The sequence below is a fragment of the Chenopodium quinoa genome, unplaced genomic scaffold (genome assembly GCF_001683475.1).
Source record: "Chenopodium quinoa cultivar QQ74 unplaced genomic scaffold, ASM168347v1, whole genome shotgun sequence".
Classification (NCBI taxonomy): Eukaryota; Viridiplantae; Streptophyta; class Magnoliopsida; order Caryophyllales; family Amaranthaceae; genus Chenopodium; species Chenopodium quinoa.
In genome coordinates, this window is record NW_018742484.1 from 4,857,139 (window position 1) to 5,001,317 (window position 144,179).

At 36.9% G+C, this 144,179-nt stretch overlaps 8 protein-coding genes and 2 long non-coding RNA genes across 10 annotated transcripts; 4 read left to right on the top strand and 6 right to left on the bottom strand.

The window, feature by feature from the left end:
* Positions 1-13,784: 13,784 nt before the first annotated feature.
* Positions 13,785-17,107, top strand: LOC110719500 (F-box protein PP2-A12-like). The gene is made up of 3 exons (XM_021898454.1): positions 13,785-14,738; positions 14,835-14,953; positions 16,301-17,107. The coding sequence occupies exons 1-3, from the start codon at positions 14,409-14,411 to the stop codon at positions 16,719-16,721; spliced, it is 870 nt and encodes a 289-aa protein (XP_021754146.1). The 5' UTR covers positions 13,785-14,408; the 3' UTR covers positions 16,722-17,107.
* A 13,713-nt stretch (positions 17,108-30,820) lies between these two features.
* On the bottom strand, positions 30,821-34,912 carry LOC110719186 (probable transcriptional regulator SLK2). Its single transcript, XM_021898087.1, has 8 exons — positions 34,091-34,912; positions 33,749-33,917; positions 33,394-33,608; positions 33,248-33,289; positions 32,376-32,476; positions 31,972-32,065; positions 31,803-31,881; positions 30,821-31,413 (listed from the first exon to the last, which is right to left on the bottom strand). The coding sequence occupies exons 1-8, from the start codon at positions 34,910-34,912 to the stop codon at positions 30,821-30,823; spliced, it is 2,115 nt and encodes a 704-aa protein (XP_021753779.1).
* Positions 34,913-35,656: 744 nt separating this feature from the next.
* On the top strand, positions 35,657-40,655 carry LOC110719502. The gene is made up of 2 exons (XR_002511108.1): positions 35,657-36,400; positions 40,378-40,655. It is a non-coding gene; the product is annotated as an uncharacterized LOC110719502 (long non-coding RNA).
* Positions 40,656-40,727: 72 nt separating this feature from the next.
* Positions 40,728-41,723, bottom strand: LOC110719501. The gene is made up of 2 exons (XM_021898455.1): positions 41,346-41,723; positions 40,728-41,226 (listed from the first exon to the last, which is right to left on the bottom strand). Exons 1-2 carry the CDS (start codon positions 41,511-41,513, stop codon positions 40,924-40,926), a joined length of 471 nt encoding a protein of 156 aa, XP_021754147.1. The 5' UTR covers positions 41,514-41,723; the 3' UTR covers positions 40,728-40,923.
* Positions 41,724-55,945: 14,222 nt separating this feature from the next.
* LOC110719503 (ribosomal RNA processing protein 36 homolog) lies at positions 55,946-60,232 on the bottom strand. The gene is made up of 10 exons (XM_021898456.1): positions 60,091-60,232; positions 59,775-59,867; positions 59,542-59,675; positions 59,374-59,440; positions 58,306-58,358; positions 57,821-57,875; positions 57,646-57,720; positions 57,386-57,503; positions 56,583-56,629; positions 55,946-56,496 (listed from the first exon to the last, which is right to left on the bottom strand). The coding sequence occupies exons 2-10, from the start codon at positions 59,856-59,858 to the stop codon at positions 56,395-56,397; spliced, it is 735 nt and encodes a 244-aa protein (XP_021754148.1). The 5' UTR covers positions 59,859-59,867; positions 60,091-60,232; the 3' UTR covers positions 55,946-56,394.
* Positions 60,233-61,783: 1,551 nt separating this feature from the next.
* Positions 61,784-63,225, top strand: LOC110719504. Its single transcript, XR_002511110.1, has 2 exons — positions 61,784-62,491; positions 62,655-63,225. It is a non-coding gene; the product is annotated as an uncharacterized LOC110719504 (long non-coding RNA).
* A 15,358-nt stretch (positions 63,226-78,583) lies between these two features.
* LOC110719187 lies at positions 78,584-79,120 on the bottom strand. The gene has a single exon (XM_021898089.1). The coding sequence runs from the start codon at positions 79,118-79,120 to the stop codon at positions 78,584-78,586; it is 537 nt and encodes a 178-aa protein (XP_021753781.1).
* Positions 79,121-82,149: 3,029 nt separating this feature from the next.
* On the top strand, positions 82,150-83,514 carry LOC110719188. The gene has a single exon (XM_021898090.1). The coding sequence runs from the start codon at positions 82,150-82,152 to the stop codon at positions 83,512-83,514; it is 1,365 nt and encodes a 454-aa protein (XP_021753782.1).
* A 3,562-nt stretch (positions 83,515-87,076) lies between these two features.
* LOC110719189 lies at positions 87,077-88,806 on the bottom strand. The gene is made up of 5 exons (XM_021898091.1): positions 88,692-88,806; positions 88,435-88,608; positions 87,760-87,998; positions 87,526-87,663; positions 87,077-87,328 (listed from the first exon to the last, which is right to left on the bottom strand). Exons 1-5 carry the CDS (start codon positions 88,804-88,806, stop codon positions 87,077-87,079), a joined length of 918 nt encoding a protein of 305 aa, XP_021753783.1.
* An 8,596-nt stretch (positions 88,807-97,402) lies between these two features.
* On the bottom strand, positions 97,403-109,389 carry LOC110719190. The gene is made up of 6 exons (XM_021898092.1): positions 109,273-109,389; positions 101,819-101,836; positions 101,193-101,291; positions 100,895-101,098; positions 100,355-100,510; positions 97,403-97,768 (listed from the first exon to the last, which is right to left on the bottom strand). Exons 1-6 carry the CDS (start codon positions 109,387-109,389, stop codon positions 97,403-97,405), a joined length of 960 nt encoding a protein of 319 aa, XP_021753784.1.
* Positions 109,390-144,179: the final 34,790 nt, after the last annotated feature.

The window sequence follows — 144,179 nt, forward strand, 5'->3', positions numbered from 1 at the left end:
TTCCTACACAGCAAACACGCGTAAACTGGCCTCGGGGGTTGTGCCGAGGAAGACCCCTCTGATGCCGAAATCAATGCAATGTTAGAGAGAGAAAGTTATGCAATAGTATTAATTGCTTGAGGCTTAATGTGAATGAATGTAAAAAGAGAATATTGAAGGCTTTTATACCTGTGCTCAATGGATAATGGACCTTAAATAAAGTGGGCTTGCCACCTTGACTGACTTTGACAATAGTTTGGAGAGTTGAACCTTGTTTTGGGCTTTGTAATTAAAAAATTTGTGGACCAGCCCAATTGAGGTAAATTGGATCTTGCCCCCAGACCCGATTCGGAAGCATGACGGGTCGGATTTTGACTTGCAAAATGGAGGGAAGTAAATGGTTAATTAGCATTTAAATTTGGAGGTTATTGAGGCAATAACGGTTATTTTTTGAAGTAATGGGGAAGTTGGATGGTTTTGTGGGCAGTTAATTAGAGGAGAATATGAACAGTTGAACATTGAAGTGAAATTAGTAGGGATTTTGTGGCACGGACTCCCAAAATTCAGGTTACTGGAAGGTATTTAAGCCACTCGTCCCACATTTCCTTTCCTTTCGCTAATTCACATTTGCTTCTCGCTAATCTTTGCTACTAACCTGATTTCCTTTTTCCGCTTATACTTAGCAATCCGAAGCTTTAAATTAGAAATTGTTGCTCCAAACTCACAGATCGGCAAATTTCGCGTCTGACAAAGGTAATTTTCTTCAAGATTTCTTCGGTTTTCTTTGCCTTTTCAAGTACCCCCCCTTTTTGTTTCTCGCACTTCCGCTGTTCGAAAATGGCCGGTGACCAGGGAAAGAGGCCTATAGAGGCTGAACCGGATATTGAGGAAGAGGAGGAGGAGACGCCGCAATTGATTCTACGGCGGAATCGTCCTTTGGAAATGATGCCGCCTCTCAGCGGCCGGAACCCTAACACTAGAGTTGGAGTTGCTGCTACCCCGAGTGGGGCCGCAATCAAGGCTGTGCCGATCTCAAGCATGCCCCTAGGGTCTCAGAGGGCGCTAGCACCTCTGAGGCGCGGCCACGACATCTTGGCCATTGACTCCCGAGGAAAGGGAGTGGACTGATGTGGATGAAAATAAGGGCTTCATGACGGTTGTACCTTATTCATGGTGGGTCGAGAATAACGACACCTGGCCTATCGCTTAGCCGAACAAATTGAAGTCTTCTACGGCATAATGGAGGAGGATGGGTACTGGTGCCAAATGCCTACTGCCGTGGACAGAATCCGTCGTCCCCCACCTGGATATTTTAGGGTCTATACTAGGCAGCTGCAGTACGGGCTTCGATTTCCCATCCATTCCTTTATAATCAAAGTGATGAATGGGTACAACATTTCGTTGTCTCAGCTGACCCCCCTCAGTATCCAAAGAATAATGACCTATCTTTGGGTCTGCCTGTTTTACAGGCTTGAGCCAAGTGTGAACTGCTTCCACTGCATGCACAAGCTGATGCCGAACAAGCAGTTAAACATATGGCACGACCCTGGTTGGTGGCAAATCGAAGATGAAAGGGGGTTCCTTTCTACTTATCCGAATGATACTTCGGATAAGGACTGGAGAGGCCAATGGATCTGGGTTCGGGCGCCTTTAGACGAGGATCATCCCAATTTCTTTGGTGGCCCCCGATACTTGAGGAAGCCCGATCCTAAGATGTTCAGCATCGGGCCTAATGAGTTCTCCGACGCCGATCTGAAACAGATGGAGCTTTTCGGCATGAGCCACATGCCTAGAGCCACAGGGCGGATGGAAAATGTGCCTACCATCTGGCTACCTTGCTGCCACTATATCTTCCAAGAGAAGATACTTGTTGTTGTCAACCTCAGCCGAAAGTACCAAGGCGGTAAGGGACTCGGCTGGGGCCGAAAACTTTATTATATTTTGTTATATTCTGCTTTGTGACTCTTATTTCTCTTGGCCTAGCTAACCGTTGTCCTTTGGTTTTCCAGAGCTGTTCGAAGAGAACTCGGGTGTTGATTACCAAGTGCTCGGGATCAATCAAGAGAGGAACCCAATCACCAACACCCCCAAAATCACTAATTCTAAGGATCGGGCCCTTTCCTTGCAATGAAAGAGGCTTCGGGTGGTCAGCGCCGTTGAATATCAGGCGTAGAGACCTTGGTTTGAGAAGGTCGACCCTTACTTTCTTCATTCAGCTGAAGAGCAAGCAACTGCAACTATCGTCGCTGAGGCCTTCAGAAGCGGAGCTGGGCCTTCTACTTCTTCCGCTGAGCCGAGAGTAGAAGAAGCCGAAGAAGAAGAAGATTCCGAATACACTCGTCTACTGAAGACTTCGGTGAGCCCTTGGACTTGAATTTGCTTCTTCTTTCCATCTTCATTTGTTTTGCTGTGTGTTGTTGTTTTTTTTTTTTTTTTTGAACTTATGTGACTTTTTGCCCCCTTGTTCTTTCTTCTGCAGTCTGACAAAGAAGAAGAGAACAAAGGAGAGCTGGTCGAGGCTGCTCAAGTAGAGTCAACTTCGAACAAATCATCTTTAGACGAAGAAATGACGGGTCTGAGGAAGAGAAGGGTTGTTGTTCTGCCTAGGCAGTTTCAAGCTGCCCTACTTCCTGCAAAGAAGCCTCATACCGAGGAGCCGAGCAAAGAGAAAACTCTTCCTCCTCCCGAGATGTACTCGGGACGAGGAAGTGCAGCAAAAGACCCCCCTCCCGGCAATTCACTAGCTGAAACCCATGAGGTTCAGCTCCCAAACTTAACTCCTCCACCATCTCCTCGGCACGTGGCCGAACCTTTTGCTGATGAGGTTCGGAAGGAAGCTAATGCGCTGATTATCCATCCCGAGGATGAGGATGCGCAGACTTCGGGTGAGGAGCCCCGGGATTTTAATGCTGAGGAACTGAAGGAGACTGAGGAAAAAGTTGAGGATGCAAAGAACTTTGACATGCCTTCGACTTCGGTAGGAAACTCCTTCAAGACTTTCCAATCTGCTGAGATGGGGTTTGAGTCCACCCCCTTGATGCCTGTCCTTGACCATGCCCGATACATCTTTGAATCCAGGCGCAACTCGGCCGTGGAATACTTCGGCAACCTCTCTAGCATGTCTGAGCTGAAGAGGGCCAAGGTCTGGACTGTTGGGGCTGCTAATGGGGCATCCGAGCCACTTGCTAGGGTGACGGCCCCTTTATTGAAAATTAAAGGTTGTTGATACAAGTAAACCTTTCGGTACTTAATTTTTCATTTAAGTTTAAGCTTCTTCTTTCTTTCTTTTTTATTTACTTCGGCTGATTATTGCTCCTCCACTCTGCAGGTCGTTCATAACCACTTCTTGGCTGTGGAGATGAACGATGAGCTGAAAGCCAAGGTAGAGAAGGCCGAGGAAGCTGAGTGCCAAGCAAAGATTTTGAGCTGAGGAGGTAAGATGCCGAAGAAGCTGTCATTGCCCTCAGAGCTAATCTGGAGTCTATGACCGCTAGTTTCCGTACCTTCTGCCAGGACCTAGAGTAGACCGTCTTCCCTTGGTTAGACGAGGGTCATGCGTTGATTTGAGAGTACGGGGTTGCAGACATTCCCAACCTCAAGGCCCGTATTGAACAAAGGGTGCAGCGAGAGGTTGAGACTCAGGACTTGATAGTTGAGGACTTCAGAAGGCAGGTTGCCCAGGCAGAAGCCGAAGCTGAGAAGAAGCAGTCTAAGCTTAAGGCTGAGATTCAGTGGCTGAAGGATGAGTTTGAAGGCAAAGATGCAGAGCTGAATGATGCCCGAAGCCAGCTGGAGGCTAAGTAGGTGGAATCCTCCAAGGCTTAGGACGAGCTTAAGCATGCTCATGATCAGCTGAAAACTCAAAGGGAGGGGGCTGCCAAGACTCAGGCTGAACTTGAAGTTGCTCAGAAGCTGTTGGAAGTCTGGGTTTACACCCAAGAGCAGTACGAAGAGGGCTTCGAGAATGGCTTCAAGGTTGCTCGACGATTGGCTTTCCATGTTGATCCTGAGATTAACTGGGATTTGGCTGAGGCTTGGTCCATGGACCCTTAGGACGTTCATATGAACGAGGCTAGTCCAGCTGAGACTGCTTTCCTGGCTCGCCAAGCAAAAGCTGAAGCTCAAGAAGAGGAGGAAGCTGCAAGGAAAGAGAGAGAAGCAGCTCATAAGAGAGATTTTGAGAAAGCTCCTACTCAGCCTGCCTCATCTTCTGCTGGTGCTGAGGCCTCTAAGAGTTCAAGTGCAGCTGCTTGGCTTAATCTTGATAATGCTGAAGCATAGGAACTCGGGCAATCGACTACAGAATCTTGTGGATCAACTTGCTCTTAATTTTAAAATTTGCCGCATCTGTTTTTGCCTTTAAATCTTTTGCTTCAGCTTTCCTTGATGTAAACACTCGCTCTAACTTGTTTTTGTTTTTGAGTAGTTGTACTCAGTTCGGCAGCTGTAATTTTTCCGCTTGTGGGCAGCTGCTGAGGCTCCTGGATTGAAAAGTGGTTAAATCCGGGGGACACTTCCTCGGCCCCGGGCGTGTGAGGCAGCGCTTGGAGCGGTACTTTAGATTGTTTCTGTATCTGATTTGAAACTTTTAACTTTAATGTGGCTTGGAGATCCGAGCACATTTGAATTATTAATGCTTTGCTTTTCTTTCCCATTGCCTTGCTCTCTTTGCTTAGCTTTTTCTTGAATTTTGCAAAAAAAAAAATAAACTTAAGTGTTGAGCTTCGGCTTGGAATTATTATTTAGCTGAGGACTTCTTGCCCCCCCCCAGAAATCTGAAGTTGTAATCTTCAGGTTTCTGAGGTGTTTGCTTCAACTTTTTCGGTGCAGACGAAACTTTGCCTTAGCAAAATTTTGAAGTTTTCGCTCTTTTCCATTCTCTCTTCTTTTTTTTGAAGAATCTATGAGTTCATTACTCAGAAGTCTTAAACTCCGAGAGCAATACTCTCTCGATTCTTAAAATTCGTCCGAGGGAATGACTATCCAAAACACAAGGCCATCATTCTGGAAATGCCTCGGATATAACTCCTCTAAAGCATGATGCCAATGTGTTGGCTATACTTCAGATTTGTCCACGACCTCTTTGCCCCAAGGAACTGATTTATCCGAAGTACAATGCCCTGAAATGGTTATACTTTGGTGTTGAAACCATTGTTCCTTATTTGACAGGTTTGACGGTAATCCGAAGTACAATGCCTCTGTTGGGCTATACTTCGGACAATGCCGAAGGGAAACCTCTTTTTTCAAAAAACGTAGAAGACAAAAAAATAGAAACTTGCTAAATTTATAGAAATGGTGGCTCAAAGGCCTTTCATTAAATCAAATAAATGCACTTACATAAATTGTTCTACCCCGAAGGATCTATACATGATATTTTTTCAGTACATCAGCATTCCAGTGATTCTTTAGCTCAGTTCCATCCAACTGCCAAGGTTGGTATGTTCCAGGCTGAAGTTCATCAAAAATTTCATAGGATCCCTCCCAAGTGGCTGATAGTTTCCCATGAATGCGACCTTTTTGCACAGCTGCAACATTCCGAAGAACCAGATCCCCAATTTTAAGAGGTCTTGCATTGACTCATCGGTTGTAAAATTTGTTGATTCTTTGCTTGTACGCATCCATTATGTCTTGAGCCGAATCTCTAACCTCGTCCAGAAAATCGAGGAATTTTGTCATGAGTTGCTCGTTTTCTTTGGCCGAGAAGAGATTTACCCACAGACTTTCTGTGCCGATTTCCACTGGAAGAACGGCTTCGAATCCATACACCAGCTCCATGTCCCGTAGCCTCTTTTTCAATCGTCTAAAGTGACCAGAGGGTTCATGGAAGTTCCTCTATCCACTTAGACTTTTGATCTTCAACTCTCTTCTTGATAGCGTTGAGAATCTGCTTGTTTGCAGCTTCGACTTGACCATTACTCTGCGGATGACATACTTCAGAATATGCCAACTTGATGCCAAACTGATCAGTGTACCGCCTTAGCGGAAAATTATTAAACCGCCTCCCATGATCGAAGACAAAGACCTTCGGAATTCTGAAGCGAGTGATAATATTCTGCCAGATGAATTTCCTGACAGGTTGCTCTGTGATGTTCGAGGTTGCTTCAGCCTCGATCCATTTTTTGAAATAGTCAATGCCGATTATCAGCCATCTTTTCTAGTACGGAGCATCGGGAAATGGCCCCTAGATATGCAGCCCCCATTGAGCAAATGCAAGCGGGTTCAGGATTGGCTGGAGATCTCGAGTTGGCTGATGGATGACTGGTGCAAATTTTTAACATTTTCGCATTTTCTGACCAACTCCTTTGCGTCTAGGATCATGGTGGGCTAATAATACACAACCCTCATTGCCTTGTGGGCTAAAGCTCTTCCCTCGATGTAGTTTTCACAGATGCCGAGGTGGATCTCCCAAAGGATGTAGTCAGCATCTGTTGGTCCCACGCATTTTAGTAGTGAGGCTGAGAAGGATTTTTTCAGTAGCTCTCCTCTGAGGATGATGAACCTTGAGCTGATTTGATTCAGTTTGAAAGCCAAGCTCCTATCTTCGGGAATTTCTCCCCGAAGCTTGTAAGCTAGGATGGGGTCCATCCAGCTCGGCTCATGTGTGATGCATCAAACCTCAGGTGCTTCGTCCACATTTCTTTCTTGGCGCACCTCCACATTTACAGATCAGTTCAGCTCAGTTAAAGTTGAACTTGCAAGTTTGGAGAGTGCATCAGCTTGTGCGTTCTGACCCCTTGGGATCAGCTCAACTTTAAGAGTTTTCAGCTTCACGATAATTGTTTTGATCTTTGCGAGATAAGCTATCATTGAGGGCTCTTTGGCCTCATATTCGCCTCGGATTTGATTCACGACAAGCTGAGAGTTTGTCTTTAGACAGACATGCTCGGCTTCCAATGATATGCAAAGCTCTAAGCCCGCGATTGCTGCTTCATATTCAACTTCGTTGTTTGAAGCTTTGAATGAGAATTTTAGTGCATACTCAAAGGACTTGCCTTCGAGCGAGGTTATGACTACCCCTACCCCCAAACCATTCATGGTGGAGGATCCACCCGTGAAAACAGTCCAAACTTTCTTTTCCTCGTCCAATGTCTTCTGGTAGAAACACTCGGCCAGGAAGTCGGCTAGTGCCTGAGCCTTAATCGCTGCTCTCGGCTGGTAGCTAATGCTGAACTCAATGAGCTCGAAGGCCCACTTTTCTAGCCTACCAGATTTTTCAACTTTGCCGAGGACTTTTTCCAACGGCTAATCAGTCAAGACCACTATTTGATGGTAGTCAAAATAGGGCCTCAGCTTCCGAGCGGCTACCACTACTGCATATGCAACTTTCTCGAGTAGGGGGTAGCGAGTCTCGGCATCCGTCAGAGTGTGACTGACGAAGTAGATCGGCTACTGAACAGTTTCTTCTTCTCTCAACAAAACTGCGCTTATAGTGGCCGGGCTAACTGCCACATATAAGTACAAAGTTTCTCCTCCGGCTGGGCGTGCCAGCGTCGGGAGTTGAGCCAATTGTTCACGGAGCTGCTTGAAGGCTTCCCTTTGCCCATCTTCCCAGATGAGCTCCTTAGTTTTTGGGAGTTTTAACGCTTTGAAGAAGAGTAACCCTTGTCCGAGGCTTTAGAGATGAACCTGGACAGGGCAGCCATTCTCCCGGTGAGGCGTTGAACGTCCCTCTTTGTTCTCGACTCGGGAAGGTCGAGCGCCGCCTGCACTTTGGCGGGATTGCCCAAGGAACTTTTGTTGACTTCACGCCGAAGACACACTTCTTCGGATTCAGCTTCATTTGGTGTCTCCTTAGGGCGGTGAAGGTTTCGACCAGGTCCGCGACATTGTCTTTGTCCTCTTTGCTTTTGATGATTGAATCGTCAACATAGACTTCCATGTTGTGGCCTTTTTGCTCGGCCTTTGATATGTTGACCCCGCATTTTTCAATCCGAAGGGCACCATTTTGTAATTATACACCCCGACACTCGTAATGAAGGTCGTTTTTGCTCGATCGTTGGGGTGCATGAAGATCTGATGATACCCCGAGAATGCGTCCATGAAACTAAACAGGGCATGCCCACTTGTCGAGTCAACTAGCTTGTCAATCCTCGACGAGGGATAAAAGTCCTTCGGACAGGCCCTATTTAGGTCCGTGAAGTTAACGCACATCCTGCAGGTGTCATTTGCCTTCTGAACCATCACCACATTGGCCAACCATTCCGGATACTAACAGGGTTCAATGAAACCTGCATCCAGGAGTTTTTTTTTACTTCGGCTGCGATGTCTCAGGTCTTATTTGCGTAGTAATTCCGCTTCTTTTGCTTAACTGGTCGACAGGTGGGGCCGACAATAAGCTTGTGAGAGACGAGGTTCGGATCAATCCCTGGCATGTTTGCTGCTGAGAAAGCGAACACATCTTTGTTGTCCCGAATGAGTTGATAAGCTCAACACGAACGTTCGGATGGAGTCCGAGCCCGATATTGACACACTTTTCAGGGTCTCCCTCGGTCAATTCTATTGACTTATTCTGCTGGTCCAACTCCATTGCTTTGGAGTTGGACTCTTCACAATCAGGCCTTCTGTCAATATCGGCAGGCTTCCCAAACTTCGACTGGTGTTCTGAGTCTCTTGGCTCAGATGAGGAACCAACTTTTTCTTTCCCCAAAGATTTATCTCGTGTTGGGGCGCCTTGGGCCGAAGCACTTAAGTCTTTAGGCTTCTTTGTGCATCAGTCTTTTTCTCTTTCTTCTTCCTCATCATCCTTGTCACCGCGGCGACTTTTGGATGGCTTGAGGTAGTTGCATCTTCGGGCCTCTTTTTGGCTGCCCTGAATCCTTTCGGAGTGTCCCTCGTCTGAAATATATATTATCATTTGATGGTACGTTGAGACTACTCCTTGGATCTCGTGAATTATGGGTCTCCCTATAATCACATTGTATACAGACGGAACGTCCACGACAAAAAATTCGGGGACGACCAAAACTTCGGCCATGATATTCCGGGCTGCTCGGTCTCTGTTGATGGTGACAATAAGAGTGATTTTCCCATCCGGATAAGTTATAAACCCATTGGATCCAGATACCGGGTAGGGTATCGAAGCTAAGTGTTTGGTCCTCAACTTAAGCTGGTCATAAGCCTTCCGGAAGAGGATATTCGCACCACTTCAAGCGTCGACGAGAGTTCGCTAGAAGTTGTGGTTTGCGATCCCTGTAATGATCACCAGCGGGTCATCATGGGGGTATGCCACCCCCCGGCAGTCTTCGGCTGTGAACGTGAAGTTCGGCACCGGAGACTGGGGTGCTCGGATGTCAGCATCATTCACTTGATGGGTCAAGCCCCTCAAGTACGTTTTCATGCTTTTCGAGAGCTTGTTCCTTCAGAAATGACAAGGATGTCGGGATTGTCTCTGTCCTGCGGCTTGTCTTTTTTCTAGGGGAAGTCCAGTTCTTGCCGAGAATCTTCCTCGGCGGTCCGCGAGATATTTTTTCAAGTAACCTTTTCGGACCATATCCTCAATCTGATCCCTCAGCTGAATACAATCCTCGGTGTGATGTCCATGAGATTCATGGAATTCACACCATCGGTCCTTGTTTTTCTGCTGATGCCACGATGGTAGTGGCCTCGGCTTCTTGTAATTCTGCTCGTCCTTTGTTATGCTGTAATCTTAGCACGTGGAAGGACGAGAGAAGTGTATGATTCGTATTTCCCCATGAATTGGGTTTTTTCTTTCTTTGGCTCAGGAGCTGAGGATGGTTCTGAGGCTTTCGCCTTCCCTTTCCTCTGGCTCTAGCTTTCGGACTGCTGTCCTTTTGCCTTGCCAGCCTCGGATTGAGACTAGAATTTGGTTTTGTTCTATTCGTCGGCTCGGATGTATTTATCCGAGGCATCCAAAGCTTCCTCCAAGGTCTACAGGGATGCATGACCATGAAGTCAAGGTACTTTCTAGCCTGCAGGCCGTTTCGCAGTGCAAAAACGGCTAGCCCTTGGTCCAGAATTGTAATTCTGGACGACTCGATGCTGAAGCGAGTGAGATAGTCTCGGAGGCTCTCGTCCTCCCCTTGCTGCAGACTCATCAATTCTGCAGTTGTCTTCTCCCGGCGGTTTTCCGTAGAAAACTTGCTCTTGAACTTGTTGGAAAGGTCTTTCCAACCGGTTATCGAGCCTTCCTTTACTCCCTTGGTGATCCACGCTTGTGCAACACCTTTAAGGGTGGTCAGGAAATATTTGCACCAGGTCGCTTCGGACCTGGGGTTCAGGTACATGTGCCCTTCGTAAGAGGCAATGTGGTCCTTCGGGTCCAAAGTACCATCATATATATGTGCCGGGATTTTCACAGTTGGCACATGTTCTTCCCAAAATCCAGCTTTGAAAGGGTGAGCTGGTGGGAACCATCACGGCCTTTCCCCTGTGTCTAGCCGACGGGACCTCACTCCTCCCTCTCAAAGAGGTTGAAGTGGTTTTTTTCCTCTACTAAGACGATTCGGGACATGGCTCAGTTCCCTCTGGGTAGGTGAAGCGACTATGCACGCTCACCTCCCTTAAGCCGAGACGTTCGTGAACGTTCCGGCGAGCAGGCTCTTACCACGTGGAGGTGGTGTTGCTGCTTTTGTAGCTCCGGGAGTTCTGGGTTTCTAAATTTTTAAAGAATTGGGGGCTCTTTTTCCTCTCCCATTCAGTCCTCCAAGTGTCCTCCTCCCATTTATACCCGAGCTCCTTGAAGGATGGAGCTCGTCTACTTTCCTCTTGGCCGGTCCTCCTTCTCAAGTTTCTCGGCAGAAGAGGCGAGTGGTCACGGGGTGGTGGAAAGTTGCTTCCTTGGGCTTTCATAAGGTCCATGAAGACCGCGACGGCTCGTGCCACTTCCTCCGTAGAGGGCCTCGTTTGAGGAGTTGTTCTCGGTTGAGACCGAGAATGGAAACTTTGAGGGGGACTCTTTGCATTGGACTGACTCGGCCGATATGAGCTGGTCAGCTGGCGAGTATGATGGGATGGTGACTTCTCCGGCGCTGCCCTTTCCGGGGAAGAGGGAGCTTTTGAAGAAGAAGAAGGTTCCGGTGATGGTGGAGTAAGTGGATTCCTTCTCACCGGAATTGGACCTTTCCTCGAAGAGGAATGGTCGTTCTTCTTAGTACTCTTACCACTCTTAGTCATTTTTTCTAAGATTGGTTGATTTGTGGCTTGCTTCTGACTGTACTCCCTACAGACGACGCTAAATTATTTCGGGTGAAAATAATAGGACCTTCGGCTAGGCCCTTTATTGTGGCTGAAGAATGACCTCAATCCAAGTGATGACTCGGCCGAGGATTTCCTGCACAGCAAACATGCGTAAACTGGCCTCAGGGGTTGTGCCGAGGAAGGCCCTTCCCATGCCGAAGTCAGTGCAGTGTTAGAGAGAGAAAGCTATGCAGGAGTATTAATTGCTTGAGGCTTAATGTGAATGAATGTAGAAAGAGAATATTGAAGGCTTTTATACCTTTGCTCAATGGATAATGTACCTTAAATAAAGTGGGCTTGCCACTTTGACTGACTTTGACAATAGTTTGGAGAGTTGAACCTTGATTTGGCCTTTGTAATTAAAACATTTGTGGATCGGCCCAATTGAGGTAAATTGGACCCAAACACTTGGTAAGCTTAATTATCTATTATGTAGTGCGAAGTACATTGTATGGATCAGAGTTGATTAGTGATAATTTAAAGGAAACTAAAGCACGACGTGAAAGGAGAGAAAAAAATTGGTAAAGTATTTGTTTCTTGGTTGAATTATAACATCTTTGATCAAAGTTTCTCATAGATATACGAAGTATACCAAGAAAAAAAAATACCGTCATTCCATTAGATTCATCTTAATGATTTGCTTGGTTTAAATAAAAATCAACTTAATTATCAAATTTTTTGTCTATATTAATTAAAGATACTGATGATCATCAAATTTGCATATTAAAAATCGTGCAAAATGAAACAAACAATATATATATATATATATATATATATATATATATATATATATATATATATATATATATATATATATATATATATATATATATATATATATAAGACGAAGAATGTATAGCTACCTTATGGCTTATAACCCTTATCAAACATACTGTTAAAATATATGAGATGTCACAGAATGTTAAAACCTAATAAGGGTATTTTCTTAAAAACTTAATCAAGTGTATCTTCTTTGACATTAATTTTGCAGAGGAAACCGTTTTAAACTTTATGTACATTTAATCTACAGGAAATCTGAATTGATTTCTTTCATGATATAGTACACCCAAAAGTTATTGTAAATTACTCTCTCAGTCTCTACGTTCTTTTATGTTTTTTTTCCCATTTAGAATATTTACCCTAGCAACTAGTTTTTGGCCCGCGCAAAACCCTAGATCATCATAAATTTATAAGTTTGATCATATTTAATTTAGAAGGGTTAATGTTGAAATTTATCAATAAGTGAACAAATGAAAATATAATAAGAGGTTTACATATGAAGAGTTTTTCAAGCAAATTCAATACTATTATAGAGAATTAAAGTTAGGAAGTAAATAGTTTCTTAAAGAGACCAAACTTTAGTACAATTCAATGCGATGAAAGAAGGCCGATGACACATGTCACGTAGTGCACATGTGGCACCAAATCATATTGAAAGAAGGGTGAGACATGGCGTTAGCATGTTGTCCCTATAAGTTTTAATAATAATATAGATAGATTATATTTTATCTGTTTTTTAATACTTGTAACACTTCTCTTTTCATGCTTGCCGATATATTATTTCAATCATTAATATCTTTAATTGTGAATATGTAAAAATTATAAACATTAAATATTAAAATAGTAGAAATCAAGACGAATTTAACAAGATCTCACATTACTATATTTTTGTTTAACCATAAATCGTTAAAGCTAGTCAAAGTAGAGTACATGAACAGTGTAAAAGTCAAACTATTGCAATTATTAAAAAAAACGGAGGAAGTAGATCAGATAGAATAGAAGTTGTGGCTTTGTGAGCGTGTAGCTTTCTACCTAAAATAATGATTTTCCTATTGTAATAGTGAATTTAATCTTCTAAATTCTATCGAATACATATTAATTATATAAGTAATGGTTCGATCGGTGTTATAAATGTTTAATATTATCACGTACTAGACTACAAAGTTCTATACTCCCTTTGTCCTAGAACAATTGACACGTACCGTCGAACTTTGCACATATGTCGATGCACTAGTTTGACCTTATTTTTATGTAATTAAATGTCGATGAAAATTAAATAAATAATTTATAGTATGAAATCATATTAATATTTATCTAACAATTTTTTTTATTATTATATTAGTAAAAAACTATAGTCAAAGTTAATATATGAATTGTGACAAAAAGACTAACGTGTCAATTATTCTGGAGAGATCTTTTATCTTACTTACATGTAGTCCATATTTGATCATAAAAAACACAATAAGACATGTTTTTAGTTTTAGATTTTTTTGAAGCATATTTTTAATTTTGGATTAAACCAAATAACAACAAACTTTTTAATATTGGCTTATGAAGAATTGGAAAATTTCCAAATTAAGAGAATAATTCAAGATATTTCAATTAAACCAATTTATAAATTACGTCATTTATGGATCATGGATAAAAGGCAATAAATAAAATTTGAAATAATTTTTACATGGAAAAGACTAGGAATATCTTTATCCATCCTAGTAAAAAGGAAACAAGAATCAAATTAAATCAAATAAAATGGATATTAGGAAAAATACGGGTAGATATGAAAGAAAAAAAAAATCTAGTCTAGTCATGTCCACATTGGAAGAGACACAAATAGGAAAAAATCCAAAAAAAATAAAAAGCTTTACAGTTGTCAATTAAAACATTATATATAACATGTTTTGTTACATTTTAATGTCCTTTACCTTAATCCATTTTCAATAATAAACTTATAAACCCATCGTTTTCTAAAAGAATAATCAAAATCAATTTCTCTATATATATTTATATTAACCTCTCATATTATTTTCTTTATTTAAACACCAAAGAAATTAATTTTTCTGTAACTCTTTTACGCGTCTATTTACAGCAGCCTCAACGGTGCTACTCTTCTGCCTCCCTTGTTTTCTTCCTCTTTCTCTCTCTAAAAATCCCCTCTTTCTCTCTCTAAAAATCCCTTCTTTCTCCCTCTAAAGCTACCCACTATTCGAAGATTTGCCAAAATCGAAATTTGATTCATACCCAGATTTGATTTCACTGAATGAAATCAACCCAGAAAGTTAGTTCGAAACCCTAGAAAATAATTCATCGGGAATATTAAAATCGGCCTAAAACTAATTTCACTGAAACTTTTTGATTTTTGACTTAAAAGTTAAAATTAATTTAGGATCGAGAAATTTCATCACCCCAGAAGCAAATTTGGCGGGTAAAATCGACCCAGTTATCGGTTTTTCTGAATGGGTTCTGCTCTTAGGAAGGAATCTGCAAACGGGTCAACCCAGCAGAAGAAAACAGGTTTAGGGGATTTACCAGAAAGCTGTGTTGCAACTGTGTTGATGAATTTAGACCCGAATGATATTTGCAGTTTGGCGAAATTGAACAAGGCTTTTCGTGGGGCCTCATCTGCTGATTTTGTTTGGGAATCGAAATTACCCACAAATTATCACCAGATTGTTGAGAAAATCTTTAATGAAGATGATGATACTGATAACCTTCCTGTTTATTCTTGTAAAAAGGAGATTTATGCCAGTTTATCTCGAGTTAATTTCATGGATGATGGCAAAAAGGTTGGTTTATTTTCTTTTTAGTGGGAATTTTTGGGATTTTATTTGGAAATTTTTGGGGTTCTAATTTGTATTTTTTTTTGTTGTTGATTTGTGCAGATGGTGTGGCTTGATAAGAGTACAGGAGGAATTTGTATGGCGATATCTGTTAAGGGTTTATCAATAAACGGTATTGATGATCGAAGATATTGGAGCCACATTGCTACCCAGGAATCTAGGTGAGAAATTTTTGCAATTTGTGTTTTTCATATATGTGATTTAAATTGATGTTTTTATGGTTTTGTCAATGATTTGGATTGGTATTTTGTGCTATACACAACTTTGATATGATTTGATATTATCAAAATTATGATTGTGAATTGTCCCAAGATATTTGCTTGCTCTTTTTTCTGGTATTGGATGATTCTTTCGAAACCAATTCAAAAAATTTAGTTGGATTTTGTGCATTGGTATTGGGATCTGGATGTTGTATTGATATGGAGCGATGCTTGTTGGTTTTCCTTGTCATGATGTCGAAATAACGGTTTAGTGAAAGTATTGGATGAAATTGGAAGCCTTTTGTGTTGTCTTTGGTTAGGCCTTTGATATGGCATTGGATTTTTGTGAAGCAATGGAGTGGGTGGTTTTCTATGGATCATGTTGATTTTTTGGGTGGATTAGTATTGTGAATGTGCTTATCTAGGCTTGTGCTTCCTGATAATCGAGTCTTGCTGAATCCCACAAGGAAAACGCTTTTAGTCTTATGAAGGCGGAATCTTTCACAATTTCAATACAAGTTTATTATTTCGCTTTAGGCCTCAAATGGTTGGATAATTGAGTTTAGAAATCTAGAAATCATTTTGATGTGTAGGTTTTATTCTTTGCTGTTTATTCATTTTTCATGGTATATATACCTCAGGATATGTGTTTGATTGTTTACTGTCTTATTATGAAGATATATTGAAGCATATAATATGTATCTTATACATCTTGCATGCTCTTTGAATATTCATTGCCCTATGAAGATAATTGGAACCGTATAATATAATCATATATGGCTTATTTATCTTTCATGCTCTTTGATTGTTCACTGCCCTATGAAGATATTTGGAACCATATATATATGTGGCGTATTTATCTTTTATTCTTTTGAGCTCCTTATTATGTATTTATAGTGCTTGTTGGGTTGTCTAGATGTTGCAACATGCACATAACACATGGATGCAGCTCTCCATGGCCTCTTGCTGTCTAGAGGTTGGTTCCCTTGGTATCCTGTGTAGGATTAATAATCGAGTGAATGTAGAATTCGAAATTGACTGTTACCTAAAAAATCGAGCTTAATTTTTTTTTTAACGTGCAACTAGTAACTCTAGGATCACATATCAAGCTTTTGTCACACCCTACCACTGGTTAAATTTTTTGGCAAATCTTGGGGTTTTTGATGACAAATTTAGGCTTTATTGGCACCTTCCTTTCACCTGGCTAAAGGATAGTTAGATTAATTTATTGTGGTTTCTTATTTGTTTATTTGACTTTTAGTCTTGCACCTATTTATTGATTTGAGTTTTCCTTTTGTATGATATCAGGTTCTCTTCAGTGGCTTATCTTCAACAGATCTGGTGGTTTGAGATAAATGGGGAGGTGGAGTTCCCGTTCCCTGAAGGAACTTACAGTGTATTCTTCAAGTTGCAATTGGGCCGACCCTACAAGAAGTTTGGGCGTCAACTGTGTAATACTGAGCAGATCCATGGGTGGGATGTCAAGCCTGTCCGATTCCAGCTCTTGACTTCTGAAGGGCAGCGGAGTGTCTCCCAGTGTTTCCTGGATGGTCCAGGGCAGTGGCTTCACTACCATGCTGGGGACTTTGTGGTCAAGAAATCAGAAGGTTTTACCCAAGTGAAGTTTTCAATGATGCAGATAGATTGCACCCACACCAAAGGCGGTATTTGTGTAGACTCTGTAATGATATACCCTAGTACATTCAAGGAGAGGCTGAAGCGTTTTTGAAGGGCTTAGTCGTCGTCCTAGTTTTAGGAATCTCTATATTAGATGAGATGTAGATAATTATATAGAGGAATAGAGTGTATGTGAGAGAGAGTAGCAGAGTGGCATGAGTTATTTTTGGTCTTCAGGCTCTGTGAAGTGTTATGATCGTCGGCTGTAGACTGTAGTAAGCATAGTTTATGGTGGAAATAGACAAATAATAGTCATTTCCACCTCTTTTATTCTGTGTTTTTTTTAAGACTTCTTAGACGGTATATGAGGACAATTGATGCTTCGCTTGAAGCCTCGAATTAAGCTAGCAACTATTTGTTATTGTTTGTTTTTCCTACAGCTGAGTTTCTTTGTTTTTCTTGGAAGCTTTATTGAATGGGAGTTGTTTTACAATGACATATCCTGACCAATTAAATGGTAGTATTATCATGGACATTGACATATTCTAATCAACTAGCGGTACAATAGATAATACTTCGTAGATGTTGATGTGTACTGTTGACTATCTAAACGCAGCTGATTAGCATTACACTGACATATCTCGGCCATTTAAGTGGAGAACTGGAGACATTACTTTGACCAATTGAATGGAGTTGATTAGTGTTACTATAGACATTGTGAAAAAATTTATATACACCCGGGGTGGTACACCTAGGTGTATATAAAAGGTTAAGTAGACGTTGACATATAGCAATCGGTCACCTAAATGAAGTAGAGTTGACATACCAATCGGTCACCTAAATGAAGTAGATTAGCGCTTTTATAGAAATTGACATATTTAGGTAAATATGTGATCCATGGAGTTAATTAGCATTAATATGAACATCGTCATACTCTATTATTTAGGGAGTTAATTAACATTGTCCTAATTGACATATTTTGACCAATTAAACAAAGATGCTTAGCTTTACTATAGACATTGACATATCTAGACCATTGTGTGATATAGAGTTGATTAGCATTACTATGAACACTGACATACCCGGTCATCTATTGAGTTGACCTATCTTTTTAACTGCAGCTAACGAATGACAATGAATCTATGATACAATAAGATTGATGTTTTCATTTATTGGTCTATATTAACGAATAAAATGAATCACATGTTGCTTGTTGGTGTGGTATGAAGAAGCAACATTGTGGTAGCACCAAAAACAAAAATAAAAGATCATTGAGGAGTATTTGGACAGTAGATGCTTTGCCACAAATAAAAAGTAGCCACCACTTGTGGTCCTCTATCTTCCAAGTACAAATTCTATGTGTTGGAGCTTAGCCATAGTTTTCTCTTAGGAATATTTTAAATCACTTTGCTAATTATTGCTTAATCTTAATTATTAAACCAGTGGCAGTAATCAATTTTCAAATTAATGCTTTTTCTCTTGCCTAATTGAGTTCGATAATTTTATCAATGGAAATTAGTGTCATTATCCAAAAGTGGTTATATTTGGTGACATTATTAGGTCATCTCGTGGATAATATGAGAATGACATTGTTTTACTAATTAGTAATTGGTTGATAATAAAGAAATGGTTTTTCCTATTGGTTGGATTACCACATTGATTGAGGTGACTTGATTAGCTTAGTTCCCATGATTAATTTTCAAGCAAAAAAAATTAGCAGATAATATAAATTTGGATTAATCTAAGCCAAGTCGCCTATCTATATTAAGCTGGAAATTCACAATTATAATGGCCTTATGACTAATCATAAACTTTTATATTCTTTATGATTGATTACTGTTTATTGTTTCTACATTGTTCCTTCCATCTCATTTTGCTTTTCTAAACTGTGAATTTTTTATGGAAATTAAGAAAAATCATATAATTTTTGGATAACACTAGGACAAATTTGTTATTAAAAAGCTTTATCATGATATTTTAGGAAGTAGAGATGAGTTTAAAAAGAGCTCACATACGACATAAATTAGAATATCAATTTACCAAAAAAAAAAAAAAAAAAAAAAAAAAAAAAAAAAAAAAAAAAAAAAAAAAAAAAGAGGCAAGGCAAACAAAATGGGACGCAGAAAATAGCTAAGACGTAGTAATAGCTGCTTTTAAAAAGCGTATATCATTTTCATTAAATTAAATTAAATTAAAGATTTTGCTGATCAGTGTTATGACATAATCAAGCTACCAACATATAGCCAGGTTAAAATTGTGGTTAGGTCAGTGAACATGATAACATGAGTCGACATTTCTAACGAAAAACATTGCATTAATTCGTAATGTTGAAATGTTGATAATTTACTTTTATGGGGTAGTGGCATAGTGGGGCTCCATACTTGGGCTTTATGTAGACAATCTATGTTCGTTATTGAAAACAAAAACTATGTTAAAAAGGGGTAATGCTTAGCCCAGCAACGTGCTGTGCCTACTAATCTATACACAAAAAACAAAACAAAAAAAAATAAAAAATAATAGAGAGCGGTATTAGAACTCTAAACTCTTATCAGTAGGATAAATTGAACACTCAAAAAACATTGTCATTTCAAAAGTTTTATTGTCATTACTTATATTATATGGTCTGTGTTACTTGAATTAGCTATTTTGTACCTATCATTGGTTATAATTTTATTGTCACTCAGTAATATCAAAATATTGTCATTCCGCGACAAGTTATTGTCAAAAGATAAAATTAAGAATTACGTAAATAGTAAGACTTATATATATATTGTCATTAAGACATTAAATATTGTCCATTATTGTTTTTAATTGTATGGAATCGTCGATTTGGTATCAGAGCCATACAGTTATTAGTAAGTTATTAACTAAGTAAAACTGGAGAACTTTCAACCATCTATTGAGTGTAAGAAACCAGAGCTCAAACACTACTATCACATTCCTGAAAATACTAGTAATTTTGGTCTAGTACTTAATTATATTAGAGCAAATTGGTGAACTAAAAGTAGAAGTTGATAGTATACATTGTCGTTGCATGAATATAGAAAATAAGTTGTTAGCAACAACATCTGATATTAATAAAAATTTAAGTGAGTTAAGAGAACAAGTTAAACAAGTACAACTTGCCTTAACAAAGGAATTTAAACATCAGTTTAACAAAGAAGTATCACCTAATAAGCAAAAGAATGTTCCTTATAAATATAAATATCCTTTTCAAAACTTAGATAAAAATAAGAAGTTTTCTATATCACTCCCTAAAAGAACCACTAGTGAAAAGAAAAGGAACAAAGAGACTAAAAATGAGCCATCATGTTCAGGAGAAACCGATTGAAGAGTTACAAACCTTATTTGATAAAGAAGAAGACCTTGATAAACTAAATGAGATCATGAAATTAATCTCTAAAAAAGGGATTTCTCTTGATAATGAATTAGAATAAAACAATTATGTTAATTTAGAAGAAGACTTATATCAACAAATGGGATTAATGAAACTAGAAGACTTAGACTTTTTACCTATCTAAGTTGTTCAACAAAAGATTGATAATAAATTAGGAAAAAGGATCATGGATAATAATGATGTTGGAGAAGAAATAATAAATAACGTTATCGAAGTTGTTCAACAAAAGATTGATAATAAATTAGGAAAAAGGATCATGGATAATAATGATGTTGGAGAAGAAATAATAAATAACGTAAACAATGTTATCCAAAAATCTAGGTATCAAGGAGAAGGAAGTTGTACACGACCAAGATACATACCTAGGAAGACTACCCGGTTTAGTGTCAAGGTTATGCCTACTCAAATACCTAAAGTCAAAACGTAAAGCAAGAAGAAGTAACTCTTGAACCTATTATCCAAACTGGTTATAAAGTCAAATTAGATGGAGTAGGAGATAGACAAGATTTTTTAGATCAGTGGAAAAAGAGCACAAGTAGTGTACTTAACCTAAACACTGAATGGACTTCTAAAAATTTCTTGAATTACATTGAACATAACTTCTATGGTTGTGTAAAAGACTGGTATGATGGTATTGATGAAGAAGTTAAAACTGAATTAAGAACTAGTGAATATCCTACTATAATGTTTAGACAATTATGTCAATACATTGAGTTAGAATTCATTGGTTCTAGAGCCGACCCTAATGAAAAACGAATGGATTATCAAAGAAAATTAAGTAATCTATTTATCTGTAATATGAAATACGCTGAGAACTACATTATAGAGTTTAAAACATACTGTTATAAAATTGGTGAAAATGAAACAAACCTTGGAATGTTTTATGATAAATTACTAAATCCTCTTAATGAATAAATTAGTGAAAAATATCAAAAATGGAGAGAAAAATATATAGCTAGGGATTCCCTAGGTAACAAAATATCTTTCCAGTGAAAGTGGATTGAAAAGAAATGTAGAGAGGTTGCAGAAACTTAACAAATGAAGAGACAATTTCTCACTTGTTGGGATTTCCCTAATAACTATGGATGTGAAAGAAAAAAGTATAACAAAATATAGGAAAAATAAATTTGATAGATCAAGAGGAGAAACCTATAAAAAGAAGTACTATAAACATAAATATATAAAACCTAGTAGGTTTTTCAGAAAAGCAACATATTGTCCTGAGGAACAAAAAAAAAACATGCTAATGTTGGTCTTGTAGAGAATTAGGAAATTATGCTAATGAATGTAAAAAAGCTAATCATAAACTAATGGAAGCCTTAGGTAGTTGGGATTACATAGATATAGCGGAAGATGAGGCTTTAGACTTAGCTTTGAGTAATAATAAAGGAATAGTAGAAATAATTGAGGAAGAAAATGAGTATAATGAAGAACTTGAAGACAGTGAATTCGAAGATGAAAATTATGAAGAAATAAATAATATGATGGAAGGAGAAGTATTAGAAAATTCTGAGTCAGATGATGAAGATGACAAGAGTAAAATGACTATAGGTCAACTAAAAAGAGCTGAATATTCAATTGAAGATAAAGACCTAAATCAATGAACAAGGAAAGCTGGAATTTCCCCCAGATTACTAAAGATAATATTTAAAAATTCTTTCTTTAAAACTAGAACTAAATATGTATGTGAAGAAATGGAAGGAAGTATAGTAATCGAGGTTTGTGAAAAGAAAGCAGCAGAAATTAATATCATAAACTGGAAAAGCATTAAGAACCATAAAGAAAAAGGAAATTATAGTTATATTTGTATTGGTGCAGTACAAGTATACATAACTCCTATACAAGATTTTGGTAATAATGTTAAATGTTTAAGCTTTGTTTGTGATGTTAGACATAAAGAGTTCTATGAACAGATTATTAGTGGTTTCACATGTAGCTTAAGTCAAGGAACTGTAAGTTATATATGTGAACCAAGATATTATGTGAGCTTCGAAGATTCATATGCTCCAAAGTTTCTAGCAATCAAGTTATTAACTGATGGAGTAAACATGCATAAAGAAACTCGACCTATACAATTAAGATGGAAGGTAGTCTATAAGTTGGTCAACACTATAGATTCATCTTTTAAGAAACAAATAGTAGATACTTAGAAATATGAGCAAGTAGGAGGTCCTAAGAAGAAGAGTCCCAATAAAGATAAATCCTAATGAAATAGAAATTGAAAAACTTGGGAAGAATTCTTAATGAATCCTGCAGTAAAAAAAATAGGTAAAGTAAGTTGTTAATTAATGAATCAGGATTAATTCATATTGGGATAACTACAAAACCTAAAATACAGATAAGTATGAGTCTTAGATCACCAAGTCTAAGTAGACAGAATTCAACTATAATAAAGATGAAAAAACAAGTCGATGAAAAGCCAGAAGAGAATGAAGAAGAAATATAAGCTTTAATAAAGAAGCTAAATGAAAAATATGAAATTAAGAAAGCCTTAAAACAACTAGCGATACATATTGGTTCATGTATTAATTTAGAGATAAATGAGGATCTAAATAATCCTATTTTTGAAAAAAGAAAGGTAATTGGATATAAGACAAAAACTTTGAGTGAACCAGTATATGAAGATGAAGTTAATATGCAAATGGAAGTCTATAATGAAATATCTAGTACTAATCCTAATAGCATTTATATTCCAATTGATATATGCATTGAAGATTATAACAAATATAAATTATGTGCATATGTTGATAGTGGTTGTTCTACATGTTTTGGAAAAAGGTCACTATTTCATGAATTCTTGTGGAAAAAAGCTAAAAATCCTATGCAAGTAAAAATTGCTAATAACAGTGTTATGACGCATACTGAAATAATAGAGGAATTGCTAATAGAAATTGGAGGTGTTCAATGTGTTATTCCTATTTTATGGGCAACTGATCAGCCTAGTCATGATATGATAATAGGAAATAACTTTCAAAGATTATACTCTCCATGCACTCAAACCATTGATCAAATTATCTTTACTATTAATGGTCATTCTGTTCCTATACAGAAACTAACTAAAGCATACACTCATCAGACTATGGAATTTACGCGCAGCCAGGGTGGTGATAAGGTTACACCTACACAACGAGAGGTTGCACTTAGAATTTTTTAGTGTGAATCATCATTAATAAATCAGATAATTAAGCAGCAAGAAAAATTATGTGAAAAGTTATATTCAATAAATCCATTAAGAACATTGGGAAAAGGATAAAGTGGTTGCTAGGATAACTCTAACAAATCCTAAAAAGATTATCAGAGTAACACAAATGGTTTATACCTACCAAGATATATTAGAATTTGATGAGCAAATAAAAGAATTGTTGAATAAGAAGTTAATTAGGAGTAGAAAGAGTCCTCATAATGGTTCAACATTCATGGTAAGAAATCATGTAGAAGAAAAAAGAGGTAAAGCTAGGATGATCATTAATTATAAACAGCTAAATGATAATACTGTGTTTGATGGTTATTACATTCCTAATAAAACAATATTATTCAATAGAATACAAGGAGCCACATGGTTTTCTAAAATGGATTGTAAAAGTGGTTATTGGCAAATTAAAATGGAAGAAGAAATCATTCCATTAACTGCATTTAGTGCCCCTCAAGGACACTATGAGTGGCTAGTAATGCCTTTTGGATTAAAAAAATGCTCCACATATTTCAGAGAAGAATGAATAATATTTTTAGAGACTCAACCATTGTTTTTTGGTCTATATAAATGATATTCTAATCTTCTCAAAAGATTTAGAGCAACATAAGATTAATGATCTTAAAGCTGTAACTCAAAAATGTGATGAGCATGGTATAATCCTTGGAAAAGATAAATGTGTTTATGCTAAACAAGAAATTTTGTTTCCAAGATTAGAAATTAAAGTAGGACAAATAATCTTACAAAAACATATCCTATAAAAGATTGAAAAATTCCCAAATGAAATTGAAGATAGAAAACAACTAGAAAGGTTTCTAGGATGTTTAGCCTATGCTTCTGATTTCATAGAAAATCTTACCCTGTTAAGAAAACCATTACAACAAAAACTCAAGAAAGAAATAACTTGGAATTGGAAGAAAAGTGATTCCAAAATTGTTCAAGATTTAAAAACTATGTGTAAAGATCCTCCTGTGCTAACACTTCCTAGTAGTGAAGATGATTTAATCCTTGAAACAGATGCTAGTAATGAACATTGGAGTGCTGTGCTAAAAATCAAAGAAGGAGAAAAACTTTGTAGATACAGCAACGGAAGTTTTGATAAAGTTGAGTTAAACTATCCTACAATGTAATAGGAAATCCTTACAGTCATTAGAGGGATCGAGAAGTTTTTAATCTTCTTAGCCCCAAAGCAATTTCTAAATAGAAATGATTGCAAAGGCATACTTGGTTTTGTCAAAAAGAATTTGTCTAATATGCAAGCGCAAAGGAGACTCCTGCGTTGGTAATTATGGCTTAATCAATTTTCGTTTACTGTTGAACATATTCAGGGATTAAAGAATTCTTTGGCAGACAGCTTGACCAGAGAATTAGAATGTCAAAGAAGCTCAAGGCAACACAAAAACCTCCTGCACACCAACTTCAAAAGATGGATGCAGAGAGAAAAACTCTCATTAATGAAACAATCAAAGCAATGGAGCGGGTTTCACCCTCCAGTTGGGCCTAATGTAGGGCTTGATCATTTCAGCAAAATAACAATCCCGAGATGGTTTAATCAAGGGTTTCCATTGAGCAATCCAAAGGCTATTAATGTTTGAAGTAACGATTATGTTATTTCAACTCATTCCTGATTTACAAAATATAATTGTAATACCCCGTATTTTTTAAACGTATTTTCTAATTAATTAATATTTTCTAAAAAGGATATTTTAGTAATTTATTTTACTATTTGAATTTTGGAGCCAAAATGATATTTGAATTTTGGCGCCATAAACATTTTAAAACTCAATTATTATTTTGGATTTTGGATAAGATTTATTATCCATTTATTTTATTTTAAAAACGGGATTATTTATATATATTTTGGATATTTAAAATAAGCAAAATTATATTTTATTATTTAATTAAGAGGGCCGAAAATTCCTAATTAATTAGCTATGATTTTTGGATTTTCTAAGTGTAGAAAATCTGATTTTTTTAGTTAAATTATTTAGTGAATAATTGCTATTTTTCTAATTTATTATTTTCTACAAAATATATTATTTACACAATAATTTTTGTTCCTTAAAAACTAGCAAAATAATTGCCTAAATATTTAAAGGGAGGTCCAAAAATATGAGTTTAGGAAAGCTCAAATTTTCGGCCACCATATTGTATTTTGAGCAAAATTATTTTGGTAATTTTTGTATTTTAATTATCTTCCTCAATTCTTTTATTTTCCTTTATTCTTATTTTCCATCTCCTAAATATTTGATCATCTTATTTCCCTACCTTAAATCATTCTTGATTATTCCCCAAGCAAAGCCATTTACTATTTAATATTTCATTACAACATACTTACCTTATTTCTTCATTACCTAATCACCATAACCTAGACTTTCCATAATTCTCTACCTCTCTTCTCCAAGTAATTTCCTTAAACCAATTTCCCATAATTCTTCCTACATTCTCCTACCATATTCTTGCATGAGCCTATAAATACCCCCTCATACCTCTCATATTCTTCACACCAAAACTCAATTCTCTTCTTCTCTCTTATACTTCTTTTCCCTAAACCTTTTCATACTTTTCTTTCTACTCTTTTCATACATAATCAGCCCGTATATATTAGAAGCCAATTTTCGGGCACTTCTGATCAGTTTTGGGGTTTTTCTATTTCACGGAAAATTGTTCCTCTCAAAACATCCTTGAGGTTAGGATCAAGAATCACCCAATTTAGAGTTACATCAAATGAGTTATGGCCTCTTCAAGTTCTGCCTATTCTTTCCAACGCAAATTCAATTCTCTCTAATCCTATTCCTTTATTTTCTTCATGGTTAGTTTTATAAAATATAAATATTTATTTCAAAGCTATAATTTAATATTAAAGTGTTATTTTAAAAGAGTTTTATAGATCATGCACATTAGATTTGGGTTTATGTCTAAAGATGTTGTGATAACCTTATGGTTATGTTAATTGCAAGGTGTATTCGTGATTGAACTTTAAAAGTGCGAAGTGTTGATTGATATTCGAAATCAAGATACCTTTAGGTGGCTAGATACCTTCGAAAGTGATTGGTTTGAATAGCATGTTTTATATGATTATATTGGTGATTGAATTAAATTGATTTGAATCATGATTTATGAAACAAAGTATGTTTGTAGGTATTGATTTTAATATTTGTTTTAATAAATGTATTTTTAAAGGAATGATTTTAATATCATGTTTTGAATGGTTTGAAATTATTTATTATGTTTAAAGGAATTTGGTTTTAAAAAAAAGTATGTTGAATTGTTTTAAAGAGTTTTTAAAAAGGTTTTGCAAAGGAAAAGTTATTGATTTTAAAAAGTTATTTATATGAGATTTAGTTCTCAAGTATTTATTAAAAGGTTGATTTTGAAAGCACGTTGAATTAAATAAAAAGGAGTTTTGAGTTAACCTATTATAAAGGTTGAATTTATTCAAAGAGGACTTTTATTGAATTATTCATTAAAGCTTTACAAGCATGTTGTTAGTAATCCCACTATGCGGATTTGGTAGATAAGACTTTGGACTTTGTATGACCGAGTCTTTTCTCAAGAATAGCCTTGAAATAGTATGAGACTAGCTTGGGGGGTCTGCACACATGGGTGAGGAATTGGTTTTCAAAATAGGAATTGGTTTTCAAAAGAATAATTGGTTTTATAAATCGTTTTTCAAATTATTGAGTTATTGGAATTGGTTTGAATCATGAGTTTTGGAATTATATTATTATTGGAATTGGTTTTGAATCATAAGTTTTGGAATTATATTATTGGAATTGGTTTTGAAACTATGAGTTTTGGAATTATTGGATTAACATTGGAATTGGTATTTAAAAGCATGTTTGCTAATAAATTGAATTTACTTATCTTGCACTTATCGTACTTAGCATATTTTGCTAATCTGTATTTCCTATCTAGTTTGGTTCGCCCTGTTTACCTTAATGGTAAGCAATGTTGACTTATTTCAGGTGGTGTCAAAAATTATGCATATGGGAGTCCTGGGAATGTTTTTCACCTAGATTAGGAATGTTGGTCTTTGTTCAATTATGAGTACTCATGACTATGGTTACTATTTATATTATTATTAATAAAGAAAGTATTGAAGTTTTCGCTGCAAAGTATTGGTTTTGGTTAGTAAGTTGAGTAGCCTTGCGTAATCACGCGGCGGTAATACGCCTAAGTCTATCTCTACGGTATAATTATACGTATTATACTAGTATTTCCGTAGAGGGAGATTTGGGGGTGTTACAATAATACTCAATAAAATAAGGGATAATGATTTTAGAACATGGTACGAGCTGGTAGTAACAAGATCCAGTCGATTCTTTGATGTTTGAGACCTATGGGAAGAACGAGTAGAGTTTCCTACAAACTCTAAAGTGGCATAATTACGCATTAATCCGTATCCACTTCATCGGATGCTCCATTCATTTGGATACATTATAAAGCTTGGGATTATGGAATGGTATACGTCTTTCATGATTTCTTTACTTCTAATGATTCATTCTATCCAAAGCTTATAAAGTTCCAACAATATGCATTCAATAAGGTCCAAAGATTTTGTGATGACAAAAAAGAAAATCTTCAGCTAGAAGCAAGGGTGCAATGTGCGAATATTGAAGTTATAGAAGGACAAGTCCGTCCGCCTCATTATTTGATAATGTTTAGGAAAGTGGCATTTAGTACTCAAGATCTCATACTAGTTCGTTAAAAGACTGTAAAAAATCCTACTGAAGCAAGAGCACTGGGATTCTTAATATCTCACAATATCTCAATGTTTTTATCAAGAGAATCAAAAATCCTCCTATTATATTCCATGTGGGTACTACAACAATTGTAGCACCAAGCGAAATGAGAGAATATTTAGTAGATGGCATTAACAATACTGAGTCGATCTACAAATATTTAGAAGATGTTGAGAGTGGAAAATTTCTATCATTCGAAGGACATGTGTATCCGTTTGAAGCTTTCATAACGTAGGATGAATCATATGCTGCAAAATGTGTTAAAGACCTCGGCATAGAAGATGATAATCCTATGTATGTCCATTATGAAGATAGTAAAGACAGTGAGGGTGGTTTACAAGACATGATGATGGACGAGATAATGGAATACTGAGCCCATAATAACAGTCATGCAATCTACTATAGCCATGTTTTTTATCTTCTATATTTCTTTTGAAAAATATCTTTGTAAAAAGTAGTGGTTCTTATGAACTTGCTGAGTCATGAGTGTTGGTAGAAGATAAGAATCCTTTGCTATATAAAGGATGGTAGATTAAGAAGAAGGGTAGGGTTGAAGGAGTGAGTTAGGGCATTTCTCTGAAAACCCTTAGAGAGACTTCTAGAGAAAAGTACTCACCTTAAGAGACAGATTGGTTCTCCATCTCTCTTAAAGTAGAGAAACTCTAGTTCAGTTCATGTATATTTAAGCTTTCAGCTTGTAAGATATATGAGTGTTGTAATCTTTCCTTATTAAATAAAAAGTTTTCTTTCAAGAGGGAACGTTATCCTCTTGAACCTTATATCACAAATGAATTACTTTGTTGTTTAAAAGTTCATCAGAAACACAATATAACTTGTTTAAGTAGAGATTACGGTCTAAGGTATGAAACGAATTAGATCTGTGCCGAACTTGATCTAAGGAAGGCAGGGTTGGGGTTAGCTACCTTGGTATAGCCGGAAGCTGAAGAACGCCGGAGGTTCTATTGCCAACTAAGTTCAGGTATTGGTCAAAAATTTCTTATTAAACAGTTATTATTGTGAAGCATGGTGGGCATTAAACTAGAAAAGAAGATTCATTATGGTATGTAAGTAGTAGAGTAATGATAGCTAGTACCATAAAAGTGAATTCGTATTGATTAAACGCTAAAAATCATATTGTCAGTACTAGTTTAAATATTGTCTTGATAATATTTATCCTATCATTGTTAGTTTTACTATTGTCATTTGCTTACAATATAATATCATAAAAGGACAAAGATTGCCAACAAAAGGACAAAAGTTGTGCTGGTCCGTGCACCGTATTGAATTGAGTCTGACTCTGTTAAAAAGGGACATCCTTTTGAATTGTGGGATGCCGGTTAAGCCGGTGCCTTTTCCATAGTTTTTCACCACCTATTTCTCATAAAGGGTGGATATAAAGTCATTAACCTTTTTGTTTTATTGAAATTAATGATTTTTTGTGGTTATAATTAAGGGGAAGGTTCACTCTAGTAACTAGACGACCGGTCACTAAAAAAAAAGAATGGAGACGCTTATGTTATCAAGTTGGTAGCTTGAATGTGTTGAGAAAAACAAATATTTTCATGAAAAACACCTTATATAATAGTAGGTATAAATTACGAATTGTTACTAATCAACTAACAAGAACTATAATCTAGAAACCTAAGAGTGTTAATCTATAATATCTCCCTATTATTGAGTATACATGGCTCTAAGTATGGGTTTCTGACACTTAATTAGTTTTACGTAATCTAAACTCTATTATCCTCCCCTCAAGTCTAACACAGTCCAATAAACATGATCTGTTCATCGTTGTTGGGTAATGATGCCTCTATTGAAGCAACACGAGTTGACTTCTTGCAAGGTGGTCTTAAACCTTTTGAGAGTCCTATGCCATTAAAAAATATATAAAGTCATGTCCTATATAAAAAATATATCTCACCCCGTCATTGTGCATGCAAAAGCTGAAGATTCATAAATCACTATATAGAGTAGAGTCCGACAATTCCTACCCTTTCTACAAGTCTTATGTATTCTAAAATGTATCCTACGTCTAGAATAGCAGTGATATTAAGAAATTAAATCGTAAATATCTTCCTAAACTAAATTCAATTAAATGGGATACATTATATATATAACTACTAGAGTTCTAAATCAACTAAACAAAGGAAACTAAGTAACAAGAAAACTTTCATTCACAAAAAAAAAAAAAAAAAAAAAAAAAAAGGTAACAAGAAAGCTAGCCATGGATAGTTCAGACTTTGATGGGGATAAAAAAGTTGTTCATGTAACTGTATCAGCGGGTAGGCTGTGGACAAGTCTGCCTCGTTGATCTCCTCTAGATTCCCTACATCGCCCCTTCACTACCCGAACATAAAACCCAAAACGTGCCTTCCAGTCCTACTAACCGTGTTGGACTTTCGGGTTTGCAAATCGTAACAGAATGTCTGCTAATTGTAGATGATCTAGACAGTCAATACGTAGAATACAATGGAGATTTGAGTTGCATTTTCTTTCAATTTGGTAATTGTTAGTCCACTAAATGTAGATGATCTCTTAGGCAACAGATTGTTTTTCTTTTGTTGCTTGTCTCATCTTCCTCTAGAATTCAATTTGTTCTAGCTTAGTGATTAGTAAAGGCAGATTTGATCTATACAAAAACATAGTAACTAATTAGTTCATAAATTTTTCTTGTCTATTATATGAAATAAAAAGAAGGATACGCATAACACATCCCTAAGGAGCTAACAGCCAAGTCTAATGAGATGTGCTATGAAGTTCCTAGAGAATAAAGGCAATTAGGCAACATAACTTTATCACGGAGTTTAACATGACTCAAATTGCACAGTAATTAAATCTACACAAAAACAGCAGATTACAGGTTAAATCATCAATGACGATCATTTTTTCTCAACCCGATGGTGACCAACATTCGAGGTGGTGTCATCGTCAGACAATGGTTCTCTCTTTACCAGGCAGTTATCAGCGAAGATCCTAGCAGATGAGTTGCTGCCAGATGAGTAGTTGAACCCTTTACCCTTGTCCGCCATACCACCCAATATAACAGATGTGTTCACCTTTGTCAGCATTGCATCAGCCTTTGTTAGCTCAGCAGATTCTGCAGCCTGAGTACCAATTTTTGGGGCATACACAGCCCTGCTTTGTGATCCTCCTTTTGCTAGGGTTCCATTAGTATGCGTACGAGCTAGAAGGTCGTTTATTTGGTGCATAACGGTTGGGCCTTGCTGATGAGAGTTAGGACTACCTGGCAAAGAGTATAAGGGCTTGTATGGCACAGAGTAAGATAATGGTCTGATGTTGGGGCTTTGATAGCTTCGGGGATTCAGCATGGCCTGTTTGCTAGTATTTGGTGATTGAGTTGTAATATTTGACACCAGAATGTTACCGTTAGCACTTGGTGTCTGCGGCATCTGTGCTATGCTTTCGATATGATTCTTCAGTACTGATTCTCGATGAAGACTTTTCAGAGCCTCTGCATAATCAGAAAACCAATTCTTACAGTCACAAATGCAACGATTACCATTCCAAGTAGCAGTGGAGGTACAAAAAAAAAGAAAAAAAAAAAGAAAAAAGAAAAAAAAAAAAAAAACTAGATCATTCAGAGCAGTATTTTTGATTTTTGACAGAGTTGAGACGCATCATAACTTTATCAAGCAGTGCAATTAAATTAATCACCACAAATCTAATAGTTCTTGACATTTCCTCAAGTCCATTATTTGCATATATTAATAATACATTCAAAAATTCCTTGTACTTCGTATTAAACAATGCTACAAGTCTATGATAGTAAATCTTTGCAGGCAGGAGTCGCAGGGCATAAACTAAACAAAACTACAATGGCATCTGAAAGCAAGTGTTTACCTGTCGGACTGAAATTGTTGGATTGGCTATCAGCACACATACCAATCAGATCTTTCATAGAATTAAGAACGTCAGACATCTGAAAGCCATAATCAGTGAGTGCTATATTAATATACCAATAGTAAAATTTGGAAAACTGGAATGTTGCAATTTATGAAAGCTAAAATACCTGCATGTATCGAACATATACTTTGGAAAAGCCTGCTTCATTAACATGAGGTAGTTCCAAGTTTGCTGCTAGGTTTTGCCCCGCAGCCATTAGCCTACCAAGAACAAAGACCATCAGTGAAGAAATTAATTACTCGTCTAACGGGAAAACACCTCCTAGCTCGATATTCTTAGGCTGTATAACTTCGCTTCTAACTCTTAGATATTAATAAATCCCTGTTCCCTCATTGAACAAGATATGCAAGCCAGAAAATGGAGTAAACAATCATTTTCATTCTTAACTACATGATGGAATAGTTAAAACTAGTATGAACGAGATTAGATAAGTAATAATAGCAGCCATCCAGTTCCAGGGGACCGGGGGGGGGGGGGGGTGGTCTTGGAGCCAGGGGTCATATGTTTTACCTATTACTACTTGTTACTTGATCCTGTGCTTGAACTCCATTCCTTTCATTAAACCCTCCATTACTTTTGCATTGTTTAGCAATCTCAACCAATTCATTAACCTGCAATGGTAAGATATTTTATAAATATATGTTGCATCACATATATATATATGTAAATGAAGAGCAACTCAAGTCAGTCTCATATTAAATATAGTGCCTTCATGGATTAGTCTTTGATTTTCGATAAATAAACATGTAGGTAGTTATGGTATAAAAGTTCAATAATTGAACATTCTAAGAGGAGTATGCTTTCAGTTTTTCAAACTTGTTTTTGAAGAAAATGCCCCAAAGAAGAAGCTTGTAAACATATTGTTATTTGATCTACTTATGGCATGAGCATATATATAAATAGCACATATATCCCACATTAACATAAAAAGGGCAGAGTAAACTTGTAAGCTTTATTTTTCAATTAAGTCCATGAAAGCTAAATAATTACTGACATGATTCTGAGTTATATAATAACTTTTGACAGGATTATATGCCACTCATATCATAATTATAATTCAATGAGAACCTCCACGACCAAGAAGATTAAAGCAAAAGCACTTAGTGTAACGGCCTAATGGGGCAGAAATGAAATAGATAAATCTTGATATTCTAAATTTGTATGACATTGAAAACAACATAGGAAAACACTAGGAAGTACTTCTAAATTTGTATGACATTGAAATATTGATGCATTATTAGCAAATGTTAGAGCCTTAGAGGAACTTGAGGCTAATGTGCTACATGATATTATAGGACAGATTACTACTTAAGTTGAACCAGGATTCCAGGAAACATAAAAGTGAGTGTTAGTACCTGGGCTGCAAGGAAATTTCACGAAACAAGCTCCTCATGTGATCGTACACAGAACTCCCAAGATATTATCTATCACGATGGCAGAAAGAGTGAGCATAGTGCACTAGACAGAAAAGCCCTTATAGCTCATGCAAAGATGAAATTGTAAGCACAAAAGCGCAAAAGTCACTGACCTTCAACTCTGGAGTAAATACAATGCGAAGTTGTCCTTGGTGAGCAACATGAATATTCTTGTAAATGCTTTGTTGTACCGCTTTATTAAACGTCAACATCATTGATCCTGATGGAAGTATTGTTTCAACAGGTGAGTCCAAGTATAAAAGTTCATCTTCAACGCAGCTTTTGAAGTAAACCTGGCTCATTCTTGGAAGAAGTTCATAAGATGTCTCTGCAAATTTTATAATATTACAAGTAAAAGATATGCATGAAATCAGCAGGTAGATAAGGTGATAGTGGATAATACATAGTAAATATTTATTATACTGAGTAACTAAAGTTTGTCAAGAATATAAACAGCAGAATGCTTACCAAATCCTTTCCCTGCATTGGCTGCATTTGATCCACATAAATCACACATCCACAATTTCTGATGACGGTCTCTATTAAACATGGAGGTCATGGACACGCAGAGTCTTTTCTTAGCCATAGGAGAGTAATACTGCTTCACAAATTCCCTCCAAAAGCCAATGTTATTTTCCTGCAAGGTACAAATGGAAAAAGAAATCAGTACCTCAAATCAAGGAATTCAAAGTTCCATATTAATTGAAATACTCATGTAGAGCTTGTGATTAAGTTAGATTTTAGACAAAAATGCAAGTTTTTAGTTTAGAAATACAGAACAAAACTTTTTATCAAGGCTAAACAACTCACAGGTGGCCTATTCTGTCGATGATGAATGAAAAACACCAGCTGGCGTAAACATATGCTTCCACTCACTGCAGCAGTAGTAGTCAATTGTTTCAGGACATCTCCGGTCAACTGATGTGGAGGCTGACTCTGCATCGGATGCCTTTGTGTGGAGAGAACCGATAAAGGGGACTGATTCTGCTGTTGTTTTGGTACCATATTTTGCTGATGCAACCTACTGCCTGTCACAGGATCGTAACTTCTAAACTGCATAGGGACTTGACTAGGTGATAGCTGCGGAACAGAAAAAGAATGCATGTAAATCTCCGGTGTCATCTCTATCCGGGGCTTCTTATACTTCATGAAAGGAGTAATCGATGCTTGATTTGCTGGCATCATCATCTGCGGAGAATAAGTTGGACTAGGAAGCTGGTCGCCTTGTCTTCCATTCCTTTTTGGGTAAATTTGGCCTGGTTGGAAGTTCTGCTGTTGAGCTGGGGAATTCTCTCTAACAGTACACGAAACTATTCCACAGTTTGTAAATATATTGATGTTGTTACCGCCATTGCCTGGCAAATATGAAACCCCGGAAAATGGAGAATTAGCATCAGCAATCAACGAGGTATCTTTAATTTTGGTACCTGATGAGCTTTCTCCATGCACAAATTGCGAACCTTGATGATGAGCAACCGAATGGGAAATGTTGATTGAAGTACCCCACATATTAGGGGAGCTTCCATTCGGTGATGAGAGGTAACCATCGTCATATGAGATACAAGAACTTAGCATTTGCGCAAACTCTTCTTCATCAGACATCTGGTTCTGAAGCTGGTAGTTAAAATTCATTATCCTAGCAGGGCTCTAAAATTATCTAAGATGAGACTGCAGATTCAAAACTACACTGTTAAAACGATAATAATGCAAGAAACTTGGCTATAGTCTATGGGTGCACAATATGATCAGAGCAAAATCAAATGAGATGTATAATCAGTTAAAGAGAAAGCAAGCCATAACATGCTTTCGAGTACTTACTTCAATAACAAATACGGAGTAACAAGCTTTACTAGTAGTAAACTAGTAACATTGACATGACATGCAGTTTTAATACCAGATTGTTTAAAAGTGCTATCTAAAATAGCCATGCATGATACAAGGGCAACATGGCTATATATAAAGGAAGGAAAAACATAAGAGATGCACAAAATAGAGTAATATTGGGATACCTTAAAAAATTGGGGGTAACTAACAAGCCAACTTATGATTGAATACACATAAATTATACTTGTATATGCAGCAACAGTATATTTCTCTTCCAGAAATACAAGGGTAATATATGATGAAGGGAATAAAGAAACACATATATTCAATACCTAAAAATACTAACTTTTTCATGGTTAATAATGTATTTTATTATCACCAAAATGAAAACTTATGGGACACATTTGGTTTAATTTTTTAAACCTCATGTATTTCAAATATTTATTTTTTAATATCTTAATCTAACATTACACATTTTAAGTCCCTTACAAAGATCAAATAAGACTTCAAACGAAGATCATTTTAATTTAATAAATATAAATAGATAGCACCATCTCAACTCCTTGCACTACATTCACTAGAGTGCAAGGAAGAAAAAGAACAAAAACAGGAGGGTGAACTTTAGGGTGTTACAAGCACTCTTCCAAGAATTTAGAGATTTGAAATGCATGGATGAATTTTTTACTCCTATTGAATAAACATACAAATTCACTCATAATACTACTCCCTACGCCTTATTTTATGTGCCCCAATTGACTTAAAAAAAACTCACCCATTAAATAATTAATTAATTATTACTTGTCATTACTCCGTATAATCATAATAATGAACATACATTAACATAGACTCCATGCTATTATAAGTTCAATAAACTAACTCACAATAACGCCCATTATCTAATAATCCTAACTATTGGGTATGTTTGCCAAGAGTAGTCCCAATTGACTGCGAACCGGTTAAACAAGTTAATTTTTTTTTTCTTTTTTTTAATTAATGATGATGTAGCATTGTTGACGTGGACAAAAACTTAGGTTGACTTGTCTTATTTCCTTTCTCTCCCAAAATTTTTGCCACGTCACCCTCTTTCTCACCCATTCAACTACTCTCTGCAAAATAATTAAGCCCGCCATAATTGCTTCCTCTCTTCCATTATATCATCTCAACCATAATTTACTTTCCAAAATTGGTAAAATTTCTCAACAATTGGGTTTCCATTTGTGGGAAAAAAGGAGCGACGGTGACCCAACTAGTTGAAGATGCATTGAAGCACAGACGAAGCAAAATTGTGGTGACCAGGTAAACCCTAAATCCCTTAAAGTTGGCATTTTTATCGTTATTTCGTGTTAATTAATCCTATAAATGTTATTTGAAACCTAGAACTATGCATGAATTGTGTTAATTGGGTCTGTGCTTAGCGATTTAATTTGAAAAAATTGAATTTTTTTTTGTCAAATTTTCTGGGTTTAGTTTCGTTTAATTGCATATTGATTCTGGGTTTTACTGTTCGTGGCATGCTTGTAGATATGTAATTGTTGTTTTGTTTGCATTTAGACTTTAGGTTGCAATGGATGATAAGATAAATTTGAAATTTTGGCAAAGTGGGTTGTTCAAAGACATTAATAATTGTGGTTTGTGTATGAGGGAGGTGTTGGCAAAACTAAAGCAATTGATCCGGATTTAGTTAGTTTCTTTGACCTTTTTGAGTTAGCCAAGGAGTTTAGTAGGGATAAAGAAGTGAAAGGTGTTTTGTTCTTGGTTCCTGGGCTTAGTATGGTAGATGGATTGAGGAGACTACAAGGTGATGAAGATGCTTTGGAGGTAGCAGCTTTGGGTGTTAAGTATAGATGTGTGGAGCTATATATATTCCATGGTATGAAATTACCATAACTTGAACCGAAAGAGCCCACACCTGTTGAAACACACTTCCAACCACTAACACAAGCTTCACAGTCTACCCCACACACATCCAAGCATAACAAAAAGAAAAGTAAACTAAAAAAGGGGCCCACCAACTGTATTGACTCAAGCGAGGTCAAGTCCTAGGACAAAAAAAGCCACTGCCCCAACATTAATTCTAAAAGAACCACCCAATCTTGACCATCAGCTGCCCAAAAAAGAATCTGCCACATCAACCAAATAAAAAGCTTCCCCAAGTCACCCCTTATTACCCATACTACTTCATCTTCAGTTTTGAAAAACACCCAACTCCACAAAAAACCCCTAAAGCACAAACTACTACTGTAACAAAAATTAATAGTGTGCCAGATGACTATGAGTGGCTTGATAACAGGCCTGATAGTCCTCTGAGACTTGATGAGCTTCTATATGGTTATAATAGTGATGAAAGTGAAGGAGATGACCCCCCTTATAACCTTGCAGTAAATAAAGGGAAAGGTGTGCTAGTGGACAGTAGTAAGAAGGGGAAGGCTGTTGATGAAGGCAACTTCTTTCAGGGAGTTTATACTGATGATGAGTCAACTGATGGAGATGATGATGACTTGGAAGAAGAGGGTTTTTTAAGGGGATTGGAAGGTTTAGATTCAGAGTTAGATGATGAGTATAATGAGACCATTGTTGATGATGGGGAACTGTATGACTCTGAGGTTAGTGATGAGGAATACTCTTAGGCAAGAGAGAGAGTGAAGGCTTGTACCACACAACTAGTACAAGCAGCTGCTTAGTTGGCTAAAGAAGCAGTGGAAAGGAAGATGAGTACTGAGAATCTAGAAGAGGAAGCAAAGGAAACTGAGAGTTTATCAGAATATGAAGAGAGTGATGAGAAAGAGAATACTCCAGCAACAACTGAAGATGAAGGTGTTGAGGCTAACAGAAGAAAAAGATCGGGGTTGTTAGTTAGCCCAAACACTGATTTTTCTCAGTTCAATTGGAGAGTAGGATTGAGGTTTGCCAAAAGGGATGACTTCAAAGAAGCAGTTTCAAAGTGTGCAGTGTTCCAAGGGAAGAATCTTGTGATCAATGAAAGCAGCAAGAGAAGGGGTCAGAGAATTGGAGAAAGGTGCATAAGGAGTTGTCCTTTTAGGTTGTATGCTTCTTGGCATACTAGAAAGGCTACACTGCTGGTGAAGACCAGGCAATTGAAAGCCAGGTGGGTTGCTCAGCAGTTTATTGATGTGTTCAAAACAAGACCTCATTGGCCTACCAAGGAGATTGTTGGGTGCATTAAGTGGGCTTATAAGATTATAGTGACTAGGGTTTTTGCATACAAAGTAAAGTATGAAGCACACATACTGCTTCATAGGAGTATGCATGAGCATGACCAGAAGGTGGGAGGGTACTTGGCTTGTTTGCAATAGACCAGCCCTGGAAGTCATACTGAGTTAGTGACAATCATGGGAAAGGTTCCTCCACTAGTGTTCCAGAGATTGTTTATCTATTTTGAGGGCCTAGCTAAAGGGTGGAAGGAAGGTTGTGGAAGGTCTTGGCTGTGGATGCTTGTTTTCTAAAGAATTTCTTGGGTGGCCAGCTGCTTTGTGCTGTGGGGAGGGATGAAAATGATCAAATGTATCCTATGGCTTGGGCTGCTGTAGAGGGAGAAAACACCTTGAGCTGGTAATGGTTCTTCAAGCATCTTCAAGCATGCCTAGACTTGGGTGAAGGAGATGGAGCTGCTCATTTCTAATGAGCACCAAGTATGTCAAAAACTTGAGTTTTACTAATATTTTGCCTTGTGTTTTGTGATTTTTCTGCTTGATCTTATTTGTTGGTGTTTACTTTCAATGTGACAGACTATCTTAAATGATGTGTCAACTGTTCTGCCAAAAGAAAAACATAGGCATTGTGCCAAGCATGTGTTTGCGCACTGGCACAAGACCTCTAGAGGAGATGAGTTCAAATTGGAATTCTGGAAAATTGCAAAGTGTTACAACAAGCAGACTATGATGATGCTTTGAAAGAGTTGAGTGAAATCAACTGTGATGTAGCAGAGACTTTAAATCTTTACAATACACCCTCTTTTTGTAGAGATTTCATGAAGAAATCAATTAAAACAGATGCCATCACCTCCAACATTGCTGAAACCTTCAATGGTTACATTATTCAAGCCAGAACCAAGCATCTTTTGTACATGCTTGAGGAGATAAGATCTAGTCTCATGCCAAGGCTTGTTAAGAAGAGGCAAGAAATGAGCAAGTCTAGTTTTGTTCTTTGCCCAAGAATTCAGACAAAGCTTAATAAGGAGAAAGATAAAGTAGCATACTGTGAGGTCTTCCCTTCTTCAGAGACTCTCTTCAATGTGTCCTACTGCCTTGATCAGGTAGTAGTTAATTTGGATGCAAAAACTTGCACCTGTAGGAAATGGGATATGTTAGGCATTCCCTGCTGTTATGCATGTGCCCGCATCTTCTTTCTAAACAAAGAAGCAGAAGAGTTTGTGGACCCTTGTTACACTAGAGAGAATTATCTGAAAGCATATGCAGTTAACTTTTCTTTCCCTTTCTATATTTGTTGTACATGTAGTTGACATTTTACATAAGTCATGCAATTAATTCCCTTCATTGATGTCACTTGGTTATTGTGTGTGTGGTATGTGTTTAATTGAATGTATACACATGTGATAGGATCAATTCCACCCTTATAGGGTGAAAGATATTGGCTTAAAATTGTCTGCCCCCTAGACCCACCTTCCATTAAATCAGGTTCAGAACGACCAAGAAAGAACAGGATTAGGGACCCCTTTGAGAACCCTAAGAAACCAGGATCTTTAACTAAGACTGGTATTGAAATGTCTTGTTTTGTCTGAAAATCCAAAGAACATAACAAGAGGAGATGCCCAAATAAGGATAATGCAGACACCACCAGTGAACTACCCCAGAAAAAGCCTAGGAGAAGGCCTAGGAAAGAGGGCAACCCAGTCCAAACCCCTCTGTCAGCAACTGAGAGTGCACCTTCTGCACACCAAGATATCTCTGCACAACCCACAATGCTTGGGAGAGGAGGAAGATAAATTAGAGGTGGAAAAGGTGCAAGAGGAGGGCAACAATCTGCAGCCACTTCAAGTGCAGGACAGTCTGCAGGTGCTTCAGCTTCAGCACAACCTGCAATTGCAGTAGCAGGCCAAGGAAAGGGCAGAGGTGGTAGGGGCAGAGGAAGAGCCAACTTTCTAGTGCCAAGGGGAGTTGGAGTTGTCATTGGTGATGATGGGCCTGTACATAATAATGTAAGAAAGATAACCCAACTCCATGATTATTAATTCACCACTGTCATCATTCACTAATCATGTTTATTCACTAATCATATCTACATATTTTGAACAGGTAAGGGGTAAATCTAGAAGAGAGCTAGTAGGGGCAGCAACCACAATGAGGAGCATCAGCAAAGCATTGAACTAACAAAACTTGAATTACATCATTGGTGGTCAATCAAGTCAGCAATCAACCCTCCACAACCCAACTCAGTAGTACTTCAACACTTTGTGCATGCATAAAATAATTATGTCCTTAAGTTGTCTATGAATTGTCTATGAATCTAGTATGCAACTGTACTTCATCATGAAAACTTCTATAGTGTAGCACCAGCTTGTTAATTTGCTCGATATTTTGGATTTGGCTACAAGGGTTGCAATATATTTTAGGTATTTTGTTCAAACAATTATGATAAGATATCATTGTTGCAATGTACTAAATTTAAATCAATTTACACATGTATTTTAGAAAGAAGAATTTTATTTTCCATTGCATAAAACGTCACAAGTTACATACCAAAACAACAAGTACTAATTCCAAAACACTAGTATTGCTACTTAATCCTAAGATACTTGGATTACAACTTCACACCACTTAATTCATTTCTAAGTTACAACCCTACTTCATCATGAAAACCACAATGCCAAAAAAAAACCTTGAGAAAAACAGGGTCATTGTTAAATTGGATTTATTCCTTGAAGATCTCATAAGCTCAATCCTTAATTGGCTAATTTCTGCTTTCATCTCTTGTACTTCATCCACAAAGTGTCCCTTCTTTGCTTGCAATCTCTTCACTTTGTCTTCTAACATATTCTTTTGCATCTCCAATTCCGTAATTGTTGTTTCCCTTTCAAAAATCTGAAATCTCAAGTCGTCACCATTGTTGCAATCAAACCACTTCAAAAAATTGCATTCAGTATCCTGTACAATTGAAGTAAACCCTAATTTCAATTCAATTTAAGGATTAACCAATTAACTAAGGCAAGTAAGGTATAATTACCCACAAAATTATATAAGCAAACAATAATCAATTTACTTACAGGCCATTTTGGACAACTGAAGAATTTTGAACCAACATTAGGGCCCTTCTTCACTGTGCGCACAACCGCATCCAATCCACAATTGCATTTCGTGGTTGAATACATCCATCCCCTGGAGCTTGAAGATGAAGAAGAAGACCCACCTCCTTGAATCCTACCACATGCCATCGCAAAATTAAAGGAATTAAAAACAGGGATTTTTTTTTGCCACAAATCGAGAGCGTAAGTAACGGGAAAAAAAAATTGGAGGGGGAGTTCTTTTTAAATTACATCAAAGAAGGATTTAAGTCAAAAAAAAAATTAAAAAAACAAAAGTCACGTAGGAATATGACCGGCATCAATAGGTTAGTGACCTGCTGGGACTATTCTTAGCAAACATACCCAATAGTTAGGATTATTAGATAATAAACCTTAGTTGGGCTTATTAAAAGTAAATCAGCCATAGTTGGGATTAATAAGTGTATTTTTTTTAAAACCATTAAAATTGACCAGTTAAGGTTTTGGGGGTCATTTTGACCCTCTTAGGATCTAATTTAAGCTCATATTTGGCAAAAATTTAACGTAAATGCCTCATTTTGCAGTTTTTACGGTAAAAAAAATTACGATCTTAACACGCAAAATAGGGCGTTTACATTATCTTTTTGCAAATTTTGAGCTTATTTTGGATCTATAGAGGGCCCAAATGACTGCCAAAACCTTACCTGGACAATTTACATAGTTAAAAAAACCAACACGCAAATTGAGATATTTCTCGAAACACAAAACAGGGCATTTACATTATTTTTTTTCCTAATTTTGAGCTTAATTTAATCCCATAAAGGATCAAAATGACCTCCAAAACCTTACCCGATCAATTTTCATGGTTAAAAAATGACTCGCTAATCGAGATATTTTTTGACACACAAAACGGGGCATTTACGTTATTTTTTTTGCCAATTTAGAGCTTAATTTTAACCCATAAAGGGTCAAATAACCCCCAAAACTTTACCCGAACAATTTTCATCATGGAAATTTTAATTTTTATTAATTAAAATAAATGATTAAAATGAACCAATCATATCATGACATGTGTCATTATTAAATCCTAATGACTAATGGAGTTAACGGTCGTTAGTCATTAATGGCACCCGGTGAATTTTTAAAAAACTCGGTGACATTTGGTGAATTTTGAAAACCTTGATGGCATTTGGTGAATTATTAAAGTGCTTAGTGGCATTTGGTGAAATACCTCATCTAAAATTTACATTTTTGTATAAGGGTAGTATAAAACCTCATAGTCCACAAATCTCTTTCATTTTATTTGATTTGTTAAGTCTTTTGCATCAATAATCTTGATATCTTTGGCATGAGTATAAATTGAAATTCTAGCTATTTTATTTCCTTTAAAAATATAGTTCGTGATATTTTTTTTGGTACATAATTGTTGCTATATAATTCACTAAAAAATTAGTAAAACCGTGCATAACACGGGATTTAAACTATATATATAATATACATATATATATACATACATATATATATACATACATATATATATATATATGTATATACATATATATATCTGTATATACATATATATGTATATACATATATATATATGTATATAAGTTCAATAAACTAAGCCCTTGTTAGAAATCATCAGGAATCATCAGGAATGTCCAATACTGGAGTTATTGCTGCTGCTGCAGTATCTAGAGTGACCGTTGGTGCCATAGGAGTAGGCCTTGCTATGTTCTTCTGTGCACTTAGAGTCTTAGTAAAGAAAAAAACAAGAAGATACTGAAAGAAACAAATGGGCTAAGAGTATCAAAGGGATCATTTGAATCACAAGACATAAAAGGTATCAATTGTATTTGCTCATTTTTCAAATGAGCAAATAAGTATTTTAGTATTTGCAACTACCAAAGCATCGAGGGTTTGATTCCCTTAGAAAAGGACAATTATAATACTCAGATGAGATGAAAAAGACATGTAAGTTGACAAATGAGCAAATAATTGTTTGCTCATTTGACACATGAGCAAGAATTATTTGCTCATTTGACAAATAAGCAAAGAATTATTTGTTCATTTGACAAATTAGCAAAGAATTGTTTGTTCATTTCGAAAGATTTGAAACATTTGAAGCACCAACAGCAAGCATGAAATGTGAAAGACTTACATAGACTTGTATATTGAAAACAAACATCTCAAATGTATTTACAGATGCAACATTATAAAAAGCCAAATCTTCATGCATTTCCAAATAAAAAAAAAGGAAAAAAAAGGCATCCATCAATTAGGGAGAAAAGAAAATGAAAATATCAGCTGAAAAATAATCAATCTATTAGATGGCTAAAAGTGGAGAGCATGACACTCATATCAAAAGGTTAAGACTCTGTATTCTGTGCATTTTTCTTTAGCAAGGTTCATATTAATCACTAGCAGGAAATTTTGAAATTGCATGACAATCTGATTCCACTAATATCCTTAGTCCTTGATTATCACACAATTATCATTTATCAGCTGGCAATTGGTATTATTATCTAGAATATATTAAGCAATGGAATGAAGGGAATGCAAATAAAGATTTCATGGAATTTGATATTAACAAAAACAGATCTTTTCTACTAATAGCCAGCTGCCATTTACCAACATCTAACATAAATCTGGATCCTTAGAAACCTATTTGGAAGAAAATAAGCACCACCATGTGCAGCAGGAGATATGTATGCAAAACTTTTCAGTCACCCACTCAGCAAGGATGACACGGAACAATACTCAAAGCATATATAGACCATTAGACACTGTCATACTTCAAGTTTAACAAATTTATAACTATTGAATATAAATGACAGAGAGGGTAATTAGTATATTTAGGAAAAGGATTGACAACAGGCAGAAGGTGTTATTGTTCACTTCATGAAATGAGCTGGTTGGGGGTACGCGTCAAAAACTAAAGACAAACCAACATTCAAGATAGCTAGTAATTCTTAACTTATGTTGAAAGTATTGTCACCCATATGAGCTCCACACAATCAACCCAAAGAAGATTTGAAGCATTTGAAGCACCAACAATAAGCATGAAATGTGAAAGACTTACATTATTTTTCTTCAAACCTGAATTCCATTTTTGCAAACCCATATATGTTTCCATATGCCTCATCATTGCAACTCCACAATGCAAATGATCATCATCTGAACACTTCCAGGGTAAATCAATCACTACATACTCCATAGACTTGATCTCTTTAGACAAAACAACACTTTGTATAGTTCCTTCACCATCCATGAAATATGAAAATGCACTTTTCTGAAAATGAACAAATAAATTAAAATAAGAACAAAAACAGGTAGAACAAATATAGTCAGAACATATATAGGCAGAACAAGAACAAGATAAACAACTAAACTCTAATCATTTTTCTCAAATGATCTAACAAAATCTTAAGCCATACCAGATTTTAAAGAAATTTCTTGTTTTCTCCAGAGCTTTCTCTATAATCAATAACCTCCATTGTACCACGCTCTGTGGTGGTGTTAAAACATACCAAAAAATAATGATCTTTTTCAAATACGGGGAAAAAGAAAAGCTCACATCTTTCTTTGGGGACTGTTTTTCTGATTCCGGCTCCGCTATATCACAAAAAAATTTATTCCTTTGTAGAGCACGATCACTTTCATATTGAAAAAGACATTCCTTAAAAAAAATACATAAAGAAAAATACATAAATAAGATAAATATAAATGAAAAGAGTAAATATGAAATGAGCAAAGTGAATATGAAATGAGCAAAGTCATATAAAATGAGTAAATTCAAATTCATTTGATAAATGAGCACTGAAAGTTTTGCTCATTTGACAAATGAGCAAAAAATTAACTGCTCATTTGACAAATGAGCAAAAAATAAATATTCATTTTCAATGGATGAGCAAGAATAGTTTGACAAATGAGCATTGAATAGTTTTCTCGTTTGACAAATGAGTAAAGAACTAGTATTAGTTTTTGGAAATACAAACTAGATCTACATTCAAATACATATGAAATGAGCAAAGTGAATATGAACAAAATAAAACAAAATAAAATGAACGAGTTGAACTTACACTTGCAGTAAGATTGAAAAAGAAACGTCCACGAGAATTGATATCTCTATATTGCTCATTATAATTCAGAATAGTAGACCATGCACTAATGATTTTGCAATGAATTTTGTTCTGATTTTTTAGCATTTCAAGTTAAAATATCATTACTTCAATACCAGCCTCACCCTCGTATGAAAACACTATATCACTACATATAAGATTTAGGGAAGTTAATATAATTTTAATCAAAGGTATGTAAAATGAGAATACAGAGCTGGACTCGTTTTAAGAAAAAAACATAAGGTCAATTGGCAATTTCCAGAGGGGTACTTCAAAATGCAAGAGGCTACTGAAATTTCCATCACCCTTTACTCTGAAATGTATTTCTTAAAATAGGTCTAGCTTAGTATTTTTAAATAAGAAAATATTGCTCATTTTGAAAATGAGAAAATTTTAGATAAGTCAAGATATACAATTATATGATTTAAATAAATACTTACAAACGATTTTTCTTCTCATGAAAAACTGAATCCATAACACCTTTTTGAACTGCTGTTAATGGTGTGTAAATTTTGATAATCCGAGACTTAAAAGGAGATCTAATCTGCAACGATGGTTGCACTTTACGCTTCTTCTTCGGAATAGAACTCTCTTTTTCAATATCTCCTTTTCTCTTAAGCACAATTGGATCTTCTTAAGCATCAGAAATGGGCTCTTGATGATTAGCATTTAGAGCATTAGCAACAGTAGCAACAACTAATATAGAAGCTATTGCAGAAGCACCAACTTGTGCACTGACAGGAGCAAGTACAAGTTCATCAGTAGGTGCACTACTAGGGGACTTCTCCTGAGAATCAGTTTCTTGAGAAAAGATACCTAAACTGAATGTAGGAGTTCCAACAGGTTTTTTAACTGAAGATCTCAATCTAGCTCGAATACTTGAACCTCCTTCAGCTTTTTTAGTTTCAACTACAATAGCAGGACCTTCATTTTCAGAAAGACTAATTTATCTGAACACTTTCAGCAGCAATCTTTGTAACATCAATGGCTTTTGTTATGGTTGGACAATCAGCCCTAGAAAAGACTGAGGATTCAACATTCTTCTCATTAGTTGAAATCTTAGAAAATCTATCCCAAACTTCAATGACAGCCGGATCTTGCTAATACTCATCGTCTTGGCTAAAAGAAAGGCTATGATTGTCCGGCATAGCTTGGGAACGTAATCTTTGCTCGTCACAAATACCCATGGCATCTTCCTTCAGCTTACGTACTTTCTCATTGTGAGGAAAATACTTGACAGCTTGTTCATGCTTTTCATTAAAGTCCATGTATGCCAAGACTAGGTTTGTAGATGCTATTGCAAGCTCCATAAGGCATTTCTGTAAAAAAAAAAAAAAAAATACATAATAAGATGAATATAAATGAAAAGAGTAAATATGAAATGAGCATAGTGAATATGAAATGAGAAAAGTCATATAAAAATGAGCAAAAAATGAAAAATTATATAAATACCTTCTTTGGATCTTGTTAAGTTTTTTCATTTTTTGTACCAATTAGATCAGATTGTTCCTAAAATCAAGCAAAAAAAAAAAAAAAAAGTTAGAACAAGTAGAAAGCAAATATCCTAACTATTGCTCATTTGACAAATAAGCAAAGTGCATATGAAATAAGCAAAGTCATATAAAAATGAGCAATATGAACTTTATTTGACAAATGAGCACTAAAATTTTTGCTCATTTGACAAATGAGCAAACAATTAATTGCTTATTTGACAAATGAGCAAATATTTTTTTGCTGATTTAAGAGGTCCATTGATGTGCCATATAGCGCGCCACATTGCATCATTTTCCTAAAGGCAAGATTTGTTCCAATTCAGTTCTACAAGCAATGCCAAAGGCATAGAAAAGCTAAGTATTGGTTGAAAGTAAAATACCATTTTTGGTTGTTTGCTGCTAGAAGAACCAACAAGCTTCAGATTATTATCAAAAAGTCCAAGCCTCCCCTTATAAATTTCCAATTTCTCACGACTAGACAACATATTGGTTGTCCAACCTTTGCGAACTGGAGTTTCTCGGTTGGCTCTAACTTCCTCAATGACAATCTGATCAACATATATAAAAGCTACAAACTAGTAAGATAGAAAAAAATTAGTACATTAAAATTAAACAAATAAATAACAATTAATACATAAAAAATAAAAATAAAAAAAACTTAGAAAATACATGCCCCACCCCCTACTGCCACCTACCCACACATTTCAATTCAGTAGCTGATCACAATTCTGATTTCAGAAACTGATTTCAAAATCTGATTTCTGAATCTAATTTCATATTCTATTACAGGTTGTGAGTGTGTGTATGTGTGTGTGTGTGTGTATTTTCTTGTTAAAAAGTGTAATAATACTTTTATATACATATTTAATATTTTTAGCAAATAGTTATTTATCAATTTTTTGCTCATTTAACAAATGAGCAAATAGTTAGTTTCTCATTTGTCAAATGAGCAATTATTTAGTTGCTAATTTAACAAATGAGCAAAAACTTAGTTGCTCATTTGTCAAATGAGTAAATAGTTCGTTGCTCATTTGTAAAATGAGCAAACAGTTCAAATAAACGCTAGGAATACCATAAGAAATAATAAATATCCTGGAAAGTATCGAGTAGGAAGCTCATCCCATTTCATCTTCGCCTTCACAAGAGAATCAAGGATAAACTTCGACCAATTTAAATCCTTGATTTTATCAACACTAGTTAGTCAAATATCTGAGAATGTCATGATTAACATTCTTGTTTTGCCCTCCTAACATAAAATAACAAAATTAAATTAAAATGATCAAACAAGAACTAAAATGAGCAAAATGAAAGTAAAATGAACAAAATGAAATTAAAATGATCAAAATGAAAGTAAAATGAGCAATATGAAAATGAAATGACTACCTGACATTAAAGTGGAAACACAAAGAACTACAAAATTGCGTTTGAACATTGGCCCAGCTGATCTATGGTTCTTCAAATACATTGAAAGCTCCCCAATGTTGGCAGATAATGAGTTCTTTTTGAATTTTTTTTTTTCCATTGGGTAATGACTTTATCATCCTTTGAAAAAACATTTGCATCCATCTCCATGCCTCCAACTGGCAGCCCTAGGACCTCATGTACATGTTGTTCTGTAATTTTGAAAGGTTCGGAATCAGGAATATTCAAGGAACAACTCTGAGCATCAAAGTTAGGACACTTTCAAAAACTCCAAGGACCCAAATCCTATAGCTCTAATAGCAATCAACTGATCTTCCGAAAGCTTCTTAAGAACATTAACGACATATGAAGGCGACATCCTATTACGCAACGTCCCATAAACAACAGATTTTGATCCTTGCACTTCATCAACAGCATCTTCACCATCAGGATCCTCGAACTTCACATTCTGTTTTTCTTTCACTCCTTTTTCAACCTTTTTTCCTTTACCCTAGTAGGGACTAATTTGATTCTCTTCTGCTTCTTTTCACTAAGCTTCTCTTCTGCCACTACAGCCCCTGACGAACCAACATCAGCAGCAGCCCCTAATGAACCAACATCAGCAGCAGCCCCTAATGAACCAACATCGGCAGCACACTCCTTTTCAATAGAGTTCCTGCTCATACAAAATCATAAAATAAAATAAAAAGTTAAATATCACATAGATTTTTTTTTGGAGGTGTAGTGAAGAGGATACTTTAGGGGAGGGTCTAGAGTATGTTATGATAGAGAAGCATAGGCTGATAAATTATCTAATGAACAATTGTCAAATGAGCAATCAATATTTTTCTCATTTAGCAAATGAGCAAATACTTAGTTGCTAATTTAACAAATGAGCAAAAACATAGATGATCATTTGTCAAATGAGCAAATAATTAGTTACTCATTTGTAAAATAAGCAAACATTAGTTTAATCATTTGGGAAATGAACAATCAGTTTTTTGCTCATTTAGCAAATAGTTAGTTGCTCATTTGTCAATTGAGCAAACATTTCTTTAATAATTCATTAAATCAGCAAGCATTTAATAAGAAAATATAAAATGAGGAAATAAGAAAAAACGTACATTATCCTTTCCAAAGGTACATCCGTATAATCTTTAGCATTGGTAGAATTAATAGCAACCGAAGAATCCGTAACACTGAACAATTCTACAATTATAAAAAAAAAACCCGAAAAAAATGTAAGCTAACTAAAACAAAGGAAAAATCAAATTAAGAAGCAAATTTGTAAGAGAAATAAAGAGGGGGAAGGGGGGATTCGCCACATTTCTAATAACAAGCAGAGGATCCTAAATGTGAGAAAATAGTGTCCTACCAACCAAGAAAAAGTAAGAAGAATAAATAGTCCATATAAACTATCAGAAGTTTCAATTCACAGCCCACATAACTTGGTTGGAGACTATTACCAACAGCCTCCCGACCAGTATTAGTATATCTCAAGATTCTAAGACATGATAGCAGTCCTTGTTTTCTCAAACAAGCAGCCTGAAAAATATGCATGTGTTTATAAACCATAAACAGATCATCAATTTTAACCAAATACCAGCAGAGATATGTATTAATCCCAATTCTAACATGATCCAGGAGCAGAGAAGTAGTCCTTCAAATCAGCAAAACTTTACCAAAACTCTAAACAGTGGACATCTCAGAAGAGTCGATACTGGTGTCAACTCAAATAAAGTAGATATTTAAAAAAATCTCAGCTTATAAGCTGCCATTGTCAATGGCTAGCAGGCATAAGAAGCAAATATAAATAAGTCCTGATTACCAGTTCAGTTTTTGGCCGTCCAAGTTGTCTACTAGATTGACACTTTTCAAAGGACTAATAACTTTATCTAACAGGATTAAGATTGATACATACTTCAGCATTCATTCTTGCTAAAACAACAAAAATCAAGAATTCTACAAGGCAAATGTCTCACTGACTCATTTAGCTTGATGAAGGAATATAAGAGCAGGTTTTGCATTATACATGAGCCATACAGCTGAAAAAATTTATAATTTGATGCAGGCAGCATATGAGATTTGGGTTGACAAGGCCATCTCATGCAAGATTTTGCCTAGCATGAACACGAGCTAGTCAGAAGTCAATAGTCCTACGGAAACTAAACCAATATTCCAAAAGCGGTAGCTGATTATCAAGAGTATCTATCTTCTTGAACTTGAGGTATTCAAAACTCAATATTCCATCTAAGACCGTCCCCTAAAAATTGCCCCTTTTCTGTTTTTGACCATGGGGGTCCAAAACTTTATTCTCACATACAATATAATTGGCTCGACCACTTTCGCCTCGTATCCGTCAACTCCACTTAACCAAAAAATAACATAGTAATTAATTGCTTAGGGACAAACAATTAAGGACGAAGGGAGTAGTAATCACAATGAATAAAGAAAACAACATGAATACTTTATGCTTATAAGAATAAATTATCTTGGATACTGCAAAAACCATATCTTTATCCCCCATATCTAATCCATAATCACCATTGCAATACATACCCCATATTTATCTCCATCAATTTTACATCAAAGCTTACCATCTAAAAATACTTCCACATCATGTAAATACTTATTTTAAGGGAAATGACACCAAAAACAAATCAGGTTTCCAAGTCATGTAAATACTTATTTTAAGGGAAATGCCGCATTCACAATTATCCCTGAAAACCAGAAAAAGGAAAAGAACCCCCAAAACCAAATTCAAAACCCGCATTCACACAAAATATGCCTTCCTCAAGATCCCCATACTTGCATCAGGCAATAACTGAAGCAGGATCATCGGAACGATTTCTCAAAAAAAAAAAATTATCAATGATTTCTAGGTTTCCAAAAAAAACAAAAAAAATTGGAAAATAACGAAAATCAGGCAAAATAAAACTAAAATCAACTTGATAACTACTTAAAAAAATGAAAATAAAACTAAAATTAACAAAAAAAAACAAACTAAAACATAATCGACACAAAGTAACAAACAATGTGAGCTGAAATCAGCACAAATCAAATGAAAATCAAAACGAAAATAAACGATGAATGTAACCTAAAATTAATTGAAAAACAGCAAAATATAAACAATAAACTCACCTTGACGAATAATTGACGAAGATTGAAGAAGTTGTGATGAAAAATCAGAGAGAAAGAGAGTAGAAAACCGGATGAACTTGAACGAGGAGAGAGAAAATTGTGCGTGAAAGAGGAAGGAGGAGAGAAAAAAAACGCAGGAAATTGTATCGAAATGAAATTGTTTTGTTTGACCGGGATTGTATTGTGACCGTTGGATGTAATTGATCCAACGATTATAATGAGTTCTCACATAAGGAATGTGGTCTCATATGATCTCATATATATATATATATATATATATATATATATATATATATATATATATATAATGATCTAGTGTGACGTGACTTGACTATATGACATTATTATATAAGAAGTATTATTTTATTTTATTACTATACTATATTTTATAACTATGAAATATGAATATAGTAAGGTGATAGTCATTTATATATATAATGATGTTATATAAGTATAGTGATGTGATGTGATTTGACTATATGATATCATATAAATATAATGTGATGTTCACAAAATATATATATATATATATATATATATATATATATATATATATATAATGTGATGTTTTTTGATTAAAAATGTCATATGAATATAATGATGGCATATAAGTATAATAATGTGACGTGACTTGACTATAATGATGTCATATAAATATATTGATATCATTATAGTCAAGTCACATCATTCATTATACTTATATATATTAGGGTCAAATGAGAAGATCCTTAAAATGAGAAGGATGATAAGGATCATATATTTTATACTAAATGTACATATTTTTTAAAAAAATGTGAAAAAAAAAAATCATCAATTTCCACGTGCATAATATTAGTTTTTCCAGAGTATCATATATACACCATATCATTCTTAATCCAACGCCTAACAAATATACGAGTCTAGCAATGATATGTACATATTTTTTTCGACTATGTGCATATTTTCATGGCTAAATTTTGCTTTTTTTTTTTTTTTTTTTTTAATACTTTGAATATGCATAATTTTTAAATCAAATGTGCATTATGTTTATATAGAATGTGTATATATTTTAATTGGTTGAAAAAAAAGCTTGATAAACGATTTGATTAGTGCCCGCAAATTAGATCTAAACTAAGCATGCATAACCTCGACGAAAATGTTTGCAGCTATCTAATTCACTTAGGACCTTTAATGTCTTCATAATTCACTAAAATTGTGCAATCATATGTTGTAATATATAATTAATTTCAACTGATTATACTGCAGTTAATTGATGAATAAAACAGAGACTCAATAATTTTTAGAGAGGAAGCTTGTGAAAAGAAGAGAGAGAAAAGCACAAAAGTGTTAGTTGAAATTGCAGGAGAGTGAAAAATTAAAGACGGAAGTGGGCATCTACTGAAATAGTGAAATACAGTACGTCGTAAAGGTAAGGAATTTTTTTTTTTAATACCAGTCGTTGGATTGTTTTGTGAATGGCTAAGATTCAGTGGCGTCACCAGGATTTTCAAAGTGTGGGTTCGAAACTTCGGAAATTTGAAATCGTAATTAACAAAGGAATAAAAATATAATTATTAAATATTCAGTACATAAATGAATGAATGATAAATTCAATAATCAATATGACAACATCAAATTATCAATGAAATAGAATATCAGAAATAAAATTATAAATCAGTATAAATTAAATAGAAATTATACTATTATACGGTATTACGACTCAAATACTCATTACTCAAATACACAGTCACAACTCACAAGCAGTCAAGCAAAACTTCAATTTCTGGAGGATTTTTCCCCAAATCGGCTAATCAAAACCACTGCTCAGTTTTTAATCAGCTAACCATATTTAAAAAATCATTTGGGACTAATAAATTATGAAGACTAATTAAAACTATCGTAATTAAAGATTTACAGTCAATTAGTAAACGGAATCCAGAAGGCAGAAAACGAAATAGCATATGAAATCCAGAAGGCAGAAAACGAAATAGCATATGAAATTCAACAATGTAAAAAAAAAATCCCCAAATTGAGAACTTGAGAAGTAAATTAGCAAATTATAACCAATCTTCACTAAACCAGCAATATTTCAAATTCATGTAAATCAAATTCCTCAATGCTAATATACAATTATTACTATTTAGGATAAAATCTTGCCTGAATTCATAAAAACTTGCTCTGATTAGTTAAATGATCAACAAGAGAGGCTTAGCTAAGAGGACGGAAGATGAAGGAGTACCAGTCATTAAAGCTTCTTCGAGATTCCGACTCTCAAATCGCTTCGGAACAACATACTTGCTAGTCTCAGCAACCAAATCAGCCATAACTGCAATATCAAAGCACATAAACATACATAAAATCAATCAAACTAGAAAACCTAGAAAATTCTAGACAAAAAGCGGAAAAATCAATTGAAACTCGTTGAATTATAAACAAATAAATTCATATTTAACCTCGTTGGGAGACTGAATTTGTAATGTATATTAGCATATGAATTTCAAGTATTCAACGATTTAGCAAAAAAAATCCCCAAATTAAGAAGTAAATTACATTTGCAAAAAAAAATCCCCAAATTCACTTACCTACATACACGGCTGTGACGGTGGGTCTGTTGGCTGTTGCGCCGGGAAGAGAAGGAGGAAGAACGGGAAGAGAAGGAGGAAGAAGTTAGGGTTTTGCAATTTGGGGGAATGAGGAAGAGGAAAGCTGGGAAGGTAAGCTCAGGAAACAAAAAAAAAAAAAAAAAAAAAAAAAAAAAAAGGGAGTGAGTTTTGGGTTTTGAACCCACAAACTCTTGTGTGATGGGAGGTAAAAATAACCACTGGGCTACAGCTTTACTTGTTGCCATATAATACACAAATATTCTATTTAAACCTATTTTGATTTTTTTTTTTTTTTTAAAAAAAAAAGTTTTTAATTTTTTTCAAAAAATCAGTGGGTTCAATGAACCCACCCTGGCTCCGCCCATGCTAAGATTTGTTCTAAAACTCTGTTTTTTTTTTTTTTTTTTTTTTTTTGAAATTTTCATTTTATTATGAAATAACAAATTTAGTTTATATTCCCCAAAACCAATTATGACAACATTTTAATCTACTCCATAAACTTTAAAAAACTATGGAGTATGTTGTACAAGTATGTTAAAACAATTGCTAACCAACATATATTGACTACTTTGTGTAACTAATTATTAATATTAAAATTCGAGCATAGCTCCACCATACAAAGAACTATAAATGAATTGAATATGTATACATCGTAAATGTTATCATTATTAATAAACAATTTAACTAAACGCAAAATGATTAAAAAGGAAGTAGATTTAACTTTTACAATAGAATTAATTAATTAAAAGTACCGCCTAATGTGTACTAGAGCTAATCATGTTAGGATGCCCCGATCTAACCTGACCCAATTTTGGGCGGGCTTTGGGCATAAATTTCGGCCCAAAGTCAGCTTGATTCGAAACTTTTATATTTTCCTGAAGGTCTTGGACATGCATTTGAAAGCTTTTTAGTTATTTTTTGAACCAGCCCAAAAACTTCGCATAGCCCAATCCAATTTTGTAGGTTCTGAGGCAAGTATTTTTAGCCCAAACCTTGGCTCAGAACGGTCCAACGCGACCAAGCGAATTGAATTTTTTACCCTAGGCCCGGTCCGCCCTTTAATCATCTCTAAACTGTACCTCTTATCATTATACCAGTATGTATAGATTTGAACCTAATATTAATTAAACTTTGACATGTCTAGGGATTGATAAAAATTAAGCACCTAGCACCAACCCTGAGGGTAGGTGGCCACCTAGGGATTCAATCGATATTGAATTGCCTTGAATAATACTTGAAAGGGGGTTTAAGACTTCAGGTTAAGGAAGGTATCTATAGGAGAATAGGACAAGGCATGCGAAAATCTAAGGCAGGACAAACGCGAGTCATCATCAATTTGGTGCCGTCTAACACGCTGGTAGACCAGCATAACTCATTTTTCCCCGCCACCACACTGAAATAAAGCTCACATTGGCATCTATTAACCTATACTATAAGCAAATCCTTTCATAACACTTATCATTACCGTATGAAATTTTCCCGCCTTTTTCGCTCTTTTTTTTTATTTATTTTTATTTTTTATTTTTTTATTTTTTTTGCAAAATATTTAAGTAAACTATTTATACCTTATGATATCTTCTTTCCAGTTTGACAATCATATTCCATACATACCTAAATAAAATAATTCTGAAATCTTTTATATACTTAATATTTTGTAATATTATTGTCAAAAATATTTAACAATCATGCATTGCAAGGGATTTTAATCTAATTTACGCATAATAAGCAAGGTTTTAAGTCTACCTTTGGAAGCTTTGGGCTCCATTTGAATGGTTTGGTTGTGATTCTGTAGAATCAACGGAAGATCCATCAAGCAAAATAACACCTATGTGACTGTAGGAGATGAACTATCTTAAGAATGGACCTCAAATGTAAATTTTTGCTCTTTTGTTACTAGCCACAGAAAATAGAACCATACTGTAAAAAAATTCATAGTTGCACAGCATTTTCATCAACTTGAAACAAGTGTGATACATTTTTAGAGGTACAAATGACGGTATAATAGCTAAGATGAAAAAGATGCTAGATTGACAGTAAAGTCCAAAATATAGAGCTGAGTATACTACAGTTAAGTAATTAACTCTCCAGTTACCTTTTCATACCCTTGCTCAACAAGTACCCAGTCACCTTAGTCTGATGTGATCATTAAAATATAACAGAGCATTATGAAAATGATGCCCTTGTCTGTGTCAGGTACTTCAAACAAGTCGGACATAGTCAAAGTGCGCGGACAAAATAGAACTAAGTTGTATGCACCATGAGATGGAAAATCAAGGAGAGGCCGCTCGTCAAGAATCGGAAGAGAGCTGTATTGTTACTCATTATTGTTAGACTTCCTGTAAGGCATGAACCTATGGTCCTTTGCAGCGTTTCTCCTCCTCTTCTTTTCCATATAAGAATCCAGCTTACCTTTTTCCTGATTATAGACAATTGATCAATGAGTAATAGATACACGTAATTTCTTAATCATCCATCAATAATAAGCAAGAGGTAAGCACATACCTTGAGATCTTTGAACTTCTCCATGTGAATCAGATCTCGGATTTCAGCTGCAACAAGAGAATCAAATGAGCATGTGCAAGCATATTATTCCAAATTAGCTCATGGCAAAAACAGATTAAAAGGTTGAGTAATACATAGCTCACAAGTCTGAGCTAAAGGATATCACTGGTTAAATAAATTATGGGCAAAATTTGCCTAAATAGCACCAATTATGGGCGAGTTTATGATTGGGTGTAATAAACACTCTGAAGAGCACCACATTAGTCTTAGCCACAATATCAACTAAGCCAAGGTGTGTGCCATTTCCGGAGACCTCAGAATCCATTGGAGACGGAGGATTCATTATTTTATTATTTTTCCCTCTTTTCAAAAATATGCCCTTGTATCACATGACCATACTGACCACTATCATTTTCATCATCCTCAATCTCTCCTCTCCTAACAAAAACCAAATTCTCTCGAAAACCTCCACCGTCATTACTTAAGAAAACTTTTCTCCTTTTCTTTCCCTTCTCTCCCTCTTCCCAATTCTCATCACTTCACTGCATATACCTCGCTTAAACCTCCATTCACCCAATTCTAAGTTTCACATCTTTTTTTTAAGAGGAAGCCTATATGGTAAAAGATCCCATACTTTCATTTCGTTAAAAATCCCAAAAGAATTAAAGAAAGCGAAAATGTCAAGGAAAGGAGCAAAGGGTTTGATTACAGAGAAATTTTCAAGATTTAACAAAGAATAAAGAGTTTTTTAAGAAAGACCCCATTTGAGAAAAGAAAATGGAAAAGGAGATGGAAAGGATTACATTTCTTTGCAAAATAGGGACGCTTTCCTTGCTTTACTGCTTCCCTTGCCTTCTTTTTGTGTTCAGAAAGAATTTGGTTTCTCCTGAGTTTTGTAGAGTCAGACTTCATTTGTTTGTCCTATGAAAACCCACAAATCAGAAATTAAATGAAATGACAATCATAACTCCATAAGGATTAAAGGTATTAGCTCCAAGCAAAAAGAATAATGAAACTGACATCACAAAATAAAAAAAAAAACTCTTGAGGCAAATATACTTACAATCAAGGCAATGCGAGTTTTTAATTCTGTAATTTTTTCAGGGTCTTTAGATGACTCCAGCGACTTCTTTAATTCCTGTGAGAAGATGAAAATATTATGATGATGGCTCAAAAGATAAAAGATTGTTTGAAACAACTCAAACAAGACACAGCACCAGATAGCCAAATAAACGTACTTGCTTTTCAGCGGGAAGCTTCTCTTCATAGATGAAATTATATCTCTTCTTGAACCTGCATTGTACAGAAAGTTCATGTTAATATTTGAATGATGTAACACTGCAACTTCCATCAAATGTGTGTCAGATCATAGTTAGATCATCATAGTTTTACTTCATATCATACAAATTTGTAAGGCCGATACACAAATTTCATCACCTATCTCTAAGATGCACCCTTCCGTTATCCGCATATATAAAAAACAAGAATTGAATGAAAATAAATTAATATCATGTCAGAATTAATTATTCTCAAAGATCAGCATTCGTGAAATCCTGGCACAAACTAGACTGTAACATGAACATATTCACTGATAATTTATTACAAAGATAAATAAATGAATGAAATAATTAAAGGGTATCTAAAAGAAGGGGAAAACACACACACACACACACACACACACACACACACAGAATGGCAGATAAGTTTCAAACAGGAACCTTACCCCTCTTCATCAAGATTGCCACAAAGAGATTCAAATCGTGGATCGCGTACTACCTGTTGATCACATCATAAGAGTGAATTAGCATATTGATAATACGAAATAAAGCTTACTTAATCAGCCTAAACATTCAAAGGGATAATATAATTCCAAAGGAATAATCAGCCTATGTTACTCTGAATCTTCATTTGCCTCGAAGTAGCCACATCAAATACTAGACACTGGACATTGGTGTGAATTTGGATACTTCCTTTTGGGACAACATCAGGAAAAAAAATTCAGAAAATGGCCGAGTCTAACACACTTGGATACATACCTGTATCTTGACACTTTTAGCCGAGTTAGAGTAACATAGATATAGAGAATGATAAACCAGAATCCCCTAACTTATCACTCTTGCAATTCACAGCATAAAAAGTTCTCGCAGAAGCTTGGATATTGGTCATGTTTCATCAACACATCTGAGTTTTAGCTCTCATCCCAAGAAACAGGAAATATAATTTGTCAAAATGTCGAACACCCTCAGAAAACATAAAAAATGGTAAGTCCAATAAATGGTAAGTCTCACCAATTGTTCTGGTACACTGTAACTGTCTTATGCACTGAAGATATCAGTAATGGACATAGAAAGGTGAACTGCATACTGAAGTATAACTTAAAGCCTAAGCAAGAACTGAATGAAGATGAATCTTCAAATATTGGAACAACAAAGAGCTCACTTTCAGATGATTTCCTCTGTTTCAGAGTTTAAACACATCTGATTGCCAAAGGAAAACTAGAGACAGATGGCTAGGCACTAATTTTAGATTAACAAGATCATAAACTGGCAACTTCATGGTTAATCCCATAGTAAAAATTTAATTGTAGAAATCCCATTTGTAGACAGATGGTGAGACTTTCATATAAGGAACAACGCTATGATAATATCCCGAACACCATAGAAAGGAACATCGAAATCATAATATTCCAATCCCCCTTAGAAAGTAATGAACAACACAATTGCTAGCTTTGGACAGAAATGTAATAATCATTATGTATTAATATGTTAAACACAGGTGTTATGAAGCTGACCTTCTTAGGCACTTGAATCACTTCTCTGAATCTACTAACCGGCTTTTTGCTACTCACCTCCATTGGCCTTCATTCGAAAAACCAATACAAATACTCAATTCCAATTCCCAAACGATAGCACAAAAAATACATAATTGCACAAAGTAACAATAATCAAGAAACCCATACATGTTTTTGTTAGCTCGCTTAGCCTTGTTCTCAGTTTCGCGCTTTCGGTGCAAAGCAAGGGTACCATCGGAACGGGCCTTCTGCAACTCTCCAAAAGGCACATCAGCAAGTTCATTCTCTATTTCAGCTTCCTCCTAAATTGACAAAAAATCCATCAAAAATTAACACAAAAACTCAACTATCCACACTTAAATCTCAAATGTATATCAAACCAAGTAATCCAACAAACTAACATCTTCTTCACTCGAGGAATCCTCATTCTCTTCGTTTTCTTCGAATTTAATTTTATTCGAAGCAGGGAATAACTCCGCTTTCATAGTTCCGTCCTAAAATTAAAGGGTTTAGCAACAAATTAGCAACCAAATTAAATTCTTCTAGCTTAAGATATGAATAGAAACGATAATACTGGTTATCATATATTAGTAATTAAATTAATTATAACTAATAATTCGACAATCTATTCACCTCAGAAGAACCCTAAATTGAATCAAATAAACGATTAAAAGAATATTGAGAAGTTGATATCGATGATGAAAAATAACATCTTACCCCAAAAATGGAGAACTCAAAAGTACGCTTCAATGGAGGAAAGAGAAAGCGAGAGTGAATTTGAGGAGTCAGGTATGGAGAAATTGGTTTAGGGGGTTAAGCGAGAGTGATTTTTTATATAGAAAAATTTGGGATGTTACCATTTTATTTAAAAGGAAAAAATTTCATGGGGAATAATCCAGCCGTTTGTTTTAATAATTCTATATTTAGGATATTTTTAAATGATTTTATCTTTGGGCCTGATCTTTTTTAATGGTCTCATTTTACTTGAAACCGGTTGAGTTGGTAATTTTTTTTTTTTTAAAGATAAATTTACGCGTGTCATTACATAATTGGTAAAAAAAAAAACAAAAAAAAAATTAAAAAACCCAAAACCAATTCAGCTACCACCATCCCCACCACCACCCAAACCCTAAAACCACCATCCCCACCAGACCCGAACCCCAAAACCACCCCACCAGCCTCCCCCCTTCCCTTGCCCCAATTCCGACCACCCAACGCCGGCGCAGCTTAACCCCCTCCCCTAAACCACCAACACCCCAAACCCTCCCCCGAAAACCCAGCCAACCCCTCCCCTAAACCACCAACGATTCATGCCTCCCCCCTTCCCCCGCCCCGATTCCGACCTCCTTCCTCTTCCCTCGCCCTGATTTTCGGCCTCCCTTACTTTCCCCCGCCCTGATTTCTCTCTCCTTTCTCCACCCAAATTTCTCTCTCTTCCCAAGTCCGGCGCAGGGGGAAAGGGAATAGCAGCAGCCGTCGTCGGTGGGGAGGGTTTTGTTGGTGTGAGTCGCTGTTGATGGAGGGTTTTGTTAGTGTGGGTTGCAGTGGTGGAGGGTTCATTAGGGGGTGGGTTATTAGTCATGTTGGTGGTGTGTTGAAGGGGGCACCGCTGCTGGTGGGTTAAGGGGAGTTACTGGTGGTGGGTTGAGGGAGGGTGGTTGCTTGTGGTGGGTTGAGGAACGGTGGTTGTTTGTGGTGGGTTGTGGGGGTCATGTTGGTAGTGGTTTCCGCTCTGATGGTTATGGAGGGAAGAAGGGAAAGGGGAAGGGGAAATGAAAAAGTTTTTTTTATTTTTTTTTATTTTTTCTTTTAATTTTTTTTTTGACCAATCATAGGTTGTCACGTGTCATGTAATCTGTTATCATGTAATCTGTTATAACATGTTACATGACCGGTTGGACCATTAAAAAAGATCGGGGGCCCAAAGGTGGGATTATTTAAAAATATTCCAAAGGTGGTATTATTAAAATGAACGGCCCAAAGGTGGGATTATTCCCGTGAATTTATTACCAGTGTACCACCCATGTATGGAGGTCAATTTGGGGAACTAAAACTAAGCACTTTGAGAACAAAATCAATCTGTTAAGTTTAACATTTTAAAATAAATTAGTTATTGGTCCGGGTGATGACTCGCATCATTTTAAATTTGTAATTTTGATCAACATTAAATAAAGAACGGAAATATAGTAACCCCTTCGTTTTTAAATACTTGCTCTATTTCTCTTGGGTACGTATGCCGATACTAATTTTTGATTAATAATATATTTAATTATCAATAAGTATAAATTCTAACAATTGAAAATTAATAATCTATTCATTGAGACGATTCTAACAAGTACCCACAAGACTATATTTTTTTCGTATGTATAAATCACAAACTTTAGTCAAAATAGGACAAATGAATAGTGCAAAAAATAGAAATGAAGCAAGTATTTAAAAACAAACACTAGTAGAAAAAAGTAAATGGGAAGTCCCAAAGGGGGAACGGTTATTAAAAATCCGCTTCTAAATCCCTACAAAATCCACATCAGACCTCAAATGGCAAGCGGTTTGGGCTGAACCGCTCCCAAAAATGTAATGGGAAGCGGTTAGGACATTGAACCACTCCCCATCCTTTAAAAAATAAAACCTAACAACCCCTCATATGATTCTCACGCCACTTTTCTCTCCTTCTCTCTCCTCTCTCCTCTGCATTCTCAATCTCACGCCTCTTTTTCTCCCTCTCTCTCCTCTCTCCATTTCTCACCCATGGAACTCCTCTTTTCTCTCTCTCCTCTCTCCTCTCTCCTTTCTCCATTTCTCAGTTCTTAGTTATCACTTCTCACCCATCACTTCTCTCAAGCTTCCCTTTCTTTTCTCTCTCCTCTTATCACCGGCCACAACTACAACCACCAAGAGCAACACCCACAACAACCACCGAGAGTAACACCCATAACAACCACTAAGAGCAACACCCACAATAGCACACCGAGCAACACCAACAACGGCGCAACGCAACACCAACAACAGCGCAACGCAACACCAACACCGACAACAGCGCAACACCAACACCAACAGCGCAACACCAACAACAATACCCACAACCACTGATACCCATCGAGATCTAATTTTAATTAAGGTAAGAATTTAGATCCAGTTTAATTTTTTTTTCTTTCAAATTTCATATTTTAATTACTTTTATTTTATTTTTATAAGTTTGTGCGTGTTGGCAAATGTTAAATTTCAGATTTTTTTATTTTTTTTTAACTTAATTTCATATCCTATTTTAATGATTTGCGCAGGTGGTTTAATTGGTGGTGAGTGTTGGTATTAGGTGGATGCATGTGCGTGGATGGTGGTGCGCGTGGGTGGGGGATGGTGGTGGAACGCATGGAAGCAGCAAATGTTTTATTGATTTATTAATGTATTTTCTTTTTTGATGAAAATGTAATATTACAAAAATTGATTAATGAAAATATTTATATTTATACATATGTTTAATGTTTCTGTATCAATATAAGTAAAAAAAAAAGCCAATTTTTTTTTTTTTAATTTTATAGGCATAATGGGAAGGACCCAAAACCGCTTCCCATTACCTCCAAATGGGAAGCGGTTTGAACCACTTTCCATTAAAATGGCAACCATTAGGATTTTGAACCGCTTGCCATTTACTGTAAAAGGGAGTGATAATTATTTAAGGTATATATAATTATTAAATTTTGCATCGAATATATACCAAATTTGACTCAAATTTTTTAGAAAATATCACGAGTGAATATTATGTACACTTAAAAGTAAAAAGTAATTTGATTAGCCAGCCATACTCAAAACTTAAGTAGCAAAGTGGTACTTTTCAAAAAAAAAAAAAAAAAAGTGGCAAAGTGGTAGGTTTTTTCATTATACTTTACATAATTAGATAATATTAATTAGTTTCTTACCAATTAGATGGTAGATTATTGTGTAGTTTACTAAGGAGTTACATGATACTGTAATATTATAGATGAAAATTAAATAGGGATGTTACACATATGTAGAGTTTTTTTCAAGTAGAGCAAAATAATTACTATAAGGAGGTTACACCTAGAGCAAGCCTCAATTTATAACTTAGATAAACAAATTATGTTTATCAAATGGCATTTTCGTAAATAAATTATATTGGAAATTGTGTTTTTTGATTAAATTTTTATTTTTTTTACTGTTTGTAGGCCACTATGACAAGTTGGACAGAATTTAAAAGTTAACTCCGTTAACTCTCCTTTGCTACTATTCATCTTCTTCTTCTTCTTCTTCTTCTTCTTCTTCTTCTTCTTCTTCTTCTTCCTCTTGTGCATATTTTTTCTTCCCACCCACCTTAATCTTCTCCCTCCAATCTCTGCCCACTTTCACCTTCTCTTTCAAGTCCGTTCGACTCCATTTCCGCCGGCTTCATCGGTAAAATTAAACAAAAACCCTAATAACAAAAGTAGAAATTAATGGCATGGTTAACCCTAAAGGGTAATTGAATTTTCCTTCCTCCGTTAAATTCGACTTTGCACCACCAAGCCGTCGGAATTAAACGAAAACCCAAATAACAAAGTGAGAATAACGAGCATGGTTAACTCTAAAGGGTAGATAAGCTTTTCTCCCTCCATTGATTTCGACTTGTTTGACGTCATATAGTGAAAAGGTGTACTTTCCACCATTGAAATTGAAGGTTGAAGGAGGAGAGAGAAAACAACAAAAGGTTGAAGGAGGAGAGAGAAAATTAGAAAATATCAAAAGGTTGAAAGAGGAGAAATAAAACAACTATTAACCAAAGTTAGATCGATGTAATTTACATATATACCCCTTGATAAACAATTCTTGTTTATCAAGGTTATAAACTTGTATTTTCTCGTTACACCTATGAAAAGTTTTTATAAGAGATTGTACATTAATACAATATGTGTGGGAAAAGAGTAATGACACATTAACACATAGGATGACACGTAGAATTCATGTGGCGCCAAAGGTATATTATCAATGGTAATCCCCAACTTCTGCTATGCACCAATGGTAACCCCCCCTTTTTTTGTTTTATACAAAATGACCTTAGTTAAAAATTTCATCCCACTCATAACCTTATTTCATTAAATATTAACTATGGTTAAATTTATATCTTTTTTATAAAAAGAATAATTAAGAAAATAAATCCCAACCCCAATCCCCCATTGATTCCGGCCAACCCAGCCCCCTCACTTTCCACCGTTCCGGCCAGCCCCTACCCCTACTCCGTCCAATGCAGCCCCCCTCCCTTTCCACCGTTCTGGCCATCCCCCTCCCCTACTCCGTCCATTCCAGCCCCCTTCCCTTTCCACCGTTCCGGCCAGCCCCCCTACTCCATCCAACCCATCCCCCTCTCTTTCTTCCTTAACCCCGCCGCGACCATCCCCTGCTACCTCTTTCGTTTTTGCTTGGCTGCTTCAACGATCATCATCACCATCAATCCCCACCATTAATCCATTACCACCATAAAATCGCGGCCGTTAGACTTAGGGAGCCGGTTTTGGATCCCGGGGTCGTTTTCAGCAAGGGAAAGGGGAGAGGGTTCGTTTACCGACAGGGGGAGATGGGGGGGTGTTTTACGGGATGGGGGAAGGGAAGGGGATGTTTTTGGGGGAGTGGGAACACCAATCGGTGGTTTTATGGATTGGGCGAACGGTGGGACTACGTTCTGGCAGGCGGGGAAGAGGAGATCGAGATGTTTAGTAGGGAGTGTTTCCGGCTAGGTTAATGGGATGAGGTTGATTTTTTTTATTTTTTATTTATATTTTTTTTATAGTTTTAGTTTTTTTTAATAATATATATATATATATATATTTTTATCGGTAAACCAACCTCCTAAGGCGAAATAAGCACAAGGAAAGAGCAATAGCCCAGACCAACCTACAAAAACGAAACGGTCCCTCCGTAACCAGTCATCCATACTATCAAATACATACATACATATATATATATACACACATATATATATATATATATATATATATATATATATATATATATATATATATTTTCAAAGTTAATCATAGTTAGTTTTTTTTTTTTTTTAAATAAATAATGCTCATTAATGTCATATGTGAGATAAATTTTTTATTTATGGTCATTTTGTATAATCCAATAAAAAGGGGGTTACCATTGGTGTGTAGCAGAAGTTGGGGGTTACCGTTGAAAATATCCTGACACCAAATCATCTTGAGGTAAGGGGTGACACATGGAAACAGCATGTTGTCCCTTTGAATTTTAATAATGTTATAGATTTTTCATTTTTTTTTGAGCCAAAACATGCTCTTTAGATGTTTTGGGGGTCATTTTTTTCCCTTGTAAACCAATATAAAGTCAAAATTTACAAAAAATGATTGAAAACGCCTACTTTTGCATTACCTACGTAAAATGAGGCATTTTCGTTAATTATTTGTTAATTTAGACCTTAGATCTAATTTTTTTTTTGTATATTCCGTGTAGTAATTTAAAAATAGAACTTTTTTTTTATAGTAATTTTAAAAAGTGGGTTATTTGTGGGTGATAAAATACAAAATTTCCTTTATTATACTAGGTATAATTTTTTTTTAATGATACGGGAGGAAGAATAATACTAGTACTATTATTAATTACAGAGTTATATTCATATGGAATTTATAAACCACATATTTAGCGGAATGACAAACCCCCTCCCGCTCATAAATAATTGACTCATTTAACTTTTTTCACCATTCATTGTATATTTTGTACAATATTATTTATTAAGTAAAAAAAACTAAATATTAACTCTAGGGAAGATTCAAAGGAATTCTTTTTCAAATTTCAATTCATGTTAAAGTTTCTATTTGACTTGTACATGCTAAAAAATGAAATTTACAACAAAAGGCGAACAAAAGAAGTATAAATCGACTAATTATGCGAAACAATTATAATTAACAAAATCCATTAAAAACTAATTTGTTAATTTTAATTTAGATGAGTCACTTATTTACATGTGTCCCAACCTCTAAAATATGAGGAAAAAAAACTGTTTTAAATCAAGTTGCTTCTATATTTTCACTTTATTTCTAAAATAGTTAACTACACAAAATCAATTAGTAAGCCTCTTGATTAGCTAGTTCAAAAGTTATTAAATAATCATTGTTGACACCAAAATTTTGTTATTTTTTAGGTGTTAAATATACATAAATAAGAAGATAATATATAAAAAAATATTAGATAATATCTACAGAATCTTTTAGAATATATGATTATTATCTTGTATACTAATCTATGACTCTCTATATAAAGAGAGTTGTTTCTAGGGATTTAACGGGGCCCGTATGGAATAAGTCACAAAGACCGCTTCTCCTTCCTACTACCAAACTAACATTGTAGGTAAACCCGGAATAAGTGGATAAGACCTGGTAAATCAAGCCCTTTGGAGATAGGAATCAAGATATTTATGAGAGTTGCAACCCATAAACTATAAATAAAATTATTATTTCCGCATATATATTTTTTGCCTCTTTATTGTATATTGTAGGTTTGAATTTTATGGTTTACAAATTGACACGCTCAGTCGACGGTGGGGTGATTTCTGCTCTTCAAGTTTCAAAACTCATAGATTTAATGGGGCATGTCGAATTTGCTTTCAAATTTTTCAGGAAAAATTTTGAGACCAAGTTGTATTCGATGTCAAATCTCCACAACAGGTCTCGAGGGGGCATTTGTTAGACACCGAAATTTTATTAATTTTTAGGTGTCAAATATATGTAAATAAGGAGATAATTTAAAAAAAAAATAAGATATTTATCTTCAGTCTCGTAGAATATTTGATAGTAGTTATCTTGTTTACTAATATGACAAGACCATGTACTATAAACAAATATCAAAATCATAACCCTTTGGAGATAAGAATCAAGAGATCCACGAGACTTGTAATCCCATAAATCATCAATGAATTTATTTTAGGGTTTGAATTTTTATGGTTTACAATCGTAGTAAACATGTTATTTAAAGTATTGTGTGCATATAAACGTATTATTTAAAGTATTGTGTGCATATACTACGTACATTATATATACTCCCTCCGCCCGGAGTTATCTGCAACAAAGGACATAATTGCGGACTCCTATGAAATTTTTTTAGGGGATTTTAATTAAGTTTGGGTGGGTTTAATTAAGGTGGAAAATGGAGGGAAAGAAGGGGTCCCACTTATTTTTGTTTTTGGGTGGGTTTTATATAGTGGGTAAAAGGTGGAGGAGGGGACCACTAATCCCTCCCATTATTCTGAATTTCTCTGATTTAAGGAGGGAAATTTGGTTCCCTCCTTTTTTTTGGCCAAATTTTTGTTTCCCACCTAATTTTGTGAAATGGTTCCCCATTTCAAAATTTTGGTGAAATAAAAAATTCATGGCCAATTTTTGATTTCCCACAAAAAAACAGAAGTTGACCAAAACAAAAAATTTGACCCAAAAAAAAACACAATCTATTCAAACATAAAGTGCCTAGTATAAAAGACATACAAGATTGATCAAATTTGTTCCAACAGAAAACCACACCCACCATGGGTATTCAAACCTTCCAACATTGTTCACAAAATACCCCATAAATTACAAGTTTGTTAAGTTAAAATATTAACTGCCTACACTACAATTAGTTCTACACTAAGGGCAGCATCGGGGTTCCGCTTCAACACCACTTCCAAAAAAATCAGGAGCCAAAAACTTCATCACCATCCTTCAAATCTGTGCAAGCAAAGAGAAAGGGACTGATATGCGTGTCGTGTACCTAAAAAAATAAACCTAACGAGACCACTACTATGTAGATGGGGAAGTAAGGATCGAATCCCAAGAGACTAAGGTTCACCTAATTAAATAGACTCAAATAATTACTAAGCAATTAACAATTCAATGGTGATGAACTTATAAGAACTAATTATTAAAGGACTCAATTAATCTAAGCAAAATGATAAATCAATGAACTAAAACATCCAAGATCAAGCATTACCACGAATATAATCAATGCATAAATAAATCTACCCCCAATAACAATTCAATCGACAAGAGGAAACGCATTCCCTAATCAATACCAAAGGTCTCTCCCGAGTTAACAATGGCTTCCCAAATCAACTATCAAACCTATTTCCATGGAATCAAGGAAATAAGGGACATTAAACACAATAATTAACTTCCTAATCATTCAATCATCTACTTCCGTGATGACCTTCAAACCCTTAATTGAAATACCCAAATCCCGTTAATATTCAACTTTTGTTGCAATAAGAACAAAGGGATGATAACAATACCAATTATTCCTAATCTAGTATTGGCATAAACACAATCAATCAAGCATGTCAATTGGAAATATTATTGGAGAATTTAAAGATTAAATCTAAACATGAATCATATCTGGGCTTTGCAAGATCCTGGATTATGAATCTACTCACACATAATAGCAAAACCAATAACAAGATTTGATAGAGAAAACATAATCAATAAGCAATAATAAATGAAAGAGAAGTGAGATAGGTTAATACAAAAATTGCTTCAATTGAAAGAACTCAAATTGTTGATGAACAATAATCAAAGCTTAGAGTAGAAATTAAATTGCTTAAAAGAGAATAAAACTAGGGTTCTTAGAGAAAACTAATACTAGAGGATATAATAATGTGTTTTCTAATTGTGATTACAAAGGGTATTTATACCCCCAAAAAGATAGAATTGCGAAAATAAGGAAATCGGGTTCCGCGAAGCAGTGCCCGGTCCAACCAGGCGTGGGATGCCTGATCGGGCGGCTGGAGTACGGCCCAATTCTTCTTCGTTAATATTCTTCCACCTTGTGCCCAGTCCCACCGGGCGGACCATGCCCGATCGGGCGCGCAAGACAAATCCAAGCTGACTGTTGCCTTCTCTGTTTTCATAGTTATCTTCTAACTCTTTAGTGCCCCGTCCCACCGGGCGAGCTATGCCCAACCAGGCACGTGGAGTCTGCAGCATATACTCCATATCTAGCTTATCCTTCTTTGCCCTGTCTGACCGGGTAAGCTAGGGTCAATAGGGCATGGGGAAAATCTTCATCTTCATGCACTAGCCTCTTCTATACATGTCCAAGTACGTCCGATTCATCCAAGAAACTCTGTATTCCTATGAAACTCACAAAAATAGATCGAACACACTAGAGAAGAGATTGTTAGCAAGAAATGGCTCCAAAGAGCCCAAAATCATGCAAATATACATTGTAAAACCGGGATAAAACATGGTATAAAACTCATACATCAAATTCCCCCAAGCTAACCTCTTGCTTGTCCTCAAGCAAGGCAATCAAGAACAACAAACAACCAAGTAAACATACTTCACCCCATAATGCAGTTAAAAACAAAGGACTCAAAATCAAAATCAAACAAGCATGCATCTTAGCCAACCAATCAAATCACTCAAACCATCAATCAACCTAAATAGTCGTCAAGTGAAATCAACCATGTACAACTCAAGAATCGATGACTAGAATATCTCACCTTGGTGGTCACTCAACACACTATTTACGTGGCAAGCTAAAAATGAGCTCGATCTCTCACTATCCCCACCAATAATGCAAACCCCCCATCTCACAACACTCGCGTGTTTAACGGGTTATATTATATCTCAACCTAGTCAAATGTCGACTCGAAATGTGACATATACTCCAGCATTTTGACAAAAGACTCATTTCACATGAACACAATACCATGCACGAAGATCGGAAGGACTTTTTCAAGCTTGTAGTGTAGGCCGGGTAAAGGTGGGTAGGAAATACATTTGGGAAATGTGGACAATTATAGTCTAACCGGGGAGCTATCAAATGCAATCAATAAACATCCTCGATCCATCATTCTCATCAACAAGAGCACATACCCCAATTATTAAAGAAACATCCACTACCAACTTTATATTTTTTTCAATTTCCAATCCTTTTCTTCTTTTTTCTCCTTTGCATCAAATTTTTTTCTTCCTTTTTCAAGAACAAATATTCCTTCTTTTGTATCAGTTTTTTCTTTCTTTGTTTTTTTTTTTTGAAGTAATAAACCTCCATGCTTATGATTCCTTCTTTTCTCTTTTTCTTTTCTTTCTTACAATTCCACATTCATCGCCAAACTCATAACAAATTACACAAAACACCACGCAAGAAAGCTCCCCCAAGCTAGACTTGGGAAAAGCAACCAATTCAGGGCGAGGGTTAAATTTGTGAGTTTTACGAAAAATATGGACAAGCTACAACATGAGTGAGCAAGAAGGGAACAAACGTTTCTAAATTCATATAGAGGTCACCTAATGAACATGGCCTTAGTCATTCTCATCGTGCACGTGCAATGCATTATGACACATTACTAAAAGTCTAGAGTCTAAACTAAGATCAACACTTGAAAGCTAAGTAAGCGGAAGATGTAAGGGACTCGCCTTTCTTCTAAAAAAGGTTGAATAGCTTCAATCAAAAGGTTGATTGCCTTCGTTCCAGTCCCTCTGTCTTCCATTACGTTAGTAGGTCGTATTCTTAGTATGGTTCAACTTAATTGCGAGAAGTATGAATCGGGTGTAGTGACTGGCGTCACCCTTCGAACCTTTGTGGAAGGGAAAGTATAAAATAAGACCTCGAAAGTATCTTTTTTCTAGGAACATGCTTAACCAGAAATTTGGATGTTCGCGATTCTTCATCCACCGATGCAGAAAATGCTCCAGTTTTCTCCAAACAGGAACCACCGATTTACAAATCTTATTAACCACAGAATTTAGTGAGCGGCGCCAAATCTTTTTATGGATTGCTTTTTTCGCCGAATTTTCCAGATTCTATCTACGGAATGAAGATAGGGCAGAGGAAATCACACCAGGAACTTAACACACATGAAAGAATAATTAAGGCTCAAGCCTCACGGTTAACACAGTCAAGCTCCAAACTCATACATGGTTAACAACATTGACTTCTACTAGGGTTTCAAACAATTCGAGGTTAAATCATGATCTTTTAATCCGCAATGCAAGTCTTTCAATCGAAATTAAATCAAAAACCTTTTTGGCATTAAGGATAGGGGCACAGGGAAGTAGTTCATTTGCCGTTCATTATCATGATTCTCGTATTTTTCATTTTTCAATTTTTTTTTAATACTACCAAAGAAACTAACTACCTAAGAATTGAAAGCAAACCAAAGAAAATAAAAGAAAACAAACCAAAGCAAAAGTACTAAGAGAACGTATCGAAGCAAATATACATATACACAAACTTCCCCCAAGCTACACTCGGCAATGGCCTCATTGCAACGTGAGGGAAGTGAGGAAAACACTCATGAGCCCTCACTCAAACTCATCATCACCACCACCACCATCATCATCATCATCATCACCGGCTTCCCCACTACTACCTGCAATATCACCCATATCGGGAAAGGTATACCACGAGGGATGGGAAGCATCTCTCGGGATATGACCCTGCCTACAAAAGAACTCATAGACAGGATGCATAGACAGGCGAAAATTGGTCTCGATAGTCTGGAGACGGGAGTATAGGCCCTACTGGCCCAACTAAAGCTCCCGTATACCGGCCATGATAGCCTCACAGTCGGAAGAGACAGGTGGAGTAGTGGAGGATGAGGAAGGTCCAGTAGGCTCTCGCCTATGGTAGGTCCTCGTGGGGGCAACTGGTGGAGGTGGACCGCTAGGGGCTTCTAAAAGGTAGGAAGGCTGGTGAGGATAAATCTTAGTGAGCTTAGGAGCGGGTAAGGAGATATAACGCCTAGTGCTCTTGTCAAGGAGCCAACTATAGCTACCAAAATCCACCGACAACCAGCCAGTGGTGGTGAGGTAGTGCTGGTCCAAAGTGATAGGACCCAGCACAGGTGTGTGTTGGGCTTCAGTAAAGCCCTCCTTGACTGCTAGGTGAGTCATCAAATCACCTAAAACTATGGGGATGTTAGTGCGGTCTCCATTGGGTTTAAAAGTGGTGAAAGTGGCTCCTTGTTTCCTAAGGTGAAGGGAGAATAGGTGGGCTATGTTCATACGAAATCCCTCCTCATCATCCCCGTACCTTAAATATCTACCCAAAATGGCTAGATAGTCCACCCCGAGGAACGTGTCCAAAGCCTAAGGATGGGTTGGTGTATCTTATGGGCTCGGGCATGTTGCATAGATTCTATGTTTTCCCCCTTCATAGCCAACCACAATTCCCCTGAGGTAAAGTTATCTGGTTGCATAATTAGTCCTGTAGATGAGAGGCCAAATTTTCTAGCAAAACCGTCTAAGGTAAGGCGGTGGGATTTGTTCATCAACCTATAGACTACATGTGTAACTAGCCCATCCCTCCCCTTAACAACATCAAAGGAGCTCAAAAATTCTAGAGTTATGTCTTCAAAGGTATAGTGTATCATGTTGAATAATTGAGACATACCAAGCTTAACAAACAATGTTCTACACTCAGAATCAATCCCTAGTTTAGCAAGAAGAGAACGATCAATAAATCGAGTAGGGATTACCTTTTGATGTTGAAGCTCAAGAAGGCACGTCTTTTGGCTCGGGAACTCGGCCACGAACCTAATGTTGGGGTAGGCAGGGATGCTCTCCAAGTCGAGTTGGGGTTGTTGAGGTGCTCCTCTCGTCCTCTTCCCTGAAGCCATGGATGATTCTTGAAGCTTTCTCTCTCTAACCTAAGAAGTTGGGGATTTGGGTTAGGAAAGGTAAGAAAGGTGGTTATGGAGGTTGAGAATTAAGTAGGGACGATGGAGGGTGAAGAAATTAAAGAATTTGAGTGAGATTATATGGAGATTAAAGAAGAAAATGGAAGTTAGGGTTTGGGGATTTTAGAGAGAGGAAGTGTAGGAATAATAAGGAGGAGGTAATGGAAAAGTGAGAAGAAGAGTCAGTTATTCGGGGTTAAGGCACGCTGAAATGTTTGTTTCCTTCACGCCCGATTGGGCAAGGGTTGCCCGGTCTGATCGGGCGGAGGGGGTTAACTTGCTATGCAGTTCGCCTCGTCTTTTCACTTCTTGCGCCCGATTGGGCACCTCGTGCCCGGTCTGGCCGGGTAGAGAATGATCTCCATACTCCTTCGTCTTCTGACTCTCCCTTGAAACATGCTACTTGCGCCTGATCGGGCGAGCCTTGCCCGGTCTGACCGGGCAACGAGTAATTCTCCCAAATATCAACCTTTGACGAATGAACTTGGCATCCCACTTCTTTCATATCTCGGTGTTTTCTAAAAAACAACAAAACAAACACAAACACAACACAAAACAAGAAAAGAATATAAATATAGAAATAGGAAAAACTAAGAAAAACGGGTTGCCTCCCGGAAGCGCTTGTTTATGTGGTCGTTAGCTTGACCGTAGTAATGCTCATTGGCTTGGTGATGGGGAAGAGAGTGTGATGTCCACTCTTTCATCAATTGGATCACCTACTCAATAATGCTTCACTCTTTGGCCATTTACCTTGAAAGTACCCCCATTTTTATTCCATAATTCAATAGTGCCATAGGGGTAGACTTTACAAACCTTGAATAGAACCGACCACCTAGAACGAAGCTTACCGGAAAATAATTTCAATCTTGAGTTGAATAAAAGGACTTGATCTCCTTCCTTAAATTCTCTTCTCACAAGACCCTTATCATGCCACCTTTTGGTCTTTTCTTTGTACAACTTCGAACTTTCATAGGCTTCAAGATGGATCTCGTCTAGCTCATTTAATTGTAACAATCTCTTTTCACGTGCTGCTTGAGCATCAAAATTTAAACTTCTAATAGCCCAAAAAGCTCAGTGTTCTAGCTCGACAGGTAAGTGGCACGCCTTTCCATACACAAGCCTATATGGGGTTGTACCAATTGGCGTTTTAAAAGCCGTTCGGTATGCCCATAGTGCATCATCAATCTTGATCGACCAATCTTTCCTTGACTTTGCAACCGTTTTCTCCAAAATTGATTTTATTTCCCGGTTGGATACTTCTACTTGACCACTTGTTTGTGGGTGATAGCCAATGCCAAGTCTGTGTTGTACTCCATATTTTTTCAACATTGCTTCAAACCGATGCTCTAAGAAATGTGTTCCCTTGTCACTAATCAACACATGTGGTAAACCAAAACGAGGGAAAATAACTTTCTTGAAAAACTTACTTACCACACAAGCATCATTGATTGGAGTAGGAATTGCTTCCACCCACTTCGACACATAGTCCACGGCTACTAGGATATATCGGTTACCATAGGAAGAAGGAAACAGACCCATGAAGTCTATCCCCCACACATCAAACAACTCGACCTTGAGTATGTTGTTGAGTGGCATCTCATTCTTCCTAGAAATATTGCCGTCCGTTGACATCGATCACATGCTTTGACAAAGGAATACACATCTCTTAACATGGTTGGCCAATAAAAACCGCCACTACTAGAAAACAGGTCATTTCCGACGGAAAAATTCCGTCGGAAACACCATGAATTTTGTCGGAAAACTCGTTTTCGACGGAAATTCCGTCGGAACAGGTTGTCTTAAACATGTTTGTAGGAAAAACGGTCTTTTCCGTCGGAAATTCCTTCGAAAAAGTGTTTTTCGACGGAATTTTCTCATCGGAAGAGGTTTTTCGGCCACCGAAAAGTCCGTCGAAATACCGCCGGAAACTTCCAACGGAATTTCCCTTGGAATCTGCTACAAAAAAAAAACAAAAATAAAACGCCCTGCCACCTCCGGCACCACCACTCACACCTAGACCCCCCCTCCCCACCCAGATCAGACCCCCCTCGTAACATCAACCACCACCACCGTAAACCACCACCTTATCCCACCACCTTAACCCACCTAACCTTAACCCACCAGATCCCACTTCACCACCAACCAAAACCCTCTAACCCAAACCATAACCCCCCACGCCTAACCATGCCTAGAATCCCCCCACCTAGACCACCACCCACACCAAGACCCCCCTCCCCACCCAGACCAAACCCCCCCACCCAGACCACCACCCACACCCTGACCCCCCCTCCCAGACCAGACCCCCCACCCCACCCCCCCACCCTGTCCAAAACTGACAAAATCGAAAAAAAACCCCCAAATCGAAAAAAAACCCCAAATTGATAATTAACAAAAACCAAATCGAAAATTACAAAACAAATCCATAACACCCAAATCGTACAATAAATTCAGAAATCCGAAAAAAATACACAAAAAAATTGAAATCGAACAAATAAATATATATACAATTGTATTATGAAATTAGTAAAAAAAATTACAATGTGTCGTCGTTGTTGGTTGTCGTTGCTGCTAGTGTTGTTACGGTGGTAGGTGGTGTTTTCGTTGTTGCTGCTGGTCTTGTGGTGGTCGAAGAGGACGAAGAGGAGATGGATCGGAGCGTGAGATGAAAACAGAATACAAAGAAGGAGAAGGAAAGAGAAGAAAGGAGATAGAGAAAGGAAAGAAAAGGAGGTGGAGCGTGAGGGGTGAACACAGAAGAGGAAATAGAAGAGAGAGAAAGAGAAGAGGAAAGAGGAGAAGAGAGAGAAAGAGAAATGAGGCAAGAGTGGCGGAATTTTGGGTTATTAGGGTTTTTTGGGTTTTAAGTTTTTTTTTTTATTTTATTTTTATTATTTAATTATATTCCGACGGAATTTTCCATCGGAAAATTAAATTTTCAACGGAATATTCTTCCGACGGATTTAATTTCTGTCGAAACATTAAGTTTCCGATGGAGTATTCCGTCGAAAAGCCCATAAATTCCGACGGAATTTTATTCCGTAGGAAATCCGTCGTAAATTACCTGTGGAATAAAATTCCGTCGGAATTTACGACGGAAAAACATGTCCGTCGGAACTGATCCGTCGTAAATCGGCCTATTTCTAGTAGTGCACATTGCAAGATCTTAGCAGTTGTCTTCGAAGGACCTGCATGTCCACCATATGGTAAGTCATGGCAACGAGAAATAATATTATTTACCTCATTCTCTGGGATGCATCGTCGAATCACAGTATCCGCACATAGCTTATATAAGAAGGGATCTTCCCAGAAGTGTCTCCTCGCCTCATAAAGGAATTTCTTCCTTTGTTGAGATGAGTAGCCGTGAGGCATTGTACCTGTGGACAGAAAATTAGCCAAATTAGCATACCAAGGTGATTCAGTTTTCAACAGAGCTAATAAATGTTCAGCAGGGAAAGAATCATCAAAAAGGGAGATCGTCCCCATCCTCAGGGTCGAGGAGAAGGCGGGAGAGGTGGTTTGCGACGACATTCTCAGTCCCCTTTGTATCCTAAATCTCTATATCGTAGTCTTGCAGTTGAAGGATCCAACGAATCAACCGTGGCTTGGCGTGACTTTTGCTCATTAAGTGACTCAATGCTGCATGATCTGTATGGATTATTACTTTCGAGCCAACTAAGTAAGAATGAAACTTATCAATTGCATAAATTACAGCTAGCATCTCCTTTTCAGTTGTGGCATAATTCATTTGAGCAGAGCTAAGAGTTTTACTAGCGTAATAAATAGCATGAAGCTTTTTATCCTTTCAATGCCCCTAAACGGCTCCTACCGCATAATCACTACCATCACACATGATTTCAAATGGTAAGGTCCAATCCGGGGGTTGCATAACAGGAGCAGAGATCAGAGCTTCCTTCAACCTGTTAAAAGCCTCAAGACAAGCTTCAGTGAAAATAAATGGAGCATCCTTAGCTAAAAGCTCAGTTAGAGGTCAAGCAATTTTCGAAAAATCCTTAATGAAACGACGGTAAAAACCTGCATGACCAAGGAAACTTCGAACTCCTTTTACAAAATTCGGAGGGGGTAATCGCTCTATGACCTCTATTTTTTCCTTATCAACTTCAATACCCTTATTTGACACAACATGACCTAAGACAATTCCTTGTTGTACCATAAAATGACATTTTTCCCAGTTTAAAATCAGATTGACTTCCTGACATCTATGGAGCACCTTTTTAAAATTTTCAAGACATGCGTCGAAAGATGTTCCATAGACAGAAAAATCATCCATAAATACTTCCATAGAATTCTCTATGAGACCTGAAAAAATTGCCATCATACAACGTTGAAACGTGGCTGGGGCATTGCATAATCCAAATGACATCCTGCGATATGCAAAAGTGCCATATGGACATGTGAATGTAGTCTTTTCCTGATTACAAGGACGAATATGAATGTGGAAAAAACCAGAATATCCATCCAAATAACAGAAAAAGGAATGCTTAGCCAAACGTTCAAGCATCTGATCAATAAAGGGTAGGGGGAAATGGTCCTTCCGGGTGGCCTTATTTAATTTTCTATAATCAATGCACATACGCCACCCTGTGACAGTCCTAGTGGCTACTGGCTCACCCTTGTCATTCTTGACAATGGTCATACCTCCTTTTTTTGGTACTACTTGTACAGGGCTAACCCGCTTACTATTTGAGATAGGGTAAATTATTCCTGCAGCAAGCAATGTAAGAACCTCTTTTTTCACTACCTCCATCATATTTGGATTAAGTCGTCTTTGAGGTTCTACAGAAGAGGCATGATCGTCCTCAAGGATGATTTTATGCATACAAAAAGAAGGATTAATACCCTTAATATCATCAATGGTGTACCCAATAACACTTTTATATTTTCTCAAAACAGTGAGCAGTTGCTATAATTTTGTGTCCTTGAGTTCAGCATTAACAATAACAGGGTATGAATTATTAGGACCAAGATATGCATATTTAAGATTAGAGGGAAGGGGTTTCAACTCTACCTCGGGAGGCGTAGTACTCTCCCCAACACTCGCTGCACTAAGTACTTCTCTGATTGGAGTAGTGATTGGGTTGGCTTTTGCTTCCTCAAGTAGCCTTGTGTACTCTTTTGATTCCCAATCTTCATCATTATCGTTCCCCATTAGCACTGTTTCAAGTGCATCATCTGTTTTGCTCAAGGGGAGTTGCTCACTCTGTAGATCATCAAGGACATCCACTTGACAAACAGTTTCTCCCATAGAAGGAGTGCCCATAGCATGCAAAAGTGAATACTCCATTTTCTCGTCGCCAACCTCAAAGGTGATTTTCCATTTTTCATATCAATAATTTCACCTGTAGTGGCTAAGAAAGGTCTACCAAGAATAATGGGAACATGTGCATCCTCCTCCATCTCTATCACAACAAAATCGCAGGGAATAAAGAATTTCCCTACGCGAAGAGGCACATCCTCAAGTACACCCAAAGGGAACTTAACCGACCTATCTGCAAGTTGTAGAGATATGCGTGTAGGCTTAAGTTCACCCATTTAAAGCTTCTTACAAATGGAAAGTGGCATAAGACTTACACTTGCACCAAGATCACATAATGCCCTGTTAATTTCAATATCTCCAAGTTTCACTGGAATTGAATAGCTACCTGGATCGCCTAATTTCTTAGGAAGAGTGTTTTTCAAAATTGCACTACACTCTGCAGTCAAAGCAATTGTAGCATTCTCTTCTAGCCTTTTCTTATTAGAGAGCATACCCTTTAAAATTTTTGCATAAGATGGCATCTCGGATATTGTATCTAAGAATGAAATATTAATATGAAGCTTTTTCAAAATATCCAAAAATTTTCCATACTTTTTCTCTAACTTGGCTTGGGCTAACCTCTGCGGAAAAGGAACCTTTGGCACATATGGAACAAGAGGTGGTGGTGGATTTGCTTCCTTTGGTTCTTCCTTGATCATCGGACTATCAATCACCTTCTCACCTTCGCCTACCCCTTCAACAACTTCCTTTGATGGCTCCTTGATAGGAGGATTTTCTAATTGCTTTCCACTCCTCAAGGTTACAACATTCATATGCCCTTTTTGTGGTTGCTCTGTCTAACCTGGAAAAGTGCCCGGTGTCTTTAAAGATTGGCCAACTTGATGAGAAAGTTGACTTATCTAATTTTCCATGAGCTTACTTTGGGCTTGTAACTGTTATATGGAACTATTTTGTTGTTGGATGGAATTGTTGGTTGTGGTGATAAAATTTTCAACCATTAGTTTAAGTTTGGATTTTTGAGGAGGTGGTTGCACAGGTTGTTGGACTAGATGTGGCCTTGGTTGGTAACCGGGTGGTGTATTGTAGTTGTTGTTTCGAGGTGGTGGTGGAGGTGGATTTTGTTGGGCTTGGTTATTTTTGTAGGAGAAATTTGGGTGGTGCTTCCAACCTTCATTGTATGTGTTAGAATGGGGATCATATGGACTTTTGGGATTAGAGGTGTAGAATGCATTGGCTTCCTCAATTGACATCTCACTGGAATTTTGTAATGTGACCCCGCACATTACACATTTGACAAATCTTCGGTGAACTAGTAGATGTTCCAGCTTGGAGTTTATCAAACTTGCTTGTCAATGCCTGCACAGAGCTAGTCAAAAGAATTAGAGCATCAACATCTAATTTACCTCCCTTTTTCACATTATGTCGGCCTCCTGGATGATAGTTATCATTGGCCGCCATCTTCTCAGTTAGCTCCTTTTCCTCAGTTAGGTTCTTTGTCAAGAGAGAACCCCCTGATGCAGCATCAATGTAGATTCGGAACTCATGGTTTAGGCCATTATAGAAGGTTTGAACCAACATCCATTCGGGATTACCATGGTGAGGGCATTGCCTCTGCAATCGCTTAAATCTCCTCCATACCTCATAAAGGGACTCATCTTCTGACTGCCTGAAGGTAGATAGTTCGTTCCTTAACCTTGCAGTCTTTTCTTGTCCCAAGAACTTGACCAGGAAAGCTTTCACCAGCTTTTCCCATGTATCAAATGAACCAATGCCTTCATCTCTCAACCATTCTTTCGCCCTATCCCGTAGTGAGAAAGGGAAAAGGCGAAGTCTGATAGCATCATCTGTAACACCATTCATTTTCATAGTATCACATTTCTCCAAGAAACTATCGATATGACTTACTGGGCAATCATGTGGTGTGCCAGCAAATGAATCATTGGAGATGAATTGAATGAAATGTGGTTTCAATTCGAAGTTTTGAGCAATGACAGGTGGTCTTAAAATGCTAGAGAGGAGTCCGGTTGTCGTATCAGGAATACCGTACTCCAAAAGGGATTTCGTGTCGTCTTCCATGTTTCTATTGTTTTGATTTCTCCCTCTTCTTCTACCTCTTCGTTTCCTTACAGTTGCTTCGATTTCAAAATCAAAAGGTGATAAATCGTCTGACCCTGAACGTCGTGTTTGCATGCAACAAAGAACTAAAAGGAGAATATCAAAAACACAAGAAACAATAGCCGAAGCAACGAATAAAGCTTAGTAAAAACGAACCACAAATAATCAGAAAGAAATCGTTAGTCCCCGGCAATGGCGCCAAAGTTTGATAGGCGTGTCGCGTACCTAACAAAAATAAACCTAACGAGACCACTACTATGTAGACGGGCAAGTAAGGATCGAATCCCAAGAGACTAAGGTTCACCTAATTAAATAGACTCAAATAATTACTAAGCAATTAACAATTCAATGGTGATGAACTTCTAAGAACTAATAATTAAAGGACTCAATTAATCTAAGCAAAATGATAAATCAATGAACTAAAACATTTAATATCAAGCATTACCACGAATATAATCAATGCATAAATAAATCTACCCCCAATAACAATTCAATCAACAAGAGGGAAAGCATTCCCTAATCAATACCAAAGGTCTCTCCCGAGTTATCAATGGCTTACCAAATCAACTATCAAACCTATTTCCATGGAATCAAGCAAATAAGGGACATTAAACACAATACTTAACTTCCTAATCATTCAATCATCTACTTCCGTGATGACCTTCAAACCCTTAATTGAAATACCCAAATCCCGTTAATAATCAACTTCCGTTGCAATAAGAACAAAGGGATATTAACAATACCAATTATTCCTAATCTAGTATTGGCATAAACACAATCAATCAAGCATGTCAATTGGAAATATTATTGGAGAAATTAAAGATTAAATCTAAACATGAATCATCTGGGCTTTGCAAGATCTTGGATTATGAATCTACTCACACATAATAGCAAAACCAATAACAAGATTTAATAGAGAAAACATAATCAATAAGCAAAATAAATGAAAGAGAAGTGAGATAGATGAATACCAAAATTGCTTCAATTGAAAGAACTCAAATTGTTGATGAACAATAATCAAAGCTTAGAGTAGAAATTAAATTGCTTAAAAGAGAACAAAACTAGGGTTCTTAGAGAAAACTAATACTAGAGAATATAATAATGTGTTTTATAATTGTGATTACAAAGGGTATTTATACCCCCAAAAAGATAGAATTGCGAAAATAAGCAAATCGGGTTCCGCAAAGCAATGCCCGGTCCAACCAGGCGTGGGATGCCCGATCGGGCGGCTGGAGTACGACCCAATTCTTCTTCGTTAATCTTCTTCCACCCTGTGCCCAGTCCCACCGGGCGGACCATGCTCGATCGGGCGCGCAAGACAAATCAAAGCTGACTGCTGCCTTTTCTATTTTCATAGCTATCTTCTAACTCTTTAGTGCCCGGTCCCACCGGGCGAGCTATGCCCAACCGGGCACGTGGAGTCTGCAGCATATACTCCATATCTAGTTTACCCTTCTTTGCCCTGTTTGACCGGGTAAGCTAGGGTCAACAGGGCATGGGGAAAATCTTCATCTTCATGCACTAGCCTCTTCTATACATGTCCAAGTACGTCCGATTCATCCAAGAAACTCCTTATTCCTATGAAACTCACAAAAATAGATCGAACACACTAGAGAAGAGATTGTTAGCAAGAAATGGCTCCAAAGAGCCCAAAACCATGCAAATATGCATTGTAAAACCGGGATAAAACATGGTATAAAACTCATACATCAGGAACACACAACACATGGAGGAGTACTATGATCAGGATTTTTTTGACATAGACCAACTAATAAATGAGGGGCCATTTGAGTACAACACAGATGATGACAGCATGGATGAAGACAGTGAGGGGGACAGCAGTGTAGAAGAACATGAAGCAGAGGCACAACCAACAAGTAGAAAGCAATTAACAGTGCAGCAGAAACGCCAAATTGTTGATGACTTCCTACTACACATGCATGGTGGGGAACTACCCAGAAGGTGTTTGTTACAAATGGCAAAAAAATATGGGATACACATAAGCACATCAATGAGGGTCTTGCAGTTTGTGAAACAAAGTATAGCACAAGGGAATGTCATTGATGTCAGAAGCAAAAAATTGGGGAAAACAGGACCCAAACCCAGAATTATTACTAATGATTACTTGCAATCAGTGCCTCTATACAAAAGGACAACAGAGAGGAGTTATGCAGCTTATCTGAAAGTATCACATGGATACCTCCATAGATTGAAGAAAAAGGGCAGATTAAGAACACATACAACCGCCAACCATCCAGCACTCACATCAAATGACAAAGTGGCAAAACTCAAGTGGGCATTAGCCCATATTCACCCAATCCCAGCAGTTGGAGATCCAACTTTCATTAGTATGCAACAAGTTATACACATAGATGAAAAATGGTTCTATATGAATCCAGAAATAAGGAGGTTCTACCTCTTACCAAAGGAAGAAAACCCATACAGATGTCAGCAGTCCAAGAGATACAAGATTAAGGCTATGTTCATGGGGATGATTGGTAAGCCCCTTTATGACTTAAGTGGCAATATGCTACATGATGGTAAGTATAAAATTTTTCCATTCACCTACCAGCAAATGGCAAAGAAGAAAAGCAAGAACAGAGATACAGGGGTGATGGAGACAAAGGATAGGCAAAGTGTGACCAAAGAAGAAATCAGGAAAATGCTATTGACAAATATCATTCTAGCACTACACAGGAAATGGCATCCCCGTCTGTCTAAGGACATATACATTCAATGGGACAATGCTAATCCACATCAAATTCCAAGGGATGAAGAGTTCATTGCAGCATGTACAACACATGGATTCAACATCCAAATGATATTCCAGCCAGCACAATCTCCAGATCTTAATGTATTGGATCTTGGTTTGTTCAAGGTCATTCAATCCTTGCAATACCAGTCATTTCCCACTAAAATTGATGAGTTAATAGAGAAAGTCTATCAGGCTTATGAATGGTTTGATCCAGTACTCAACAAGTACTCATGGATCACTTTGCAAAGTGTAATGAAAAAGATTCTAGAGAAAGAAGGGGGGGGGGGGACAACTTCAATCCACCTCACATGGGCAAGAAAAGGTTGGACAACCTAGGTCTTCTGCCAGAGTTTTTGGAAGTTGAAAGGGAACTCATTCAACAAGCAGTTGAACACCTCAACACACTTTTTATTCCAACTAATCAACATATTGTAGACTACATGTTGATGCAGACTAGGTACAACACCATCATTCAATGACAACATGACTTCCACACATAACCAAATATGGACTCACAACTGGTTTTTGTGTAAAGTAAGCAACTGGTTTTTTGTTGATGCTTATAATGATTTGGTTATGTGTATTTTGGTAGATATAATTTCCTTTTTTCAGGCAGTCATGTAATAAATGATTATATGTAGGGAATGTGAAAATGTAAGTTTTTGAAGTCTATTCAATGAATTTCAGTATGAATATTGACCTATGAATTCCATCAGGGATTTTACTTTTTTTTTTTCAGTGGCATGGTGTAGGTTGTTACCTCAACAACAAGAGTTAAAAGACACTTGTTGGAGCAAAACAAACCTACACATCCAACTCAAAGTGAGTCCCTTCATCATTTGGAATTTATTCACACACAACATACTTTATGGGGGACTCGTACACAAACACACAGACACTGACTTGCAAGCACAACTAGGCAACATTCAAATGGGACTGTACACAAACAACCATCCAACATAACCCATCATCCATCAATCATGCATTCCTTTGGCCATTCCAACACCACAAACACCCACCAAATCCAACAAAGAACATCCACCAGAATCCATCCAACACAAACCATCCAACAGAATCAATGCACAACTAAATAACCAGGCATACTAAATCAATATCCAGCAACGTACACATACAACCATCCAACAGTATCAAAAACCAGAAGTGTACACAAGAAACCGTCTTTCACATAACTAAGCATAATCCAAGATTCCAAAACAACACATGCAATCATCATAATCCAACAACAAACACTTGTAGGGACTCACACCCACACACATCACATGCGTTTCACAATGATATGCACTAACAACAACAATTTACACAAGGCAAAGCGAAATCAAAAAAAACTGAAAACAAAGTTAGGGTTTAGTAAAAGTTACGCTGCAACATCAGTTTGTGGGGGGGGGGGGAAGTCATGAGGGTATTTTTCCCTTATATAGGTCATGCTTCAGCCACATCCACCCCACACAAACCTTGTACTTGCATACAAGTAGCTGCTACAACATCACCCACGGAATCCCGCATTACGCCCCCCAATCCCAGCTGACCTTGGAGTAGTCCACTAGCTAGGTAGCTTAGTAGTTGGTACCCTTCACACTCACACTACTAGCTTCATTTGCTTGTTCATATTCTCCAATCAAGCTCAGAGCCTTCAAGATAAGATCCCTCGAGTCTTTCTTTTTTCTTTCATGCCTCCAAGCATTCCTACCAAGCCATACTCCCCAAGCAATAGACCAGAAGATCTCCCACCACCGAGCTGGAGGATCTTTGTACTTTTCACGCACCTTGTTGTTAAAAGATCCACTCACAGCACCAGATAGCCAAATAAACATACTTGCTTTTCAGTGGGAAGGTTCACTTCATAGATGCATTTATATCTCTTCTTGAACCTGCATTGTACACAAAGTTCATGTCAATATTTGAATGATGTAAAAATGCAACTTTCATCAAATGTGTGTTAGATCATAGTTAGGTTATCATATTTTTACTTCATATCATACAATGCTGTGAGGTTTGTACAAAAATTTCATCACCTATCACTAAGATGTACCCTTCCGTTATCCACAGAAATAATAAAAATAAGAATCAAATGAATAAATTTATTATCAATGTCAGAATAAATTATTCTTAAAGATCAACAAACGTGAAATTCTGGCATAGGCTCGACTATAACATGAAAATATTCACTGATAATTTATAACAAAAATAAATAGATGAATTAAACAATAAACGGGCATCTAAAACAAGAAAATAAACCCACATAATGACATATTAAATTCAAACTAGAACTAACCTTACCCCTCTTCATCAAGATTGCCACAAAGAGATTCAAATCGTGGATCGCGTACTACCTATTTCAATTACATTATAAGAGTTAGTTAGCCTTGAGATAAAGACCAAACAAAGCTTACTTAAATCAGCCTAAACATTCAAAGGGATAATATAATTCCAAGGGAATAACATCAACCTATGTTACTCCGACTTTTCATTTGCTCTAAAGTAGCCATATCAAATACTAGACGCTCAACATTGGTGTGACTTTGGATACTTCCTTTTGGGACAACTTCAGGAGAAAAAAAGAAAAAAAAAACTAGAAAATGGCTACGTCTAACACACTTGAATACATACCTGTGTCTTGACACTTCTAGTCGAGTTAGAGTAACATAGATATAAAGAATGATAAACCAGAATCCTCTAACTTATCACTCTTGCAATTCACATCATAAAAAGTTCTCGCAGAAGCTTAGATATTGGTCATGTTTCATTCAACACATCTGAGTTTTACCTCTCATCCCAAGAAACAGAAAATCTAATCTGTCAACCACCCTCAGAAAACATAAAAAAAATGGTAAGTCCAATAAATGGTAAGTCTCTCCAATTGTTCTGGTACACAGTAACTGTCTTATGCACTGAAGATATCAGTAATGCACATAGAAAAGTGAACTGCATATTGAAGTGAACTGCCTAAGAAAGCACTGAATAAAGATGAATCTTCATATATTGGAATAACAAAGAGCTCACTTCAGATGACTTCCTCTGTTTCAGAGTTCAAACACATCTAATTGCCAAAGGAAAACTAGAGACAGATGGCTAGGCACTAATTTTAGATTAACAAGATCGTAAATTGGCAACTTCATGGTTAATCCCATAGTTAAAATTTAATTGTAGAAATCCCAATGGTAGATAGATGGTGAGACTTTCATACAAGGAACAAGTGAACAACGCTAAGTCGCTAAAAATTAAAAAGGATCATCACAATCATAATATTCTAATCCCCCTAGAAAGGAGCATTGAAATTATAATATTCCAACCCCCTTAGAAAGTAATGAACAACAAAATTGCTTACATTAGAAATGTTTCGTATTCATAATATATTACAAGTAATATGTAAAATACAGGTGTTATGAAGCTGACCTTCTTAGGCACTCGAATCACTTCTCTGAATATACTAACCGGCTTTTTGCTACTCATCTCCATTGGCCTTCATTAAAAAAAGCAATACAAATTCTCAATTCCAATTCCCAAATGATAACACAAATATACATAATCCATATCAATCAACACAAATTAACAATAAGCACGAAACCCATACATCTTCTTCACTTGAGGAATCCCCATTCTCATCGAATTTAATTTTGTTGTTCAAAGCTGGGAGTGATTCCGTTTTCATAGTTTCGTCCTAAAATTAAAGGGTTTGTCAAATTAAACGTGAGATTTCATCCTTCTCATTCATCATCAATCAACTATTTATACAAATACATAACAACCTAATTAAGGTAGGATTCTAATATATTTAGCTTAGGGAAATCTCTATCATACCAAAAGATAATACAATGAAATATAAAAATATATTCCCTAAATATATGCTAATATATACTAACTTATCTTAACATCCCCCTCAAGTTGGAGCATGAAGATCCCGAATGCCCAACTTGGCAAGTAGAGACTCGAATTGAGCCTTCCCCAAGGCCTTGGTAAAAATGTCCGCGAGCTGCTCCTTTGTAGGAACATACGACGGCGAAATCAAACCATCTTTAATCGCATCTCTCACTAAATGCATATCAACTTCAATATGTTTCGTTCTCTCATGGAATACCAGATTTTGAGCAATATATAGAGCTGACTGACTATCGCAAAATAAATTCATAACCTGCGAATGTTGCACCCAAATCTCCTAATAATTGTTTCAACCACTTTAATTCACATGTCATGGCCGCCATTAACCCATATTCCGCTTCCGCAGACGATTTAGAAATAATATGTTGCTTCTTAGTTTTCCAAGACACTGGGGAAACCAAGTAACACAAACCAACCTATCAATGACCGCCTAGTAAAAGGACAACTTGCCCAATCAGAGGCACACCAACCCTCTAGTTTCAAAGCACTATCAGATCGAAGGAGTATTCCATGTCCCGGATTTTTCTTCAAGTAGCGCACCACACGAAGTGCTGCTTCCCAATGTGCCTTTTTCGGAGACTGCATAAACTGAGATAATATGTGGGCAGGATATGCCAAATCTAGTCACTGACAAATAGATTAGGCGCCCAACTAGCCGCTTATACTTTCCACATCCTCCAATACTCTGCCTCCTACTAGAGCTAATTTATGATTCTGTTCCTTCAGAAAATATGTCGGCTTAGCTCCTAAAAGTCCTGCTTCAGAAATAATGTCAAGAGAATATTTCCGTTGACAAATATAAAATCCCTGTTTACTCTGTGCCACCTTAAGACCTAGGAAATACTTCAATACTCCCAAGTCCTTTATCTTAAAACAGTTACCTAAATATGCTTTAAACTTGGATAAAGAATTTTTATCATTTCCTGCAACGAGTAGATCATTAACATATATCAACACATTCAACTGCAATTTTTCTTCGGTCAGTGTGGACAAAGAATAATTAGAGTGAGATTGTTTGAATAAATATTTCTTCAAAGCCTCGGTCAATTTAGCAAACCAACACCTAGGAGCATGTTTCAAGCCATACTACGACTTTTTCATCCTGTACACATAGTCAAAGTTATTTTTGTTGAAAGCTGGAGGCATTTTCATGTGAATTTCCTCCTCCAAGTCTCCATGTAAAAATGCATTATGCACATCTATCTGATGTACCTCCCAATTCTTCACTGCTGCTATTGTTAGGAAAGTCCTAACAGTAGTCATCTTTGCTACAGCAGCAAAATGTTTCGTTGTAATCCAATTCCTTCCACTTGATGGTTCCCTAAGATCACCAATCAGCCTTCAATCTCAACAAATTACCATGTTCATCACGCTTTTCTGTATATACCCACTTGCTTCTGAGAGCCTTCTTTCCATGTGGGAGTTTCTCAAGCACCCAAGTACCCTGTTCTTCTATAGTTTTAATTTCTGCGGCCATTGCATCTCTCCATCCTGAGTATTTCATTGCATCTTTGAAAGTTCTAGGCTCGTGCCCTGCAGTTATGGATGCAATATACTTTTGTGTTTTTCACAAAAACGAGAACAATCAACAAAATATGTGAGAGGATAAGGAGTACCTGGGAAAGATGATGTTGCGGGTGTACTCGTCGATGGATTGTGTTTCCGTATTGTATGTGTAACAAAATCCCGATACTTCGTTGAAGGAATTTTGATCCGTTTTCCTTTCTCCATGTCCTCAACAACCTCCAAAATTTCACGCACAACCCCACTATTTTGTTCACCCTGATGCTCCGTACCTCTCACGCTCACCCTTGACTGCTGCCCCTCACTACTCTTTCCTGTCAACTGTGCACTGCTCACACCCCCCTCACACACCTGTTGCCACTGCTACGTAGCCTCGAGCTGCTGCTGGCTGATCACGCCTGCTGGCCCTTAGTAGGTTGTACAGTAGGTACAGTAGGCTGGGTAGGCTCCTCCGCAGCCATGTTGCGGCCTTCCTCTCCTTGCCGCAGCCTGGTTGCAGAGCGCACTGCATCTTTCTCCTCACCTCCACCAAGCCACTCATCATCACTAAAATACCCGTCCACCATAGGCACTTGACTTTCCCTAGGTAACGCCACATTATTCTGAGTACTAAACGGAAAATTATTCTAAAAAAAACTAACATCTCGAGATACAAAACTTTCTTCGGTTTCCAAGTCATAAACTCTCCATCCTTTCTTCCCAAATGGATACCCCAAAAACACGCACTTTCTACTCCGACTAGTAAATTTATCTCCCTTACTCCTTTGATTATGAGCATAGCACAAACAATCCAAAACACGAATATACTCATATGATGGTGGTTTATTGAACTAAATTTAAAACGGTGTTTTATTTTCAAGCAAAGGTGTTGGAGTTATATTTATCAAATGACAAGCCAATAAAACACATTCTCCCCAAAATTTCAATGAAAAGTACCTTTAAATCTCAATGCCCTTGCCACATTCAATATATGTTGATGCTTCCTCTTAACTCTTCTATTTTATTGTGGTGTTCCCACACACAATGTCTCAAAAATCATGCCATTTTCAACAAAATAATCACGCAAGGAATTAAATTTCGTTCCATTATCGCTTCCAACAATTTTAATCACTTGATCAAATTAACGTTTAATCATAGCAACAAAATTCAAGAACATTTTTTCAACATCAGTTTTATTTTTCAACAAATAAATCTAAACTCCTCTAGAGAAATCATCAACTATTGTTAAAAAATAATATGTTCCATAAGAAAAAGGTGTTTTCTACAAACCCCACAAATATATATGAACAAGTTCAAATATACAACTTGCTTTATTTTCACTAATCGGAAAACTACACCTAGATTGTTTAGCACGAGGACTAACATCACATGCTTTATTACTATGTCTCCTAGAAGAACTACTCACAATTGGAATCAACTTCAATACTGTCTCTAAAGGGTGATCCATCCGTTGATGCCATAGATCAAACGAAGACTCTACATCCATTGCTAGAAGCCTAGAACCTTCACTTGAAGGACACCACGGAAAATATACAGTCTATCTTCATGTGCACCCATTCCAATCACCCTCCTCGTCTTCCGGTCCTATACAACACATATTTTGTTAGTAAATTGCAATGTACAATTAGATTCATCATGCAACTGAGTTGTCGAAATCAAATTGCAAGTTAACAATACTAGAAAACAGTCAACCAATGACGGAAAAAATCCGTCGAAAAACCCTGAAATTCCATCGGAAATGCCCATTTTTGACGGAATTCCGTCGGAAAGCACCGTCGCATTACACTTTGTAGGAATTTCGCGATATTCCGTCGGAAAGGTCTATTCCGACGTATTATGTTTTGTCGGCGCTTTTGTTGACTTTAAGTGAAAATCCGTCGCAAGGTTTCGTCGGAGTAGGATATGTTCCGACGGAAATTTCCGTCAGTGGGGGAGATGTTCCGACGGAATTTTCCGCCGGAAAAGTAAATAAAAAAAAATTAAAAAAAAAGGCACCATAATCCCCACCCAGATCCACCCCTTCCACCAGCCCACACCACCCACCACGTCCCCAACCTTTTTTCCCCACACCCAGACACCCCACCCCACCCAGACCAAACACCCCACCCCACCCCACCCAGACCTAGACCCACCAAACCAAACCCAGACCCATCTCCCCAGACACCCTACCCCACCCAGACCCACCAAACCAAACCCAGTCCCATCTCCCCACCCAGTCCCAACAAACCCAACCCAGAACCACCAAATAACCCACCAAACCTCCCCCACGCCACCCACACCACCACAACCCCACCCCATAACCACCGACACCACCAGAATAGCCCACCCCACCACCACCGACACCACCACCATTAACCCTACAAAACCTGAAAAAACCCCAAAAAATTCAAAAAACCAAAATTAAACAAGGAAAATTAATAGAAATGTATAAATATATAATTGTCTAATAAGTTTTATAAATTAAAATTACAATTACATGTACAATTAACTAGATCTAAACATTTATTAAAAAAAAAAAAAAAACTAGATCTAAACACAAACCTAAATTACAAGATCTACAATTGGTGTTTAGGTTTTTGTTGATGAAATCGAGTCAAGCCTCGTTTTGACGCCGAACCTCAGTCGTCCCCGGAAAATTCGTCGGAAAACTGGAGCCATTTATGGGTGTTAAAGCTTCGGTGAGTTAGGGAAGCCGTTTATGGGTTGCGGTGAAATAGGAGGTGAGGAGAGAGAAAGAGATGAGGAGAGGAGAGAGAAAGAGGAGGAGGGGAGGAAGAGAGGAGTGAGAAAGAGAAATGAATAGGAAGAGATGCAAAAGGGGCGGGGAGAGAGAAAGAGAAATGAAAAAGGGAAGGGGGTAGGGGTCCGGTTTTAGTTTAAGGATTTATTTTTGTTTTTTTTTCTTTTTTAAATAAATTTCCGTCGGAAAAGGCCTACATTCCGTCAGAAATTTCTGACGGAATTAAAATCCGTCGGAAATTTTCCTACGGATTTAAAACCGTAGGAAATTAATAGGTTCCGACGGATTATTATCCCTCGGAATTTAAATGTTTCGAAGGAATTTTCCGAGGGAATATTCCGTCGAAAGCAGTAAATTCCGAGGGATAAAAAATCCGTCGGAATACTTCCGAGGGATTTTCCGTCGCAACTTATATTTTTCGACGGCTTTTTTAGATAGACCAAAATTCCGTCGGATATTCGAATTTTCCAACGGAATTTAAGTCCGTCGGAACAAATCCGTCGGAAAACGGCCTATTTCTAGTAGTGTAATTTAGAGACAAAAAGAACTTTATCAATTTGTAATCATCCTGGCAATATCACCGCCCTAATTGATCCGCATTGGCGGACTGTCCTCCGGCAAGCCAACAGGGCAATTTTGAACTCTCTTTACATGTTTGAGTTGTGTAAAATCACACGTAACATGATTGGAAGCCCCTGTATCAACAATCCAAGGTATAGTATTTGTCTTACCGTGCAATTGCTTATTTTTTGGATTTAATATTTCCAAAATTGTTGAATTTGAGTAGCATAGACTCCCACCAACCAGCCACATCATCAATCAAGGTAGGCTTGGTTTGCTGCCCATTCGAAGAGCCTCCAACCATCTTGTTTGCACGAACTGAACTCTGCTGAGGACGATGATGACAGTGTGGAGCTTCTACCACTGTTCCGTGCTCCACGACCCCCACTGCCACGTCTCACTCTTCGTCCACGACCACGTCCACCGTGGCCATGATCACCCCACCACTCGGGGTACCCAATGAGCTGAAAACAGCCCGCTTCATCATGTCCTTCTCTGTTACATTGATTACAAAAGTTATCACTGTTGTCCACAAATCTCTGCTTCGATATTGAGTCCATCTTGAAAGTCATCACATTATCCACCTTCGAACTCCCTTCACGCAACCTCTCTGCCATGCCATGACTACATTCTGATAAGCCACATCAACGCTTGGTAATGGGATTTGTGCGAGTAGCTGAGCCCAAAGTGCCGCATAATGTGAGTCTAAACCAATTCAATCAAGAAATAATGGAGACAATCCTCCTCCCGTATGTTGTCCACTTGTGCAACAATGCTACACTCACATTTGCCACACTTGCATTTAGGAACACGCACATAATTTAATAGTTCCATCCAAATTTTCGATAGCCGACCAAAATAGTCTGCTATAGTCTCCGTAGATACTTGTTTGCATTCACCTAGTGATGTCTTCAGTTGACACACTCGAGTCCCTCTAACCACGCAGAACCTATTTTTGAGATTCGTCCAAAGCACACTTGCATCATCATAGTCACCAATCATTGATCGAATCTTCGAATCTAGCGTATTGGTAATCCACGACACCAACATAAATTGAACCTTAATCCAATCCTCAAGCTTCGCAGCATCTTTCGGCATTGCAATTGTACCATCTACAAAGCCAAATTTCCTCTTGGCCATCAAAGAACGTCTAATGAGCCCACTCGTCATAATTTTCACCTCGCGATTGTATTGGAGTAATGACATTACCCGGAGCATCATTGATCCTAGGTAATATATGTCAAGTCTATGGTAGTTTTCTCACCCATCACTCAAAGAAAATCAATTTCTACTTGTGTTTTTGGTTTATTTCTTTCAACAATTTGGAGAAAGAAAAAAAAATTAGGGTTTAACCTTGGCTCATAATACCATATCAAAATAAATGTGAGATCTCATCCTTCTCATTCATCATCAATCAAATATTTATACAAATACATATCAACCTAATTAAGGTAGGATTCTAATATATCTAGCTTAGGGAAATCTATATCATACCAAAAGGTAATACAATGAAATATAAAATATATTCCCTAAATATATGCTAATATATACTAACTTATCTTAACAGGGTTTAACAACAAATAATTCAACAATCTATTTACCTCAGAAGAACCCTAAATTGAATAAAATAAACGATTAATAGTAGATTGTGAAATTGATATTCGATGATGAAAAATAAAATCTTACCACAAAATGGATCGGATACTCAAAGTACGCTTCAACGGAGGAAAGAGAAAGCGAGAGTGAGTTTGAGGAGTCAGCTATGGAGAAATTGGTTTAGGGGGCCCGAAGCTTGTTTAAGCTATTTTGTTTTTTTTGACAAGTTTGTTTAAGTTATACTCCCTCTGTCCCATAGTACTTGGGATGTAGGGGTTAACACATAGTTTAAAAAAATTACAAGTGAGTCTATTTTAAACATTTGTTTATTATATAAAGGATTCTCTTAAGAAAACAAAAAGTAGGGGAGGTAAGGGTATTAAGGAGAGAGAAAATGTAGGATTTTATTGGGTTTTGGTTTGTGGTCCCAAAGAGAATATACGAAATTTTTTCTATTAGTGGTCCTATTCCTTATTTAGTAAAGTGTCAAGTATTTTGGGATGGACAAAAATGATAACTATGTCAAGTACTTAAAGTAGTTCCTAACCAGACCTCAACACTTACCATTTTTGTGGTCCAATATTTGCGGGCCAGGCACTTAGGAGTAGAGGGGAGGGTAAGGGAATCCATATTAACAAAGACTCTCACTTGATAGGATCCAAACCCTAAACCTCTAGGATATAAGGTAAAAATCTTGCCAGGTGAGCCAATATTTTGTAGGTAGTACTTCGTATATGCTAATGATTTTTTTTTACTACGTATATATTTTTTTTATACTACGGGAGGAAGAATAATACTAGTACTATTATTAATTACGGAGTAATAGTCATATGACATTTATAAACCACAAATTTAGAAAAAAATAACAAACCGCCTCTGTTTATAAATAATTGACACATTTACCTTTTTTCACTATTCATTATATATTTTGTACAAGATTTATTAAGTATAAAAAAACCAAAATATTATTTCTAGGGAAGATTCAAATGAATTTTTATTCAAAATTTAAATTCATACACGAAGTGTAAAAATGAAATTTACAACTAAAAGCAAACAAAAGAAGTATAAATGGACTACTTATGCGAAACAATTATAATTAACAAATTCCATTAAAAACTAATTTGTTAATTATAGTTCGGATGAATCATCTATTTACATGTGTCCCAACCTCTAAAATATGAGAAACAAAACTTGTTTTAAATCAAGTTGCTTCTACATTTTCAATTTATTTCTGAAATAGTTAATTACACAAAATCAAGGAAAAATTGAAAAGAACAATTCCATCTTTAGTCGACTTGCTCAAAACAAGCCAACCTTTGCATATTCCGAAAACGAACCAATTTTTACCCCCTATTTTCTCAAAACAAATCTTTTTACCTCCTACCTATTTAACATGTTATTTTTATTTTTTTTTAATATTTTTTTCCTTTAATCTTTCTCCTCCCACCTCACCACCCACCTCCATGAAAACCACCTTGGAAAACACCACCAACTCTACCCAAGAACCAATTAAACTGACCCTATCCCCACCACCCACGTCCCGACCCGAAACCACCACCCTCCTAGTTCTCTACCCCAAAACTACCTTAACCATAAACCTCCACCTTTGCAACCACCATAAAACCCAAACCTCCACTATCGAAACCACCCTTACCAGCTAAAACCCACCTAAAACCCGAGCCAATCGAAACCCACACGAAAACACAAAGAACCGAAAACAAAAACAGCCCAAAAGTCTGATTCAAATATCTGACCTAAAACGCACCAAATAATTCAATCTTTCATCCTAATGCTACAGTAAAAAAAAAATATGATTCAAAAAAATAAGAAGCAATGAAAGCTTGAAAGCTTCATCCACCCCCAAACCACCCTATTCATCCCTATAAGCAACCTTTACTTCACGAAAATCAACCCCAACCACCACAAAAAACCACCCGAACAAATAAAATTTGTCAAAGAGAGAGAAAGTGAAGCGGCGCGATGGCAGTGATTAGGGATTGGTTCATGTGGGGGATCGAGGAAGTGAGGGGCTGGTTCTTTTTAACTTTTAAATTATTATTTTTTAAAAAAAAATAATTAGAAGGTGACATGTGGCAAATTACCTTCTAAAATCAATTAATTAATAATTTTAAAAATCAGTCAAGGATTTTTTTTGAGAAAATAAGGGGGTAAAGGTTTGCTTGTTTCCAAAATACTCAAAGATTGAGCAAAGGTGGGATTATTTTTTCCAATTTTTTCCCAAATTAAAACCAATTAGTAAGTCTCTTAATTAGCTAGCTCAAAAGTTATTAAATAACCATTATTGACACCGAAATTTTGTTATTTTTTTAGATGTTACATATGTAAATAAGGAGATAATATCAAAAAATGTTAGATAATATCTATCTTCAGAATCTCATAGAATATATGATTATTATCTTGTATACTACTCTACGACTCTCTACATAAAAAGAATTGTTGTTAGGGTTTTAAGTAGAGGTGGTCATAAATTCGGGTCGGACCGGGTCGGGCCTTAATATCAAATGTCATGCCCAAACCCGCCCAAAAGTGACGGGCATGTCGGGCCAAAACGGGTTTTTTCGGGCTTTTAACTAAAAAAATGATTTTTAGCTTGTCCAAACCCGCCCTATTTTCGGACCGGATCGGACCGGGCTAGCGGGCCGGGCCATTGTTGATCACCTCTAGTTTTAAGGGGCTTAGACAGAATAAGTCACAAAACCGCATCTGTAATACCTTTCATGATTGTTTTAAAGGAATTTAATAAACTATTCATACCAACAAGATGCGCATCTTTTGTTTAGGGAGCTCATATGATAAGATAATTCTCAGTTAAGCGTGCTTGGCTAGGAGAAGTTTTCCCGCGGTGTGCATGATGAGTGAGGACAAAATGTGCTGGAAGAACTTGTGTTGGTCTGTGAGGACAATTGTTGGCCCTTGATGTGTATTTCGTGACAATAGGTCGGCCCCACCCTAATTTGGGATTAGGATGTTACAACATCTCCTCCATAATATTTGTAAATCAAGCCCTTTGGAGATAAGAGATATACGAGAGTTATAACCCACACATTATCAATAAAATTATTATTTCCGCATATAATTTTTGCCTCTTTTATTTTATACCGTAGATTGGAATTTTTTTGGTTTACAAATTGGCACACTTAGTGGGATGATTTTCCCTATTCATCTCTGCTCTTCAAGTTTCAAAACTCGTAGATTTAATGGGGCCATGCTAAATTTGCTTTCAAATTCTACAAGAAAATTTCGAGACCAAGTTGCATTCGATGTCAAATCTCCACAACACGTCTCGAGGGGACATTTGTTAACATCAAAGTTTTGTTAACTTTTAAGTGTTAGATATATGTACATAAGGAGATAATATCAAAAAAATATAAGATATTTATCTTCAAGATCTCGTAGAATATTTGATAATTATCTTGTTTACTAATCTATGACATTCTATATAAAGAGGCTAGAGTTGTTTCTAGGGTTTAACAAGGCTCGGGTGAAATAAGTCAAAAAGACCCCATCTTCTCCCTACTATCAAACATTATAGGTATAGTATGGATTTAGCCGACAAGGCCCTGTCCTATAAACAAATATCAAAGCCATAACCCTTTGCAGAGATGAATCAAGAGATCCACGAGAGTTGTAATCCCATAAATCATCCATGAAATTATTGTAGGTTTAAAATATTTATGGTTTATAATCATAATTAACATATTATTTAACTTATTGTGTGCATATATATATATACAAATAAAATAAATTATACTCTTTTGCTATGTGATAATTGTCTACAGTCTATTCCATTTTCCAAGTCCAAAACACATTTTAATCACCCTTAATCTTAGCAAACATACACTGGATATAATTTCTTGAAAAGTTGAAGAACTAATACTACATACATCATATTTGTGGAGTAGTACCACCATAGAACATGATGCGTCCAAATCTATTAGTCCATCCATAATCAGTGACAACATAATGTGAATCATCTCTATAAGTTTCAATCTCATGAGGGTCATTATCTTCCTTCAAATTTTCATCCAACACTGCAATTGCACGACAATAAGCAGCATATTTTGGATCTGCGACACCAAAGTAGCCATTTCCCATAGGTGGTAAAGGTTGATCGACAGGGCCATAAGCTTCTCCACCAAATGCAACGGTAGTTGCTAACATTGACAATCCATTGAATATCGTTCCAGGCCAAAATCTTTGTAAAGTGTTTTCCTCCCCCAATGTAAGCCACCAATTTCCATCTTTCGGATCCTTTGTAATTACACATTAAACATAACAAGTATAAATTATAATCCCTTAATTCACAACTTAATCAAAGTATAAATGTAATTTTACTAGAAAAGACAATCTGCATTGATTTGTTCTATTCATTTTTATTTTAGTTGGTTATTTTGTTCTACTCTCTTTGATTTATTCTATGAATCTTGCTAACGAACACCCCCAGGGTGTTTGATAAGCCTTTAAAATATTTGGGAATGCATGTCTACATCACGCATCGATCGGTGTAATTAACTTTCATTGTAATACAATATTTCTACTTTTAATTAGCTTATCCAACGCCCATGGGGCGTTCGTTAGCTTTTGCTTATGGCTAACCTTGACCACTTTTACCACCTTATCTTTTTAAATTTCCAGGAATTACATATTTTAACATACCCTTGCTTACCTTATAACATTTATTGTCTTAAACAACTACAATTCTTTTACTCTCTTTATCTTACTATGATACTTTATCTTACACTCACTCACATTTTTCAAACAATAATTTCTTACTAAGTTGCATGTTTACACTAACTGAATGGGAGAGTATAAAAAAAGCAACAACAAAGAGAAACTTTAATTTAATGGATTCTTATTGCATGTATATATATATATATATATATATATATATATATATATATATATATATATATATATATATATATATAAATTAAAAAAAAAATTAAAAAAATCAAAGTTTAGTATTATTTACCTTAAATATACTGAACGTATTAATATATATTGGCCCTCCTCTTTTTGATATTGGTTCAAACACTTCGTCAATAGGTACGTCTTTATTAACATTAACAAATCCGGGACATAACATATTAAAACAATGTACTTGAGAATAACCAGCCTATAAAATAAAACAAAGGCAATTATATATTAAATCATGGTATTTTGAGTACAAATGTATAGTGCATCATCAGGCTATCTTCAATAACACTTGCTGGAATTTTATGCATGCATATGGATTCATATTGCTTCCAAAGGTAGTGTAAAAACATGTTGCTTCATACTTATGTTTAAGATATGACTCTCTTGTTATAATGTTATACCAATTTAAACGATAGAATTTAAAAAATAATAATAAAAACCAATCATGGGTTTTAACCAAATGCTTTAACTTTTAACATAGTATCAATAAGGAACATCATATGACAAAAAGGTCACGACTTTGAATCTCATTTATCCAACATTCTTTTCATGTGGTATATTTAGCAATGTGTATGAAGAATATAAAATGGCTCTTATGTGAAGAGGTGTAGAATATAAAAATCAATTATAGTATTTTACTACTCCGTATTAGTTTGGACTTTTGGTTAAGTTGGCCTTTTAGCAGCAAGTATTATTTGTACAAAAGTATACTCCCTTCATCACTTTTAATTCTTTACACTTAGAATTTCTCGGTCTGTAATGTTCATCTTTGACTAGGTAAATATTCAATAAAATTCGAGTTATGAGACACCGATCTATAGAAAATACATTTCAAACCCAACCTAACAAATGATCTCATATGATATAGTTTTGATATCTATAATTGTGATTTTTTACACTCAAAGTTATAAAAGTTGAACATAAAAGTCAAAGCATAAAAAATAAAAATTGAAGGAGGGAATAATAATTAGATAGAAAAAGATAATCATCATATACTTACATGAAGATATTGGAAAAGTCGATGCGAGCGTCGTTGTTTAATGTCGGATTAATCTATATTCATACTGAAAAAGTGTATGTTTATCAAGTAGAAGATAACAAAATAGAAACAATTGTTTAACAAATTAAACTACATAAACAATTAGTAGAAAAGACGATACAAGTACAAAGTAATTAGCTAGCGTAGTGAATAAAGTCTTTCTTTTCGTATCTAACTTCTATTTTGCCTTATCCTCACGTCCTGATTATTGCCTACTTATCAGTTAATTTTTGTATTTTTAATTTCAATTGTAAATTAATATCATTAGATGTATAAATACATACATTAAACTTTCATTAATTTAAACTTTATATTTATTTAATTTAAATAAGACTTTCTAAACATTATAGGGTGACATGCTTGTAATGAATCACAAATTTCTCGTTTAATTTAGTAGTTGAGATGTGCTCATAGATTATCTATCATTTAATATTGTTGCGTTGTATCATTAAACCAAATTTCTTGATTATTTTATCATGATATATATTATTAGCCAAGCAAACACAATATAAATTAAGTAGAATAATAAATGGTTTCAAATTTCTATTGATACGTAGAGAAAAAATAAATTCTTAAATGCAGAACGAAATTAGTAAAGATGTGTGCATATGTAAATTTATCATCAAATTTAAAAAAAAAAAAGAATTTACATAATAAAATGAATCAAACAAAATGAACATTTAATAATACATTTTTTGTTATACCAAAATATAAAATTACAGCAACATTGAAAATTATAACCTCCGAAAACAAAAAAGACAAATAATAACATCCGAAAAACAACAAATAAGAAGTCAAGTACTAAGCATATATTACCACAAATAAAAAGTACTACGTATATATGATCAAAAAGTATGAAAATATCTTGGTTGATGACTTACTGTCCATCCAAATTTTATGGTGTCATCTCCATTTGTAAGTGTCATTCCAGCCGAAGAATATTGAGAAGCGCTTACATTAAAGTTATGAACGCTAAGTATAACTTTTGCTCCATAATAATACTTTGGATTTGGATTGGGAGTTTGAACAACTGCAAACTGAGTAAAAACAAAATAAAAATATTTAAAACAAGCTTGCTTTAATTTCATCAAGGACAACATATTAACTTATAAGGTGGACTTTTCTTAACTTTATGTTAAATTAGACAAGTTAAAGTTACCCTTAAAATATTTAAAGTTACCCATATATATATATATATTGTATAGAAAATTATAATATTTTTTACATAACGTTTACCTTTAAAAAATACGCATAATGTATTAGATTAACCACGCATTGCATAATAGAAATTTTTACCCTTCAAACGATCGTCTTTCAATAAAATTAACGAAATTCTACGTGCCTTATACAAGACATTCTTCTATGTTTTACGAGTAACTATTTTTTTGTTGTATTTAAAATAAAAAACAAAAAACACTTACATGATTTTCCAAACTATTACTTTTGATTCGTGAATTATAATCTTCTGTAAATCGTTTTATTTTGATAAAATCGTCCTTGCTCACTCTTTTAATAGGAATTGTTCCTGTTGGGCAACCTTCACCTCTTGACTTCATATTGGTAAGTACCTCTCTTGCTTGAGAAATTTTTGACTCTTCTTCAAAAGGGAGAGTAGATGGTTTCATCTAAAATTAATATAAGCATATACATTAGGTAAATATATAAGGAAATACTTGTATGTTAATTTGATATTTATATAGCCAATACAAATGAATTCACTTGAACCTCGGGATGGAATGAGTGGTTTGCCAATAGCGGATGATCAAAAGCAGGTTGCTTATAAAAATCTACACAGTCATATATGTCTCCATACTCATTCTGCAATTAAATAAAAATAATTAGTTTTCTAACTTATGAATTGTATATAATAAAAATGCTTTTTTACCTTATATATTTTCATTTTTTTGAATAACTACCTTAAAATTTAAAATTTGTAAACAACTACTTCATCCACAATTCACAATTTGAGAATATCTTCTAGTAAATTATTCCTAACTAATGTATATATGTGCCAACCAAAAAGAATTGATATCTAGAGGTGTGCGTGTGTGCGCGGAGTATTTATTTTGATTTTAAAAATAGAATAAAAAGTTTTTTTTTATTGCACATATATGATCCATCAGGGTTTTTACCGCGCAAATGTAGAGGATATTGTATTTGAAAAGATGTAAGACTTTCTGAAATTTATTTTCTTAAGCATATTAGAGACTTAGAGTACGTCCTCCCCCTTTTTATGTAGAGGGACTTTACATGCATTTTGAAATTTGGAAATTTACAGAAGTATCGCATGCATAAAGAGTCTGTATAATACCTATATATAAATAATACAGCTGTCAAAAACATACCTGAATTAGTGAACTTAGCTGTTCCAAATAGTTTTAAAAAGTAATCAAACCGCTAATAATCTGTTTTATGAAAATCGAAAATTAACCCGACCCAATTTTGTAAAAATCCAAATTGAAATGAACCGAATTTTTGAAAACAGTTAATGACTTGTACCCATTATCAAGCCGAATCGTTACAATCCGAAACCGGGAACAACCCGAATTGATTGTGTCTTAACCTAATAGTAACCCAAGCCATTTTAAACCAAAGTTGTTTAAATTCAACAAAACCCATTGCAACATGTAACTCGTTGTGATTGGACCATTTACAACTTGTAACCTGTTATGACCGAACCGTTTTAAACATGTTACCTGTTGTGACCAAATTGTTTATAACACGTAACCTATTACGATCGAATCGTTTACAACCCATTACCCATTATGACCAAACCGTTAACCCCTTAATTCGTTATGTTTGAGCCATTTACAACCTAAGCTATAACCCGTTGTGACCAAAACATTTTACAACTTGTAACTTATTATGGCCGAACCGTTTACAACCCGTGTAACTTTTTTCCCCAATTTTATCTATCTCCTTCTACACCCCACGTTTTTTCTATCTCCTTTAACCCACTAATCAATCAAAATAGCTTGTTTTATGACCCATATTAATTGTGAGTTTATAACCAAAGCATATCTGACTTGCTACCTAATTAACTTGAGGTGTGTGCTTATTATTAGACTATTTACAACCCGACTCATTCCAATTTGTTACCCAATCAATCCAACTTGTCTAAGTCGTGACTCAATTTTGACCACATCCGTTCCTACGTAAAACCCGAATATTTATTTTTATTTCGGACCCGATTCTTAATTTTGCTTTTACTTTTTTAAAACTCGTCTCATTTTTAACCTGATCCGTTTTAACTCACTACTCAATAAAACTAACTTCTTAAAGACTTAACTCAATTATTTCTTGACCCGTTTCTTCTCATTATCTGATCAACCATACTTAATAATTATCTGATTTTAACATGATATGATTTGAACCGAAACTTTCTTTAAAGTGGGTAAACTCATTTTCAAATCGACCTAGTTCAACATAAACCAACTATGACCTGAATTGATAATGACTCGACCCATTTTCACTCGATCTATTTTGAACCATAGCCAATTTACAAACTAACTTACATCAACATAATTAAACCGATTATAACCTGAATCGAGTTTATCCAATTTATTTTTTAATCAAACCCCGTTCAAATCGACTCAGTTCAACCCAAATAGATTATTACCGACCCGAATCGAGTACAACTCAACCCGATTAAGACCCAATTTTTTTGACTCGGAACCCGCTTTAAACTTGCAAAACCCGTTTTCAAATCGACCGAGTTTAACCAGAACCAATTATGACCCGAAGTGATCACAACCCGACCCGATAAGGACCTTATCTATTTTGACCCAAAACCCCCTTTAAACTAGCAAAACTTATTTTCAAACCGACTGAATTCAACCCGAACTTATTAGGACCCGACCCGAATAGATTTCGCAAAAAAACACCAAACCGACCCACTAATTATTTTTAACCCGTTATAAACCAAAAATCGATAAACCAAACCAAAAACCGAATCGTTAACCTGATTTAGATCTTATCTAATCATATGATGTTTTTTTTTTTTTTTTTTTGGTGGAGAAAATATGATGTATTTTTTAATTTTCAAATGATATGATTTTTATTTTTTTTTTTTGTTTTTCCGAGTGAGATATTCAGTTTGGTTTTTTAGTTGTTTGCTTTTTTTATTAATTGAATTTTCGAATTAAATGTTAAAAAGAAGCATATCATAATTTTAAATCACTGCATAGTGCATATCAGAAGGTATTAGACTTGACTATTAATAAAAAATAAAGAAGGTGGACTTGATATATGTTGTATTTCCGTTTTTTTAAAACAATTAAATGATATGCTTTATATTGGTTTTTTTAAGACTGTTAATGAATGTTCTATTTTCGATTTTATTAACGAAAACAATTTTTTTTTAAAAAAAAATTGTCTTCATCAAAATTAAGTTATAGTAAGATTGACCCTCAAAGGACCAGGCCCGAATGGCCTGAAAAAAGCCCGATAGGCTCAAATGAGATGGGTTTGGGCATCAAGTTTTGGCCCGTAGCTTGACCCGACCTGGCCCGTTGCATGGGCATGAGTAGGATGTCAAGGCTAACCCGGCATCTATACATTTGATCAGGTCTAACCTGATTGACACCCCTAATAAATAGGAATGTAATAATTTGACAACTTTCAATCACAAACCTCTTCATCTTCAATCCTCAATTATTTACAATTTTTTAAGACTTAAATTTTGGGCGTAGCTTTAATTCAGGGCCTAGATTAACAAAACTTCCTTCAGGCCTTTAAGTTGTTTTTTATGGGGTAATAGGCCAAATGTAATCAAGTTAATAAGATTGAAATCATTGGATGTGAGCCTTATTGGGCAGTAACCAACAGTCAAAACAATTTGTAATAAATATAAATCATTTTAAAAAATCACCAAATTGAGGAAATGATTCGTAATATATCCTACAAGAACAAATTAAAATAAATAACATACCTTAATTGTTTTAACACTTGGTTTCTGGAGGAGCTCAAATTGTTTCTCATAATCAAGCTCTTCTCTAGTCAAACGATGACATTTTGCTCTATGATTAATTAAAAGTAACAACAAAGCTACCAAGTATACTATACTTTTCACATCCATTGCTCAGCAAATTAAGTTTTCATAAAATTAATCAATAAACTAAAAACCTATTTTAAGTAAAATTATTATTATTATATCATACATCCAAACCTTTAATTTGACTTCAATCGAATGCAACTCTTAAGAATATGGCATTATGCAAGCTATGTGTGTCACGAAATATATACTCATAAGAGAAAGATAAATAATTGAGAAATTATTTTTGACACTTGGCCTATCATTAAATTTCACAAGAGATATTCTATCCAAACAAATCACTACAGATATGGAAAATATTGATCAATAGTATATATATATAGCATTAAATACAATTAATGTTGTCAAAGAAAAATCAATACATTAAATACTACTTTTTATTATAATTGTTACCATATCTAAGTAGTACTAAAGGATGGTTATTGCAATTCAATCATCAAACCTTTTTTTTACTGTACATTTTTTATTTTCACGTATGTCGTGTATAACTTTAATTGTTTAAATTTTTATTTTAGAAAAAATACGCTTTAATAGTCCCAATTATTAGCGATTTAATTAATTCTTAAAATTAATTTCAACTAAGGTTTATTATGTAATAATTCCAACTACGCTATCACTTTGCCTCTAGTCCCAATGACCGGTTACTGAAAGTGTTCTTTTATATATATATATATATATATATATATATATATATATATATATATATATATATATATATATATATAGGGCTGGGATCCAACGAGAAGGATCTTAAAATGAGAAGGATGAGAAGGAATCTTGATCGTACAAATGAATCCAATGGTTCACATTTCACCTGCGGAAAATGCACATTGAGCATAAAAATTATGTACATTTAGTACAAAATTTATGCACATTTAATTGAAAAATTATGCATATTTAGTACAAAATTTATGCACATTTAATTCAAAAATTATGCACAATCGATTTTTCTTTCATTTTACTCATCATCGAAACAAACTCTCTCTCTCCCCTCCATTAAAGCTTATTTCTAACTTCTAATTTGAGAGATAAGAAAGTAAATGTAGTTATGAGCAAATTGCAAACCCGGTACTAAGGATCAGATTTCCAAGGTTCACTACTTGGATTGGATTAAAATGTTCATCTTTAATTAGTACAGAGGGTTTGATGAATTCTGTTAATAAATATGCACATTTGTAAATTATGCATATTTCTTACATAAAAAATGTATTATGCATATTATTTAATCTTACTCTTGGATATAATCCCCTGTATTCTTCTATGTATTGTCCACGACATATTTATTATTTTCATGAAAATCCTTTTGAAATATGAGCTAGAAAAAAAAGGTGGGAGAAGAGATAATTAAGGAGGAGGAAAAGGGAGAGAGAAAGAGAAATGGGGAATTTTTTTTTTTTGTTAAAAAAATACTCGGAGAAAAAAAAATGGGAAAAAAGTGATGAACATGGAAGAAAGAGATGGAGAGGAACACAAGGGAAAAAAAATTGGGAAAAAGTATTATTTACAATTTTGCCATTAATGAAGCTTAAAATAAGAGCTAAAATAAGAACCAAGTTATAATAAAAACCAAGGCTAAAATAAGAACTAGGAACTAATCTAAGCCCTTAGATCATGTTAATTGGACGGTTCACATGCTTCCCATGTCATTAATGGTATTTTCGTAATATTTCAACTTTGCAAAGTGATTTCCAGTTTTATTTCTATAAAGTAAATGAAAAGTTAGTAAACTAAATGAAATTGCCTTAAAAGTTAAAAAATTGGAAAAAAGTTTGAAAAGCCGCGAAATTACAAAAATGTCATTAATAAATGCGGGTGAAACGTGAGCCATCAGATGGAGTGCGATCAACAACTAAGATTGGTTCCTAGTTTTCATTGTTCACCTTGGTTCTCACATGATCTCAATTATCCGTTACTTTTGCATTCTATTGTAACTAGAATAAAGCAAACGTAACACCATTTTATAGAGGCTTGACACGTTATAATAGATTAAATACATTGTTACAATTAATTGATTAGGTAGTGTTACAATAGATCTATTATTAAAGCAGCTAATGTAACAAGGAATATGGTGTTACAATAGGTCTATTGTAACGGATTTAGACCATCTTGTAACAATTTTTGGTGTTACAATATGCCCATAAATGTAGTAGTGATAGTTGAACACTAACTTTCTAAAATTTCTAAATTTAATTTGGATTAGCCTTACAAATTTATAGTGATAAATTCGAGGTATTACCCTTGCTAATAACTAGTTAAGTATAATCACAAATTTCAACTTAAGTTGAGTATGTGAATAATTTAAGGGAAAATTTAATAGGAATAATCCAACCTTTGCCTCATTTTTTCAAAATAATCCAACCTTTTGATTAATCCTGAATATATAATCCTAAGTTTACTATCTACTAGATGAAAGCCCGTGCGATGCACGATTTTTTCATCTAAGATTTTTAATTATTTGATTTATTGTATTTAATAATTTCAGACAAAATTACAATGGTTTAATATTTATTTATTTTTTACTATAATTTATAATGAATTTATTAAATATAAATAAATTGTAAATATGATATTTTTTCCGTTATATAAAATCTTTAATGTGAAATGATAAATTTTTAATAATTTGAATCCTAAATCATTATTCATTGTTTTACCATGTCTTTTATTTCGATAGAATCACCAACCTCGTCCACAACCAACTTACTACATCAATGGATAAATTGAACCGTGAAATATTAGCCAAACTGAAATTGAGATAAACTAAATCTTTACATTTATATAAAATAAATAAATATATTTACCAATAAATGAAAAATTATTGCGATACAAAATCAAATCTATGCATTGGAATTTTTTCATCATCTCCAAAAATAACCAAATTAAAGCCATCCATATATTAAGTATACAACATCTAATCGTATGCCATTATATAAAAAAATAATCGCTAAGTATCCTATATAAATACAATGTAACTAATAATTAAAAATAAAAATATAAACATAAGATTTTTAAAATTTACCCGGACATATGACCTAAAACTAACACAAAATTCGCTTGATAAGGTTTTTTATTGATACGAAATTTTATTTGTGTCGTATGATGTGTTAGATTTGCATGTAAAAATACATTTAGTAAATAAAACATAAACATATAATTGTTGAGTATCCCAAATTAATACAATGTAAGTAATAATTAGAAATACTAATTTAAACATAGGACTTTAAAAATTACGCTAAAAATTACCCGGCCATTGATGACCAAAAAATAACACAAAATTACTAATACAAAATTCGCCTGATGGGGTATTTTATTGATACGAAATTTTGTTTGTATCATAAGATGTGTCAATTTATAATGGTAGGTATCACAAATTTTAATTTAATTATAATTAATGAACAATTTGTATTTCTTATCATAAATACTATCAAAATTTATCTTATAATGATAGGTATCAAACTTTATTATAAGCGTTTATCATTTAAATATTTTATCTTTTCCTATATTTTTACTTTATTTTTTTCATTAAAAATAATTTAATTTGTGGATTATAATCTACGTGTCAATAAAATTTTAGATACATCAAATCTAATTCGTTACTTTTATCTAGGTGGCGACATAATTTTTTAATTCTAAAATAAAATACATTTCTTTCTTCTTATTGGTCGAAATAAGTATATTTCTTACGTGGCGCTCCGAATGCTCTCCAAAAATGCCTACTTTATTTATATAATATTAGATTTTCTTATACCGAGCCTATTTTACCGGTTACTTGAACTTCAGGTAACTTTTTTTTTTCCCTTAATTTTCTTATCCTTCTTCCTTCGCCCCTCTTTAAGCTTCCTACCATTAACAATGTCTCTTTCACCTCTCTCAACCTTGCCGCCACCGTGCACCACCTCACCTCACCGTCAGCCTAACTCATTTTTCCATCAACCATTTGGCCCCACTACCCCCTCATCTCCCTGTCAACCAGGCTGCAACTTAGCCACCCCCTCGCAATCAACCCGCAAGTTAGCCGCCACCACCTCCTCCACCACTGACCCTACCCAAACCCAAACGCAAACTCAAAACCCTTCTCCTAATCCTACCCATAATCTAAATCACCAATCCCACCTAGACGAAACCACCATACCCCGAAACCACCAGCCCACATCAGCTAAAATATTAAATAGAGTTTTTTAGGGTTTTAATTTTCTGTGTATTGATTAATGACCAAGGCTTTACAACAATTTAAATGCATTTGGTTGCCTAAATTAGACCCCCAAGAATCAGTTTGATGGGGTGATTGAAATTAGACTAAAATAGAAAAATTCTAATTTTCTAAAAGTTTACAGAATATTTATAGAATATTTTCTATTTTCTAACACTCTCCCTCAAGTTAGGTCGTAGGGTCTCCAACACCCAACTTGGAAAAAGCTTCTTCAAATGCATGTGTCGTGACTGCCTTGGTCAAAATATCTGCCAACTGATCTTCTGATCTGACAAACAAAAGGCTTATTACTTTTTCTTCCAAATTGTCTTTGATGAAGTGTCTGTCTATCTCCACATGCTTTGTACGATCATGTTAGACTGGGTTTTCTAAAATACGGATTGCTGCCATATTGTCTCAATAAAGCTTGCAGCTTTTCTTGGGTGCATACCCAAGCTTCGACAGTAACTTTCTGAGTTAAAAGACTTCAGTTATTCCTTTTGCTATTCCTCGAAATTCTGCTTCTGCACTAGACATTGCAACCACATTCTATCGTTTACTTTTCCAAGTAACCAGATTTCCTCCAACCAAGGTGAAGTATCCAGATGTGGACTTTCTACTATCTCGATCTCATCCCCAGTCTGCATCAGTGAAGGCATGGAGGTCCAAGTGGCCATGTTTTCCAAACATAACTCCTTTTCCAGGAGTTTTCTTCAAATATCTTATAATTCTGTATACGGCTGCAAGGTGTTGTTCCTATGGTTTATGCATGAATCTACTAACCACGTACTCCTGCCGCATAAGCTAAGTCTGGTCTAGTGTGAGATAGATAGATTAGCTTCCCAACAAGTGTCTGACATTGTGTCCTATTCACCATCTTTTCCCCTTCGATTGTTTGAAGACCATGATTTATTACCATAGGAGTGTCAACAGGTTTGCAATCTATCATACATGTTTCTGTCAGAAAGTCAAGTACATACTTCCTTTGAGAATTAAAGATACCCTTTTGTGATCTGAGTACCTCTATTCCTAGAAAATACTTAAGATTTCCAATGTCCTTCATCTAAAACTCATGGAAAAGCTTCCTTTTTAACTGATCTATCTCTTCCTTGTCATTTCCAGTAATAATCATGTCATCGACATATATAATGAGGCAAGTAGTCAATTCTCCTCTCTTCTTGAAGAACAAGGTGTGATCAGAGTTGCTCTGTTTGTACCCAAATTTCTTCATTGCTGAAGTGAACCTCCCAAACCATGCTCTTGGAGATTGTTTCAGACCATATAGTGCCTTCTATAATCTGCACCCTTCTCCAGTACTAAAGCCTTGAGAAAAACCTAGGGGAGCTTCCATGTATACTTCCTTAGAGAGATCACCATGCAAGAAGGCAATTTTAACATCGAATTGGTGTAAGGGCAAATCTTTATTTGCAGCTATTGAGAATAACACTCTGATCGTATTGAAATTTGCCACGGGTGAGAAGGTTTCATCATAGTCTATCCCGTATGTCTGAGTGTACCCTTTAGCCACAAGTCTTGCCTTGTACCTTTCAATACTTCCATCAGCCTTGTACTTTATGGTGAACACCCATCTGCATCCTACTGGCCTTTTTCCACTAGGTAGAACGCACTTTTCCCATGTTTTGTTTCGGAAAAGTGCGTTAATTTCATCCTCCATGGCTTTATTCCAGTGCTTGCTTCTGAGAGCTTCTTTTGCTGTAGTGGGAATGGTCTTAGAGTAGATTGATGCATTATAAGCCTTGGCCCCTTGGGACAAGTTTCCTTCACCTGGTTTACAAATTGGATATTTTGACCTTTGAGCCTCATACCGCTTTGGTGGGATACCACTTATGCTTCTAGGAGGTAACTCATATTTGTTAGTTTCAGAGACTGACCTATCTTCACCTTCTTTTCTCAAATTCTCAGAAGGTGTACCTGTTTCTGCAGATTCTTCCTCAGAAGAAACATTAGTAGGCTCAGGTTCAGGAATATGACATGATTCAGGAGTACATACCTCATTCCTTGGATCCTCAGACAAGGTGATAATGGGCTCATCGGGCTGGATAAATTGAGTATTGGACTGTATTGTGCTGTCAGTCGTCCCGGTGGCTTTGTCTACTTGTTCTGTCGGATCAGGATCATCTACTTCTGGATAAGTCAACTAACTTAGATCCTCTACTGAACTCTCCCCCTGAGATCTAAGGTGGTGGTAAAAGTATTCGGTTTCAAGAAAGTCACAATCCATGGTAGAGTAAAGTCGGTATGTGACAGGGTCGAAACACCGGTACCCCTTTTGGTTGATCCCATATCCCACAAAGACACATTTAACTGCTCGGGGGGAGGGGGGATAATTTATTCCTACTGCGTTTGGGGAGATGAACGTATACAACACATCCAAAGACTCGGGGGCTAAAGAGTGGGCAGTAGGAACACTATTATGAATTTTAAGGGTGTCTAAAGGTGTAGCAAAGTTAAGGCTTTTGGTAGGGAGACAGTTGGTGAGATAATTGGCCGTGGCAATGGCTTCGGGCTAGAAATGGGCTGGAACACGAGATTCAATCATCATGGCCTTAGTCATTTCAAGAAGGGTTCGGTTTTTTCTTTCGGCAACGCCGTTTTGTTGTGGAGTATCAGGGCAGGTGGTTTGATAGATAAGGCCATTGGTATTTGTGAATGATTCCAGGTCAAGGTTCTTGTACTCCCCCCCCATTATCAGATCTAAGGATTCGAATTTGGGTTTGAAACTATGTTTGGGCCATTTTATAGAATGAAATAAAGGTATCATGCACATCAGATTTATTTTTCAAATAATATACCCAACTCATTCTAGTACAATCATCAATAAAAGTAACATAATAGAAGAAACCATGATTATTAAATTTGGGAGCTGGTCCCCAAACATCAGAATGAATAAGAACAAAAGGAGTTTCAGTTCGGTGATTGCTACTAGGGTACTTATGTTTGTGACTTTTTGCCAAAATACAAGCCTCACAATTAAATATTATTTTCGAATTAGCAAGAGAAGGAAAAAAGTCTTTTTAAATACCCTAGAGATGGATGACCTAGTCGTCGGTGCCATGTCCAGAGTTGGTGCTCAACCGATCCATGAGCAAGCGTTGCGCAGCCATGTTGGGACATCTGATCAACATAGTATAGCCCATTCTCTTCAGTACCATGCCCAATGATCTTCCCTGTCTGAGAATCCTACACAATACAACCAGTGGAATCCATTAGCATGGTACAATTTAATTCTTTGGTTAATTGGCTAATGGAAAGTAATTTATTTGACAATTGGGGAATAAAGAGGCAATTAGGTAGTTTGATGTTTTCTGAAATATTAATTAAAACCGAGCCTTCTATTTTAATTTTTTCTCCATTGGCTATTTGTATATGGTTTTTTGTGGGTTTGTTTATTTTTTTGAGATCGGACATATTAAAGGTCATGGTATCAGTTGCCCCACAATAAAAAAATCCACCTTTTATTTTTATCAGGATTGCACAATAGCCCAACAGATTTATTTGTGTTACAGGAATTTGGGTACGTGGGTTTGTTATTATAACAAGTGGACTGAAACATATTTGCTAAAGGTATGGCCTGATAACCGTGCTCATATAAAAAGGGTTTTGGGGTTTGGTTTGTCATACCTTCCATTTTCATTTCTTTCAAACCTGAGTTATGTGAGGAGGTGGCGGATGCTACAGTGACTCCTCCTTCACTGTTTGTTGGCTGCGACATCTCGCCGGAGGTGTATGCTGGCTTGCCAAAACTATTTTTCTCTCCCTTTTTCTTTCGGTCAGTCCACCATTCAGGATACCCTATAATTTTGAAGCATCCTTCCTTAGTGTGATGAGTACTGCCACAATGGGTGCATTTTAGATTTGCCCGGTCATCTTCTCGCCGGAAATTGGGCTTTTTAGTCCGTCCCTTTGCCGCGAAACCACTACCAATCCCCGGTGAGTCACCTGATGAGGGGGTTGTAGCGGTTTTCATTATACCACTGCATGAGAGCTCTCGCCGGATAATTGCGTAAGCTTCCTCGGTTGTTGGTAAAGGATCCCTGTGAAGAAGATCCCACCGGTCTTTGTCTAGGGTTTCATCGAGCCCTGCTAGAAACTGGTAGAGCCGATTTTGTTGGTTTAAACGATTGTAAATCGTTTTATCCTCTGGGCAAATAATCCGGTTTGGTAACCTTCTATCAATTTCCTTCCAAATTGATGTGAGTTTGCTGTAATAGACCTCAATCGGGTCTATCCCTTGTTGAATTTTGTTTGCATTGATCGTGAGGTCAAATATTTGCGAACCATTTGCGAACCATCTCTCCCGCTGCCCTGCATTGTTTCGATCCCCTTCCATAGATCTTTTGCTGTTGGGTAATCGAGAAATTGATTTTTTAAATCTGGTTCAATGTTCTCAATTATTCAGGAAATTACAATTGAGTCCCGTTGTGTCCATTTTGTGAACTCAGGATCATCAGGAGATGGTGGGGAGGCAGTGATGTGATTGAGCCTACCTCGCCCTCCGATCTCGAGTTGCATTAATTTGGACCATTTAGTGTAATTCCCGTGGTTTAGTTTTTCTGAAATATGGAGGGGTTGGTTTGTGGTTTCAATGGTGGTTTTATTGGTGTTCAACTATGAAAACAGTTGCAATACTTCCACCATTGTGACTGGTTTTGAAGCAATGGACTGGTTTTCGGATGTCATGATAAATGATGAAGCCAAAAAACCTTCCGGTCGCTAGAAAGGAACCTGGCTCTGATACCAAGCTAAATTATTAAACATAGTTTTTTGGGGTTTTAATTTTTTGTGTATTGATTAATGACCAAGGTTTTACAGCAATTTAAATACATTTGGTTGCCTAAATTAGACCCCCAAGATCACTCCCAAGAATCAGTTTGATTGGGGTGATTGAAATTAGACTAAAATAGAAAAATTCTAATTTCCTAAAAGTTTACAGAATATTTACAGAATATTTTCTATTTTCTCACAACATCCACCCATACCCGATTTCCAACCCCTCCTACCTAGAACCCGAAACCCCAACCCTTTCCATTTTCCTTCTCTTCTCTCTCTCTTAATTGAATTTGGGTTTGAATTGGGGGTGGTCGTATGTCATTGATGTTGTGGGTCTTGTTTTCATTTGTTGTGGGTGGTTGTTTGCGGTTATGTTGTGGGTTAGTCGTGGATGTGTTGAGTGGTGATGACGGTGGTGTTGAGCTGGTTATAGGTGGTGGTGTTTGTGGTGATCCCATGGATGGTGTGTTGAGTGATATTGGTGGGTGACAATGAAGGAAGGGAGAGAAGAGAGAAACAAACAGGAAGGGGAAGGGAAGAAGATAGATTTTTTTTTTTTCAAAATTTTCAGAATTAATTTTTTTTTAAATGAACAATAAAATTTTTTTGGCCAATAAGGAAGTGCCACATGGATGGTAACCGGAAGTAAAGGGTTGGGTGACCTACTAGGATTTCTTGGAGAAAATAAATAGTAAACATAGGATTATCATGATTAATTGAAATTTTAGATTATTGGAAAATTGTAATACAACCTTTGGTCCGTTCTTTTTAAATTATACAACCTTTGGATTATACATGAATATTACAACCTTTGGGGGTTGTTAATTTTAAACAAGACAAAAAAACTTATAACCTGGTAAACCGGTTAGCCATGACATGTGTCGTTATGTAATTGGTCTAAATATATATATTTTGAAATAATTAATTTTAGATTTTTTAAAAAAGAAACCAGCCCCTTAATCACCACACGCAACCTTCTTCTCAGCAAAAAACCCCTCCTCGCCGACACTACACGCACAATCCCCCTCTAGCGAACACCACGACGCAATCCATCCTCCCCCGACAGCGCGAGCCGACCGTACCCTGGTCGACAAGATGCGAACATCACCACCGCACCAAAAATCACCCAATTCAAACCGTAGAAACGTCTTGCCTTCCATTTCAGCCGCATCAACCTTCCGCCATAAACGCATCAAGGAGCTCAACGCCAGACATCGCAAGGTCCCATTCTCTCTCCTCACGATTCGTTTGCTTTTTCATTTCAGATACGATCCCTAAGTTTTGATTTCTTTACCCATATTTTATTATGATTTGGGTTTCTTTTGGTTTGATCTTGATTTTGTACAAGTGAGAAGCAGAGCTAGGCTACGGTGGCGTGGTTGTTGCAGCAGTGAGGGTGGCTGTGATGTGCGAATTGGTGGCGATGGTGGTGAAGGTTGCTATAATGTGAGGGGTTAATGTGGTTGCGCCTGCCGCTCTAATTTGATGCTGGGAGCAGGACACTGGGATGGTGGCCATGGTGTGCAAGGAAGGACGGAGCAGGTCTGTGGTTTAGTGCTGCTCAATGTGGTGATTTTAGTGGTGGCTGCAAGGGTTAGAATCTCGGGGTGGTGGTGGTTTAAAGGGGGTGGTGGTGACTGCCATTGATATGGGAAGGAGGAGGAGATTGAAAAAAAAAAACTCAAAACAAAAAAAAAATCAACAAATAATAAAGCAACACGTGTCCCATTACTTGTAAAAACGGGTTACCATCCGGTTTTTTCCTGCTTAAAATTAACATCCCCAAAGGTTGTAATATTCATGTATAATCCAAAGGTTTTATTATTAAAAATAATTGTCCAATGGTTGTATTATTTTCGGCAATTTTTCCTAGATTATTTTGGGAGAACGAGACAAAGGTTAGATTATTCTTGTTAAATTTTCCATAATATAAGTAACCACATGAATGATAACTAAGTGAGACTTTTTGAAAAGGAGGTAGTATAACATATAATTCCTTTGTTTTTATTTAAATGAGACATTTCATATGTTTAACCAATAATATCTTCGTTTTTATTTAAGGAAAAATTGGTTTTAATAGTCTCAACTTGCCTGATTTTCTTTTAATAAACCCAATTTTGGATTATTTTGGAATAATCCGGATTTTAATTTGGGAGTTTTTTTCTTTCTTCAATCTCATTGACCAGTGACCTGTTAAATGATTTTTTTTTTTTTTTTACAGAAATGACACTTGTCGCAAGTTAATTGGTAAGAAAATAAAAAAAACAAAAAAAAAATTTAAAAAAAAATTAATAAATTACACCTAGCCCCCACCACGTACTTTACGGTTATCACCCCAACCAAACACTTGATCACCCACCCTTAACGCTGGCAGGCCGCCCCCACCCTTCCCCTCGCGCCGGTGCTGCGACTCCTCCATCGCCCTTCTTCCCTTACAACCTAACCACTCCTTTTCTAGTTTTCCACCACCATTGAAAATCCTTAACCTTCGCTTGAAATTCCCTTGAAACTAACCCCTCCTCCACTCTCGAAAATCCCTAATCGCCCCTCCCCCACCATGAAAAACCTTATTCGTTAGGGTTTCGGGCTGGGAGATGGGTGGTTACGGGTTTTCAGGGGTAAGGGGGGTTTTCTACGAGGTTGCGGTGGGGATTGGGAGGAGGTTTGGGGGAAGAGGGATGGTGGATGGTGGTTCGAATGGAAAGAGAGAGCCGACACCAGGAGTGGGTGAAGGGCGGCTGGCCAGCGAGATTGGGCTATTTGGTGGCAAACTTTCAGTTAGGTAAGAGGGAGGGGTTGGGGGTTTTCCTCGGTTTTCTATTTTTTTAAAAAAAATTATTATTTTTTTATTTTTTTTTACCAATTATAACTTGACACGTGTCAAGTTACTTGTAATAACAAGGCATTGACTTTTTTTGATTGGTTTGGAATTCAAGAAAGAAAACCACCACCAAAGTTCGGATTATTCCAGAATAATTAAAAGTTGGATTGTAATTGAAACCAATTTTTCCTTTTCTTAAAGGATAACTTTTAATGGATGATGTTTTGGGGTTTTTGATGTGTCCTGCGGGAGAGTTACAATTCTAAAGATGGATGCTGACCATCTGTACATGCAAAACAACAGAGACTCCGGTTGGGTGGAGTTCCGCCTTTGACGATCAAGTTAACACTTGTTCGGAAGATGTAAAGTGCAGAATGTAAAGAGTCTTTTTGGATTCCGAGAGAGAATATCTGCAATTAATATTGCTCTTATTGGTGGGTATTTTTGAATGAATGCATTTAATGGGGATATCTCCTTATTTATAGGGTCTGGAGAGCAACTCCCATTCTCTAGGTTATGGATCCCAAAGATTGGTGGGTTGTCTCATGAATCGGGCCAAAAAAGGCCATCTTCTTATTCATGACTGGGGTTGCCACGTGTCAGCAGGGGATTGGTTCATTTAGAACCTCTATTGGGGTGACACGTGTCACCTTTTGATTGGGCCATGTGGCCAGGGTATTTTAACCCAAAACATTTGCCCCTCACAGGTGTGACGTGGCATGCCACGTGGCACTTGTGACACCTGTCAGACGACCATTGAAGAATGATTTTTAACCGTTTGTCTTCTAGGGAAATTACGGGGATGCCCCCCGAATTACCCCTCTATAAATAGACATTTACCCCTCCTTTTTGGACGTATCTGCAACTAAAAGAGAGACATCCGTTTTTAGAGAGATAAGCTCTGCCAACCACCTGTATATCTTACAAGTAATTTCCTTCACTTCTTTACTCACAGCCGGAGCACCTTTTAGGAAATTTGCAGGCAATTATTTGCTTCTCAAGGGGTACATCCGGTTAACCGTCTAAGAGTCTTGCAAGCCATTGTTGAGTTTTCGCCTGCTATTTCAGCCGGTCAACGCTTGTCAACTTTGCAGCTCATTTTATAGGTACCGTCTCACCTCTTCTCAGCTCTTTCATATATTTCCATTTGTGTACATTTTTCTTTATAAATGGATTCACCAACATCATACACGGCACAACATAGTTTAGCTGGCAGCTGGTCCCCTGGTACTGCTGAATCTAGAACGTGGGGTGCCGCCTCTAGGTGTTTGGCCCACTCTTGTTCATCTCCCAATCCGACCGTCTCCGTGTCTGTGCAAGACACTATGGCTAGGACTAGGAAGGCGGCTGTAGATCCAGGATATAGGGAGATTCAAAAGGTGTGTCGCCTAAGTTAGAACAGGTTGATATAAGAAGATCCCCCATGGGTACACCCGATACTCCTAGTGACGGGATCTTGGAGTCTGAGAAGGGAGACAGTGAAGAGGCCGCCTCCATCTCTGGTGCTCAGGAGGCGGGAGAGTCTGCCCCTAAGAGAGACGACAATGACTTCGCCTCTGTGTCTAGATTTAGCTTTGATAGGAGCAGCAGCAATAGCTCACTATCTCCGGATGTGGATAGTGAGGAAGAAGAAAGGCCATCATGGAATAATAAAGGGGATCCATTTCAAATCCATGTCTTAGCCAGAGACAAGGAAAACATGGAGAGGCACCTGGAGACTTTTAAACGCAGGCGTCCTCTAGAGGAGAGATATACCATCCGGGTGCCGCCTGAGTTGTGGACCATTGCCTGGAATGATGATCATCCCAACGCCAACAAGTATTTTGGCTGCTATGAGGCGGCATTTTTGGCTGGACTTTGCTTCCCCCCCTCCCCCCCCCCCATGGTGCAATAAAGGCTATCTTGAGAGGATATGGCCTAGACGTGTGGCAGTAAACCCCAAACTCTTGGGTTAACATCTTGGACTACATCACCGCTTGTGAGATGCAAAGTCTCCATCCCGGCTGGGAGGCCTTTGCCAACATGCATTACCTGAGCCTAAGCCCATGCGCGTGGCTAGCATGGTATACCCTGACCACCTACCGAAAGTATTTAATGACCCTAGACAAACCGTCTAAGTGGTCATATTGGAAAAACCGCTTCTACCTTGTGTCTGCCCCTTTAAAGCGTGAAAACTTTGAGCTCCGCGCATTTAACCGGAAACCGGATTTACTGGGGCAGAAGTGCAAGTTTCCTCGAGTCTCGGAGGAGGAATTTGAGAAGATAATAGAGGCGGGGTTTTTTGAACTTACAACCACCGTTCTCTCAACTGGGGAATTGATAAGTGTACCAAAAAATTGGGTACCCAGGCATGAGTTTCTGAGAGACGAAGGATTTTTGTCCGCCTCTGGGTTGAGCACCCAATTTGACAGACGTATGTAGCCCATGCATCCGGCAATACTTTGCCGTCTTTATTATTTGTAACTTGTGTTTTCACTTTTTCTTAAAATCTAACAGACGACTCCTTTTAGCAGAAACCGCCTTAAGGATGCTCCCTGAAGACAAGACGCCTGCTCATTCTGCAGCAAACATCCGCAAGGAGAATGCGGAGAAAAAGAAGGTCGCTCTAGCGGCTAAAGGCAAGGTATTCACTGCCTGCACCACTCTCAACCTTCGTTGCTTTTTTATTCATGTGTATAGACGGTGATTGACCGTTTGTGCGGTTAAGACCTAGGCCTGGCTGCATATTTAACATCTGGCTGTAGGGGTTTCAAACCCTCAGCCTTATCCTCAAGGTACGGCTGACCCCTTCACTTTTCCATTTGAGCTAGGTTAGCCCATGTGGGTCAAGTCATATTCTTAGCTCCAATTAGAGAATTCTTCAGGCAGTCGACGGTCTGAAGGAGGTGCTTATGTAGCTTTCTCACAATCTCTTTCTGGTACAGATCTATCCCCCCGGTGGCCGAATGTACAGCAGTACTATGAGGCCATGCTGAAAGCCGTCTCCAAGGAGGAAAAAGAGGCCATTCTCGGGATTCAACAGTTTAATGTTAACCGCATCCAAGCCACGCTATATGAGGTATGATAGTCTTCCAATTTTTCTTCCTCTTAGTATATTATCAGTTGCATTTCTAACATCGTCTCTATTTATATAGACGATACCGCGGGTGGAAGGGCTGAAAAAGTCGTATCCCCGTAAATAGGAGGAGGTAAGACAGGAAAAAAGAGACGCGTTAGAGACGTCTGGTGTTGCTCAACATCAGCTGATTATTCATGATTTAGAGACTAAAGCTGAGCTTTTGTCACAGGCGGAGTCTATCAAACGGCTCTAAAAGGCCCTTAATGAGGCTAATCTGAAGGTCTCCAATCTGCAAGACCAACTTGAAAACGCTGATTCTGAGATAAAAAAAACACTCAAGCTGATCTCAAGTCTTTTGAGGACATTAAGAAGGAGAACGCCTCCCTAAAATCCTCCAATGACCGCCTGCAGAACGACATGGCCGCAACCTATAAACATTTCAAGGCCACGCTGGCGGTTGAGAAGGCTTATTAAGGAGAACGAGCACGACTGCGAGGACCAGATGAGGATGGCCTAGTCACTCTTGAATCCACAGGCGGATTACAACGTTTAGGAGCTGGCCTACAAATACGCAGACCTTGCTATCTTGGCAAAGGAGGAAGGTGCGCCAGAGTCAGAGCCGTTCCAAGAGTGGGTCAAGAAGGAGATCGCAGCCGGTGAGGAGGAGGAGGCGGACTCTGAAGTAGCGGAGGAGGAGGAGCGAATGGAAGCTCAAAAGACCTCTACCCCAGCTCCGCCTTCTAGGGATGCGGCTTCAACCCCAGCTCAGTGATTCAGCAGCTTGGTTGTTTGTATTTCCAACCTACGTGCCGTGTATTCTAATGTATCTTCTCTCCGGATGTAGATCCGGCTTACAATTACTCTCCCGGCCTTTTGGTCGTTTTTTATAATATAATTTGTCGACTGTGTCGGTTTTGCTATATTTGGTTAAATTTTTCAATCTTTGCAATTTTGTGAATCTTTGCAACATTTCAATATGCACATATATTTTGTCAAGTAACCTAATACATGCAGTTTGTCTGCCTCTAGACGGATTCGCGCTTAGTGATTGCCCCAACCCAAGCGTGCAGTCGTCCAATAAGCATCCGGATGGAACGTTAGGCGGTCATTGGCCGCATCTGAATCAATTCCCAGTATTTGATTCTAAGTTTGAATAACAGGCGGTTTGTATTATGACGCTTAGGTTCCAACTTTGATTATTCGGGTCAACCGGCAGTGAATTATGCTTTGGGATAATCAGTCTTTGCCAATCATTAAATAAGTAGGCGGCCATTGGCCGGGTGTATTTGTTAATAACAAAATGTTTTAGCTCCTAAGGTTATGGCTTAGCTTAGATCTTCAATTGTAACCGTTTGTGTTGCTTCTGAGCAATGACCGGTTATATCTAACCTAGAACAATGTACCACCCAAAGGTGAGATGCTTTCTTCGACGAATTCACCCGGATGGGCGTCGCCGGTTGCCTACTCATGTTGGAGTAGTCGATGATTTTAATGATATCCGGCCATTGGCCTCATCAATAGCTGCTAAGTATTGGACTTAGCTTATAACCACTCACGTTGGAGCTATCGTAAAACCTTTACAAGTTCGTTTGTACATTGCACAGACGGTATTTAAATAGAGAAATAAATATGTGAAAATAAAGCATCTTTTCATTGATAAACTTTATTTACAAGAAATTTACAAGTCTTAGAAGTAGTACTTTTTTAAGTTGTCTACGTTCTAAATTTTGGTTAACTGTCTATCGTCTGGGGTTTTTAGGCGGTAGGTGCCGCCTCTCACTTCTTCATAGATTCGGTAGGGGCCTTCCCAATTGGGAGTCAACTTGCCTTGCTCATTGGTCCTATCGGTTGCCTCCATTTTTCGTAACATAAAGTCCCCTACTTTTAGGGGTTGTTTGTGTACTCTTTTGTTGTAGGCTATCGTCATTCTTAGACGGTAAATCTCATAACGCAAGGCGGCATTGGTTCTGCGCTCTGTAAGTGAGTCCAATGAAAGCCGCATGGCCTCCCAATTAGCCTCTTCATCATATAGCATGATTCGAAGTGTTGGCTCATAATGCTCAATAGACAGGACGACTTTAGTGTCGTAGGTCATGAGAAACAGGGTTTCACCGGTTGCCCATTTTTCAGTTGTTCTGATGGCCTATAGGACATGAGGCAACTCATCTTCCCATAGACCTCCAACCCTTTCAATTTTCTTCTTGATGTCGTTTGAGATGAGTTTGTTGAAGGCTTCAACCTGGCCGTTTGCTTGGGGACAGCCGACTGATGCAAAACAATGTGAGATCCCTTGATCTCCCAACCAATCTTTGAGGGTAGGCGTCTCAAACCGAGGACCATTGCCAAATACCATTGACATAGGTACCCCGAACCGGGTGATGATATTCCTCCAAATGAGGGAGATGACGTTCTTTGTCTTTATGCCATTAACCGCCTCTGCTTCTACCCACTTGGTGAAGTAATCAACGGCAACTAGAATGTACCTTCGTTCGCCTGTAGTAGGTGTATATAGACCCAGGATGTCCATGCCCCATTTAGCGAATGGCACTGGGCTGTGAATAACCGTCAGATTAGTAGCCGGACAGTGTATGAGTTTGCCGAACTTTTGACACTTATCACACTTCTTCACCATTTCCATGGCATCTGTCTTAAGGGTGGGCCAAAAGTAGTCTTGTCGTCTGGCCCTCTTTGCTAAAGTTCTGCCGCTTATATGTGACGCACAAAAGCTTGAGTGCAGATCTTCTAGAACCTCTTTATCCCTTTCCGGGGTGACACATTCAACAGCGGCTGGAGATACCCTTTTTTGAAAAGTTCCCCCTTATGAATTTCAAAGCTTGAGTCACGTTTTTTCATAGTAGCCACATCTGAGTATGCATCTGGCAGAGTGTCGTCTACTAGATAGACCCGGATGCCATCCATCTAGGTTGAGCTTCCGTCCAGAATTCCAATGGGATCTTGTTTAATACTTCTTTTTTCAATGACTTCCTAAAAGACTGACCTAAGCGTATCACAAGAGGCGGATGATGCTAGCTTAGAGAGAGCATCCGCCTGATTGTTTTCTGACCTGGGCACTTGTCTTAGATGAAATTCATCAAGTGTTCCGGCCTTATCTTTGACCGCCTGCAGATATTTGATTATAGTCGGATAGGTGGCCTCATAGTCACCATGGTATTAGCTAAAAATCAAATGTGAATCGGAGTAGGCGTCAACCTTTTCTTGCCCTCGCTGCCTTACACATGAGGATACGGGATAAACAAGGCCTCATATTCCGCCTCATTATTTGAGGCTTGAAATTTGAACCGTAGTGCATATTCATAGTTGTCCCCTTCCGAAGACTGGCATATTATCCCTGCACCACACCCGTTCATAGTTGAACTCCCATCTATATACACTTTCCAAACCTGGTCAAGATTTTCCAACTCAGCCGATGTTGTCATCTTAACAATGAAGTTGGCAAACGCCTGACCCTTCACTGCCTTTCTAGGTTAGAAAGTGATTTCAAGGCTTTACATTTCAATAGCCCATTTAACCATCCTACCGGATGACTCTAAAGTTGTCATAGGCAGCTTGAGCGGTTGGTCTGTATAGACAACAACCGGATGTGCCAAGAAGTAGGGTTTCAACTTCTTGATTTCCATGAACAGAGCGAGACCGAATTTTTCAACCATGGGGTACCGTAGTTCAGTATTTTGGAGGACATAGCTAATAAATAGACTGGGAGTTGTATGTCATCTCTTTTTGCCAAGAGGACAACATTGAGGGCATGGTTTGAGACGGCCAAGTACATGTAGAGCACCTCCTGAGGTAGAGGGATGACAAGCCTTAGCAATGAATGAAAGTGCTCTTTTAACTTTTGAAATGCCGCCTCAGCATCCTCCCCCCATTCAAATCTTGTTTTCTTTTTTATTGCTTAGAAAAAATAGTGGCACTTGTCACCTGACCGGCTGAGGAATCTCCCCAATGCCGCCAAGCAACCAGTTAGTTTTTGAACCTCTTTGGCAGTGCGAGGTGACTTCGTGTCAATTACCGCCTGTACCTTTTCTGGATTGGCCTTTATCCCCTTTTGATCAATCAAAAATCCGAGAAACTTCCCATACTTAACACCAAAGACACACTTCTTGGGATTGAGCATGACCTTGTGCCGCGTGAGGGTGGTGAATGTTTCTCAGAGGTCAGCAAGGTGATCCGTCTGTAGCTTGGATTTAACTATCATGTCATTAATGTACGCCTTTTCATTCCTCCCAATTTGATTAATGAAGACCGTATTAATCATTCGTTGGAAAGTAGCATGCCCAATCTTCAAGCCAAACGACATCACAGTATAGCAAAATAACCCTTGATCAGTGACGAATGTCGTCTTCTCTTGATCTTTTTTCCACAAGGGTATCTGATGAAAGCCTGAGTAGGCGTCGATGAAGCTCATCAAGGCATGACCGGCTGTAGAGTTGACCAAACTGTCGATCTTTGGAAGTGGATAACTATCCTTCGGACATGCCTTGTTTAGATCTGTGTAATCAACACACATGCGCCAGGTACCATTCGACTTTTTAACAAGAACAACATTTGCTACCCAATCCAGGTAATAACATTGCTGAACTAATTCGGCATCGATCAGCTTCTTTACCTCGGTGGCTGTCGCATGAGATCTCTCCTCACCGTGGTTCCTTTTCTTTTTCCTAACAGGCTTCTTTTTTGGATCCACGGCAAGTTTGTGGACAGCAAGATCCGGGTTGACGCTTGTCATCTTTTCCACTTCAAAGGAAAAAATGTCTTTAAATTCTTTTAGCATTTGGTGCAAGTCTGCACCTAACTTTGCAAAAGCAACCGTCCCAACCTTAACAGTTCGCTCTAGACGTTTATCGTCTAGAGTGATGTCAATATGTTCACCAGCCGGCTGAGGACGGAAATCATATGACCGTTCCTCAATCAGTGATTGTTATTGCTATTCTTTTTTTACGGCCATCAATTGGTCTGCCTTCCTATTTTTGCCGGCTGCCCTTGGAGTAGGCGCGGCTTCCTTGAGGTCATCAAGGTCAATGGGCTCTCCAACTTTTTTAATCAACTTTTTTAATTTTTGAAAATCTCCTTAAAAAGTTCTTGTATGAATTAAATCTCCTTAAAAAATCAGAATTTTTTTCTAAAAATAAAAATTTGAAAATCAAAAGAAAAAAAAAACTGAAAATTGAAAAACTCCCAAAACCCACCGCCGATAGCCACCAATCCAAGGAGGGCAAAAAAAAAAATCCAGCGATGGCGATGGCTTGTAGCATAAAATCCGGCGAAGGCTTCTCAAAGGGTCAAAAACGATTTAGAACATCGATTCCACCCAAAAGTCACTATTTTTGAGTCGAAATCTGGGTTCGTAGGCCAAAATTAATATAAATACAAGATTAAAACTAATCAAAACGAGCTTCTAATCTAATTAGAAAGCAAAAACCAGAATTTAAATCCATTTTAAATCACCACAATTAACTATTCATTGCAATAAATAAAAAAGAGCGCGGCTCCGATACCACTGTTGGGTTTCGTAGAGTCCGACTCTACATGGAAGAGAAACCCGCCCAAGACCCGCCCAATAATTAAAGCAATTAAATTTGCTAATCACATAATTTAAACAACTACAAAAGAAAGAGAGAAGGAGAAAAGACTTTATTACCCTTGTAGCGTGCTTCGCTCGATCCTGAGCTCTTACTTGAAAGTCGAACCTCGCAAGTGCGACAGACTCCAACGGGATAGCACCCTCAACCCGACCCGAGCGATCTTATTCCCGGAGGTTAGTCGGGACGTGACCAAATCTAAACTAGAGTATTACGAACTTAAGGTTTTCTCACTAATTAAGGAGATTCCTTTTTAGTTCAACTCAAGTGATTTTCCTAAACCCCATAACTTGGGTATTTATAGGAAAATGGGACTTGATCACCCTTCTCCCATCAATGTAGGAGATTTGTAATTTTTACTCATTTTATTTTAATCAAAAACAAAATGAATGCAAAGCAATCATCAAGCTACAAGTGTCTCATGGAGGGAGAGAGTTGGTGAGGACCACCAAAGGAGGGGACCAATTCACCTTGCTTCCCAAGCCAAACACCAACCCCTTTGGTCCCCTCCCCTTGACCGGCTAACTATGCCACATGATGTAATTGTCCATAGCCTCCTGGCCTACGAACATTCATCATGCATACATTATTTGATAAGAAGAAAATCCAAGCGATTCATCTCTCTTTTCTCATTGAGGAAGTTCAAAGCTTCTTCCTTTTTTCATGTCTTTTCTTTTGGGGAAGTTCAAAAACCATTTCAAAATTTTCTTGGCGAGAAAGTACAAAACTTCTTATATTTTTCATCTTTTTTCTTTTGGGGTTGTTTAAAAAAAATTTCAAAATTTTTCTCATCGAGGAAAGTTCAAAAATAAAACTTCATCTTTCACGTCTTTCTTTTTCGGGAGAAAGTCAGTACCCTCCACTCATGACAAAAAAAATGACGAAATTTTTTTGCTTTTGCGTTTTCATTTGCTTCACACGCACTCAAATCATACACACACACAATCACAAGTCATACACGTGTCATGTCATGTCAAATCAAGCTTGGTCAAGTCAATCACAGTCTATATGAGTCCCTTGGAAAATTTATGTTTTTGGTCTCAGTTGTAGCCTCTATTCAGGGAAAATCGAACACATTAACATCTCTACACCCCACGTTCAGGGATAATCGAACCATCATCATCTGCAATCTACGTTCGGGGTATAATCGAACCACCATCAAACATCTAATGACTATCTCCCAAGGCGAGGACCATTCACGTTGCAAGGTTCTCGATAAACAAAAGCCTGTAATTTTTCATTATCAGACAAGTTTTTTCCGAGGCGTGAAAAATTGTCAGTCGTTGCACACTTCTCGAGGCGTAGGAGTCAGCGATTATATCCAACGACCGGGATATTTAGTGTTATTCCCGGAGTATGGAATTTCACTTGTGTGCTACACGAGGCGGAGTGGCTCACGATAGAGTTCCTGAGGCGAGGAAACTATCTCCAACCAGACAAGCTTTTCCCGAGGCGAGGAGAATTGTCGGTCGTTGCACACTTCTCGAGGTGTAGAAGTCAGCGATTTTATCACCTTCTAGCGGATTGCTCAAGATGTAATGGTTCACGGTAGTGCTCCCGAGGTGAGGAAACTATCTAATATTAGACAAGCTTTTCCCGAGGCGTGGAATATTGTCAATTGTTGCATACTTCTCAAGACGTAGAAGTCAGCAATTGTATCATCTAACAAAATTCCCGAGGCGTGGAAAAACATCATCTAACAGAATTCTCGGGGCGTGGAAAAACATCATCTAACAAAATTCCCAAGGCATGGAAAAATATCGTCTATCAGAATTCCCGAGGCATGGAAAAATATCATCTAACAAAATTCCTGAGGCGTGGAAAAATATCATCTAACAAAATTCTTGAGACGTGGGAAATCATCTTCCGGTGGACTTCTCGAGGCGTAGAAGACTACCAAAACGGGTTTGTTGTCATGCACTGGTGTTAGATACGCATTCTATACCCTTACTCTTATATATGATGAACTAACGCTTTTCTGCAGGTATCAATGTATATAGAGTGATTTAGGTTTGCCAAACGTCTTAAATCTTTTGACTATCGTTTTTGAAACTTACCACTACTAGAAAACAGCTAATCAACGACGGAAATAATCCTTCGTAATATCCTGAAATTCCGTTGGAAATGCCGGTTTCCGACGGAATTCCGTCGAAACGCACCGTCGCATTACATTTTGTAGGAATTTGGCTATATTACGAGGGAATTTCCGTCAAAAAGGTCCATTCCGACATAATTTCCGACGGATTTTGTTCTATCGAAGTCAAGTTTGACTAAATGGGAAAGTCCGTCGGAACATTCCAGCGGACTGAATTCCGTCGTTGTTACAACCTTCCGACAGAATATTCCGTTGGAAACAACTATGCTTCCGATGGAATTTCCGTCGGAAAGTTTAATAAAAAATAAAAAATTAAAAATAAATTAAAAATAAATAAAAAAAATAAAAAATAATAATAATAAAAAAAAAAACAGCCTTAACTACATACCCCTAACCCACTGCCCACAACCCACACCCACCACCCCTAACCCGCTACCCCACCTACCCCTAACCCATCACCCCACCACCCACCACCCACCACTACCCACATCCCTTAATCCATCCCCACCACCGTAACCCACCCCACCCCTTAACCCACCGTAACCCACCCACACCCTTAACCCCAACCCACCCCACCGCCACCCCGTAACCCACCCCACACCCTTAACCTACCCCACCACCCGTAACCCCACCCAAACCCCTTAACCCCACCCCACTAACCCTAACCCACAACCCAAAACCCACCCACAATCGAAACCCCCAGATCCACCTACGAAACCCACCGTAACCTACCCCACCTCCCAAACCACCACCGAAACCACCAACATCCACAACCACCACCATAAATTAATTATAAAAAAAAAACCAAATTACAACAAAACTAATTAAAATTAAAAAAAAAGACACATACCTTAATTCGACCACACAAAACCTCGAAATTGGGTTTATGAGGTCAAATTCGACCATGAAAACTCTAGATCTAGAGTTTTCATGGTCAAATTTTGACTTGAAAACCTTGTGTTCTTGATGTTGATGGCGAAAATTTGATGTTGATGGTCAAGTTTGACTTGAAAAGCTCGAAATAACGTTTGTTGGTGGTGTTGGTGGTGTTGGTGGTGTTGTGGATGTCGGCGTTGGTGGTTAGTGAAGAAGAACGAGAGAGGAGAAGAGGAGGGAGAAGGAGAACGAGAGGAATGGGGGGGCGTAAAGGAAGAGAAGAAGGAGAAGGAGAAGGAGAGAGGAAGAGAAGGAGGAGTGAGAAAAGGTGAAAATGAGAAAGATGGAGGAGGAGAGAGAAAAATGGAAAGGTGAATGAGAAAGAAGGGGTAGGTGACTGTTGAGGGTCTTAAGGGTTTTAATTTTTTTTTTTATATAATTTTATTCCAACAGAATATTCCTTTGGAAATTTAATGTTCCGACGGAATATTTCGTAGGAAAATTCTTACGAATTCTATTTTCATAGGAAGTTTGATGTTCCGACGGATTTTATTTCCGTTGGAAGTTTGATGTTCCGACAGATTTTATTTCCGTTGGAAGTTTACTGTAGCCTATTCCTACGGATATATATTCCGTCGGAACTTTCCTACGGAATAGAAAATCCGTCAGAATTTCTGATTTTTCCGACGAAAATACATGTCCGTCGGAAATCGACCTGTTTCTAGTAGTGTACGTTTCTACAAACTTAGTCAAAGTGGGGGCTGTAGACACATAAAAATGTCTCCACAAAACCAAACCCGATGATGAAAAACCTTTCATCGCCATTATTGGTCGAGTCGAGTATTTAATCTCGAGAGTGCTTAAAATTCATGTTCAGTCAAACACATCACTTAACAATTCAGTCCAAACATTTATTTGAACATTGTCCAACTCACATTGTAGCCCAAACCCTTTTTAATCCATTTCGGTATTTATTAATTAAGCCTGATGAATAAATAATAAAACCCTAAATAGGTCCGGAAGTCTGAAACGACGCCTAAATCACGTACATAATGATTAAGAAATAGGGTTAAAATGAATTTGGACGGAAATTTGGAAAACAAATTTTTCGTGTCACGGCAGAAACGCCACGCCACGGCAATTCTTGTCGTGTCACGGCAAATCCTGCCATGACGTGGTAATTTTTAGGTTTTCTACCGCGGCGCATTTCATTTCTAGGGCTCTGTGCATCACCTTGTTTATTTCTTCTATAAATACGAGGTTGATTTCTCAGTCTCGGGGCACCAAATATTTTCTCTTCCTCTCTTATACACCAAATCATTCTCTCTTCTCTCTGTTATGCTCTAGCCTAAACACTATCCTTCCCTATTCTCTCACCACACATCCCCTAAGCACTCCCCGGAGTCCGTACTTTACCCGAAGTTCCACACTTAAACAAAGACGTGAAAGGTAGAACTGTTTAAGGGTTTGGCCTCAAATCAACTTTACTTTAATTTAATTTAATTTATTTTCATTATTGTTTATTATTTTCCTTGAAGTTACTAACACGTTTATTGTTTTATATTTGCAAGCAAACGCAATCAAAGTAAGGAATCATGTTCCTTTTATATTTCTAACGATTTTTATTATGTTTTTCATGTACTAATCATCGTTATGTTATTATGGTTGAATTGCTTCCATTGTTAATGTTTATTCTATTGTTATTGTAATAATCACCATATTGCATGTTTAAAGGGAATATGTAATCAAATATAATGCCTAATAAGATAATTTGGACGACTGGTTTAGGTTCCCTTTTAATCTTGTTGTTTAATCAAGTGATCACAATATAATTAAAATTATATGTTGCATTAACATTCAACCAATATAGCCTAATATTAGTTTGGAGAAAATTGAATATTTGTTTGTATGCCTTTGAGATCGCAGGAATCACTTTTCACAGTAAGAATCGAGTATAGGCCAATACGGGCAGATGTGACTCCATGACTCACTTCGTACCATCATCCCCGATCCTCCTTTCGTGGTTCCGAACCATATGGAGTTAGTAATCTCATGGATTATAAATGGGGTGTACCTTCACGGATCAATCGTTGTTGTCTATCGTTGTCCCTTTATCGTGGTTGCCTTGTAATGATCCGTGAATGGTTTACAAGTTCCTTAAAAACTTGTTAGCGACTCCCTACTTTGCTTTGTCCCTAATTGTATTCATAATCGTATATATCAATTCCCACTTCCTATGATGGCCAAGCATATTCACAACATGCTTAACGTAGGCGCGCTTTGAATGACGCCTACACCAGTGATCACCTCTAGTTTAAAGTTATTTTTAATTTCTTTTTATTTTATAATATAAACAATAGTCTTTTTTTAATATTTTTTTTTTGGCAAAATACAAGGCTATTAATTCAATATTGCAACTATTATTATTGTTATTACTATGTATTATTTTGACAAAAAAAACAATTATTATTATGTTTAACCTTTCTATGTTCCAAAATATACATTATCATTGATATTATGATAGCAATTACTTACCGCACATATGAAATTTAGTAAACTTATTGTAAACAAGTTTCACAATAAATTTGTTTATACTTGTACATTGCATGGGAGTTGATTTTTTTTTTTTTTTTTTTTTTATGAATAAGCATGCGAGCAACTCAGTAGTCTTAATATTTTAGAAAAATTTAAGAAAAATAATCCAACCTTTACTGCATTTTCTCAAAATAATTTAACCTTTGGATTATTTGTGGATAATCCAACCTTTATTACCCATTTTCTCCCAACAAGCCTTCGTGACCAGTTACCTAGAGATCAGGTAAAAAAAAAAAAAAATTTCCTCTTGTTCTTTCTTCCTTCTTTCTCCTTACTGACATCAATGGCTGGATGCAGCTCCAACCATCAACAATGGCTTCCCCTCTCTCTCCTCCTCTCTCTTCAATGTCATTCCACCTTCAAACACAACAAACCCATCGTCTTCCTTCGATCCCACAATCACAACCAACCCCCTTTCCAACTTCTCCTCCGACCACCATACAATACTGCTACCCACCCCGTCACCGCCCAATTTGGCTGAAAACCACCTCAAAAGCCCAAAACCCCAACCAATTGCAATACTAGTAAAACCCAAACTCCTACAATTTTTTTAAAAAATTATACGAAAGTGAAAAAATCCTAAATTTAAATCTGGGTTTATTTTAGAACTATTTGTTGATTTTTTTTATTGATTGAACAAAGTGGGTGATTGCTTGCTGGAGTAGTTTCATTATTGTTGGTGTTGGGAAGTTGATGTTAGTGAATTATGTTGGTTTGTGATGCAGGGAAAAGTGGTTGTGGGTTGGTGGTGCAAGGAAGTGTCGTTGGTAGTGGTGGTGCGTGCTCTATGCTCATGGTAATGGTCGATGCAGGATTTGGTGAGGTGGTGTGGGTGATGTGTTGGTGGCTTGATGGTTGGGTGGGGGTTGGTCATAGTCATGGCCGTGGTTGTGTTTGTGGTTGTGGTTGTGGTTTTGGGTGGATTATGTTGGTTGATAATGGTGGGAGTAGTTTTTGTTTTTTCCTTATCTGGGTGGAGGAAGTACGGCATGGTGGATGTTAACAGTGACCATGGAAGTGGCAGTGGTGGATGGGGCTAATGGTGGCCATGAAAGGTAACATGAGATATGGGAACAGAAAGGAGAAAGAAGAAAGGAGTTTTTTTTTTAATTAATAGAATTAATAGATTAAAATTAAAAATTTAACCAATACGGAGCTGACACGTGGATTGGCAACCGGTTGGATGGGTAGGGTGACCTGTTAGGGTTGCTAGGAGAAAATAGATAGCAAAGGTTTTATTCCCAAATAATTCAAAGATAGGATTATTTTGAGAGAATGGAGCAAATATTGGATTATTCTTGTTAAATTTTTCAATATTTTATCCTTTCTTATACGTTCTATTTATAATTTGTGACGTAATAACTAATCAGTACTTGATTACTTATTAAAGTATTTTACAAGTCTCTCGATTTTGTTTTAATGTGTAGGTATCCATATTGAGAGATCGAATCTAGTTTTCAAACCAAGCCCAAGTCCTTGTCTTGATCATGTTGTGCAACTGGTGCAAGTGTGCAACTCGAAATTTGGGCTCATAAGGATCATATTATAATCACTTTTGAAATGTGAGATTCAGTCCATCACTCACAATTTAAGGCTAGGAACAAAACTAAAGAGCAGCCCCTATCGATGATGCGTCTAATTGAACTACGGCCTAAAATCTCACATCATCCGGCCCACAACACCACATTGCGAACCTCAAAATATTGTACAAAAAATAGAGATTTTTCATTTCGTACCATTATAGTTTTAGTTTTTCTATTTGATACCTAATTTTTATTTTTATTTCACATGGTACCATTTTAATTTTGACTTGTTCTTTAATATAGCATCCCATTAAATAAAACATTAGATTTGTGCGATTGTGGTCCTTATTTTTCTGATTTCGACTGCAAATTTTGATCGTTTAAGGTCATAATAACCCCCAAAACTTTAACCGAACATTTTATTTTGTGCGAAACAAATAAAAATATACAAATCGAGACATTTTTTGCACATAGATCGAGACATTTTTAAGTGTTTGTTTGCTAATTTCAACCTTAAACTTGAACCTTAAGGTCACCAAGGGCTAAAACAACCTATTAAAATATTAACAAATAAATTTTTTAACACCCTAGTCGAAGATAACATAATATATTTGACGGTGATGCGGGAGCAATAGTCTAATATATATGGGTGTTCTTGATAATTCATGGAGTTTCTAGAAACCTACACTATCTTTTAGTTATTACTAATTAATTATTAGGATTTTTGCCTATGGGTTTTTACCTTTGACTTGAAAGGATTTTTCCTGTTTTTAGGCTTTAAGAGTTTTAGTTATTAGGATATTTATTTGTTTATTTTATTTATGTTAGGATAGATTTAGTGGTTGGTTAAAAATATGATTAGGAGATTTATTAGGATTAGGATTCTTAATATTCTATCTTATTTTAGGATATGATTATTAGTTTTCCATCTTATTATTATACAATTTTTCACCCTATAAATATGGGTGCATATCAATAATGAATAATAATGAGAGATTTGTTTTGAGAATTTCTCCTTTGAGCGTTGCTCGTTTGATTGTTAATTAAAAACATCACTTGTTGCGACTTGTGTTCATCTTCTACTTGCGACTAGGAAGAGACCCTCTATTCCTGCGAGAATTAGAGTACTATCCTTTTAATTTTCGTATAATTTCTTTAGTTCTTGTTAAAATCCGAATGTCCAATGTTATTATAGCTTGCGAGCCTTGAGAGAGTCTTGAGAAATCCACGTTAGACGAAATGCTACTGTAGAGAATAAATTGAATGTATAGTGGTACCATTTAGAATAAAAATAAAAATTAAAATTGGGTACATAATGTAAAATCCCAAACTACAATGATTCTAAATGGAAAATTCCAATAAAATATTAATTTCGTCTCAGAATAGTTACACCATTTATACTTCTAACGTTATTTACGTATAGGTTTAACTATACTTTTCTGTCCAGTCACAAAAAAAATTAAGTAAAAGTGTTATTGAGATTACAAATTACTGTAGCTTCTATATAAAATAAAATAAAAATACTTTTTCGTTTTTTAAGTGGCATATTTTGACTTTTGACATTAGACATGAATTCTAATTTGACTAGATTTGATTTTTGTTAAAATCGTCTTAATTTATTATTATTATTATTATTATTATTATTATTATTATTATTATTATTACTACTACTACTACTACTTTGACAAGAAGAAAAAGGATTTCATTAATGAAAGATAATCAAACGGCACTTACAAACAATTCCTAGGAAATCTAAAATTCCACCACTAGTACAAATCACCTTAAAACTAGTTACATCGCAGATTCGATCAACGACCGCCATAATAAAAAAAAACTTCATCCGAAGCAATACAATCTGTGAGTTAGCACTAATTCGGCTTGAGATCCACAGATGAATAGTTGTTTAGGTGAAAAAAACTCATATAGCCTTCTAGATACCTTCGGAGATTATGAAACCCAAAATCTTCAATCTTTGGCAGGCGAACAAACAAAGAAATTAATAGAATAAATGATAGGCCGTCGTCGAGCCTACCAAAGATAATAATTCCTATCTTGGTCTCACTAACAATAGTAAGGGTAAGAAAGGGTCGAACCCAAGAGAGGCGTTGAATCAACCACCGAGTACTACCGTTTAAATAAGCTAAACGAATTCTAAATTGGGTTGGTTTTGAGTAACTTCTTCTAACACAATTCAACTAAGCTAAGAGGAGGTTAACAATATTTAGAGGAATCTAGGGCTTGGGTTATACCACTCAACTTCATCACAAATCACAATTAGCATGCAACAATCAAGGTAAATTAATGGGATAAATTAGGGGAAGTCATCTAAAGCACCCAACTACTCTCTCAAGCTAGAGGGATTACTTGAATCATGAATACAACCTACTCTCGTGGTTACATAGCATAAAACAAGTGTTAAAGCATAATCACGATGACATAAACATTCCCTTGACCGGTAATCCCTATTCTCATGGCATTTCGGGTCAAGCAAGCATAAGGGAGCTAACTCAAGTTCATCTCTCGATCCTTCGTTGAGAAAGCTTGGATAAATAGTTCTAGCAATGGCCATATACAAGAACTAAGCAATTAAACCACTTAAGCTCAACTAATTAACATCCCACAACAACCAAATTAGCACATGCAACAAGTAATTAGTGACTACATTGAGGGTTTTGCCCAAACCCTAGAATTTAGACTACTCACAATCCATGGGGATTAAAGCAATTAAAGATTTCAAGCAATTCATGAACAAATTCAAACTAAGGATTAAGCTAATTAACAATCCAAAACATGCAAGAACTAGCAAATAATTAACAACAAAGTAAAGGGAAGTAGAAAAGATGAGTAAGAAATGGTTACTATGAAGCTTCAAGGTGAGCAACAATGGTGGATTTTGTCTTCTACAATGATTGAATTTGAATAATTCCAAGCTAATAATTGAGAACTAACTAATGATTTGAGAATTTAATGTTCTAAGACTACAAACTAAGAGGAAAGCTCTAAAAAACTGCCTCCCCACTCAAATGAGCTCTAAAGGGGTATTTATATGACCCCAAATAAAAAGGACGGAGAAAACAAGGAAGGAGTTCGACTGCAGGTCTGCACGGACGTGCCAGATTCGGCACGGACGTGCAAGCATAAGCACGGTCGTGCCAGATTCGGCATGGACGTGCAGAGGGGGCAGAATTGAGGCAGAACGTACTGCTAAGAATTGAGCAGTTCCGCACGGACGTGCAGATATTGGCACGGACGTGCAGCTACATCTGCACGGACGTGCTTAATTTGGCACGTCCGTGCAGGCCTTGGCAGAATGTTCTGAGTTTCTGGAGCACTCCTGCACGGACGTGCAAGGTCTGGCACGGCCGTGCACCCTCTTCTGCACGGACGTGCCAGATTAAGCACGGCCGTGCAGACCTTGGCAGCTTGCTAAAACTTTCTGGAACCTCCTGCACGGACGTGCAAGGTCTGGCACGGCCGTGCAGGGTCTTCTAAGCCCTTTTTTTCATCTTTTCTTCTATATTGCTCCTTTCCTTGGCTTCTTTCATCCATCTTCTTGCTTTTAACCTCGGCTTTGTATCCATGGGCTCCATTTGGTCGTTCTTTTGAACCTAGAATCTCAACAAAAACACCAACAACCCGTGAAGCATAGGATACACAAAAATTGCATAATAATAGAGTAAAAATGAACCAAAACGCAATTTTTATCAAGTAAACTAGGTTCAAAACATCCTAAAATCATATCAAATAGCAAGTTATCAAATCCCCCCAAGCTAAGCTTTTGCTCGTCCTCGAGCAAAACAAACATGTCAAACCAAAGGAGGAAAACAATTTGCTAATCATCAATCCAAGGAGAGGCAACAAGGGGGAAGCATACATAAACAAATCCGCATGGTGACAACCATCATCACTTTTAGCACAAGTGAGAAGCAATTTAAACCTCTAAGTCGCCTCAGAGGACGAGTTTTTATCTCGTGAGGGTTTCCAATGAGTTTGCCCCACAACTCACGCAGTCCACAACACATCGCCAAAAATTGCACAAGTTTAATTTTTCGCCCAAGTCAACTCATCGGGATATGAGATACAAGCAAGACAAGTGAACGACTTTCAAGAATTACCGATCATACAAATGTACACATGAGTTGGGGGTAGAGAGGATAACTAAACAAGGTTGCACTAGGATACTTCCTTTGGCCTTTTACTAGTTCATTAGAGCACACCTAGATATTCCAAAGTTGTAATGAGCCCTCTTTCGGTTATAAAATCTCAAAATGCTAGTCCACCTCCCAAAATGCACACCCAAGGCCCCTTAATTACACTCTAACTCGGGAATTTCACAAGAAACAATAAACAACATATTCGACAATGTGTGGGAGGCATCCACAAGTTGACCTCTAAAGAAAAGAAAATCAAAATTTTGAGAAATTTTTTTTTTGGGGGAGTTTTTTTTTTGTTCTCCCTTCTTTTCTATTTATTTTTTATTTTTTTTTAACATTATTGCCCTCGCCTCTTTTAATTGTGAGCGGCTCTTTCTTTATTCGAAACGTGTGGCTTATTATGCCACTTATTACACATAATACAAGTATAACCAATTCCCTAATAGAGTTTCATTTCGGGGAGGAAAGGAGGCACATTAAGGGCACAAGGGACCGCAATTTGACTCAAACATATCCTACTTTGGGCAAATTTAACAATATCTTATGCTAGACGTGCAATTGAGTATTCATCGATTTTCATTTCATATACACTAATGCAACCAGGATTAATAGACCTCTAAATGACCCCAACTCTTGCATACACCCTTCTAAAAGAACTTTTACTCATCACTCAAGAGTCAAGCAAGCAAAACATATTAGCGTCGTCATTTGAGTTTCATCCTTGGGCAATTTTTTTCATTTTTCAATATCTTTTTCGTTTTTCGATTTTTTTTTTTTTTTTTTTTTTGAGTAAGAAATGAAAAATTACAGCATTAGGCTAGCTAAACTAAGCATAAAAATAATAAAAAAAAACTATACATCTAAATGAAAAGATAAGAGAGGTAATCACAAGATAAGAAATTTGGATTTAGGGTATTGGATTTCAAAGGGAGCAAATTTGGATTTAAAGGATTTGGATGTTAGGGAAAAAGAGAATGGGAAAAACCAACATGCAAACTCAATCATGGAAACACGAAAACACAACACGAACCAATGACACATGAGAGAACACTCCCCCCAAGCTATCATAAACATTGTCCCCAATGTTAAAGCAATGCAAGCACAAAGAGAAGGGGAGGAAGAAACTAACTCATTGGTTCGGGCCCCCTTGGGAGCTTGAGCCCCCTGGGTAGAGATGCCGGTACATAGTGCGGAAATCGCCCAACTCCGATCTGAGACCTTCGAAACTTGTTCTCATGTTGTCAAAAGAAGTCCTCATATCTTCGTTTGATTTCCTTAAGGTCTCGAATTCGGTGGTCATGCGGGCAAAATTCGCATTCATGTTGGCTACTTGCTGCTCAAAAGAGAGGTATGGGTTATTTTCACCCACACCTTGATCTTGGTAACCCTCTTGGTCCCTTTGTTGGAACTCGTGTTGTTGATGAAATTGTTACTGCTGAAATTGTTGATGATGTTGATGTTGTTGAAATTGTTGATGATGTTGTTGCTGTTGTTGTTGTTGTTGGAATTGTTCCTCACCGCCTTGGGCTTGGTCATCTTCTCCACCCGGGATCCACTCAAAATCCGGCTCAAAGACCCAATTCTCGGGGTTGTAAATAACTGTGGCTTCCGGATTTGGCAAAGTTGCATAGGGGCGCCTACTTACCATCCACGTGTAGGTCCTACCCTCTTCATCTTCCTCCAACCAATGCATAGCCTTGACGGAGCGGATGTCAAGTGTCGTTGGCCCGGGAATGATTTCCAAATCTGCAAAATTAAGATCGAGAAAAGCAGCAATAATAGTGATCATCCCCCCAATTGTTATCACTCCACTCCCCGAGGATACATCATCTAGGTGGTCTACAAGCCAAGCCCCTAAGTTCAACCTCTCGTCACCCTCACTCAAGTGCCAAAGAAAAAGCAACTCACGGTTAGAAACTACACCCGAACTATCTCCCCTAGCAAAAATAGTATTAGCTATTAGGCCCTGGGATAGTCTAAAGGCGGGGTGTACTATGGCCGTGGCCTTGTCGGTCCTAGGATCTCTAGTAAATAGGCCGGTGATTTTTCTCCAAAAAGATCCCGGGTTATGCTTTCGGGAAGGCTTATCCTTAGGTCCGAATTTTCCATCCGTTGGCCACCCAAATGCTTGGTTCACTTGTTCTATGGTCATCTTGTGATGGGTGTTCATCAATTGGAAGGTCAGGTAACGGGGGTTGTTGCGGTTATCTCGGTGGACATATAGTGAGGAGAGGAATTCTAAAGTAAGCCGTTTATAGGTGTTAGCATGCATTTCTAACCAATTTGGGACACCAGTTTGAAAAAAAAGTTGCCTCACATCATTCTCTACACCTAAGGCTTCGGCTACCTCATGGTTGTAAAATTTCGTAGGCCGAATTCTTCTCCTACTAATTCTTAGGTAGTTGTCCATGAAATCCGAATTATTAAAGACAATACCTAGGGTGTCCACTTGTGGTGGTTCGACGGTTGATGGAGGTGGAGGGTTTCTAAGCCTAGCGGATGAGGTGTTTCTTGGTTGGTTTCTTCTTGACATGATCAAAAATTTTTTTTAGAATACTTCAAGCAAGCACAACACCTAATGAACAAGTATTTGAACACACAAGACTCTAAGTCTTCCACCTAACCAACACACAACAAGAACAAGCCTGAAAATTACCAACAATGATCTTATCAATTCAAACAATCAAACACCAAAATTGTCAATGTGCATAATTTACCAACAACAATTCAACAATCCAACACCAAAAGCATCCATACTCACACAAACCTATCACCAACCAAAATTTTAATGCTCTCAATTCACGCAATTTTTTTTTATACTACTAAACTAACAACAATCACAATTACTTAACAAAATGTCAACAATTTCAACTATTACTACTCCTAATATCAACCAACAAGCATTTAAACTACAAAGGAAGAACTTGAGATTAGAAAGATTATACCAAGAATATCGTGGGTGTAGAACCCGCAAATGAACCTTTCTAGTACTCCTTGTTGTTGATTGATGGTCCTTTTTCACCCAATTTGCTTAAAGAATCAAAATTCAAGAAACCCCCAAATCAATTTTGAAAGTTAGGGTTTGAGAAAATTTTGGTACTTTGGGGTTTTGATGGTGAAAAGGGGTAGTAATTTGTGAAGAATGTTGAAAGAGGAGTGAAATTTGTAGTTTAGAGTTGGGATTTAAGTGAAAAATGGAGTTTGAAGGGTGAGAAATAGGAAGTATGGAGTTTGAAGGAGTAGTATGAAGTATGGAGTATGGAGGAGGAAGGAGAATTTGAGTGTGAAAGAGGAGTGAGAATTGTGAGCATGGGGGGGTCTTTGCTATTATAATTTTTTTATTTTATTTTATTTTATTTATTTATTTATTTTTAGTAGAAACCGTCATATTGCTGAGCAGGTTGAATCTGCACGGACGTGCAGATTTTGGCACGGACGTGCAGATTCCTGGCTGAATGGCAATCTGTTCTGTCTTCGAGTGCACGGACGTGCAGTGGTTGGCACGGACGTGCCGATTTTTGGCACGGATGTGCGAACCTTCAGATTTCACCAGTCAGGTTCTGCCTTCGTCTGCACGGACGTGCGATGTTCTGCACGGACGTGCGATGTTCTGCACGTCCGTGCATACCTGATGGTGCACGATTTCTTCTTCTTTCCCCTTTTTTTTTTATTTTTTTTATTTTTTTTTAATTTTTTTTTTCTTTATAGATACCTACAAAACAAAAAAAATATATATATATAAATAAAAGAAAAAAGGGGATAATAATAATAAAAATAAAACAAATGAAATAATAATAATTGAGGGGGAGTGAGGAACTCGGGTTGCCTCCCGGTAGCGCTTCTTTAACGTCACTAGCTTGACGACATTGCGGGATCAAATGTTAGTGAGGAATATAGAACTCATCAAGGTGAACAACTTTTGCCTCTTCATTCACAAAACCATCAAAGTACGCTTTTAGCCATTGACCATTTACTTTGAACGGTTCACCATTCTCTTTGGCAATTTCGATTGCACCATATGGGAACACCTTCTTGACGGTAAAAGGTCCACTCCATCTTGATTTTAGCTTACCCGGAAACAACTTCAACCGGGAATTGAATAGTAGGACCTTGTCACCTTCCTTGAACTCTCTTTTGTTGATATGCTTGTCATGCCAAGCCTTGGTCTTTTCCTTGTAGATCCGTGCATTCTCATATGCATCCAATCTTAGCTCTTCCAAGTCATGGAGGTCAAGTAACCTCTTTTCACCGGCACTTTGAAGGTCAAAGTTCAACGTTTTAATAGCCCAATGAGCACGATGCTCAAGTTCTACCGGTAAATGGCATGATTTCCCATATACTAGCTTGTAAGGGGTGGTGCCAATGAGAGTCTTGAATGCGGTGCGGTAGGCCCATAGAGCATTATCTAGCTTCGTAGACCAATCCTTTCTAGACCTATCCACCGTCTTCTCTAAGATAACCTTTATCTCCCGGTTTGAAATCTCGGCTTGACCACTTGTTTGAGGGTGGTAAGCCAATGACACCTTGTGCCTCACACCGTACTTCTGAAGAAGAGCTTGGAAGGACCGCTTTGCAAAATGCGAACCTCCATCACTAATGACGGCACGTGGCACCCCAAACCTCGGAAAAATGTCCTTCTTGAAGAGTTTGACCACCACCTTAGCATCATTAGTAGGAGATGCAACCGCTTCTACCCACTTTGACACGTAATCGACGGCCACAAGAATGAATTTATTCCCAAAAGAGGTTGGGAAAGGCCCCATAAAATCTATGCCCCATACATCAAAAATCTCCAACTCAAGAATGTTGTTCAATGGCATTTCACTTCTTCTTGAAATATTGCCGGTTCTTTGACACCGGTCACAAGCTTTCACTACACCCCACACATCTTTGAACATGGAAGGCCAATAGAAACCACATTGTAAGATCTTTGCCAAAGTTTTGTTAGCACTCATATGTCCTCCACAAGGTGATGAGTGACACATTGTGATAACACCTTCAATTTCATCATCCGGGGCACACCTTCTAAAAAGGCCATCAACACCTTGTTTAAAGAGCAAGGGTTCGTCCCAAAAGTATTGGCGAATATCATGAAGAAACTTCCTTTTTTGTTGATAGGTGAGGTCGGGAGGAAGAATAGAGAAAGACAAGTAGTTTGCAATGTCCGCAAACCATGGTGCCGGTACTTGAAGGATAGCAAATAGTCGATCATCCGGAAATGAATCATCAATTGGCAAGTTATCAAGATCACCTACAAAGATAGGCAACCGTGAAAGATGATCGGCCACAACATTTTCGGCACCCTTCTTGTCTCTAATCTCAATATCGTAATCTTGCAAGAGCAAGACCCACCGTATCAATCTTGGCTTAGGTTCCTTATTAGACAAGAGGTACTTCAAGGCCGCATGGTCGGTGAAAACTATGACCTTAGAGCCCAACAAGTAGGACCTAAACTTCTCAATTGCATGAACAATGGTTAGAAACTCCTTTTCCGTGGTTGTGTAATTCCTTTGTGCCTCATCCAATGTTTTGCTAGTATAATAGATAGCATGGAGCTTCTTGTCCTTCCTTTGTCCAAGAACAGACCGAACAGCGAAATCCGAAGCATCACACATAAGCTCGAAAGGAAGTTCCCAATTAGGGGGTTGAATTATAGGAGCCGAAATCAAGGCCTCCTTCAACCTATCAAATGCTAGCAAACAATCATTATTAAACACAAAAGGGGCATCTTTTACCAACAATTGAGTGAGCGGCTTTGCGATTTTTGAAAAATCCTTTATGAACCGGCGGTAAAAACCCGCATGTCCAAGAAATCTCCTTATCCCCTTCACATTTGTAGGGGGTGGGAGGCGCTCAATTACTTCAATCTTGGCACGATCTACCTCAATGCCCCTACTAGAAATCACATGACCAAGAACAATTCCCTCCTCTACCATGAAATGACATTTCTCCCAATTCAAAACTAAGTTCACCTCTTGATATCTTTTTAACACTTTAATCAAGTTTGAAAGACAAGTGTCAAAAGATGAACCAAAAACAGAAAAGTCATCCATGAATACCTCAATTGATGATTCAAGCATGTCGGAAAAAATAGACATCATACACCTTTGAAATGTGGAAGGTGCATTACAAAGCCCAAATGGCATTCTTCGATATGCGAAGGTGCCAAAAGGACATGTGAATGTAGTCTTTTCTTGGTCCTCGGGGTGGATTGGAATTTGAAAGAATCCCGAGTATCCATCCAAGAAGCAATAATGACTATGTGATGCTAGTCTTTCCAATATTTGATCAATGAAGGGGAGTGGGAAGTGGTCTTTCCGGGTGGATTTATTCAATTTTCGATAATCAATGCACATCCTCCACCCGGTGACCGACCTCGTAGAAATGGTCTCACCCTTATCATTTTTGATGATGGTCATGCCTCCCTTTTTAGGCACAACTTGAACCGGGCTAACCCACTTACTATCGGAGATAGGGTAGATTATGCCCGCCTCAAGAAGTTTTAAAACTTCCTTTTTTACCACTTCCTTCATATTGGGATTGAGCCTTCTTTGGTGCTCAATCGAGGAAGCATGATCATCATCAAGTAGAATTTTATGCATGCATATGGTGGGACTTATCCCCTTAATGTCATCAATTTTGTACCCAATGACATCTCTATACTTCCTTAAAACAACTAGGAGTTTCTCAAGAGAGGTGTCATCGAGCTTAGCATTGACAATAACGGGATAATTCTCACTATCATCAAGAAAAGCATATTTAAGTAGAGGGGGAAGGGGTTTAAGTTCAACCTTAGGAGGAGGCGTAGTCCTCTCCTCTTTTGCCTCCACGTTAAGCACTTCAAATTTTATCACCTCGTGGGCCAAAGGTTGGTTGAGCAAGAGATCATACCCCTTTGCTTCTTCACCCTCCTCAACTAAGCTTCCCGTTAAGGTGGCTTGTAAAGGATCTCTTTCATACAATCTTTCTCGGAACTCTTCTAAGTCCCTCTCCAATGTGTCAATTCTATGAACTTCATCAATCAATGGCTTTTTTAAAGTTTGTGAGAATGAAAATGAAATTTTCTCATCTCCCACATTCAAAGTCAATCTTCCTTCCTTCATATCAATCACCACTCCCGCGGTGTTCAAAAATGGTCTCCCCAAAATGAGGGGTACTCTTGAATCTTCTTCCATCTCCATTACTACAAAATCACATGGCACAAATACTCTTCCAACTTGAACCGACACATCTTCAAGAATCCCCAAAGGTAGCCTAACCGTGCGGTCGGCTAGTTGTAAGGACATTCTTGTTGGTTTCAAGTCTCCAACTTTCAAGGACTTTGCAATAGAATAGGGCATCAAGCTCACACTTGCCCCAAGATCACATAAAGCATCCATAGCTTCCAAATCTCCAATCTTTACCGGTATTGCATAGCTACCGGGGTCACCAAACTTTTGGGGAAGCTTGTTTTGGATGATTGCACTCACCTCCTTAGGAAGGGAGATGGTTGCACTCTCTTCAAGCCTACTCTTGTTGGATAGAAGATCCTTCAAAAATTTTGCATAGGTAGGCATTTGTGACATAGAATGAAGAAAGGGGATGTTCACTTGAAGTCCTCTCATGACTTCAAGAAATTTTGAAAACTTCTCATTCAACTTCTTCTCTACCATTCTATGAGGAAACGGAATGGGGGGCTTATATACTCTCATAGGGGGCATTTCTATTCTTTCTTCATCTCCCTCGTCTTTCTTTGTGGCTCCCTCATCACTCTTTTGCTATTTTTTCTCAACTTCAACTACTTCATTTTCAAAATCATCCTCACTTCTCACCACAACTCCCTCATCTCTCTTTTGTGGCTCCTCTTCACTCATAACCGGGCCCTCATAACCCCTTCCCGATCTCAAAGTGATAGCCTTAGCCTGCTCCTTTGGGTTCACTACCGTTGAGCTTGGAAAGTGACCACTAGGATTGGAGG

What these genes read in the sequence shown, in the direction of transcription:
- LOC110719500 (XM_021898454.1), top strand. Translation starts at nt 14,409, where the DNA reads ATGGGTTCTGCTCTTAGGAAGGAATCTGCAAACGGGTCAACCCAGCAG. An exon ending in TCATGGATGATGGCAAAAAG is followed by an intron (nt 14,739 to 14,834) that starts GTTGGTTTATTT and finishes TGATTTGTGCAG; the next exon opens with ATGGTGTGGCTTGATAAGAG. An exon ending in ATTGCTACCCAGGAATCTAG is followed by an intron (nt 14,954 to 16,300) that starts GTGAGAAATTTT and finishes GTATGATATCAG; the next exon opens with GTTCTCTTCAGTGGCTTATC.
- LOC110719186 (XM_021898087.1), bottom strand. Translation starts at nt 34,912, where the DNA reads ATGAATTTTAACTACCAGCTTCAGAACCAGATGTCTGATGAAGAAGAG. An exon ending in TACGATCACATGAGGAGCTT is followed by an intron (nt 32,477 to 33,247) that starts GTTTCGTGAAAT and finishes TTACCATTGCAG; the next exon opens with GTTAATGAATTGGTTGAGAT. An exon ending in CAAGTAACAAGTAGTAATAG is followed by an intron (nt 32,066 to 32,375) that starts GTAAAACATATG and finishes TGTTCTTGGTAG; the next exon opens with GCTAATGGCTGCGGGGCAAA.
- LOC110719501 (XM_021898455.1), bottom strand. Translation starts at nt 41,513, where the DNA reads ATGGCATGTGGTAGGATTCAAGGAGGTGGGTCTTCTTCTTCATCTTCA. An exon ending in TCAGTTGTCCAAAATGGCCT is followed by an intron (nt 41,227 to 41,345) that starts GTAAGTAAATTG and finishes TCAATTGTACAG; the next exon opens with GATACTGAATGCAATTTTTT.
- LOC110719503 (XM_021898456.1), bottom strand. Translation starts at nt 59,858, where the DNA reads ATGAAAGCGGAGTTATTCCCTGCTTCGAATAAAATTAAATTCGAAGAA. An exon ending in ATTCCTCGAGTGAAGAAGAT is followed by an intron (nt 59,676 to 59,774) that starts GTTAGTTTGTTG and finishes TTGTCAATTTAG; the next exon opens with GAGGAAGCTGAAATAGAGAA. An exon ending in TGATTCAAGTGCCTAAGAAG is followed by an intron (nt 58,359 to 59,373) that starts GTCAGCTTCATA and finishes TGTGATCAACAG; the next exon opens with GTAGTACGCGATCCACGATT.
- LOC110719187 (XM_021898089.1), bottom strand. Translation starts at nt 79,120, where the DNA reads ATGAATGTTGTAACCTTGAGGAGTGGAAAGCAATTAGAAAATCCTCCT.
- LOC110719188 (XM_021898090.1), top strand. Translation starts at nt 82,150, where the DNA reads ATGGAGGAGTACTATGATCAGGATTTTTTTGACATAGACCAACTAATA.
- LOC110719189 (XM_021898091.1), bottom strand. Translation starts at nt 88,806, where the DNA reads ATGGAGAAAGGAAAACGGATCAAAATTCCTTCAACGAAGTATCGGGAT. An exon ending in CGCAACATCATCTTTCCCAG is followed by an intron (nt 88,609 to 88,691) that starts GTACTCCTTATC and finishes CCATAACTGCAG; the next exon opens with GGCACGAGCCTAGAACTTTC. An exon ending in TAGCTCTAGTAGGAGGCAGA is followed by an intron (nt 87,664 to 87,759) that starts GTATTGGAGGAT and finishes ATATTATCTCAG; the next exon opens with TTTATGCAGTCTCCGAAAAA.
- LOC110719190 (XM_021898092.1), bottom strand. Translation starts at nt 109,389, where the DNA reads ATGGCCACTTGGACCTCCATGCCTTCACTGATGCAGACTGGGGATGAG. An exon ending in CATTCCATCCCGAGGTTCAA is followed by an intron (nt 101,099 to 101,192) that starts GTGAATTCATTT and finishes TATTAATTTTAG; the next exon opens with ATGAAACCATCTACTCTCCC. An exon ending in CCATAAAATTTGGATGGACA is followed by an intron (nt 97,769 to 100,354) that starts GTAAGTCATCAA and finishes GTAATTACAAAG; the next exon opens with GATCCGAAAGATGGAAATTG.